At 36.4% G+C, this 117,122-nt stretch overlaps 15 protein-coding genes and 2 long non-coding RNA genes across 21 annotated transcripts; 5 read left to right on the forward strand and 12 right to left on the reverse strand.

The window, feature by feature from the left end:
• The first annotated feature begins 566 nt into the window (after nucleotides 1–566).
• Nucleotides 567–1,656, forward strand: LOC119981363 (transcription factor bHLH51-like). The gene is made up of 2 exons (XM_038824489.1): nucleotides 567–1,093; nucleotides 1,173–1,656. The coding sequence occupies exons 1-2, from the start codon at nucleotides 845–847 to the stop codon at nucleotides 1,614–1,616; spliced, it is 693 nt and encodes a 230-aa protein (XP_038680417.1). The 5' UTR covers nucleotides 567–844; the 3' UTR covers nucleotides 1,617–1,656.
• A 24-nt stretch (nucleotides 1,657–1,680) lies between these two features.
• Nucleotides 1,681–2,156, reverse strand: LOC119981447. The gene is made up of 2 exons (XR_005464128.1): nucleotides 2,053–2,156; nucleotides 1,681–1,912 (listed from the first exon to the last, which is right to left on the reverse strand). It is a non-coding gene; the product is annotated as an uncharacterized LOC119981447 (long non-coding RNA).
• A 5,310-nt stretch (nucleotides 2,157–7,466) lies between these two features.
• LOC119987908 (alcohol acyltransferase 9-like) lies at nucleotides 7,467–9,051 on the reverse strand. The gene has a single exon (XM_038832836.1). The coding sequence runs from the start codon at nucleotides 8,863–8,865 to the stop codon at nucleotides 7,558–7,560; it is 1,308 nt and encodes a 435-aa protein (XP_038688764.1). The 5' UTR covers nucleotides 8,866–9,051; the 3' UTR covers nucleotides 7,467–7,557.
• Nucleotides 9,052–15,548: 6,497 nt separating this feature from the next.
• On the forward strand, nucleotides 15,549–18,357 carry LOC120003298. Its single transcript, XM_038852231.1, has 4 exons — nucleotides 15,549–15,705; nucleotides 16,139–16,428; nucleotides 16,548–16,619; nucleotides 16,717–18,357. The coding sequence occupies exons 2-4, from the start codon at nucleotides 16,339–16,341 to the stop codon at nucleotides 18,133–18,135; spliced, it is 1,581 nt and encodes a 526-aa protein (XP_038708159.1). The 5' UTR covers nucleotides 15,549–15,705; nucleotides 16,139–16,338; the 3' UTR covers nucleotides 18,136–18,357.
• Nucleotides 18,358–19,650: 1,293 nt separating this feature from the next.
• Nucleotides 19,651–20,445, reverse strand: LOC120002768 (LOB domain-containing protein 21-like). The gene has a single exon (XM_038851578.1). It carries the CDS (start codon nucleotides 20,292–20,294, stop codon nucleotides 19,827–19,829), a length of 468 nt encoding a protein of 155 aa, XP_038707506.1. The 5' UTR covers nucleotides 20,295–20,445; the 3' UTR covers nucleotides 19,651–19,826.
• Nucleotides 20,446–29,288: 8,843 nt separating this feature from the next.
• Nucleotides 29,289–31,306, reverse strand: LOC120002826 (two-component response regulator ORR24-like). The gene is made up of 5 exons (XM_038851666.1): nucleotides 30,836–31,306; nucleotides 30,682–30,758; nucleotides 30,537–30,573; nucleotides 30,302–30,401; nucleotides 29,289–30,118 (listed from the first exon to the last, which is right to left on the reverse strand). Exons 1-5 carry the CDS (start codon nucleotides 31,125–31,127, stop codon nucleotides 29,551–29,553), a joined length of 1,074 nt encoding a protein of 357 aa, XP_038707594.1. The 5' UTR covers nucleotides 31,128–31,306; the 3' UTR covers nucleotides 29,289–29,550.
• Nucleotides 31,307–39,417: 8,111 nt separating this feature from the next.
• On the forward strand, nucleotides 39,418–43,366 carry LOC119985620 (probable inactive serine/threonine-protein kinase bub1). 2 transcript variants are annotated; one of them, XM_038829942.1, is made up of 6 exons: nucleotides 39,418–39,591; nucleotides 39,731–39,875; nucleotides 40,262–40,419; nucleotides 41,130–41,214; nucleotides 41,292–42,507; nucleotides 43,229–43,366. In XM_038829942.1, the coding sequence occupies exons 1-5, from the start codon at nucleotides 39,494–39,496 to the stop codon at nucleotides 42,498–42,500; spliced, it is 1,695 nt and encodes a 564-aa protein (XP_038685870.1). In that variant the 5' UTR covers nucleotides 39,418–39,493; the 3' UTR covers nucleotides 42,501–42,507; nucleotides 43,229–43,366. The 2 variants fall into 2 exon arrangements, with proteins under 2 accessions (XP_038685870.1, XP_038685950.1); XM_038830022.1 differs by having other exon boundaries at nucleotides 39,496–39,626.
• LOC119985736 (non-classical arabinogalactan protein 30) lies at nucleotides 42,759–43,918 on the reverse strand. The gene has a single exon (XM_038830142.1). It carries the CDS (start codon nucleotides 43,447–43,449, stop codon nucleotides 42,916–42,918), a length of 534 nt encoding a protein of 177 aa, XP_038686070.1. The 5' UTR covers nucleotides 43,450–43,918; the 3' UTR covers nucleotides 42,759–42,915.
• Nucleotides 43,919–44,337: 419 nt separating this feature from the next.
• LOC120000690 (probable inactive receptor-like protein kinase At3g56050) lies at nucleotides 44,338–49,511 on the reverse strand. The gene is made up of 9 exons (XM_038848820.1): nucleotides 49,188–49,511; nucleotides 48,940–49,078; nucleotides 47,834–47,905; nucleotides 47,566–47,709; nucleotides 47,337–47,477; nucleotides 46,547–46,980; nucleotides 46,229–46,419; nucleotides 46,024–46,156; nucleotides 44,338–45,133 (listed from the first exon to the last, which is right to left on the reverse strand). Exons 1-9 carry the CDS (start codon nucleotides 49,279–49,281, stop codon nucleotides 44,535–44,537), a joined length of 1,947 nt encoding a protein of 648 aa, XP_038704748.1. The 5' UTR covers nucleotides 49,282–49,511; the 3' UTR covers nucleotides 44,338–44,534.
• A 14,258-nt stretch (nucleotides 49,512–63,769) lies between these two features.
• Nucleotides 63,770–65,195, reverse strand: LOC120002456 (uncharacterized protein At5g39865-like). Its single transcript, XM_038851237.1, has one exon. The coding sequence runs from the start codon at nucleotides 64,917–64,919 to the stop codon at nucleotides 64,173–64,175; it is 747 nt and encodes a 248-aa protein (XP_038707165.1). The 5' UTR covers nucleotides 64,920–65,195; the 3' UTR covers nucleotides 63,770–64,172.
• A 7,114-nt stretch (nucleotides 65,196–72,309) lies between these two features.
• LOC119996269 (zinc finger MYM-type protein 1-like) lies at nucleotides 72,310–75,245 on the forward strand. Its single transcript, XM_038842850.1, has 2 exons — nucleotides 72,310–72,652; nucleotides 72,694–75,245. The coding sequence occupies exon 2, from the start codon at nucleotides 72,789–72,791 to the stop codon at nucleotides 75,243–75,245; it is 2,457 nt and encodes an 818-aa protein (XP_038698778.1). The 5' UTR covers nucleotides 72,310–72,652; nucleotides 72,694–72,788.
• Nucleotides 75,246–80,180: 4,935 nt separating this feature from the next.
• Nucleotides 80,181–83,740, forward strand: LOC120005079 (protein VAPYRIN-like). Of its 2 annotated transcripts, XM_038854568.1 has the most exons (3): nucleotides 80,181–81,220; nucleotides 81,974–82,295; nucleotides 83,517–83,740. In XM_038854568.1, exons 1-3 carry the CDS (start codon nucleotides 80,255–80,257, stop codon nucleotides 83,726–83,728), a joined length of 1,500 nt encoding a protein of 499 aa, XP_038710496.1. In that variant the 5' UTR covers nucleotides 80,181–80,254; the 3' UTR covers nucleotides 83,729–83,740. The 2 variants fall into 2 exon arrangements, with proteins under 2 accessions (XP_038710496.1, XP_038710567.1); XM_038854639.1 differs by lacking the exon at nucleotides 83,517–83,740 and having other exon boundaries at nucleotides 80,182–81,220; nucleotides 81,974–82,582.
• Nucleotides 83,741–84,321: 581 nt separating this feature from the next.
• On the reverse strand, nucleotides 84,322–89,058 carry LOC119996788 (eukaryotic translation initiation factor 2 subunit alpha homolog). The gene is made up of 7 exons (XM_038843614.1): nucleotides 88,553–89,058; nucleotides 86,734–86,790; nucleotides 86,577–86,663; nucleotides 86,356–86,502; nucleotides 86,124–86,228; nucleotides 84,958–85,056; nucleotides 84,322–84,788 (listed from the first exon to the last, which is right to left on the reverse strand). Exons 1-7 carry the CDS (start codon nucleotides 88,925–88,927, stop codon nucleotides 84,633–84,635), a joined length of 1,026 nt encoding a protein of 341 aa, XP_038699542.1. The 5' UTR covers nucleotides 88,928–89,058; the 3' UTR covers nucleotides 84,322–84,632.
• A 4,936-nt stretch (nucleotides 89,059–93,994) lies between these two features.
• On the reverse strand, nucleotides 93,995–99,715 carry LOC120004053 (multiple inositol polyphosphate phosphatase 1-like). Of its 3 annotated transcripts, none has more exons than XM_038853278.1 (12): nucleotides 99,495–99,715; nucleotides 99,211–99,298; nucleotides 97,790–98,083; nucleotides 97,215–97,373; nucleotides 96,875–97,015; nucleotides 96,674–96,730; nucleotides 96,118–96,256; nucleotides 95,407–95,511; nucleotides 95,091–95,281; nucleotides 94,943–94,984; nucleotides 94,759–94,846; nucleotides 93,995–94,591 (listed from the first exon to the last, which is right to left on the reverse strand). In XM_038853278.1, exons 1-12 carry the CDS (start codon nucleotides 99,605–99,607, stop codon nucleotides 94,473–94,475), a joined length of 1,536 nt encoding a protein of 511 aa, XP_038709206.1. In that variant the 5' UTR covers nucleotides 99,608–99,715; the 3' UTR covers nucleotides 93,995–94,472. The 3 variants fall into 3 exon arrangements, with proteins under 3 accessions (XP_038709206.1, XP_038709214.1, XP_038709222.1); XM_038853286.1 differs by having other exon boundaries at nucleotides 93,995–94,442; nucleotides 99,495–99,714; XM_038853294.1 differs by having other exon boundaries at nucleotides 93,995–94,601; nucleotides 99,495–99,714.
• Nucleotides 99,716–101,001: 1,286 nt separating this feature from the next.
• Nucleotides 101,002–102,065, reverse strand: LOC120002894. The gene is made up of 3 exons (XR_005469200.1): nucleotides 101,824–102,065; nucleotides 101,561–101,725; nucleotides 101,002–101,382 (listed from the first exon to the last, which is right to left on the reverse strand). It is a non-coding gene; the product is annotated as an uncharacterized LOC120002894 (long non-coding RNA).
• Nucleotides 102,066–103,673: 1,608 nt separating this feature from the next.
• LOC119996279 (NAD-dependent protein deacylase SRT2-like) lies at nucleotides 103,674–104,603 on the reverse strand. Its single transcript, XM_038842862.1, has 5 exons — nucleotides 104,473–104,603; nucleotides 104,260–104,389; nucleotides 104,025–104,180; nucleotides 103,827–103,924; nucleotides 103,674–103,746 (listed from the first exon to the last, which is right to left on the reverse strand). The coding sequence occupies exons 1-5, from the start codon at nucleotides 104,601–104,603 to the stop codon at nucleotides 103,674–103,676; spliced, it is 588 nt and encodes a 195-aa protein (XP_038698790.1).
• Nucleotides 104,604–106,107: 1,504 nt separating this feature from the next.
• LOC119980460 (ferritin-3, chloroplastic-like) lies at nucleotides 106,108–108,536 on the reverse strand. Its single transcript, XM_038823193.1, has 8 exons — nucleotides 108,151–108,536; nucleotides 107,512–107,595; nucleotides 107,363–107,423; nucleotides 107,197–107,284; nucleotides 106,783–106,844; nucleotides 106,625–106,690; nucleotides 106,454–106,519; nucleotides 106,108–106,339 (listed from the first exon to the last, which is right to left on the reverse strand). The coding sequence occupies exons 1-7, from the start codon at nucleotides 108,453–108,455 to the stop codon at nucleotides 106,475–106,477; spliced, it is 711 nt and encodes a 236-aa protein (XP_038679121.1). The 5' UTR covers nucleotides 108,456–108,536; the 3' UTR covers nucleotides 106,108–106,339; nucleotides 106,454–106,474.
• Between the last annotated feature and the right edge of the window lie 8,586 nt (nucleotides 108,537–117,122).

Here is a 117,122-nt window from a genome sequence, read left to right on the forward strand (position 1 = left end):
CCATGATTCCTTCTTCAAAATGCTGTTGAATTCTGCACAACTTCCTTATGATGCCTATAGCAAATAAGTAGATACTGCTGCACCCAATAAAAGTCCAAACTGTATACATGAAAACAACATGACACAGTGAAAAAAACAACAGGATCAGTACCAGAGGGAGAGTGATTGTTCTTTTAACTTTTCTTTATGATGGACTTGTGAGTTTCAATGGGGGCCCTAAATAACTGGTGATTGTAATTCAAGCAGTTTTGTTTCTTTTTCTTTTGTAGGACAATGTGATCTAATCTCCAAGGATTTATACCCCACCAGATATGGACAAAGAACGCCACAAAAATCAGCAGCTTCACAAACACACATCCATCCACTTGAGGTAAAAAAAAACCCCCAAGTGCATTAAAAGCTGGATTTAGATAAGACAAATACAGAGTCAAATTCATAAGCAGAGTCCTCAGTAACTGCAAGTGGTAAGGACAGAGCGGCCGTGAATGATGGTCTAAAAATGTTACTCTTTTTTTTTTTTAAAGGCCCACAGGCCACACACACGACACACACGCTAAGCCATACCCGAGGGGCATGAAAGCCATCACAACGGATGGAAAACTATCCAAATCCCAAACCCCCTATTAAGAATAGAACCCTGGACCTCAAGGTCCTGGGCAGATAACCAGACCAACCAGGTTATCTCTCATTCTCCTAAAATGTTACTAGATATCACACCAATCACAATCAACATATGGAGATCACATATTGCTAGTGCAGAAACAGTAGCACCTCTTGATGCCTCTGATTATAAAAGCATATCATAGATATTTCCTTTTAACTATCGAAAGCCTCTTGTTTGGATATGGAGGAGTATTGTTCTCATTCTGGATCTAATTGGGTTCCATGGCCAATTCATCCTCCTCAACTCTCTGCCTCTACAATTAACTCTCCATTTCATGCTACACCTTCATGGTCAGTTCCAATACAAGGGACCTCAGAAGATCTAGCTGCATCGGCTTCCAACAGCCATAGCCAAGCCGAGAAGCGACGAAGAGACCGGATTAATGCACAGCTTGCAACTCTAAGGAAATTGATTCCTAGATCAGATAAGGTATACCCTCTTCAATCAAACATCAAAGAACAAATTTTTTCTACTGAAAACTGAATTGGGTCAATTTTGATTTGTGCAGGTAGACAAGGCAGCACTATTAGGAAGAGTGATAGATCATGTCAAGGATCTGAGGAGAGAAGCCTCAGAAATTAGCAAGGCCTTAACAATTCCAACAGAAGTTGATGAAGTAGCAGTTGATTGTGACCTGGATCATGATCAAGAACAACAAAGCACCTACATAAGGGCTTCGGTCTGCTGCGATGATAGGCCGGAATTGTTTGAGGAGCTTATTAGAGCCCTGAAAGGACTAAGACTAACCACAGTGAAAGCAGACATTGCTAGTGTTGGTGGCAGAATTAAAAGCATATTAGTACTCTGCAATGAAGATGGTGGAGAGTGTGTCTCTCCAAGTACTGTCAAGCAGTCTTTGCTTTTAGCACTAAGTAGGATATCTTCATCATCTATGCCCTCTTGCAGTTTCATCAGAAGCAAGAGGCAGAGGTTTTTCTTGTCTTCTTATTAATCCGACTGGCTAGTAACACATTCTCTCTTCGGTTCTGTCATTTATGTTGCATTAAAATAGCATATTTGAGAGAAATTCCCGTCTGGAAATTTGCATTTCCAGGGAACTAAAGGTTCAACAAAATGCATCAAAACAAAAGGCATGAAACAAATCAAACAGTAACTACATAATACCAGTACCGATGATCAACTCTAGAACGATAAATCGCTTCATTATTAGATCAAACGAGTCTACTTAGATCTCTGCCTCATCTTTCTCCGCTTCCTCTTAAGCCTCCTCATACGCTTCTTCTTCCACTGTCGAAAAAAACAGAACAACCAATTATCATCAGAACGTAAAAATCCAAGGTAACTTCAACTGAAACCGTAAATCGAGAAAGGATTATTAATAATCAGAGTAATATGACGAATATTTGAGAAGATCAATGGAAGCTTACCTTGGCTCTCATGGTGACAAAGTTCCCAAACTCTTTAGCTACAAAAACCCTAGTTGCGTTCGAGAATCTTGAGATTTATTTGTACTGACAAGATTATATTGAATTAAACCCTAGAAAATGTTTTGGGCTCTGAAGTTTGGGCTTGTCACTATAGGCCCAATTCTAATTAAGAAAGGCTTTAGGGAGCCGCTATTCACACACGAATTTAGACGACTGAATGCATACAATTACTTAATGTACCCTAATTTTTATTTTCTTAATACACACAATGAGTTTCCTTAAAAACCCTCTCATACATATTAATTATATAACATTAAATACCCTAAACTACCATTCACCAACTCCCTGGATAAATACTCCTCAATCTCCGAATCTTTTTTTTTTTGTAGGATCTAAGCCTGAATACGGCATTTTGTTATTGTCTTTTGATTTCTTGATGATAGAATCAATAATTGTACTATTGAAAAAAACATGTCCATCAATATTGGTATGCATACTATTGGTGACTAATAAATTCCTCTATAGTACTACCTCAACCCTGTGACAATGAAGGTCGAATCCAAGCCATGATTGATATTTTAGTAGAGCTGTTGAGAGGAGTTTAGATGAACTCCTGCGTATATTTTGATGAATCTTTCGCCTATATTTTTGACAATGAGTCGAAATTCGTGTGCGAATAACGGCTTCCAAGGCTTTAACTGTGGTGAAGCATGTAAAAGGAGCCCCAAGTCGTTAGTTAAGACTCTCTGATTCTCTCTCTAAATCCAATTTGGCCACAATTTGGGGAGGAAGAGAAGGATTAGGCACTAAACATCATCCCTTCTTTTTTTATTACAGGAAAGGGGATGAGGAGGTTCAAACTCAAGACCTCTATGAGATATCATCATACCACACACATGAGTGTCGTCTTAGCACCAATAGAGTATGGACTATTTGACCTAGCAAATCAAGTTGGAATGCAACGAAATTTGATATGCAATATCACAACACCTTGATGAACACTATATCCAAAATTCAGATCAAAATTCAAACTGTAAGACAGTCTGATAGTCACAGATAGATTAGGACAGATTGGGGGTCTAGAAAATTAAGCAATCAAAATATTTAGCCTAATGGTTTAGAAAAACCTCCACTAATGCAATTAACAATCTCAAGTAAGTGATCAACACACAAGGGTAGAAAATATATTTTAATGCAAGGTCTTCCAAGACCTAAAATCAATTTTGAAAGCAATTAAACAAGTAATCAAGTAAGAGACAATTAAACAATCAAAGCAATCAAGAAATTGACAATTTAGAGTGGTTCAGATACCCTAGGACTTTCTCAACTCCACTAATACCCTTCTCCTATATCCACAACCTAGGTCCACCAACCTAGGACTTTCTCAACTCCACTAAGGTGTGGTTTTTAAGAGTTTCACAAAACTCCTTACACAAGGTTATTTGCACACCCACAAACTCAATAATACAACTTGCCCGTCACAAGGGGCTTTTGTTAGGTTTGATAGCACAAGGTTCTCGCAATGTAGCACTAAGCTATTTGGTGTGGAACTCTTAAGAATACAACAACAATCTCATGGGTAGGATATGATTTTAGGAACAAGAGATGTTTTTGATGTAAGTATAGCCTAAAAGATGTAGGAACTTCCCTTTTATAAAAGCAAGTGTAGTGAGAAATCCTTGAGTGTAGAGGCTTCGAGTGGAGAAGATTTTCAGTAGCTAAAGAGAGCTTGATTCACAAGTAGATGCTTGATGTAGCAATAGCAGGGTAGCTTGAAGATTGATGATAGTAGTAGCAAGAATTTCTCTCAAGTTTTTTAATTTGCTTCTCCAAGTTTTCCAAATGTGGGAGAACCCTAATTTGATTTGTCTCTAACCCTTGAAAATAGAACCGTTGGAAGCAAGACTAAAGGTGTGAACCTTTTAACTTTTTATGATAACCATTGCATCAACTTGTACCATCGAATCTGTTTCATTGAAGCTTCTTTAATTCTCAACCGTGTGATGCAAGTGTACTATCCAATCTTGTCCTTCCATTTTGGCTCCAAGACTTCAAATGAAAACTCTAATCAAGGGCCTTGTTTGGTTGCACCAAATAAGTCTTCATAAAACTCAAGTCTTGAATGCAGAAACCCAAACAAGGAATATACCGTATGTATAATGAGGTACAAGGCTTGTTCACATGTTGGTACATATATGAAAATGGGTGATGTGGCCTCTTCTCCTCCTAAAATTTTTTCTCTCTCATTTTCCTCTTCAAAATCACAAAATGCTCTCTGCACCAAAGTCTGATCAATCTCAAATATACCCCGATCAATCTCACGTTTTCTTGGCCAAGCAAATGATCCCAACTTGTCAAAGCCCGATTGATCTCAAACATACCCCGATCAATCTCAATTTGTCTCTGAACTACAAAATCATCTTCTTCTTTTTCCATTTCATGCCTTTTCACTTCAATGACTGGTTGAGCAACTCCATAATATCCCCAATGCATAACCCTAAGACTTGTTTTAATCAACTCAAAGAATCCTTAGTGGAAAGTAGGCGAACTTAGATTTTTCTTGGTTTTCAAGAGTTTCAAGCTCATTCTTGAAAACCGAATCTCAATTTGCTATCAAAACTTATTCTTGAGTGATATACGATCATCACGATGATTAATCTACCAAGAAATAGGAGGTAGAACTCCCCAATTGCATGTATACTCAAAGAGCTTCATGTAAGGCACATAGGTTAACCATAATTCAAACAAACCCAGAAAGTTCTAATTCATTCATGATAAATTAATGTGTATATAAAGTTTCGTAACATTTGGATAAGGTTTGATTATTCAACGAAGCAAGTAGCTCAAAGTAGTCAAGAACCGATAAACTCTAAGTGTACAGCTGCTGCACTGTGCAGCCCATATGTGTCGTGGATGAAATTTGACCGTTAAGAATTCAGATGAAAGATCATGATGAGTATGATGCACACACCAAATTTTAAGTCAATTAGTTCACAAATGACAAAGTTATATGGCCTAACCAAATTGACTACATAAATAGGACACATATAGCAAAACTCAGTCTAAATGACACTATCTCTCGAACCATCCTTAATCAAATATATTCATAATGATGAAATCAAGATGCATACAAAACATAAATTTTATGCAAAAACCTAGTTTTGACAGAATTTAAGCATATAACCAAATCTAAATGTAATACACTTAATTTCACTTGATTCTTGTCCTAGAACATGTGTTAGAAACTCATGGACATGTGATTCAAGTTTTGTAAAATTTTCAAAACTGAATTTGCAGCACATATTCAAGTACATATATAGATGTCAAATGCACAAATATAAAGTAGGCATAGGCCTCACTTAGTGCATGTGATCATATAAATCAAGTACAATGACATATTCATTTAAATTCAATTCTCATTAATCAAATATTACATAAATATTTCAATATCGTCAACAAAGGTTTTAATATCATGAAAATCAAACATTTAGGACCACAGGTCCAACAATATCAACTAAACCCTCTACCTGCATTTGTGAGAGGGGAATATTAGTCCACCTGAAAACACGTTTATGTGCCTATTTTTTAAAACACAGGAAATAGAAAATCATTTGAAAATAGTTTGAAAACAGAAAATAAAAAAGAAAAAGCAGAAATTTCCTGAAAAAATATATTTAAAAAAAAAAAACTAGTTTGCACTCTTAAAATTAACTAGTATTTTTAATTTATTTTCCCGAATATCGCTCCAACACTTATTATACCAAAGACCATTTTAATGTGGCATGCAATGAGTGGATTTAAGTAGGTTCTCTTGCATTTAAAGCGAATCATTCATCATAGATCATATTAAATAGGGATGATTACTTTGAGGTGTGAGGGCTTATTAGGGATAACCATTCTAGAGAGGACAATTTCGTAATTGACTTTGTATAATATATAATATAATAAAGAAAAAAATATATAATATAATAAAGAAAGAAAAAAGGGCAAGCTAGATCGAGAGCATAATAAAGTAGGATGGTTTATGAAGGTTAATGACCATTATTTGTATTTCAAGCATGACTTTCTTATATGATATTGCTCTGGTTGGAAAGCCTGGCAATTGATATTGCATGTAGAGATTTATACAAAGATGGTTTTATATTATGCATAAACATAAAATCACATAAGTTCCGTGATAAACGGGCGAGTGTGTGAGCTGAAATATCATCAAAAGCTATGGAAATTCAACTAGTGATCATTCTTGTGAACAGTCCACATATGTTTTTGGTTGATCTATGATTAAGAGAATCTCTTCCCGATCACATTGTTCAACTGACAATGATCGTTGAACAACCTTTTCTTTTTTTAATTTTTCTCCTGCATAACTATATTTCTAATTATTGCGCCGCTGTAGGAAAGTTGCTTGCAAATCTTTTATAAAGATACACCGAACACATTATTTATTAGGTTGGCTATGTACAGGTTAGCTGACTATATTCAAAGATAAAATGTCACCATACAATATATTTCATTCAAATGGTTGCTATGCCACAACATTTTTTTTGTCTTGTCCTTGTAGAAAAAGTCAAACAAATGCTACTCCAAATTTTCAATTATTGAAGCAAAAAATATATATATATTGAAACCAGAAACAAATCACAAAAAAAAAAAAAAAAAGTGTCTAAGTAGGTGACATATATTTGGTTCATAGTGATGAGACTCTCAGACTTCATGGAGATCGGCATCTATTATTGAAGGAGAAGTCAATATCCTTAATGTAGAACCATAGTGTTGTTTGTGTTTGATTTTTGTTTGTTCAGTCTATGTAGTCTGGTGGAGTACAGTGTCGTTAGATGATTGTTTGACGATATCCGGTGTAAATGCGTAACACAATATCGTCTGGGAGAGTTCGACGATTGCCATTATTTGTATTTTTCTATTTTTTAGTTATCCTATAACTCATTTTTATGGTGGTTCGAGTACATTAGAGTCTCATACTCTCTTAAAGCAACCACGATGGTGATTTTTTGCTGGGGCATGGATAATGCATGTGGATTTGTGTTTTGTTGATGCAGTTACATTGGGGATTATGTTTTGTTAATGTGATTGAATCAACAAAATATACTGGTACAATGATGTAAATTTGATGATTTTATTTTTTGTGTAATAGAAATGATATTCAGTATTAAGTTTGGTGTAAATGTGTAATTCTAAAGTAAAATGAAACCCTTTTGGTACCTTTTAGGTAGGATGAATACAATCTATTTAATTACCTTTTTCAAAAAAAAAAGTTGGAGGATTTGGAAAAATAGTCAATGTAGTGAAGTGTGATTTTGACCAAGTCAACAATTAAAGGCTGTTAAAATTGGGGGTTGTGTCCTTCACGTTCCTCAAAAACAATTTAAAAAGCACACAATACAATATATACCCTCTCATGTGGAATCTTTTTTTTGTAAGAAAAGTCAAAAAGTGAATAATAGAGTCAACGAGTAAGTCAAAAAAATCAGTGATCCAGTGGGCTCTTCATGAATTATATGGACTTTTTATTAGATATTCGTACTCAACAGCGGCACTTGCGGGCAGTGCTACCATCACCTTCACGGCAGCCGTCTGATCATGAACTGGCAAAATCAGACAGTACTTATCGCTACATATGGGTCCCACATGAACTGGCCTGCCTAGCCCAAAGTCAACCTTCTCTAAACCCAGCCTTGACCATTCTGACATTATCAACACTCCAACCAAGTCAGGACACTTCTTTGATTGACTCACCGATTCAACCACCGACTTCACGTAATCGCCGTCCACTCTTTCTTTCGCTATCTTCACCAAGCTCGCCGCGTGACCTAGACCATTCTCAGTGAGTTCCTTCACATTAGCCTGAGCACAACCGAGCACGAACGCGTTCCCGTAGTAGCCACTCGGCAAACTCGGCTTGACTCGGTTCCTAATGTTGACGCTGAAGAGAAGCTTCAGGATTTGATTTGACGGAAGATTCAAGGATCGAGCCCAGCTCCTCCATACATGAGCAGAGAGAACCTCAAAACACGTGTAGGAAGACTCGGCGGGTCGACTCGTTGACAGAGCGAGTTTCTTGAGCTCATTTTGAAATCTTTTGTCGAATATTAATGAAGTCGGTGTCAATTTTTCGTTAAAGAAGCGATTCAAAAAGCCACAATGGTCCGGGACTCGGGTGAACTCGGGATGACTCAGGAGTTTTGTACGATTACAATGAGTGAATCTCGAGTCAAAAAGTTGTCGATCCCAAACGGGCGAGACAACTCGGCTGAGTTCACCCGTGGCGAGCTCTGCAAACGAGTTGAGAAACTCGGCACTTCCAATACCATCGCAAAGGGCGTGACTAAACCCAACACCTAACGTGGCACCACCGTCTCTAAGCCACGTCAGCTGAACAACAAGAGGTGGGGCCCCTTTGAGAACATCTGGCACTTGGAGAGACAATAGTTTCCTCCACTGCGTAACATAACGTGGGGCCCTCTCGAAATCAGTAACCACCTGATCCGACGTGGCCCCGATGAACAGAGCACCCTGCGCTCGACACACAACTTCAAGCCCCGAGCCATCGGGCTTGGTCCTGACTCGACCCGCTAGCGGATAATATGGGACCAAGGCTTTAGCGAGTGCAGCCCTGACTCCAGCCGTGATGGCAGCCTGGTTCGACCCATGGCGAGGCGTGTAGACTAGAAGGTACTCGACAGTGAAACGCAAAAAGAGCTGGGAATCGAGGGCGGAGAGAGGGAGGACTCGTGTAGGTGTAGGCTCGCTTGGGATGACCAATACAGCCTCCTCGACATGGACTGTGCTTGCCATAGGTTATTGACAAAGAGGGGAGGGTGGGGATTAGGGTATATATATAAGGAAATGTTTATATATAAGGAGAGAGGCATGCGTGATCTTTTGTGTATCTACCTGTGAAAGATTTGGTGCAAGATTTTCCAGGAATCACTTTATGGAAAAAGATAATATCAAAACAAAACGTCAAACTGGTTGGCTTTGCTTTCTGTCTGGTCGGCTCACTCAATAATCTCTTCCCCTCCCTCTCCCTATGTAGCTTGTACTAGAAAGGTAATTCTTTTTTGTGTGAGGTGGGAGAGAATTAAGTGGATACAGCGACTTGTCTAGTTCATGCTGAAGTATCTTATGCCAATAATAGTGTTTGATATTAGATTTGATTTTATAAATTTTCATGATATAAATATATAAGAATTCTAATATGTAAACTACAGTGCGAATTTAAAATGCGGGCTATTTTTTTGTTGTGAATGTTTAGAAGTGATAATAAATGATTGAGACTCACTATTTTAAGTCCCATTTGTTTAAAAAAAAAACAACAAATCCGTATTTTAAGTTCGCATTTTATAAAATTAAAGAAGAAAAAAAAAAAGGGTTGAGTAAGGTGGGATGTTGAGATGCCAATGCGAACTTTTTAAGGTGTTGTCAATTTGGTCTCATGGGACATTTGGTGGGTCCGATAATATTTGTCTGAGATTTGCAAGTCTAATTCAAAAGGATGAACAGGTGGGTATGATGTGTGATTTAAATATGCCATGTGAGAGGAGGCAGAATGTCAACCAATTTGTGTAATCATCGCGTTTTAAGTGATTTGGATTGGGTGTATCTTTTTTGCTCTTTGTTCCTAGAGGGAACATTTTGTTTAAACTATCAATCAATTTTTATTTACCATAAACCTACCGGAAAGGCCGTGAATTATAGAGTGGAGGCCCTAACTGTCATTTTACTGTAACAGTAATTAAATGAGATATTAAAGTATTGTAACAGTAATAAAATGAATGTTTTGATTACTTAATTTTGTTATTAACATTGGAGATGCTTTTACAACAACAATACATTCAAGGTCTGCCCAAAAAAAAAAAAAACACAATACATTCAAGGACGGAGCTACTTGGAGACCAAGGATGGCACGTGCCCCTTGGTTTTTTCTTTTTTTTAAAAAAAAAATAAAAAAAAAAATATATATATATATATATATATGAGACATGAGATTTGTAACCCAAATCATTTTACTGTAACAGTATCACACTGGCTTCTATATGTGCGGGCACGGTTGACTTCACATAGAGTGTGGGCCATTGTCGGTGTGTTTTATTATAACAAATGATTGCGGACGTCCACAATGTGAGAATAAGCATGTATATATACATATATATGTCTCAACGAGAGATGACTCGATTGATAATCAATTGAGTTGGCTAAAATATTATATATGTGCTTAGACTATAGCAGTTTTCTCGATTATGTCCTTAAACTATTTTTTTTCTTCATTCTATCCTCAAACTATTGTTTTCCACATGGTTTCTATCCTGAGTCAGCATTCCGGTGTTGACTCCGGCGAAAATGCTGACGTGGCATCTATGTGATTATAAAATAAAAAAAAAAACTCGTCGGAGTTCAGATGACACGTCAGCATTTTCGTCGGAGTCAACATCGAAAAGTTGACTGAGGAGAGAAACCATGTGGAAAATAATAGTTTAAGGATAGAATGAAGAAAAAAAATAGTTTAAGGACATAATAGAGAAAAATGTGATAGTCTAAGGACATATTTAATATTTTAGCCCAATTGAGTTAGACATATGTGTGTCAAATGTTTAATTTGAGCATAATTTCACTTTCAAAAAACTATATGTATAGTCATATACTGACCGAATCCTACATGATTTTGTTTTTGTCTAAATCTGAAGTAAGTACAACTCAAGTGCCCTTTATTTTGTTGTGTGGGTTTGGACTAATTGGCTATGCAGAGAAAATAAGGTGGTGACAGTTGATAAGGTCATTTATTGGCTCCTACACACACCTCATATGATCTGTTACATTATTTTCTGTGCTAATTAATTAATTAATTATTGGTCGTCCTAGCTGTCTTCCTCGTGGTTCATGTATCTGGCAATTGTACACCCTTTATTAATAAAAACTTCTTTTTTTTTTTCACTTTAATCCTTTTATTCTTTTGTTCTAGCTCTTCTCAAAATTGCAGATTTTATATAATATTAATACCAAAGTAAAATGATTTGTCACCCAATTTGTGAGTTAATTAAGTTTTTAGTCATTGAAAAATATTCAAGATTTTAGTTTGGTCATCAAAAGATCAAACATTCCAAGTTGGTCATTCAATTTTTTTCTTTGTTCCATTTTGATCACTCGGACAAATTATTGGGATTTAAGTAGTCAACTGTCCGATGTGCCACTTTGACCGTTAATAAAAATAGTTGGAATTAACGGTTAATACAAAAAATTTGGATGATTGACTTGAAATATTTGATCTTTCGATGATCAAAACAAAATTTTAAATACCTTTTAGTGATCAAAAATTCAATTAATCCCCAATTTGTTATCCTTATGGATTGGGGGTAAAAATGTAAGAAGATATTATATTCTGTATTAGGATCCTTCATTTTTGGGTCCATTTATTGGGAATATTATTATTATATCATTAAAAGATGTGATTAGATCGAAGAATAGACATGAGAATCAATATTTTGGCAGCCGTATCAACAAAATATAAAATAAAAGTGAGTGTTAGGTAGGCTACATAGGTCTATGTACATCAATATTAGGTAGCAGGACATTTACTTCGAAATGACAAGTTGATTTAACTTCCATGGATTCTCTTGACAAATCCTGCACCCATGATCGATGCTGCTCTGCCTTTACCTATTGAACTTTTCTCTGCTACAACGTTAAAAGAGTCAATCAGGCTGTTGGTGAAGAAAGTAGGGAGAAGAATGAAGAGACGAGTGATATTGGACTAAATAAGACAAGTATATTGATACCCTGAAGTTGTAGTTAATTATCAGTTTTATCAGTTAGTAGAAATCATTTTTAGTCGTTAAATTTCATTGTTTCGGTTCTCAAATGAATTTTTTTTCTTCTATTTTCAACGGTATTTTTATAATTTTATATTTGAAGTGTTAGCCGGTCCCTAATGATCATCATTTTTCATTCTATCAAATATATCAAAACCCTAAAGAATTTTCTCTTAATTTTCTAGTGGATTTCAGTGTGTTTATTTTCGATCAAACGTTGGTTTGATTTTTTTCATTATTCTACCTGCCTGTGTTAATGAGATAGAAGTTTGATGCAAATTATTTGAGGTATTGTTTGAGCCCTGCACGATTTTGTTCCTATTAAAAGGTTCCTCAAGTGTTAAGGTGTTGAACATTACTTTATTTTGATAAATCTAAAGTTTATCAAATAGAGAATTAAAAAGGGGAATCCCAAACAAAATAAGGATTCCCAGATCAAAAATGCATAACATCTTAAAATCAAGAGAGTAAAATAGAGCCCATAACCATAATTAACAATCTATCACCCTAAGCTCCCAAGAGTCAATCCAAGAACCAAAAGGCAAAAGCTCGACAACAAAAACCTTCCATGATCAAAAGGTAAACAAAATGAACGGGAAGATGTCGACACCAGACAACACCACATCACTTGATAATCTTCAAGCGACGTGGGATATTATCATTCTAAAACAATGGTATGCATGGATAGATTTGTGCTTGTACATCAAATAGTGAAGGGACACAAATTCTCAAATCTTGGATTGTGTCATGGTTGTGATTTGTACTCCCATGCAATTATTTTTTATTGCAATACCTAAATGTAAGATTTAAAGTTGAAAATTGGATTTTAAGCTCGGACTTGACCCAATCAGAACTGACTTAAAGGAGAATAAAGAGGTGGTGATTTGACGTTAGCATAGACAGTAGCAGTTGTCGGTTTTGGTCAAACTAAGGAGACAAAAGTAGGGAGATTTGGATGAGATAAGAATACAAAAAAGCAGCTAATAAGTAATAAATTAGTAGAGTCCTCTTCTTTTGCTTTTATGATAGACACACAGATATATATGGATAGATATGCATGATTTAATTACTTTGTTATCTCTGCTCTGGAACTATATCTCCTAGCTAGGTATCCAAATCTATCTATATTTTTTCAATCTAATCAATCTAATCTACAGTCCACTTTTTATCGTGACTTATTCCCAGTTTGGGTTTTATAATAAAACATCACGTCTTTTCACAAAAACATGCAAACAAGAACCAAAATGTACTAATACACAATAACTTTCTCTCTTTTTTCATTAATCTTATTTATAAATTAAAAAAATGTGGAGTTCTTCGTTTGTTTTCCCTCACTTTAATCCATGGATCTTTGTTCAACTCACTTGCACTAAGAAATGACCTTGTTGGTGTAATGAGAGAGGGTTTGTCCTTATAAAGTGGAAAGAATTTTCACATCTTATCGATGTGGTACTTCAATACTCCTCGCACTTATGGACTGTTATGTCTAGACCCAACAAGTGGAGTAAACTTCATATCCAATTGAATCGAATTGCTCCGATACAATGTTGTAAATCCAAACCCCCCATACATATCAGAAATATTGTCCTCTTTGGGCTGTCTGATTCCCGATAATACATTGAACCCATACGACTTTGTTCCTCCTTAGCCTAGCTCACTTGGGTTAAGAAAAGGCTTTGATGATGTAATGAGGGAGTGCTTATTCTTATAAAGTGGAAGGAATTCTCACATACCGATGTGATACTTAAGAGCTTTTATAATTGAGATTTGACAAGTTTTGTGAATCCGAATATTATTTAGAGTTAGGCAAAATGATTGTTTCTATGTTCGAACTATGATCAGATTATCATTTATGTCCTTAAACTATAAATTTATCGAGTATATCCTCAAACTATCTCAAAATTTATCGATTCTATCCTGACCTAATTTTCCAGTGAGTTTCGTGGACGATTCTGCTTATGTGGCACTAACCTCCGGTGAGTTAAAGGCACGTAATATCCTATGTGGCCACAAAACTTAAAAGAATTACATGTCATTAATAAAAACAAACAAACAAAATCAAAATCCCTAGATCAGTTTGCCCTAAATCGTACCAAGCTCGAGTTTGTGAAGGATAAGAGATCAATTTGTTCCAATCCTCTGCAATCTCGTGGATTTTTTCCATGGAGTTTTGGTTCTCATCGGTTCTAGCTAGTCTCCAATGTGCAGCCGAACCGTCACACAAGTCACATACCAGAAGTGACAAAAACATGAATTTGGGTTGCTACAACAGAGACGAACCGTCTTAGAAGCCGTTGAAAGGAGGCGACATGGGTTCTCTCCGAAGCCACAAAAATACGGCTCTCTCTCTCGTGTCTTTAGTGCTAAATCTCTTTTTGGTTTCTCTGGAGAAGTGGGCATAGACTATAGTTGGCTCTTTTTCCTTTTATTTTGTTTAAAGAATGTTACATTGGAACCATCTATATTGTACGAAGAGGAAGCAATTTTTTAATTAAAAATTAAAATTATACAAACTTCTAGCTTGAATCGGGAAAGCCCTCTCTGCTGTGTTCTTCGAAAGTCGGAGAAGCCGCTATCACCGCCTCCTTCTTTTACCTTTGATTTTGGAAAAACAGGAAAGCTGTAGCATAAGCCTACGTCGAATTGGGGAAAGATCAAAGATGATTTTTAGGGATTTGAGTTTTGTTTTGCCTTTTTGATTAATTTATGTGTGAATGAAAAATGACATGTAATTTTTTACATTTTGGTGGCCACGTAGGAAAATATGTGGCTTTCACTTACTGAAGATCAGTGTCACATAAGCAAAATCGTTCATGGAACTCACCAGAAAGTTGGGTCAGGATAGAATCGATAAATTTTGAGATAGTTTGAGGATATACTCGATAAATTTTATAGTTTAAGGACATAAATGAGAATCTGACGATAATACGAAGATAGAAACAATCATTTTACCTTTATCTTAATGGATTAACCACAACTCCACAAGGTTGTCAGGAGGTAAGGGTCGTTTGATTTAACAATTTGGTAAATCGCAGGTGTCAATATTAAACAATTAAAATGTTGAATTAGGTTGATTTATTAGCATCAATAAATTATTAGGTCATTAATGAGATTAAACAAAATCATTAGAATATAATGCACTATATTCATAGCAGAATCATGCATTGACATCAATCAATACAAGGCAGTTCATGCTTATCAAACAAATCAGGCAACTCAAAGCAAAAAAAAAGAAGAAGAAAAGAGAGTACAAATTAACATATTTGTTTGAGTATCGATGTAAATAATGAAGACTCACTAAACCCAATAACTCATAATTTTAGGCTTAGTTTGGGACAGTGGCGGATCTAAAAAATAGATTAAGGGTGAGCTTGGTTAGTGAACCTAGTTAGGAATTTATAAGAGGGGAGACAAAGATTGACGGGGTTCGGAGGCAACGTCACCGAATTTTTTCTTAGGACTATTTACTTAAAAGTGTCTTTCTGGAGTAACTAAATATATGCTCAAATAACTTTGTATGGGCCTTTTTATTCATCTAAATGTGGGCCTTCTTTAAAATGAATCCACTAGCATCAACGGGCTCAAATGCTAACAAGGCCAGCCCTTTAACCGCCCAAGCCCATCTTTACGAAGCCCCGTTTCAGCGAACTCCCTTAAACCCTATCGTCATGTCTCGCATTTCTCCGCAAAAGTTTCTGGGAAAGTCCCAAATCCTCAGCCGATCTTCTCTATAACTGCTCGGCTAATCGCCGCGCGTGGTGGTTGCACCTTCCTGATGAGCCAACAGCCGCATATGAACATGCTAGGGCCTAAAATTCTCAATTCCGAGGTATGAAATTAAACTGAATTCTTCAACTTTTGAATCGAACAAGATCATGTATTATACTACTTTTGAATTCAGAAATCAAGATAGGAAAGGTTTTGTTTTTTTCTTCTTTTATGTTGTACCTTTGCAGTCTTTATGATGATGATGCTTTGTGATTACTTCTGTGGGCTGCGAATTCTTTAACTTTTGTGGGATGAGAATTTTTAAATTATTTGAGTAAATATGGTATACATTACTCCCAATTAAAGTTGACATCGTTATCCATTCGCAAGTGACCAAATTGCCTACTCTTTTGGTAGAAAAACATGAGCAAACATCAATCTCTGTAGGTAATTTTTTGATAGTTGTTTTAGCAAATATGAAGTTACTGATCGTTAATTAACTTTGATTATTTGATAGCAAATCTGTGGTTGGTAAAGTGCTAATTTTTTTGCAGAGCTTCTTGCCTTCTTCCTGATGAGCACCTTTTTGCACCCTGCATTTTACAAAGTCCACCCCCATTAATGTTGTAAAAAACATAATATTTCAACATCCCACTGGCACTACCATTCTCAGCCCAAATCCTTCTCTCCTTCTTCCCTTACCTGAAGACGGAGACCCACTCCCAAACTTCGACGGATCTTCGACAAAGAAGAGATGGATTACGGAGAACAAGACAACAACGCCAGTCCTGACACCTGCGACGACCAGACCTTTGATGGAGTAGCGATGGATGACGAGGAACAGGTCAGTTTCACCATAACCCAGCTTATAGGTTTTGATAGGAACATGTCAGGTCAGTTTTGATAGGAACCCACTATTGACCTAAGTTGAAACACCACTGCATGTCTTCATTATGTTTACAGGGCAAAGTGGTTGAGTTACAAACCCCAGTGATGATTGAAGTGGACACAACAGAATATTTTCGAACTGATATGGTATTGTTGCAGAACCCTTCATTTCGCAGTTCATGTAAAATGGAATTTGTTTAGGCAATAATGTTAATGTTGCTGCTGGGTTTTATGGATTGTGTAGGTATTTCAGAATAAGGAGGCTGTTGTTGAGTACGCAAGGAAATGTGGCCGTAGGCATGGAGTTGTAGTTGTTGTTCAAAGGTCAGACGTCAACGATCTTAAGAGAACCCCTAGGATTTTATTTGGCTGTGAGAGAAGTGGTGGATATAGGGCAAAATGTAATGCAAAGAAGAGGAAAAAATCAACAAAAAAATGTGGCTGCCCATTCTCCCTGAAAGCTCATGTGTCAAATGCACTTACTGGGACATGGATATTGGTTGTTTTGAATGGGAAGCACAATCATGCCTTGGTTAAAGCATTTGAAGGTTATTCATATGTTGCAAGTGCAGAGAATTGTAATCACACCACTGCCAAATCTTTTGGTTTGCCATGTGGTCATATGCTCACAAAATATAGAAATGAAGAGAGTAGCATCCCACTCAGTGATCAACCTTTCAGTGAAGAACCCAAAAATGATGTGACAATTGATGCTGAGATTGACATTGTGAGAAGGACATTTGCAACTGCTACTGTACCTCAAAAGCTAGAAATTAAAAGACAGCTTCGGTCTTTATGCAAGGCAAGCAGTACTTCTATCTTAGAGACAAAATCAAAGGTCAATGGGAGGGGGAGAAAGAAGGGGTTGAATGAGATTAAAACCAGTCCAGTAGTGGACAAATTAACGAAGCGTGATCCTTTAGCCTTTGAGTACACACTTGAGTCTCATGTATTTGATGATGTTACGCAAAGTCAGAATTCTCAATTTTCAACTCAGAGTTTGAAACAAAAGGCAAAATTGAAAGTTCATAGGACTAGAAAGGCAAACACAAAAAATTTGGTGTCTCTATTTCCTGATTTTCTGCAGCCCTATATATCTAATTTTGTTGATGTTCCTGGAGATGGCCACTGTGCATTCAGGGTTGTGGCATCTTTCTATGGTTGGGACAATGATGGTTGGAAATTGGTGCGAAACGATCTCGCAAATGAGTTGCACATATATGGACAACAATATGACAAGCTATTATCTCCTTTCTCAAGCACAGCGGAGCTACTATCAAGTGTCGAATGTTATGCGGAGATGGCAGACGCTAAGAATTGGATTGTGATGCCTTACATGGGAAATGTCATCTCAACATGTTATAATGTTGTTGTTCTGCTCATTTCACAAGAGCAATGCGTAACATTTTTTCCACTCAGGGATCCAATGCCATTGGAGTACAAGGAAGGCATAATGGTATTCGGGTATATCAATGACTCTCACTTTATCAGAATGGAGCTAGAACCAGATAGTCCCATACCTCCTGTCTCAAACATGTGGTCAGATCATCATCATATAAATGCAAGTGGATGGCTAGAAATGTTTGCTTCTAGAATTGAAAAATTCAAGACACTTTCTTCCTCGGAGGCATGCAACATAGCCACTGTGGAGTTGTTAAATTGATTCAACATGTTTATTTGGATTTTGTGTTTGCCTTTTGTATGATCATTATCTTATAATATTTCATTCCTTATATTAATCAGTAGTCTAAAACTTGATGGATTCATGAGCAAATGCAGCTGTGTGAGTGAATGTGCCTTTTGTATTGTAGATATGGAATATGCAGGAGTATATTGCAAAGCTTTTTTTTAGCTATTTGATACTGCTAGTGAGTACTTTTGATCTCCTTGTGGCTTACCCTATTATGATATTCTTTTTCAGCCTCATGATATTCTGTTTTTGTGTTTGCCTTTGGTATGTTTTTTTTGAAAAGGGGTATGCTTGATATTGCTATGTTTTTAACTAAGATTTATTTAATTTGGGGTGTATTTAGTAAAAAACGGGGTGTAAATAGTGCTCATCCTTCCTCTTGTTAACACAATCCTCCTACTGGTAGGTTTCTATCTGCTTCTTTGCCTGTGATACAAATTTAACATGATTAATTCGTTGTTGGCTCTTTTTCACTTCTCTGCTCCATTATGTAATGTTTTCTGGTTAGCTTTATCATTCAGTTTGCACTTTATTTTTTTTGTATTAACTTTGTCTGCAAAACTTTGACTTGACTTTATTTTTAAAAGGTTTGATAAGCATTCTCTTAACTAGATTCTTCAACAGGGAAGAAACTATAGCTGAGAGCACAAGAAGATTTTGCTTCCAATAGAGAAGTATGTAAAAGCCCATTTCAGTCTTTTGTTGTACAATAGAAGTCCCCTCACTCCTGTGTTATATCATCCTGGAAGATGGGGTTTGAAGCATTTGAAGATATGGTATCCTTGTCTGTGTCTGTAACATATGATAGTTGTTTCCCTAACTAGTTTCTTGTACTCTTGGATTCTCTACTCCTGTGTCAGCTTCAATAGGTGTCCATGTATATTGTATTATGTATTTCATTGAGAACCGAATCCCTGATTAACTTACTGTCATTTAAGGCATCCCAACTTATTCAGATGAATTTTCAGACTGTTTATAACAATTATATGTTGTGTGAAATATTTTGAATTAATGTATGATTGAAGCAATGCCTTTGCGCTTGAAGTCACAAGCACTTGTAGTTTGGTGTGCAGCTGCTCTAAAGCTAACTGTTTAATCATTTGGGTAATCGTTTAGCTGGTGAATCTCTCTTATTTAAAGTGTCAAATCGTATATACTCGGGAGGTTCTGAGTTCGATTCTCAATGGGAGCAATACCCTTATGGTCATGCAATGGATTTTGGAACAATTTATCCTGTCGTCATGTTAGAAACATATCAGATATTTAAAGGGACGAGTTTGTATGATGTTGTCTTGGTTTATAAAAAAGCCAACATTTGATGCTTTTTAGTTGGAATAGGTTGCTGAGATGCTGACTATTGAAAATGGGTGTTAACTCCTCACAGGTCAAGTCTCAATGGAGACATGTTAGGTGGTGGGGATTGCTACTTCATCTAACATGAAACTGGCTATATGCTTTTGTACAATGCATGTTAGGGAAATTATTAAAGCAAAGAAGATGTGATAGCCAGTGTGGGGAACAGAAGTCAAACAAACATCACAACTCATGTTTGGTGTTAAAGAACAGAAACATGGCCAACTCCTGTAAAAGCTGCATTTGATTCTATTCATAAAAAACCCAGATAGTATCATATGCATCAATCTCTGAAATTGAAGACCAGATCTCTACAGGTATTGACTGAATTCACCGATGGGTTCATGATCTAGTGGCCCCTGACAATAACTCTGAGAACTGTGACCAAAATCCGTGAAGCTCTGAGCAGCAGCAGCAGCAGAAGAACTGGCAGCAGCAAATTGTGCTATGCGAGATCTAACGATGGCGAGATCATGTTGTAGCTCAGTCATCTTTCTCTGCAACAAGACTACGGCACCAAAGCAACCATAAACAGGGTCTTTGAGCCTTGCATCAGCCTCGAAAGCAAGTGTATTCACTGCATCTTCGCGCAATTCGATTGGGACCTCGATCAGGATCTTGCTGACATTACTAGCACCAAACACCTTGTGAACGATGGCAAACTTTAAAGGGTCGTTGGAGGGGAAATGTGGTGCAAATATGCAGTCTGGACTACACCTTCTCTTAAGTAACTTGCAGGCTGCACAAGAAGAGCTTGATCGAGACTCTTGACCCCTCATTTGCTGAAAATCACATCCACTCTCTACTATGTGTGTCCTATCTATCTATATGTGTGTGTGTGTATCCTCCCACCTATCACTTATAAATAGGCTTCTCTTTGAGAGTTTTTGGACATTAAAGTTGGGAAGGTAATACGGTTAGAAATGACAACAGGTCAGGGTCTTATAAATAGGCTTCTCTTCGAGTGTCTAAAGGGTGTGTCACTTGAAAATGTGCACCTCATGATAAAATGAGATAAAGTGATGAACCCTCCCCATACAAATATCTGTGAACGCCTGTACCAAACATGACCTTAATTAAAGAATTTGTGCTCTCCATCTTATCCAAAATAGGAATTATTTTATTACATAACTGCTAGCCATTTAGGTAATTTTGTTTAACTATAAATTGATTCCATTAAAATACGGAAGGGTACTTGATTTGTTTTTTTGTTTTTCATTTTTCAAATACGGAAAATATAGAACATCTATTTTTATTTTCAAGTGATTTTAGCTACATTTGTATTTCCTAAAGTTGGCAATCAAATGTGCTTTTTTGGGTTGACCCATCTCATCTTTCTTCATGAGTATAAATAATTTAGAAAGAGTGATACAATTCAAGTATTCGAAAATTTAAATGAAGTGAAAAACCACATAAGTACCTCCCTAAAAATTTATATCAAATAACCATAAAAATATGGTTACAATGCCACCAAGTGGCCGTACATAACAAGATTAGGGTTTTCTCTCTCTCAACTTCAGAAGTTATTTTTCAAGGCAAGGAGAGGAGGACGGCGACGAGCTTCCTGCCTTTCCTCCTCTTCCTCCCCTGGTATATATCTACACTTCCCTTACATGGATCTATTGTTTTCTTTCTGTTTTGTATTGAATAAGGAATGTTTCAGGGTTTCTTCACAACATCGTCTCTCATGGAGGTGAAACATGGATATTCTCATCCATCTATCGTGGATTCTTTACCACACCAGTTCTTATTGCGTATTTCGACGACACATATCTGATGCATGGTGATGTGACTCCTAGATCTGGTGGAGATTGATCTTTTTGTTCTTGAGTCCCTGTGTCTATTTTCCTTGGTTTTGATTTGTAATTTCCTACATTGCTATTGAGACGCTATGTGTAACTTTGTTATCATCGAATGAATTATTGGGGTTTATACTCTTTTTAAAAACAAGTGGCCATACATAACACAAGCATATATGGATCATGGTTGTTTGTTCCCTAGCCAATCTAGGGAGAGGATGTCACATATAGTTCTTTTACTGTAAGTTTAGATAACCTTGTCACGGATCAAGAAATTTTGAATTCTCTAAAAGCGAATTGAGAGAATTTGTATCACACATAATAGAAATGAATGACGGAAACAAATATAGGTAGTGAATTCTTATTAATTTTATCATAAACTCATATAGTCGATCTCAAATTTTTGAGATAAAAACTCGGATGATGATGATTTTTTATTTTATTTTTGTAAGTTCAACTAAAATGATTAGACAAGAGGGGACAATATTGTTTCCGTAGGTAAAAGATTAAAAGATAAGACATGATAGATCAATAACAAAGATGGGATGTTTCATTCCTTTTATTGAAGAAAAAGAAAAAGAAAAGGTAGTATTTCACAAGAAAAAGCAAAGCACTTTCTCAAGAAAGTAATGGTTCTCGTTCTTGTCAATAAATGAAGTGCTCACCCACCCAACTTACACCAAGTTAATTGTTCCAAAGAATGGGTTCACTTTAATACTTATTGTGAAAACTTGCCGAAGTAGATTAATTTTAGTTTGCCCTCTTGGGACACCCTATAAAATTTTATTTTAGTAGACTTGGAAAGAGATTAGTTTTTAAAAAATAATTATATAGGAAAATAAATTACTAAAGTTATTGAATTTTTTTTTGGTGAAGCAAAAGTTTATATCTAAATTTTTGTATTATATCGGTAAATTCATATGGTAAAAAAATGTCAAAAATGAAAAAAGAAAAATGCAAAATCAAACATTTTTGAGTGGCGAAGATAGTGCTCCTATCCTTTGAAAGAGTCCACTTGTTTTAAATGCAGGTCGTTTTCTACAATAACCCCTAAAGAGAAAGTTGAGTAGCGAGTGTATCAAACGCACTTTACTCAAATTACTTTTTCGATGAGGGAACGCTGCCGACACGTTAATGAACAGTGTTACACACGCGCCGTTAAAAACCAAGTCAGAGATATTTCTTTAAGAGAGCGACCCATACCAAATTTCGGGGACGGGTCGGTCCCGAGCCTAGCTGGTCTACGGGCCCAGGTCGGGTTTAGGGCTCAAATCGATTATAGGCCTGGCTACGAGCCTAGGTCAGGCTTCAGGCCAGGTCGGTCCTAGGCTATGCTTTCCGGTCTGGTTTGTTGTTGGATGTTCTTCGGGGTTGAGTCGGTCCCGAGGTCGTCTTTGGGGTCAGATCAGTCTAGAGGAGGGTTCGGGGTTAGGTTGGTCCCGGGATCGTCTTCAGGGCCATGTTAGTCTTGGGAAGGTCGTCTAGGTCAAGTTCGTCCGGGGACGATCTTTGGACCGGGTCTGTCCCGGGATGGTCATCAGGGTCAGGTATGTTCCGTGGCAGTCTTCAGGGCCAGGTCTGTCCCGGGACGGTCTTCGGGGACATGTCTCAGGACTGACTTCGGGGTCGGATTGCTCCCAGGTAGGGATTCGGGCCATGTCCATCCTAAGCTAGACTTTCGGGTATGGTCTGTCCAGAGACTGTCTTTGGGGTCGGGTCGGTCCTGGGACTGTCTTTGGGGTCGGGTCGGTCCTGAGACTGTCTTCGAGGTCGGATAAGTCCAGAGGCAGGCTTCGGTGTCGGGTTGGTCCAGGGACAATCTTCGGGACCAGGTTCGTCATGAGATTGTCTTCGAGGTTGGGTCGATCCCGGGACAATCGTTGGGTTCTTATCGATTCGGGGACAGTCTTTGGGGCCGGGCCTGTCTCGGAATGGGCTTAGAGGTTGGGTCTGTTGCCGAACGATCTTTGAGGCTAGGTTTGTCCCGGGAATGTCATAAGGGTTGGGTCAGTCTCGGGATGATCTTCGGGGCCAGGTGATCCCGGGACGGGCTTTTGGGTCTGGTTTTTTTGGGAAGATCTTTGGGACTGGGTCGAGCTACGAGCCAGGGACAGTCGTCAGGTTGATTCCAGGGTGGTCTCCAGTCCCGGGGTGGGCTTCGGGGTCTTGTCGGGCCTGGGCCGAACTTTGGGCATTGACTTTTTCTTTGCATCAAGAGCAAAGCTTCACGACATCTCGCATGACTATCTCATATTGAGTAAGTTATGTTTCCATTTTTTGTTTTAAATACGCAACCAAACAGGTAGTCAAATTTATGTTTTCATTTTCAGTTTTATATTCTATGTTTTTGTTTTGATAATTTTTGAAAGTAATAGCAAACACGACCTAATCTATCAAAACAAAGAAAGTTAGAAGACAAAATAGGGCGACCCATGTTGTATGATTAGACATGAAAGAGGCCCACGGCCCACGTCTCTATTTTGGTCATAATATGGTACACTGTCAATTGACTTTCAGGGTTTGATATATTTCCTCTTTTTAGCACAAGAGAAGGGAAGAAAAATGTTAGAACTCGACATATCTGTAAAATATCAAACACATGAGTGTTATCTAAACATAAAATTTTCGGACTGTCTATCCACGCATGCATGAATGCACTTTCTTTTTGGAGTGCATATATATAACACATGTTAGAGTCCCATATTGAAATGATGTGTGGAGATAATAAGCCTCTCACTCTAATAAAATAAGGTCTCTTTCTAGACTCAAGTGAGTTGGGCTTAACTCACTTGTTGGGTTTAGGAGGAACAAAACTGTATGAGTTCAATGTATCCACGGGAACCAGACGATCCAAAACGAACAATATTGTTGATGCGTAGGGGCTGAAAAATTCTGATATGGTATTGGAACAAGCTCCACCTGTTTGCCTTTCAGATGTCCTTATGGACGGAACGCACACAGGTGAGGGGTACTTGTAAGACCTTTAGGATGTCCAATGGATGGATCATCTATAAGTGACCCTAACTTATATATCCACTTGTTTGGTCTGACATAACTCATCCCACAAGTGTGAGGGAGTGTAAACATATATAGATAAATTCAGTTCCTTACCATCAACAACACATTTTCTTGAAGGAAATGAATCATATCACATAGTAACTCCACAGTTAAGCATGCTTTTGCGAGAGTATTATTGGGATGGGTGACCTCCTGGTAAGGCAAAGCCGTGCAGGCCCGATGCATCCCTGAGAACCATACAACCCAAAACGGACAATATTATTGATGAATATAGACTGAAATTCTAATATGGTATCAGAGTGATTCTATCTAGTTGAATATGACCTCTACTCCACTTGTTCGGTCTGACATATCTCATCCCACAAGTGCGGAGGAGTGTTAGAGTCTCACATTGAAATGATGTGTGGACATAATATCATTTATAAGGACAAGCTTCCCACTCTACTAACAAGATATTTTCCTAGGCTTAAGTGAGTTAGGCTTAGCCTACTTGCTGTGCCTAGGAGGAACAAAGTCGTGTGGGCTCGATGTATTCTCGAGAACCCCCCAAAAAGTGACCCATAAGACCCCCAATTAATGTAGAGTGTTGAATGTGAAGTGAGTCATACATGTGTGTTTTTAATCAATGGCTATTTTAATGTTACATAGATTTAGACATCTTTTGATGGTCACAAAATGGAGTATTTAGCATTGTGTTATATATATATAGAGGTTCGTCACCTAAATGAGAATAACTGGGAGCAAGATTAAAAGACTAGACAATTGACAAATTTTCCTCTGTTTCAAGCTTCATTCAGAGAATACACAACTTGAATGGATGAACTGAAACTTCGCTAAAAAAATATATAAAAAATGCCAACATCAACACAGAAAAAGCCGGGAACGTTTACTGTGCTTTTTCAATTTTATATGCCTTCATTTCGATTCAGTTTGTTGTATGTAGTATTTGGACTGTGTCATACCGCGGAATCAGAGGGGTTGAGGGGTTCCACTTCCTGGCTCTGGTTTCCGCTCCAATTTTTTCCCAAAAATCATGTTAAATTATGACTATTTTTTTTTTTTTGAAAAATAACATATTAGAGTTCATGAGTTAAAAATTAGTGTTTAGAGTTTAAGGATTAGGATTTAGAATTTATGGCTTAATTTTTAGTGTTTAGGGTTTAAAGTTTAGGATTTAGAATTTTATTTTATCAAAATCTATTATATTCTAACATTATGAATGCTAAAATACTTAATCACATATTTTAATTCATGATTTAACTCAATTTTGGAGAAGAATTAGAGCCGGAATTGTAGTCTCCAATACCCACACACGTGCTGTTAAACATATTTGTTTGTGAAAAAAGGGAGAGATTTCTTTGCCAAAAAAAAGAGAAGTACTTTTATCAAAAAAAAAAAAAAAGAGAAGTAAAGAAGAAAAAGGATTCATCTAAATACACTCATTTTTTACTCTATACACTCCTCCCTTTTTTTTTTTTTCTCTATATACCCACCGATCCCATCATTGACCCCTCCTCATCTATATTTTTATAATTTTTAATTTATTTTGTTGAAAAAACAATATTATTAAAATACAATATTATTAAAAAATAATACTATTCAAAAATAATACTATTGAAATATAATATTAGAATTTTTATTTTAATACTTTGTGTTATGATGTGAATTTTTTTTGTATATTAATAATAATTTTAGTTTGAATTTTTATGATGTGAATTTTTTTTGTAGGTTTGTAATCATTTTAGTATGAATTATAATTTTTATGATGTGAACTCTTTTGTATGTTTGTATTTATTTTAGTTTGAATTTTTATGATGTGAATTTGTTTGTAGGTTTGTAATCATTTCAGTATAAATTATAATTTTTATGATGTGAATTCTTTTGTATGTTTATAATTATTTTAGTTTGTATGTTCGAAGGAGGTGAAATTGCTTGGTCTTCTATTAGGCGTGATTTAATTGAAGAGCTAAGGGCATTTTGGGAAGAGGATATATCTTTGTTTGGCAATGATGAGCGGGCATGCTATATTCACAATGCACTTGTATTTTTCGAGACAAATAAACTAGCACCAATCGACTGTTGGATGAATATGCTTGATATGTGACACCTTATCGCTTCAAGGTACAACATCGTCTTGCATCTCATAAGCGATGTACAATCTTTAACTTTTTTACCATTGCAATCCATCCCACCTCCACATGCAGAACGTAGTGTCATCACTATTAGATATGTGAATGGTAACCACTTTGTTAAGGTATTTATGAGTGAGAATTATTTGATGCCCCCTATTATGATCCAGTGGTTTTCATATAAGTATTATTGTGCAACAGAATGGGAGACACCATATAAAAAACAACTCCGTGATTATGAGACGCTTGTTTATTCGATAAATGTATCTCAACCCATTGTAGACATAACCTTTTATTAATGTGCTTGTATTGATAGCAATATTATTTTTTAATAATATTGTTTTTTACCAAAAAAATTAAAAATTATAATCAAATAAATTGGAAATTAAAAAAATATAAATATAAATTAAAAAAATATAAAAATAAAAATATAAAATTGTAAAGAGGTGGGGTCAATGGTGGGATCGGTGGTGTACAGAAAAAAAAAATAAAAAATTGAGGGGGTGTATAGGGTAAAAATGTGAGTGCATTTAGATTTTGACGAAGAAAATAGGGCCACCCATGTTGTATGATTAGACATGAAAGAGACCCACGGCCCAAGACTCTATTTTGGTCATTATATAGGAGTATAGGACACTGTGGATTGACTTTATAAGGCTTTCATGTGTTTTTCTTTATTAAATAATTTATAAAAGAATTAAAATCCTCATTTAAATGAAATATAATTATAATCTACACTTCTCATTAGAATCAATCGGTATCTCTATAAACAAGTTATATTATTTTGAAATTATATATTTTGAGTGTTTGATGTCTCTTTAACACCTTGGAATTTGCAAACATATTTAGGGAGAATGAGACGAGTTAAGTAGCCGAGTTTATATAGGTTAAAAAAAAATTATCATTCACTCGTAGTAGAAAAAAAGTGTTTGACATGTGTCACTAATCGAATTAAAATATAATAATTTAAATTTATACATAGAAAGAGTTAAAATGTGAATCAAGGAAAAACATATCCATTAATCCGATTGTGAAAAATAACTAAAAATTAATTTGTTTCATTTCAATGTTGCCACAACTTTCGTGGCCTAGATATCAACAATAAATCCCATATACAAGTTTTTTTTTTTTGGAATTTATATGTTCATGTTAATTACTAGTAATTAAAAGTAAACCAATATATTATAATCAAGCCATGAAAATCTCCAAGTAAAGCTGAATATTGAGCAATTAAAAATAGAAATGGCACAAAAATTAATCAAAGTTCAAAAACATTATGATCACTGTTTTTCCCTTCTAAATGTACAAATCCAGCGATCCAGTCTTGTTCATGACATTGTTAATAATGCACTTCGGAAAAGAAAATATGTAGTTCTTGAGTGTGCATAAATATATATATATATATATATTGGAATTCTCATATGAGGTTCCGTTTGGAAAAAAATATGGTATTAAGCTTGTATAGTATAATTTTTATTGTTACACTAAATGACCAAATGATAGTATAGATATATGATAATATGTCTGAACTACCCCTAACTAAAACAATTACTATTTTTTAAATAATTTACTCTTATTAGTTTTTGCTATAAAAATTTAAATATAAAAATCATTATATTTTTATGGTTAGAGGTTTGGTTAGAGTACGGATAATATATAAAAGTGACAAGTGGCTAGGGTTTGTTTTTTAAAGATGGTGTTTTTATCATTTGACGTGTTATCTCTTATCATAAGTGCTCCGTATAAAATTAAAACGTGTTGGATGTGTTTTAATATTATACGACCTGTACCTTATAAGAGTATCATTTTGTATAAAGTTATATTTTCTCGAGTTTTTTAAAAACCACCAAACACTTGATAATTTCATTAAAGGATAATTTCATATTATACAGAGTCTTTATCTCCTGCTCTATATGGACCTTGAGGTCCTAAAATGAGATTCTAACATTTAGGATTCACTTTTAGGGTTCAAATTTTATATACATAAACAGATCTTTATATAAAATTAATATCATGCTTATATGACTTTTATGTTTTTGAACTTTGGGTTCAAGTTCAAGAAAAAAAAACCCTAATTAAGGATATCGTCAAACTTTGAGCAAATTAATAGCTTGGTCCAGCGACTTGCAGCCAAGGTATATACTTACTAGGAGTAGAGTGACGCGATCTTAATAGTTGATATCTATGTGGAACAAAGATTATCAAAAATCCAAACCCCATTCATTTCAATAATATTACCCGTTTTGGGTTATCCGATTTCCATGGGTATATTGGGTCTGCACGACTTTGTGCGAGAAGCCAACTCACCGAGCAAACTCATCTATTACGAATCAAAATTCAACTCACTAAGTTAGGAAAACACCATGTTAAATGTAAGGGGATAGATTTGGGTTTATAAATTACTCAGTTGGGTATTACCCCACCAATACCTAACCGATGTGGACTTCGTAACAACTAATGATTGATCGTACTAAGTTCCAAATTTTTCGTCAACCTTTTAAATATAAAATCACATATCAGTATTTGGTCTTAATTACCAAACCAAACACACATTTTATTATGTATCATAAATCTTGAACCAAACAGAAGAATACCATTCAAGCAAGTATATATGTATCGAATATTTCGTTTTAGGCTAAAGAACATTTGTAGTGTCTAACACATTGAAACACAGCTTCGGATAAATAAGATTAAATACCAAAAGAAAATTGTATGTATGTACTGAATAGATCATTTTGTCAAAGCAATCTGGTGATATATACTTCTCAATATTTATTTCTTTGTAGTTAATCAAGAAGTTGCCAGGATACATGCATGAGTTAATTAATTATTCCTTCTAACATTGAAAACAATATTATTTCCCAACAATATTGTCCATATCATGGTATAATACTATACATATATTCATGTATTTTTTGATATTCATGCACATAAAACACTGAAAACAACAAAATCAAACATATGACCTTGTATTGAGAGACGATATGGATCATTATCCACTGCTATATATATATATATGGGGTTTTGATATTGTAGTACTTGTTACAAGTACTACAATATCTCACTTAGAATTAATTGTCCTAATTAATTCATAAAATTAGATCCAGAGTACTTGCCACCATTTTTGTCTTCCTTGCATGCTTTGTTGTGGATAAAGATGATGAAGCCAATGAAAGACACAAATCACTATCAACTTCTTCTTCTTCTTCTTCTTCATCACTTGTTCCTTCCATGCCCTTCTCATCCACGTTTAGAGATAGATTCAAGTCCAATTTCTTCCGTTTCGCCGTATTTTCCACTTCTTGATGAATTGCCCTCCAGTTTCTGTCACAAGATCCATTTTTGATCAACTGAGCACTTGATATTGGTCTCCTTGAACATCTTTGAAGGGACTCAACCTCTTCATCAAGCAGTATGGTTGGATGAGTACTAGTACTGCTTCTTTTGTTAGTATTAGAGGGTCCTATGTTGTTGAAAGAAGAAATATTAGTACTCAAATGGGAATCTCCATTAAATGAATTGTTTTTGAGTCTTCCAAAAAGTACTCTCTCGGTGACTGAGCCATGAAGTCCTTGTTTTGCTCCATTGAGTCCACACCTATCAATGTTGTGTGGACTACAGATTTGGTTGTCTTGACCTCTCCAATTGCAAGCATCACTATAAATTGATTAATGGAAGAAACAAAAAGAAAAGGAAAAAGAAAAAGAGATTGTTAATTAGCATATATATACTAATTCAAAACCAATTGACATGAACCCAATTTAAGTCTTCAAAAAGGGGAAGATCTTCAGTCATCACATGTTTTCATACATACATAGACACACATATATACATATTTACCTTAAAGAAGATGAAGATCTTTGATTGAAACTATGCAGTTTGGGTAATTGGCTAGCATAATAGAAATTATGACCCCCACTGTCAAATGATAAACCTTTCTCTGGAATTAATGTAATAGAAAGAAAACAAGGAATCAATTCATAAATATTAGAGTTAGCTAGAGAGAGGCAGGAAACCCTAGATGAATTGTATACATATATACATATAGAAATCAAAGTAAATTAAACAAAATTACCTGGATCTGTATCATTGATCTTCTTACTTCTATACATCTAAGAGAAGAAAAAAATAATCGTGAATATTAATGAGTCAATATATTTGTTTCACACACACACATGAAATATATATATATATATATAAAATATATAATATATAATCACCTGAAGATGGCTCTTGACATGAGCAATAGTAAGGCCTTTGATGTTCATCAATTGAAGAACCAACTTTGGTGTTGCTCCTGCAAATCAATTAACTTGATCTTAAATTCGAGAAAATTATTAAGAATCAGAGTAATTAATTAAGAAACAAACTCACTATCCTGTCCTCCAAGTCTTTCAACAGCAAGAAGAAAGCAAAGATGGAGTTGGGGAGTCCATCGGAACCTCGGCATCCTAGAACGACTATAAGGACGTACAGATCTGCAGGATGGAACCGCAACACCTGCAGTTGCACTCTTCTTCTCTTCATTATCCACCTCTTCTTCTTCGTCTTCGTCATCGTCATCGTCATCATCTTCGCCGCCTTTTTTCCTTGATGAATTGTTATATTGGCTTGTGAATGTTGTAGTGGTCTTGGACCCTTCTTCACAGCTGAAATTCCTCTTCATTTTTAGATGCTGAGTAACTCAATCTTTCAGATTCATCTTCAAGGAAAAAGATTGGTGAGGAGTTGTAGCTAAAGTCACGATATGATTGATGATCTGGGGGTAAATGACCTGTTTTTGATGCTTATAATTGCATCCCTTTTTCTTACCTCTGCCCAAGGAGAAGGAGAAAGAGATGTTTAATTTTCTTTTAGAATAAAGTCTATTTTCTTTTAGAATAAATCCCTAAACTAGTAAGCTAGTCTTGACATATGGAGAAACATCGGTCAAATTCCCAGTAAGCTAGTCTTGACATATGGAGAAACACCGGTCAAATTCTCCCTCTCAATTTTGTTTTATTTAAAATATGCATATATTATTTTATGATCTTTATGAATGATTAAATATATATGGAAAAAACACTATACAAATTTATATGTATTCGTGTGATGTGATGTGTGTATACGTGAATGCAAATATATATGCGAAAATATATTAGTCGTTTTGATATACCTTGTTATACGTTGATGTGGTATACTAGAGCAAAAACGAATGTGACATTTTCATAGGTTATGAGGTCAAATCATGGTGAGTGGATGAAAATATTTAGTGTGTATATATGTGTGTGTATATATATATATATAATCTTATTTTTAACAATTTTTAGAAAATATCGAGCTCGAATTTGAGTTCGAAAACTGATTTTTTTTCCTTCTTTGCTTACTTGAGAGATGATTTTTATAAACTATAAAGTTTATCCAATGTTATTATATCACAAGCACCAAATGTAAAATAACTTAATTAATCCATCTTATTATTGTCTATTCCACCCATTTCAATCAAGGATTTCAATTCAATCCTTGCCAACACATTTCAGTCCAATATTATCCAATCCAGCAAACAGACATAGCTTTAGAAGACTTTGTTGGTCAAATTACGTACTGTGGTTTGAACAAAAATCAAACTAGTGTTTCAATCTGAGGGAGCACATTGTTAGATCATATACATGTATCATTATATATCTATATTTAGGGAATGGAGATTATTTATGTGTATAAAACCTAATTCATTGTTAATTGAGTTTATGTTAAGGGAGACATCAATGACGGCTGCTGGCCTGTCACTCACTCACTCACTCAACTTTAGAAAAATATGTAAACTGTATTCCCGTCGACAATCACGGATTAGTCTTTTGTCTCTTTCAAGACTTATTAAATCTCTTTCCCATAATCCCATTTGTTCCACGTCAACCATTCTCCCATAATACAGATGTACACATCATGTGTCTATATATATATATATATATATATATATATATATATGAGAATTCTCTTATAAGACACTAAAATGAGGTTATAACTTTTAGAGTTCAAAACTTTTTTAAAAAAAATTTGAAAAAAAATATATTTGTATATGTTGATCAGTCTTTCAAATCCAATGATATATTTTTTGTTCGAAACAAAAATCAAATTCAACATGAGAAGTGCATGATAATTATGGATTATTGGATATAAAACAAAAAAAATTCATATACATTTTAGGTTGTATTTGATTTTTGTTTGAATCAAAATATATCGTTGGGTTCGTAAGATCAATCAAAATACAAATATATTTTTTTCTAAATTTTATAAAAATGTTTTGAACCATAAAAGTGAACCCTAAAAATTAGGACCTCATTTTAAGAACTCATATATCATCAATTTATATATATAAAGCTAAGGATCCACAAGGCTTCTCCTCAATTCATGGTGCCACGTGGACGCCTTTACAAAGAAGCCTATATAGACAAAATAAAATTTAAAAATATATTAGAAAACTTTAAGACCCACAACCACACACATAAATGTATTGCAAAACTTTAATACCCACAACCACACTCATACACTTTAAGACCCACAACCACACTCATACAATTAATAGTATTCAAATAATTTAAAAATCATATTGAATTGTATGAGAATTAATGTTTCATAGGAGTGGTTTGATGTTGTTTTGGTTTCTCAAAGGCCATGTATTGCTAATTATGAGAGTCTTTTGATGTGACTCAATGAAATTCATTTGTAGTATTTAGTTTGAAAACATTTTGTGTGTTTTTAGCATTAATTACCATCATTTTGTGGGAATTTTTGTGTGTTTTTATCATTTTGTGTGTTTTTGATGTATTTTGTGTGTTTCTGTAATATTTAGTTGATGTATTGTGCATGTTTAGAGTTTCGCTAGGTTTAGTAGTCTGTTTGGATTGCAGCATACACAACATGAGAGGCTTTTCTCATGCTATATTGTTCTAATGTGTAAGTAAATTCAACCCATTTGGTATTGGAACATGTAAGTGGTGACAAGAAAGCATGGTAGAATTCAATGAGTTGTTGAAGGTCAAAGTGATTATAGGCATAAATCTACCAGTCATACATAACATTTCAAAAATATAAATTCAAAAATCTTATTCTAAAAATATTAAGAATTTTATTCCAAAAATATAATTTTAAAAATACTACTTATGCTACATTGTATTTCTCGATATTAAATGTCACTTTGTAAAGATTGTTGTACTAACCATACAATATTGTCTCATATAAACATGTCTTTGGTGACCTATAACACTTTGTAGATACTAGCGACGCAAATAAAAATTGATAAACTCTTAGCATACTTATTCCTTATGCATCAAATTTCTTACACCTTATTAGAAAAATTTTTTCTTAACAAATTAAAAAACAGGTATTGTACATATTTTATCTCCATCTTACAATCATCTTTATTTTCTACAATTAAAGCTCTATTGCTCTTCATGTTAACAAAGTATCGAAAAAATTTCACACATATTTATTTTTCAATCAAAATATGTGCCGCGCGAAGCGCGGGCATGCAACTAGTATATATATATATATATGCACGCTCGCGCGCACACACACAAACACATATGTGCCTTCTCTCACTATTAATTAATTGCTCTTAAATTTTTCTCAAATTTTGTTTGATAATCTTTGTTTGTTAAGCAATGCTGATCGTTCCCACCTTACCGAATTTAACAAGCCATGCATTATGCATAACATGCATTGATTGGTTAAAAATATAAACAACATGCCTTGATTGTGGTTGTGGACCATATCTCATCAATTTATATGGGTGCTTGTGGGCCACCAAAATTAAACACAATAATAGAATGTCGAAAGGAATTTTAGCACTTTTGATTCTGATAATTTTTCACTACACATATAATTAATAATATTCATCTTGATAAATTGAGTTACTTGTTTTTTTGATGGAAGTCTCAATATGAAGAATATTGTTGACAGTGTCTACATTTTTATATGTGACCTTGGTCTTTGAGTTATATTCTTTACAGTCTTAATTGCGATTGATTATAAAAATTTTAAAAACTAGAGAATTTGTTTGGGTTGTTTTTATTGAGAAGCAAACAATCGGAACAAAATGTCAAGGTGGGCCACCAACAACCTATAAGACGCGTAAACAAAGGACAGTCGAAGAAATTTTTACTCTAGTGGGGAGTTGGCTGAAGAATCTCCGACAATCAAGTCTGTAAGACGAAAAGTCAAAAGAGGGGAATGCAATGGATGCAAGTAAAGGTGGCTGTGACCGTGAAGAAATTTTTACTCTAGTGGGGATTTGGCCGAAGAAACTCCGTCAATCAAGTCTGTAAGACGAAAAGTCAAAAGAGGGAAATGCAATGGATGCAAGTAAGGGTGGTTGTGACTGTGGAGAGAGGCGCCACGATTAAAGTGTTTAGAGAGATGATAGAGAAGAGAGTGATGTGAAAGCTAGAGAGAAGTTGTCTTGGGTTTGACCTCAGCTTTTTCATCATTCCTTCTTTAGGGAGACTACGCACTGCTGCAAGCAACCATTATAGGAGTGTAATCCAGAGCTGGCGCACCATCCCCACCCATTGATTGACCAAAATAGTCACCGGAGGAGTAGTCCTCTATTAGAAGTCTGAGGCCATGAGGACATCTTGAGTCGGGGACAACCTTTCAGAGGTCTAGAGATTGTGACCCTAGAAAGAAGCACCAGCTGATTTGTCCAGTAAGGCGATGTAGGGAGAAGCTTATGAGAATTCCACATCGAAATATGGTGAATTTAGAGTCTAGCTTATAAATGAGGGCAAACCTCCTATTTCAACATGAGTTTTCAATAGAGAGTTAGGCTCAAACTTGCATAAAATTATCATTATCAATCGCAATGAATTTATTTTTGTTGCGAAAAATTGTTATAGGACTTGTGCAGCATTCCTCCCCCAATCCCATAATTACTACCTTCTCAAGCTATGAAAATCATTGACATATAAAATTATTATATTAGTATGGTGTATATATGTAGAAAAATCTAATACTTTACATCTGGCTTCTTAATTGTTCTCTAGAAGGTTAGATCATATCAAATCTTGAATATAATCATTGCGCTCAACAATCCATTTTTAATGAAAATAAGATCAAATTACTGTGAATGTGAAAGCTATATATATACACACACACACACACTCTAATTAACAGGCAAATTAAGCAAAACATATGTGATTCAGCAGACTATTTTTTAACATAGAAATTCTCTTATTCGCACTTAAAATACACATCATTTTTTAAGGGTGTGAATGAGTAAAATGACAAGTGGAGCCCACTCCTTTGAGTCCCACATGTTTAAAATCAATGGTGAAAATATAGATGCGTATATTAAAGGGGCATAGGAGAATTGCTCTCTATATATATGCTAATTCACATATGTTCTGCTTAATTTGCCTGTTAATTAGTGTATGCATAGCCTTTCACATAGACATATATATATGATATAGGCATGGCTTGGAAAGCAATAAAATATATATGATATAGGCATGGCTTGGAAAGCAATAAAATATATATTTCACTAATTAATAAAGAGTTATGTAGCTCCACAATTTATTTAAAGTTGCAGAGTCTACAATTAGAATCTTATGGTTTAGAAAGTCCACATCACGCCACATTTTTTTGTTTGAGTATGACTATTTGCACCCCACGAGTTACTAAGTACACCCTAATTTTTCGTCAAACAGCCCACTCTCAAAACACCCTAGAATCCCTATCATTTTTCAGTCCCAACTATGTTTCTTCTTCCTTGAAACCCTAGATACCCAATTTGGTGTTGGAGATGGTGGAGGTAATGGTGTGAGGTGCTGCCATGGCATCCATGATGTTAATCACATCAAAATCGCCTTCTTCTTCATAAACCCTAAAGTTCTCAACTTTAGCCCCAACTCCTTCTCTCATTCTTCAACCCCAAATCCATTGTTATTGCTCGATCTACTCAATCAAAGTTAAGAAAGTGTGTTCTTTTTGTGTTTTTGTTCTTTCTCCACCAAGCTTGTTTTTTGTTAGAGATATGTTGTTTAGAATTGCTTGACCATTGCCAGCTTGTTGATGATGAGAGTATAGAGAGCTTCATTGGGTTTTTTTTGTCTTCGTTGGGTTTGTAGTCTTTTTGGGTGAGTTTGTAGTGCTGGTGTGAAGAATGGAGTGAATTGAAGAATGATTGGCAGGACGGATTTCTGGGCTTTGTTTTTAGAATTCCAATTTTGGTGTTGCTGCTCCTGTGGAGTTCATATGGCAAGAAGAAGAAACCCTAGGTAGAGGAGGAAGAAGAGGGGTGTAGAGGGTATTTTTTTGAAAAAACTGAAAATAGGGTGTAGTACTGAATGTTATGTTTTTAATTTGGGGTGTACTTAGTTATTTTTGTGGTACAAATAATGTTTTTATTTTTTTTTATTTTTAAATCTTGTCTGACTTTCTTTATCATTATATGTGAATTATAGCATCTAGAAAATTGCGGAGCCTCAAAATCTCTTAATAAAGGTGTTTCTTTTGGTCTCATTTTCAAGAATTCTTGTTGTTTTGAAAGTGTTGCGAAAGATCTGTCATTGCCAGTAGAGACAATTTTTTCCACCTTAATTTAGTGCTAACCGAAGTCTCCTCATCAACTTGACCAAGTTTGTAACGTGGAATTGAAATTGGTATATCAATGATGAAGACTTGCAAGTCCAAAAAGACCATAATACTCCAGACTTGACAGCATTACAACATCATTTATTTATCACTTCTATACTTTGCTTAAAAAAAAAGTTGCATAATTATTATTTTTTAAACGAGAAATTCATTCAAGACGCCATGGTCATATTGAACCCCAATTTACATAGTAAACTCTGGGCACATGAGAAAAAAAATGCTAAGCCACTAACAAAGATTGAATTGGCTCTAGAAAAGTATTCTAGTTGAATAACTCGAGTTCTATTTATCATATATACTCTGTGATTTATTAAGATAGTTCAGAATCATGAAAATTATGAGCAAGAATTATGAATAACTCAGATGATACTCATGTGTGTAATATTTCATAGATATTTTGAGTTCAAGCCTCCCCCATCCGCTTCCCCTGCATTCAAATGATAGTTGAGAATCATATTATGTTCATGCATGGTTTTAATAAATGTCATTAAAAGTAGGTGATTAGGGTATTGAAATACTTCTTTTAAAAAAATTAATAGAATCTCACACAATTATTGGGTGTATCATAAACCTAATTTTCTTAGGAAAAAAAATATTTTCTTAAAAATTAAGCAAAGTATAAGTATTTGGGAAATTTTATTTACACACCACAAAAACACTGTATACAATGACATATTAACCCTTAAACTAAAATTTTAAAATAAATAATTTTTATATATTTAATTAGAGATGACTAAGTTTACACCAGAATTTTCTAAAGCAAAAAAAAAAAAAAAAAACACAATAGGCTGTGGTTTTTCTGAAAGAAAAACAACACAACTTGTTGTTTTTCTGGGCCCTGTCACACGACCCTATCGAATTCTGAAGAGAAAATCGGACCTGGTTTGTTGATTTTTCGTTTCAACAATTTTTAGTAAACTAACAAATGGTATTGGTTGTTAAATGTGATCCTTGAATTCTTACTTCCACAAATAAATCCATCTCTTTCTTCGTCTTACTTTAGTGATTGATCTTGACATAAATGATGGAGTGTATCTTTGAGTGTCTTTTAGCCTGAATGTAAGCTTCTCTATATAACAAGCTCTTTTCAGCATGCATTTCAAAATTTCTTATTAGTTTCTGTGTATAAGCTTTCTTTGATTGTACTTGATCTCCAATAACCTTAATGAGGTTTGTCTGATTTTCAGTCTGATGTGTTCTATTCGTGGTTGTATCTTCTCTAGACTATCATGCGATGCTGTCTGATGAAGCACTATAGCCCACTGCTCTGCGTCTGTCCATTTGGGTCTTTTTGGTTACTTCCAATATATGTGCGTGTGTGTATATATATATATATATTCCGTGATTCTAGTGCCATGTTTAGTTCTTCATCTTTATTACCAAGAAACTAGTGTTGCTTTCGTTATTTTTTGATTTTCAGAGACTAAAAATAATGCTCATTCCGTCGGACAACTTATGATGACTTGGTTATAGTCTGTGAACTAGAGATTTGATGGCTTCAAACATAATTGTTTCATAGTATTTAGGATAAGATGTGTCTTCGTCTATATCCATAAGGCAATGTGTGTGTAAACTTAACAATAGAATTTCTAATATTTTACACATCAAGGGTAAATTGATCTTTTTACTACAATTTTATGTGTAGACTTACAATTTTTTGATGTAAACTTATCATGTTCAAAAAATGATGTAAGATAGTGTTTTTGTAATGTGTAGATACAATTTCTCTAAGTATTTCTATTACGAAAATGACATGTAACTCATCAGTTTTTTAGTCCATGAGAGCTCACAGGTTTATTACATTGATTTAATCAATGGAATAACTTTATTTATCTATTTTATCTCAGAATTCATTGTCCAAAATTTATTGTTTTAATATAGATTCAATTGTTTTTTAAAAACACATTCTAGAATTCATTATTTTAGTTCTGAATCCATTGTTTTTAAATTTCATTGAAAAAAATAATGAAATTAAGATCTATCTGATAAAACTCATCGTCAATGGAGTTTGTTAGAAAAAGTTTTATGCGCTGATTTCGAATATGTAATTTTTTTAAAATTCAACATGTATTTTAAGAATTAAAACGTTTAAAATTTTGTTTAAGTGACTTAAACTCCTATGTGCTACCACTATTTGAGCTACCTCGCTCTACTGTTTTTATTAAAGGTGCATAATATTTTCCTTCACATATGGGTCAAGCGACTCAAGCCCATGGTTTAGATCCTAGTCCAAGCATAAACGAGTCCCTCCCATTCGGCCATTCCATTATTACGCACGCAGAGCCTATAACCCAACTACGCAGGGCCCATGGAGCGCCGCTGTGAGGCTCATAGCCCACGAATTCAAAAATTAGTCCCTCTCCGTCTCAGATTCACTACTCGCTCTCTCTTCTTCGAACGATAATGGCGGCCAACTCTCTCCGCTTCAACGATCTGTTCTCTTCCTTGATATCGGACATCAAGTCTTATAATGGGAAAGACCCGCTTCTTCCTTGGCTACGGTACCTTCACATCTCACGCCCTTAGATATTTATCTGTATATTTCTAATCACTTGTGTTTACAGTGTTCGTTTTATGCTGAGTTTGTGATTCTGGGACTTCAATCCCTTTTATTTGTATAATTTTTACTGTGGCTTGCAGAGGAATCAAGAAAATGAAGGAGACTCTGCCTCCTCGTGTTTTGAAAGAGAAGCTGCCTCGATTTCTGCAGAAGTGCACTAAAATGTTCGAGTCCGATCGGCGTTACAGAAACGACATGCGGTACCTTCGTGTTTGGTTGCAGTTGGTAAGTGATAAACCCTTCTCTGTTATCTTTGATTTTTTTTTGCCGGTGACTCGCGTTGTGGATGACTTGGTTTGTTTCTGATTTCTCGGTCATTCTTTGGTTGCTAGTGATGATTTTGATTGTGGGTCGTTGGTTTTCTTTGTCTAATTTCATAGGCATTGTTTGGTTGCTGAGAAAGTGGACAGAAGACTATAAATTAAATAGATAATTATATATTCCAGTGAAAGTGAGAAGAGTTTAATGATATGTGTTCATTTGAGGGGTCAATAATTTCTAGAAAACTTAGTCTGAAAATATAGTAAGTTGTAGTCTTGCTTCATTTCTCAGCAAGAAAAACTAAGCAGAAGCTGGGTTTAATCTTTTGTTATTGCAATTGTTTTGAATAGATGGATTACGTGGATGATCCGAGAGCCCTGTTGAGAAGCATGGAAGCAAATGGTGTTGGGATAAAACGGTCTTTGTTCTATCAAGCATACGCTCTCTATTATGAGAAAACCAAGAAATTTGAGGAGGCTGAGAAGATGTACCATTTGGGAGTTCAGAAGTAAGTTTCCATGAGATTCCTCTCTATTTCCCTTGCATTATACTTGGACATTGCTATATGTTTTGCCATCTAATTTTGTAAGACAATAACCTTATGGTGTCGTTTACAGTCGATCATTGTGAGATTTCAATTTTGTGTTAAATACCTCTTGAATTTTTATGCCAAGGAATTTCAGCTTGGAAGTTGGATCTCAAATTATTCCAAGGATTTGAGTGCTTCTTAGTCGGGTTCATCCTTGATGTAAAATTTCCAATGTTAATAGAACATGTTGTCTCTCTCTTTTATGTTGGCTATTAACACACAATCACTTGCATTTTGTTTTCCGTTGACTTGTTTTGCTTGAATTTTCGCTCATGCCTTTGATTTTGGAAATGAGAAGAAGGATGAATTTGTGTAGTGGATTTTATTGGAACATAATATTTGTGCTACTCTTTAAGCAAGGTGCTGGTAATACTTTTTTGTCAAGTTTTTCCAACCGTCAAAAGATTAAACACTGTCTATTATTGTGGGAACTCAGTAAACAAAACCTTACACTCATTGTTCGTTGTGACTACTGACTAGTTGTTAACAGCAACACTGGAAACAATTACTATTGAGTTAATCCTTGCTGATCCGCAAACTCCAAAACAATTACCCTAGCAACAGAAGTTCTATATGTTTTAGTGGAATTTTATAACGTTACTAGATATTCACTATTGGCTGTTGTACAGTCTTGCTGAACCAGTGAATGAGTTGCAGAAATCATATGAGCAGTTCCTTCAACGTGCGGAAAGACACAAGAAAAAAATGCTTCAGGTATTTCTTTACCAATTTGAGTCTGTTTTAGTTGTAAGTTGGAATCATTTGTTATCTTGCTTTGGGATGTCCTGCAGTGCCAGGAAGGCAGAATTACCAAGAGGCCTCTGTCTGAAAAAGACATTCCTTTGCATTCCAGTAGGAATGAAGGAAACAGTGAAAACGCATGCAACATTGAAGGTAAACCTATGAAGATGCTTAGTGAAAACTCACAGAATGTGCAGTCCAAACATGAGGTTTCCGAAAACCCTTGCGAAACGGCAAGGGGAAGTGACTTTTCCACGAAGAAGGAACTTGATGGATGCATTTGGTCTAGATGTACAGATAAACAGCAGTCTACTTCTGGGAGAGGTTCAAACAACTCCAGGATGTTTTCTGGCGAGGACACTGTTGTGGTGAAAAAATTTGTAGATGATGCCATTGTTGGAAAGTCTGAAGCAAAAGATGCCTGCCATCATGGGCTGGTTGATCCTACCATAAACTTGAAGGAGGCCATGAATGCAATCAATAACATGTTTAAAGAGCCTCTCGATCCAGCTCCAATTAAAAGGAGATCACACAGAAGTCAATATAAAGATAATCATAGTTCGAACAATGGTTTCAAGGTATTCCAGGATGAAGACTTGGATGGTGGAATAGAATTTTCGATGGAAGAAAAGAGTTTCCCTTTGAGGCAGCAGAGCACAGCTCAATCTCACAAGCCTCATCAAGAACCGTTGAAGATATTTACCGATGATGAAGAAAATGAGCAAGATGACTTTGAACAGATTGACCATCTGAATCCAAAAGATGGTTCCGTCTCATCTGCTTTGCATTTGAAAGCTTTTGTATTTCCAAGTCCAAAGGATCTTTCTGAGAGGTCTGATGAACTAGAAGCACAGAGTTCACCGCGAAGGAAGCTCAGGGAAGATACAGTTGTTCGTAGGTTTGTTGGGTGTACTATTTCAGATGATCCCGAAGCTGAAGATGTTTGTCATCATGGGTTGGTAGACCCGACAATCAACCTGAAGGAGGCTATGGATGATATAAATAACATGTTTGGGAAGCCAATAGATTTTGTAAGGGCCAAAAGACCAAAGAAACAGTTCTCATCACCAAATAAGAACCAAGGTCCTTGTGGATTTTCAATACTTCCCGATGATGATGACTTGGAACAGCAAAGTTGTCAGATTGCACCAAAATCATCCAGCAATGCAATTGAGAGTGACTTGCGTGAGCCTACTATTTTTACAAAGGAGGCCATGGATGAGATTAATAAGATGTTTGGAATGCCATTGGACTTCTAGGATTTTGGTAACTTCTATTTCCACCCGAATATTTTGTTTGATATTTGAGTTGAGCTCCATTTTTTATCCTAACATGTCATGTGATTGCAATCTGGCGTTTATGAAATGTATGATTCTCATGATTATGCTGCTTTTATATGAAAATTCTATCTGTGCTTGTGCTATTTCTTTTCTAGACTAGTACTTTACTTTTTGTCTTTTAGATTGATTACCACTTGTAGAATGAATTTGGAAAGTTGGGTATGGAAAATAGCATGCTGCCCGCAACTTAGTTAAGTTTATTCAATTTAGAGAACAAAATAATGTCACGTACGGATGGACAAATGCATAACAAACGTGAACCAAGCAGAAGAAAAACCAATAGTTAACATCAAACCGGGCAGCTTATTAGACTTGAAAGATCAGCAGCAAGACTTCAGTAGTGAGTGGTTGGGGGGCAATGAGCGGGATGGAAAGCCAAGGGGCCAGCAGAGTAGACAATGGCCTCATAGTTCCGTCCAAATGATCTCGTCCCATAGCGGAGTGGAGCACCATACAGTCCATAGTTAACATTAGAGAGTAGATTGCAATTCTCAAGAGGAGATGAGACGAGCTTCACATGGCAGGATTGTAAAGGATGATCTAAATAATGGGTCATCTTGAAGCCATCAAGATGTGCATAGAAGTAACCAGTGCCATCAGTTTCATAAGCCTTGTAGAAGCTGACTTTATTTTTGTGGTTCTTGCAGATTATGCTTACTTTGGCTGAAGGGACTGGCTCAGCCCCTACCATTGACCATGAACCATAATGGTCACAGCTCTGGCAGTATACCATGCCTTCGACAACCACATCAATGTGCGTCTCTGGTGTCTTAATTGGGGTGGTTTCGTAGGCAGCTAATGAAGGGAAAGCCAATGGGAGTAGCAGCAGAATTGAAGAAATGATGGGGAAGAAATGGTTGCTTGCCATTTTGCTTGGTGGGTTGATTAGAGACTGGAGATTAGAGACGACAAGCTTTGCGATGAAGATGGACTGTGAGAGGGTACGTATTTATATATGGTAGCTTTTGAACATTTTGGTTGACGTGGGGGCTACTAAGCTTTTGCCAAATCCTTCATATTTGGTGTTTACGTGAAGGCCACCTTTCCTTTTATAAATGGAGAATAATTGTTACCTGCCGATTTTTTAATATAGACAGCTTAATGTGCATCACGTAGGTATATTTTTTTTTCCTAATTGAAGGAATGATGCTTATCTACTTTAGATTCAGATTGTTAGGGTGGTGGGACTTTTCTGTAGATGGTTAAGAGGGATTTATTTTTTTTTTGAGGCGACGGTAAAACCAAGAAGAAAAGAAAACAACGGGCAGAAGAGGAAAGCGCGAAGTTTTCTGTAGTTGCTCTAAGGGTTTAAAGTAGGGAATTATATTTTTCACTATTGATTTGAGCATGTGAGATCCAGAGCAATGGGTTCACTTGTCGTTCCATTCATCCACATCCTTAAAAAAGTTGTTATTTTAAGTATTTATGTGAGAATTTCTTAGTATTTGAGATACTTATTTTATATACGAAAATGATAATATAGCCACCTAGGTTTAGGATACATTGGGTTATCAAAATCTTGGGCTCTATATCATTTTCGTATATAAAATAATTTTTATCCTAATGGATAAAAGCTCAAGCTCTTCCCAAATGTTATAGAGAAGGAAAAACAAAGGCAGGAGAAACAAGGGGTAAGAAATTATTACGGAACATCTAGCCAAGATGTTTGGATAAAAGGGTTGGCATGTGTTACCCGCAGAGAAAAAAGATTGAAATGAACCTGCGAAAGTTCAGAACCAAAATTCCAAGAACAATGGAAGCAAAACAGATTCACCAAACCTCGCCCATATTAAGACCTTTTACCTCTATGTACAAAGGTAACTTCTCATTATGCTATGATAGATACAAGTAAAAAGTAAAAACAACCTTAAGGCAACTTGCTTTTATGCCCTGCCAACTACCAAAGATGAGTGAATTCCGATTTTATCATACTTACAATCAGTCTATCCGATCTTACATTGCATCCGTTGACGAGATCTCAAGCTCTGCCCACCAAAGAGGAGAAAGCTTAGGGATTGCTCCATCAGGTGTTATTCCAGTTATCTCTCTCAATCTTTCAGCAACTTCCTGCATTACTGGTCTCTGATGTGGATCAGGGTGCACACAAGATTTTATCAATTCATTAATCTGCTCCAGCTGCTCCTCTTGGTAGGAGTCTAGAGTCGGATCCAACATTTCTTCGAGTGGTCGCTCTCCTCTAAGATAGTCTGATGCCCAGTTCTCAAGTGAGCCATTGTCTACCGAGTAGGGAAGCCTACCTGTTACCATTTCAAACAATAGTACACCAAAGCTGTAAACGTTACTTTCTTGGTCTGCTATTGGTGTATCTAAAAGCTTCTTGCCAGCACCTTCCTTCTCAGCAGCAGCTATCACATTCCAAAAACTTAAATCTGAGATTTTGGCAGCATTATCTTCTGTAAGATAGACGGACGAAGAGTTTAAGTTGTTGTGAGCTATGGGTGGGTTCAGCTGGTGCATATGCTGAAGGCAATACGCCATGCCCATAGCGATTCTTATCCGCATTCCCCAGTCCAAGTGCTCAGATTCTTTTACTGCAGGAGTAACGAAAATGTATCATAAAGTTTTACTATATGCGATGACAAAAACAGCATTGGCTAGACTCAAATCACCTCCACCACCATTTCAAGCCCACCCCATCCCACCCTCCTACCATCCCATGAGAGAATGATGTAGTAGCATAAACATGCGTAGAAAATGAGAAGGAAAAAACAACTCCTAGGTAAAAAGGTAAACACCTCCGTGCACAAGGCACAAGGCTCCCGCACTGCACAGATTATTGGGACAGGCAGGATGTACACTAACCTTACCCCACATAATATGTGGAGAGGCTATTTCAAGGAATTGAACCTTTGACCTTATACATTGCGCCCCTGTATCTCTACCACTGAGCCAGGCAAATGTACACTAACCTTACTCCACATAATATGTGGAGAGACTGTTTTCAGGAATTTAACCTCTAACCTATACATTGTGCCCCTGTAACTCTACCACCGAGCCACGCTTTCGCCTGTGACCCAGTGGGGGAAAAAAAGGAAAAACAAAAGAAATATCCACTCTCCCTAAAATCTCTTTTTCTATTCCTCTTTGGAAGCAAGCTTGTCATTGGCATATTATGTTTCGACGGAAAACTTCTATAGACAACAATCAGTTGGATTGTGACATTCCAAGACAAAGTCAAATTGCTTTCTTTGAACAACATGCTACGATATCACAGTGCCATTGGGTAATAGGCCAAATTTTTTTAACTCTACTATTCTTTTTCCCAGCTTTTCTGCTCAGACAATTTCTTCTATCTGCTACTGATGCCACTATTCAGAATAGGAAATTCTCATGGAAGACTACAACAGTGTCTGGCTAAAATACTGGGCAGACAGTTTCCACCATAAAATTAATAAAGATGCCAAGAGCAAAAGGTACTTACTGTGTAAATGCTCAAAAAGGGTCCCATTTGGGGCATATTCAAAGACCATCATCCTTGTGAAAGGCTCCTCTTCCTCGCAATATCCAAGAAGATTGATAAAGTTTTTGTGATTCACTCTTGATAATGTGTCAATCTGAAATCATAATAATGGAAAATAGTTAGAACAGCTCTCAATAAAATTTAAGGGAAGCTTTTCACAGGATACCTTTTTCCGAAACTGCATCTCTAGATTCTTCGACCAATCCTTGGCAGATGTCATTGCAACTGAGGCAATAGCTATTTCAACACCACTAGATAATGTCCCTTTGTACAATGTCCCAATTGGTGAGGAAACAATTACATTACTAAAATCATCACTAGCAGCTTCAATCTCCACTCTCTTAAGCTTTGGTACACCTGATATTCAAATTCCGTCATACATTATGCAGAGATAAAAATTACAACAATAAAGCCAAGTATCATACTCCCCTTTCTGATCAACTATGAGAGATAAATATTTGATCAACCAAGAAAGATAAATTACCAGTTGCAAATGCTTTCTGAAGCTGCCCACTTAACCCAGTCACCCAAGGCTTCACAATAACCACCTTATTGCTTCTATAAAGGTATATGCCCATGATAATAACAAGAAAAATTAGAGCACCCCCAATGCTTGCTGTTAATATTGCAACTTTTTGATGTGTTGAAGTAGAACTTTTATATACTCTTGCCGCAGATGGAATCATAGCCGAGTCCGGAGGTGGTGAAGTAGACGCATTTGTATCTGAGGAAGTTCGATTTGACATGTTAGGGGTTGTTGAAGGAGCAACCATAGGTGACGGGGGTTGTGGTGGTGGAACTGGTTGCAACAATGAGGTAAATGGATCAAAAAATGGTCTTCTGTTGGCATCTTGTCCAGTGGGAGCTGTCACTTGCAGCTGTCTCCCATGACCTGCATTTTCAGTTTGTGTGACAGTCCTGGCAGGCATAAGAGTAGCATTAGTACACAAGAAGAAACAATGAAGTAATAACAATATCAATACTAAGAACATTAAAGAAGTCATGGAAGGCAAGAAAGTAACTTTCACAGGGTGCCAAGCCAATTCCTTCTCACAATTCAAGTCTCCCAGTTTTTATGAAAAAACAAATATGCAGGCAAACAGATGCACATATAGTCACATATAATAACCCCCAACTTATTCATTTACCATTCTGGTTTGTCACTGAAACATGTCCATTGACCACTATACCACCTTAACTTGACCGATATCTCGCATTATCTACCTAATTAATGAATTACATTTACCAAGATGAGAACAACCAAACAAACATACCATGTAATTGATCTTCCATTACAGGACAATTTTTCAGTTGCATAAGATAGCTGGTTTTCATCTACTTGAACTTCAGAAAACGTCTGAAGGTTATAAATTTCAGGAGACAAGCTGTCAAGAAGCACATTGTTGTCCAGTAGACTGCATTGTGAGCAAGAGATTGAGTTAACATTTGAATAATATCATAACGACCTCAATTGCAAATAAAGTGAATAAACTATCAACATACAGGATTGCCAGAGATGGATTACTGCCAACATCTGATGGTAGTGGCCCACTAAAGTTATTGTATCCCAAATCCAATACCTCCAACTCCTTCAAAGTTCCTATGCCATCAGGAATGCTACCACTAAAAGAGTTGTTGCGCAAACTTCTGCAGCAAAAGTGCAAAACCCAGGGTGAGAATAACAGAAAAAAAAAATAAAGAAGAAAGAAAGCTCATCTTGAGCTGGGACCATGAATAAACACAGCTGGGAGATTGAGTAGTAAAGGCTTACATAGACTTAATGTGGATAAGGTTTCTTAGATCAGGGGCTAAAGTTCCTCCAAGACAAAGACTGTTCAAATTCCTGCACATTTTGTTAACTTCTTAAAAATGATTTCAAAAGTAGCATTAGAGTACTTATTATGCACGCTGAATCAAAAACCTGCCACAAAAAATGGTCATGACAGAAAAGTTGCAAAAGCAACTACATGCCACCACGTCATGAAATTACATATGTTGTTTGATATTTGCAACTATCCACAAAATTGATAAGAAAATGAGTACATAAGACTTGAAAATTTTATTTCACCTATCGTCTAGAGATGTGACCACTAACATTGCAGTTCTCAGGCATAAATGCAATCCCTTTGGTAAGGTATTTTAAGAAACTACAGTAATGCACATTGTAAAAAACATTCGCACATGCTAGCAAATTCTCACTACCTTTCAGAATTTTGAGAAACAGTGGTATTGTCAGTTCATTTTGCAAATAAATAAAAAAAATCTCAGCTATGATGATGCACTGCAAAGACCACGCCAAAATCTGCCAAAAGTGGAAAGAGAAATCCTGAATTTAAGATAAAGATGGGTCGGACATATTACAATTTATATATCAAAAATGATCTTAAAGTATTTAATATAACAATAGAATACACCTTACTAAAACATGGGTTGGAATTTCACACAAAAGCAAATTAAAGAGCCATAGGTGAAATGAAAATACTTTGAAAATGAGGCAATCGCAGCCCTCAAACATGGAATTCTTTTACCATGATATAATTGTTGAAGCATAATTTTCAAAAATCCACCAAGAAAAATTAAGAAAATAATCACAATTTTCCATTCAATGAATCAATCATTCACTTGAGCTATCCATATTTCATAATCCTTTACTGAAATACTAAATATTGCTATTAGAAACAAATAAAAAAACCAAAAAATTCAAACAAAAAATGAAATTCAAGATCAGTGCAGTCTCTTATTCAGGACTAACGATCTAGAACTAAAAGTTATGATTCCTTTCCCTTTCCTTCAATTTTCTCAGTCACAGCATCCAATCAATATATATATGAACCTCAATAACTAACTTACATAGGAAAAGGAAGAGAAATCACTTACAATACCACAACCTTTCCATCCGAACACTCCACTCCAAACCACGAACAAGGATTCACCTCTCCATCAATCTCTTCCCAATTCAATAAAGCACCAAATGGATCACTCACGACTCTCTCCTTTAACCTCAACAACGCTAACCCTGCACCATCAAGAAACCAAAACAAACAACCACTTCATCGTGCTACCTCATTTTCGCGCGAAAAAAACAGGAAAAAGAAAAGTCAATACAAAAAAAAAATGATACGCACCTTCCTTCAGAGACAAACACAAGATCAAGTGAACATACAGAGTAGATAACAACGCCAGAGCTTTCAATCTTGTAAATCTCCAGTTCTTCTCCATGATTGGTTTCGACTCGAGCTTCCTGAAGCGAAAGCAAAACGTCGTGCAAATTTGACCAAGTTGAATCGAATCGGAGAATCTAAGCTTGATATAACCTCTCTGACGTCCAAAAGGGACCGCGATTTGAATCGAAACTCACGTTTAAGCACTTGCAGGCGCCAGGCAAAGTTGGACTAGTGAAGGTGAACGTTCCCTGGTTTTTGCTTTTGTTTTTGAAACGCGTATACTGACTCTTTTCCTTAAGGAGGGGTAAATGTGTTTGGTTATCTTTCCATATTTTGACTAAACATTGCTCCATTTGCAATTCCGATACTATAATTATAACTTTTCTATCTAATGTATAATTTATTTTTTATATAAATTAATGTATAATTTAATTCTATTCGGTGTTTAAAAATAATATGATACTAAACTTATATAATATAATATTTATGATAATATATCTGGATTATCTCCAATTAAAAAGAGAATAATGGTCTTATTTGTCACTTTACATGTTATTTCTGATACTAAACGTTCTGTATGAAATAAAACGAATTAGAGGGTTTTTAATATTATACGGCCAACATCGTAAAAAAATCATTTTTATATAAAGTTATATTATCCGAATATTTTAAAAATCATCCAAACATCATATAAGTTCATTAAAGAATACAGTTTATATTGCTGGTTCATGGATTTGGATATGAAAATAGGAAAAAGAATGTCGGGAAAGTCATTTTCGGCATATTATTTCTAGTCAATATGTGGATCACACTGTTTTATACTTTTATTATTTTGCTGAAATTATTGGCCATCTTTGGATATTGTAAAGAATACTTTAATTTGAATATCTGAATTAAAAACTAAAATATTGAGAAATTTTTTTTTTACTTTTTATATGATCATATTGAGAAACGAAATAATATACAAACATAAAAATTATTGACAAAAAACAAACTTTTATTTTTAAAAAGTTGAATTTCACGAACCAAGTGAGACATTAAATTTAAGAAATTGTACGCAAAGAAACTAAAAAAAATAAAATACGAATAGGCATTTTTCAGTTATTAATATTTTTAAATAGAATATTTGGTGTTTTGAGATCTGGAAGAGTTTAAAAAGAGTGAAGTTAAAATATGTTTACGCCGGTAAAAACCTTTTGAAATGAAGGGAAAAAATGTGTGTTACTGTGTTAGTGGTGGTGGTGTCGTGTTAGGGGGTGTGGACGAACAAACAAGGACAACGAGACTGAGTCGTTGTCTTGCCTACGAAATCATGGGCCCACTTAGCCGTGTTTTTTTTACTACAGAATAAATAATATAATCCATAATTAATTAGTAATAATTAATAGTCTTCGTCTTCATATGATTAAGTGATAATATATTATTATTTGGCTTTGATGGGGCTTTTGGCTCCTTCCTCGATGTTTCCTGTTGAAATGTGGGTGGGTGAAAAATCAAAATATTATAGTTAATTTATTTTATATTTACCTTATTTTTATTTTTGTGATGAATAAGTCATATTTCATAATTCTAATATTTTTAGATTTACCTTATTATATTTTTATGATGAATAAGTCATATTTCATAAACTATCCAAATTTTTTTTTTTTTAAGATTGCTTCTTGGAAACTGATTGAATTCTGCTTTTGATTAACATGATTTTAAAATAGATAAACAACTGTAACGAAAGAGTTTGGAAAATGTCACGAAAGAGTTTCGAAAATATTCCGTTTGTTAGAGTTTATTTGTTGCAAGAAAAAAATAGTTTATTTTAAAAAATAAATTAGCTTATAAATTATGAAATAAATTGTTAGGTATTTGATAGAGCTTATAGCTATTGTTAGTTTATTAGCTTGTTGGGTAGAACTTATGTTGGAGCTTATAAGCTCCGCCAAACACCCAAGATAAGCTAGCTTATAAGCTCTAATAAGTTAGCTTACAAGCTCTAAACAAATAAGGTTCAAATTAAAGCTTATTTTAGAGTTTATATTTGTTTTTTTTTCACTTTTTTTATTAAGATAATATTATATATAATACTATACAAAATTTTATTTTATCTTTAAAATTAAACTTAAATTTTTTTTAGAGCTTATAAGCTGATTTATGTTACAAGTTTCACAGCAAACACCTAACAGCTTATAGCTTATATCTTTTTGGAAACTTTTTAAATTTGAGTTAATTATATTTTTCATCATCCAAAAATAGGCATCGTTCACCTTTAACACCGAAAGATTTTTTTGTTATAAAATTATCACTTACTGATTAAAAAATGAGACATTTAATTAATTATTAAATTTACTTTTATAATATCATTTATAAATATTTTTTCCAAATAAATCAGTATCTTAAAAGTTAATAATATATTTTTTTATAATATTATATATAATAAACTAACGAAAATTGAAAAACAAAAAAATAAAATTTGTGGACCACCGTTGTCCATAAGTTTCAATCTTAAACTTACGGAAAGTGAGGAATATAATTCCACAGCGATAACTACTGACGTGTGCGTAGTGTTTGGCACAGCAGTGAACAATCTTGACTTTGCAATTTAATCTATGTGCCAATTTTGTGGAATTATTCAATGGTTTTGGGCCTTTTGGCACATCACGTTCTATCTTGATGCGATGCACTATAATCTATGAATGTGACGATACCGATTCACAGATAATTTGTGCATTTTTTTTATATTTGAATTGTGATCTACACTCTATTTTCAATGCATTGTTACCAACTATTCGTGAATTTACATCATTTCATTTTCTTAGTTTTGATACACTACATTAGCATACGACATGATCTGCCATACCCCCGAATAATTTCTCGTCAATTTTTGCACATTATATTGAAATTACACCAGTTGACATTATTGTATACTGCAGATTTACCGACGTAACACACATCATATCATGTAGTAATCTTACATGGTTCACACATCATATTTTACTACGATTAATTTCCATTAATTAAAGGATGTCTATCTTGTAATAATGGGTTCGGATATACTTATTTTTGACATAATTTTATTATCAAGGACCTAATCAAACCTCTTAACAAATGCATGTCGATGCCTTATCCCGAGCTCTATTTTTTTTTTCTCTTTCTTTAATTTTTTTTTTTTCATTTTCTATGCAAGATACAAACACAATACCAACTATATCTTGAGTACCGTTTGGCTACAACATGATTGAAGCCAGCAACTATTGTGGGACTATAATTTATAGAGAAAGTTGAAGACGATATTCACTGGAGAAAATACATGATCAAATGATAAACCCAAAACTAGAGATCTGAAGGGAAGACTGAGATTAAAGTGAAGATGACAACAGAGACAAGGAGAGTTTGAGAAGTGGAAGTTCAAAGAGAAAAAGATTCTTTAGAGGGATGTGAATCAGTAGATGCTAGCTAATTAAGGGCACCTCCCACTCCCAGAACTGATGATTCTCATTTCCACTACTACTATCATTTATATTATGAAACAAATGCTACCGTAGGACATGGTATAGGGAAATGACAGGCATATTACCAAATGCACCTTGTGAACCATGCTGCTGTTGTTGCTGTTGCTGTAATGGCTGTGCAAGCTTCGCATGTTACAGCTCATAAGAAGAAACCATGCTAAGGGTGGTAGTATATACGATGGTAACTGTAAGACCAGTCCACCCATTTCCACAGAAGATACCACTTTATGGAATAAGCTAAATTAATGCATGTTTCTATTAGCACAGGGAGACACTTCCAAGCCTCTTTTCACTCTCCATAACCCAACATGCAACTGGCATGTAACAGGTAAACAATGCCTGCGATAACATTAATGTCACAGTACAATTAGGAATATATATAGACATGTGATTTCAACAATATTCTTAGGGTTTCCTTTCAGCTAAGTCTGCCTCTGCAGCTTACTAGTAAATGAAACCTTATCAAACCCCTTGTTCCAAATGAATTGTACATCTACTTGAGTACAACAGATTACAAACAGAATTTCTGCCGCTAACCTGCATCCAAGATAGTGTTGGATATTTTCAAATAATTAAATGTTTTTCACATGGAAGTTTAAAGTAGTTTTTTGCATTAAAGAGACACAACCAATGAATACAAAACTACTTGGAATAATTTGTCTTAAACAGTTTTTTTTTTTCCAAATTGAAAAGGTGCTTAGGCAATGGTTGAATATCTATATAATAACATTACCACAACCATTCTAGATATGAAAAAGATACATCATCAAGAGTTACCATAAAGAGTGTTCTTGGGTTGCTTTGAATAGTGCATTTTCAAAGATCAACCACAAACTAGAAAACTTCATTGTATCCTAAAGGCATTTTCTCGTATACCCGGTGCACTTGTGATACCTATCAAAGGGAGAGAAATTTGTCTAAAAGAAAGCGATTACGCGCCTTGAAGTTGTTCTAATTTTTCATCTTCTATTACCTCCATTAACATATAACTTTTCCAACAATTTTTAGACAAATTTTCTTTTCTGTTGAAATGGAGGGTTCTGTTTCTCAATCCATTAGAGTTATGAATCAAGATCTTGTTCGCCTTGATCGTTTTGATGGCCAAAATTTTACAAGGTGGCAAGAGAAGATGTTGTTTTTCCTAACCACTCTCAAATTGGCTTACATCATTGGTGACGATGGGGAGCAAATTGCCGAACCATCAGACAAGGATACCGAAGAAATGGTGAACAAACGATGCAAATGGAAGGAGGATGAATTTTTATGTTGAGACCACTGTTGGGTCTAAATTAACCTTACTAGCAAGTGTACTAGTCGGTGACTACAGTACAATGATAAGCAAGGGTCGAATCCACAGGGACGGAGTTATGTCTAATCCAAAAGTATACTTGTATGTATGTATGGACAGTGCAAACAAAGTAAAGATCAACTCAAGTTTGTTTGGTTCAGTAATTAACTAAGGACAAGTAAGCAGTAAAGTATTTTTGGTGTTTTCTTGGAATAAGGATGCAAATCGAGCTAATGCAATTTATAACTAAACAAGCTAAAAGAAATGGAATAAGATTCAAGATGAGAAAGAAGCACCAAGGCTTCGGAATCAACCAAGGGTCACTGATTTGCAACAAAACCGATTCACACACATCAATAGCAATCCGGGAATAACGAACCCGTACCTAGGTCGGTACTAGCGCACATAGGTCAAATCTCCCTAAAATCAATTACTAGCCATCTCATTGGTCTAGGTTGGATGTTACTATACATTTTAGCCATCCTATTGGTCTAAACATGCATAGGAATTAATGAAGTTCCATGGAGATAAGGGTTCATACAAATCGTCACCTAATTAAAGGGAGACGCATTCATAATCATGAGTTTCATGAAGCATAACCTACTTGAAATTTTACCATCTAAGTAGATTCAACAAACAATTTCATTCAAACCCTAAGTGGTGATCAAACACAAAGAGTATGAAGAATATGCAATCCAGCACAGAAACACAAGATTTATACCCATTAATCGACTATTATATATGTGAATCAAAGTCAAATACAAATCATTCAACCCAGGGCTTCATCCTAGCCTTGGTACAAGTAGTTTAGTTACACATAGGAAGAGAAAACAAAAGAAGATAGATGAGAAAAGCATGAATAAACCCAATGAGTTGAGTAGATCCAAGTTGAGCTGAAAAATTTCTCCTCCTAGCTCCAAGAATCACCTTCCCCCTCTATTTTCGCTCTCCAGAAAATCTATTCGAAGTCCAAAAGTTGTTTTGTGCGCCTAGGCGTGTTGAACTCACGCCTAGGCGTACCACGCCTAGGCGCAATCCTAGGCGTGGTACATACTTTCAATCATCTTCACGTCAAATGCTCTCTGGACTGGGCGTGCAGAAGTGATTCTGGGCGTGCACAAATGTTGCGCCTAGGCACACTTCACCAAAATTTCCAGCTCTGCCCTATGAATCTTCAAATGACCATAACTTCTCCATATGACCTCCGATTTGCATGATTTTAGAGTCTACGGAAAGCTTGAGATGTCTAGTTTCTAATGCCTTTTATTTCGCTCAATTCCAATAATGTGACACAAAGTTATGACTATTTGAACATACGAAGGTTGGTGAACATTTTCTTCAATTCAGCCCCTTTTCCGTCGCTTTTTATCCAAACCGCAATCAACCTATCAAAATACAAATCAACACATAAATACACTCATTATTTATCAAAAGGAAGCTTAAGAGGGGGAGATTTCTACCAAAAACAATAGGTATTATCATACCTATCAGCCACATACTCAATGCTCTCTCTAACTCAGTGTATAGCGCACATCGTACCATATCGACCGCCAAAGAATTGTGGGCTGCATTAGAGAACAAATACCGCATTGAAGACGCAAGTAATCGTAAGTTTTTAATTGGGAATTATGTTGATTTTAAAATGACTAATGATAAGTCAGTTCTTGCACAAGTACATGAACTTCAACTTATTGTTAGTGATCTTAAAAATGCTGAAATTACTCTTGGAGAAGATTTTCAAGTAGGGGTGATTATTGCTAAATTACCTTCTTCTTGGAATGGCTACAAGAAGAAACTTAAGCATGATGAGAAAAATCATACTTTAGAATCTCTACTTCGACACCTTCGCATAGAAGAAGACTCTCGCATCCGTGAGAAAAGTGATGAGTTAGTGGAGAATCATCATTCAAAGGCAAATATGGTTGAGGAAGATAAGTCCAACGCCAAACTTAAGCCTAAGAATGATAAGAAATTCAAGAAGCAAAGTGCCAAAAACAAGAAGAAAGGAAATTGTTTTTTCTGCAACATGCCGGGCCATCATATTCGTGATTGTCGCCATCACAAGAAAGAGACAAAAGCCAAAGTAAATTTGGTAGAAGATGAAGCCTTAGTGTTGCTACAGTACTGAAGCAAATTCAGTTGGCATTGATGGTGGATGGTGGATGGATACAGGGGCAACTATCCATATTTGCAAGGACCGTAGTCTTTTCAAGACTTATGAAGAATCTAGTGATAGAATTTTGGAGGTCACAATGGCAAATGGCATTCGCACAAAAATTGTTGGCAAAGGCTCTGTTGAATTGAAGTTCACATCAGGAAAAATTGTTACTCTTGTCAATGTATTGAAGGGTACAAGATTCATCACCTCCAACTTCAAGAAGCCCAAAAGAATCATCACCTCCTCCACCTCAAAAGAAAGATGACTCTCCAAAAACAAGTTGTTTTGATACTAAGATAGACGATCTTCAAATGGATCCGGGCAAACGAAAGAAGATTAGTAGCTACCATCCCAATGATAGAGAGAGAGTTCGTAGAGTTTATTTGTTAAAAGGTCCTCATCAACCGAAAATAGAAAGTTTCCGACCCACTCAAGTAGGAAGCAAAGCGAGACGATTCAACCCGACTTGGTATGATGAATTTGGCGAATGGTTGGAATATAGTGAAGAAAAAGATGCTGTATTTTGCTTATATTGTTATCTTTTTAAAGATAATATTGGAGAACAAGCGGGTGGTGAAGTTTTTACTAGTGAGGGATTTAAAAATTGGAGGAAGAAGGGGAAGCTTCGTGGACATGTTGGAGGTATTACTAGCGCTCACAACAAAGCTCGAAGTAAGTGCCATGACCTTTTAAAGCAAGATCAACATATTGAAAATGTGTTTGTCAAGCAATCAAACCAAGCTCGGAGTGATTATAGAGCTCGTTTGAATGCATCACTTGATTGCATTCGTTTTCTTCTTCGACAAGGACTCCCTTTTCGTGGTAATGATGAATCTGAGACTTCGGAAAATCGAGGAAACTTTCTTGAACTTTTAGAATTCCTTGCTGCTCATGATAAAGAAGTTGCAAGTGTCGTTTTAACAAATGCACCAGAGAATGCCAAGCTAACATCTCCTGATATTCAAAAGGACCTTGTAAATGCTGCTGCAACTGAGACCATCAACTCCATTATTAGTGATTTGGGGGATGAATGTTTCTCACTTCTTGTTGATGAATCTCGTGACGTTTCGACAAAGGAACAAATGGCTATTGCATTACGTTATGTCAATATTAGTGGACATGTGGTGGAGTGCTTCTTAGGTGTTGAACATGTTACTAGCACAACCGCTAGCTCACTTAAGGAGACCATTGATGCATTATTTTGCAAAACAGGATTGAGCATTTCCAAATTGCGTGGGCAAGGTTATGATGGGGCAAGCAATATGCGAGGAGATTTTAACGGGCTGAAGACTCTAATTTTGAGAGAGAATGAGTGCGCATACTATATTCATTGCTTTGCACACCAACTTCAGTTGGCTTTGGTAGGTGTGGCAAAGAAACATCATGATGTGTCATGGTTTTTCAACTTAGTGGCTAGTATTTTGAATGTTGTTGGAGGCTCTTGTAGACGTCATGATTCTCTTCTTGAGATACAAGCAAAGAAAGTGTTTGAAGCTTTAAGTGCTGGGGAAATTCCAAGTGGGCGAGGCCTAAATCAAGAAACTACTCTTGCACGTGCTTCTGATACACGTTGGGGATCACATTATGAAACTTTGGTGAGCTTGATCAAATTGTTTGGATCTGTAATTTCTGTCCTTGAATTGATTCAGGATGAAGGGCAAGGAGAACAAAAAGGTTTGGCAAAAGGTCTTTTGTTTAATATGTGTCAATTTGACTTTGTATTCAACCTACATTTGTTGAAAGCAATATTGGCAATAACGAATGAGTTGTCACAAGCATTGCAGAGAAAAGATCAAGACATTGTGAATGCGATGAGGCTAGTTGAATTTTCCAAAAGTAGACTACAATTGATGAGGGATGATGAATGGGATTCCTTCATTGATAAAGTTTCATCATTTTGTAGTTTACATAATATCAGTGTTCCTATCATGGAAGAGCAATATTTAGTTGGAGGAAGATCAAGACGTGGAGGACAAGAGTTAACAAATTTACATCATTATCGTATTGAATTATTCTACACTGTGCTAGATAGACAGCTTAGAGAGCTGAATGATCGCTTCACTGAGACAACTACAGAGTTACTTATTTGTGTGGCATGTCTCAATCCTAATGATTCATTTTCAGCATTTGATAAGCAGAAGCTCATTCGGCTTGCAATTTTCTATCCTAATGATTTTACTTTAGTGGAGCTTATGACTCTTGAAGAGCAACTTGATACATATATCTTTGATATGCGTCATAGTAAAGAGTTTGAACAGTTGAAAGGACTTGGTGATTTATCTGAGAAAATGGTTCAACACAAAAAGAAGCAATTGTATCCGTTAGTGTATCGACTCTTGAAAATGGCATTGATTCTACCAGTCGCCACAGCTACCGTGGAGAGAGCATTTTCTGCTATGAAGATTGTGAAGAGTCGTTTGCGCAATCGAATGGGAGATCAATTATTAAATGATAGTTTGGTTGTATACATTGAAAAAAAAGTGTTCAATGATATTAGTAATGAAGCTATCATACAACGCTTCCAGAAAATGAAAAATCGTCGTGAACAATTATAAATGTAACTATTTTTTTTAAGTTATTTCAATATTATGTTTTGGACTTGTCTATTTGGTACAATTTATTTTTGTCAGTGCCCCCCCTTAATCAAAATCCTGGCTACGTCCCTGCTGATATGAGCAAAAATCTAGTATCTGGGGACTTGCTCAATAAGAGGGGTTTCAAACTGATGTATGAATCAGACAAGTTTATCTTGTCCAAGAATGGGGTATTCATTGGGAAGGGATATTCTTGTAATGACATGATTAAATTGAATTTAATAGAAAGTACCTCTTCTTCTTATATTGTGAATTCTATTTCTTTATGTCATAATAGGCTAGGACATGTTAATTATGGTAGCATCAAGAATATGTCAAATTTAGGATTAATTTTTAATTGCCATGATTTTAATCATACTAAATGTCAAATATGTGTACAAGCCAAGATAACTAGAAAGTCTTTTAAATCTATAGATCGAACTTCTGAGTTACTTGACATTGTACATAGTGATGTTTGTGACTTGAAAAATAGTGAATCAAGGGGAGGTAACAAATACTTCTTAACCTTCATAGATGACTGTTCAAGATATGCATATGTTTATCTTTTAAAAGCTAAAAGTGAAGTATTTGAAAATTTTCAAATTTTCAAGGCGGAAGTTGAAACTCAACTTAACCGTAAGATTAAAGTCCTTAGAACCGATCGGGGTGGTGAATATTACCCGAGTGAGTTTACAAAATTTTGTGAAACTCATGGCATAATCCATCAAGTTACGGCTCCTTATACGCCACAACAAAATGGAATTGCCGAAAGAACAAATAGGACTTTAACTGAAATGGTAAATGCCATGTTACTTAGTTCCGGATTGTCACTTTCATTTTGGGGAGAAGCAATATTATTTGCTTGTTATATCTTGAATAGAATTCCATTGAAGAAGAAGAATATAACTCCGTACGAAATTTGGTTTAATCGTAAACCAAGTCTTAATCGTCTTAAGGTATGGGGTTGTATTGCTTATGTAAGAAAACCTGGCCTAAAAAGACCAAAGTTAGGAAATAAGACTTACAAGTGTGTTTTTATTGGTTATTCTTTACATAGTTCTACTTATAGATTTTATAACTTGGAATCTCATGAAATTTTTTAATTTGTAGATGTAGAATTTTATGAACATCTTTTTAAGTCTAGTCCTTCTATTCCCAACTTAGATGGCAAAAGTCAAAATTCTAGTGTTCCTAATTTGGAGAATTCTCCTACGAAGGATTATGATCCAAATACTTCTACAGACATTGAGCCAAGGAGAAGTAAAAGACCTCGGGCTGAAAAATCATTTGGTCCAGATTTTTTAGTCTATCTTGTTGAAGGGAATAGACATGAAATCAAGGATAAAACCTTGTTTGTCGTGAATATAGAAGATGAACCCAAAACTTATTTTGAAGCAATGAATTCTAGAGATGCCCTCTTTTGGAAGGAAGCAATTAATGATGAAATGAATTCTTTGTTGTCAAATAAAACTTGGGTATTATCTGACTTACCGCCTGGATCTAAAGCCATTGGGTGCAAGTGGATTTTTAAGAAGAAACTGAATCCTGATGGTTCAATTAACAAATTCAAGGCAAGGTTAATTGCTAAAGGGTTCAAACAAAGGCAAGGAATAGACTATTTTGATACTTATGCTCCAGTAGCTCGAATTGCTACAATTCGAGTACTAATCTCTCTTGCATCTATTCATCAACTAGTTATCCATCAAATGGACGTAAAAACAGCTTTCTTAAATGGTGATTTAGAGGAGGAGATTTATATGGAACAACCAGAGGGATTTGTTCTTCCAAACCATGGAAAGAAAGTATGTAAACTTGTTAAATCTCTTTATGGTCTGAAGCAAGCACCAATGCAATGGCATGAGAAATTTGACAATGTAATTTTATCTTATGGTTTTAACATTATTGATGCTGATAAATGTGTGTATTATAAATGTGATAATAATGTTGTGATTATATGTCTTTACGTAGATGATATGCTTATTTTTGGTACCAACCTTGCTTGTGTAGAAGAGACTAAATCTTTTTTGTCATCTAACTTTGATATGAAAGATCTTGAAGAGGCTGAAGTGATCTTAGGAATTAAAATCCTAAGAAAAGATAATGGATTGGTACTTTCACAGTATCATTACATTGAAAAATTACTTAAGCGGTTCAGTCATTATGACTGTCAACCAGCCTCCACCCCTATGGATCCAAATATCAAGTTAATGAAAAATAATGGACGTTGTAAATCTCAATTGGAATATGCTAGTGTAGTAGGGAGTCTTATGTATGCAATGAATTGCACAAGACCCGATATAGCATATGCTGTAGGCATGCTTTGTAGATTTACAAGTAACCCAGGTGAAGAACATTGGAAAGCTATTTCTAGAGTTCTTTGTTATCTGAAGAAAACTATGGATTATGGATTACATTATCAAGGCTATCCCGCTGTATTAGAAGCATATAGCGATGCAAGTTGGAATAATATGGAATCTAAATCTAAATCCACAACTGGCTGGATATTCACAATGGGAGGTGCTGCCGTGTCTTGGAGTTCCAAGAAGCAGACTTGTGTTTCTGATTCAACAATGTTGACAGAATTCATTGCATTAGCTGATGCATCTAAAGAAGCTGAATGGCTTAAAAATTTACTTGAAGATGTACCACTCTGGAAAAAGCCTACTCCAGCAGTGATGATTAGTTGTGATAATCAGTCAACAATATATAAAGTCTCAAATAAGAGTTATAACGGAAAGTCAAGGCATATAAGTCTTAGACATCAAAGTTTGAGACAACTGCTCAAGAAGGGAGTAATTGTTGTTGCTTATATACAATCAAAAGCAAATTTAGCTGATCCTTTGACAAAAAGTCTATCAAGAGAGATGATCTTAAAGACATCTAAAGGAATGGGGTTGCGGTCTATATGAAATTCAACCATGTTTAGTGGAAACCCAACTTCAGACTTGAAATTATAGTCTAAGTTCAATGGGTACAAACAAACTAAAAGATTGGTTTAGCATGACACTATTATTTGGTTTGCCTCATATCCTAAATTTGATTTAGTGTCGGTATCTGCATGTTAGAGGATGGATTAAAATCCTTAATTAATTCTTTAAGGGTGATTCGCAGATTTACCTAAGAGAATTTACCTATGAGAGTGTGGAAGTGAGGCCGCTTCCTATGAATAAATTGACCATATTCTAGAGCACTCTCGAAATTGGGATATAGCACAAGGCGACAAGCGTGCAAAGTAAAAGAACACTCTTAAATTCAGAACTGAGTATGTATGACAATTCCGGCTTATCTACAAGGGTCCTTGGCTCAAGATTCGTACATCATAGCACCTTGATAAAGCTTTGATTTGTTTATGCTAAGTGAAAATTCAATTCCAAAAGACACTTATCACCTATGTACTTACTATGTTGATGATGTATACTATTGTATTTCAATTTTTTAAATAATATATACATATATTTTGAAAATAGGGGAGGATTGTTGGATATTTTCAAATAATTAAATGTTTTTCACATGGAAGTTTAAAGTAGTTTTTTGCATTGAAGAGACACAACCAATGAATACAAAAACTACTTGGAAGTTATTTGTCTTAAACAGTTTTTTTTTTTATTCAAATTGAAAAGGTGCTTAGGCAATGGTTGAATATCTATATAATAACATTACCACAACCATTCTAGATATGAAAAAGATACATCATCAAGAGTTACCATAAAGAGTGTTCTTGGGTTGCTTTGAATAGTGCATCTTCAAAGATCAACCACAAACTAGAAAACTTCATTGTATCCTAAAGGCATTTTCTCGTATACCGGTGCACTTGTGATACCTATCAAAGGGAGAGAAATTTGTCTAAAAGAAAGCGATTATGCGCCTTGAAGTTGTTCTAATTTTTCATCTTCTATTACCTCCATTAACATATAACTTTTCCAACAGATAGAAGGGATTGTGAGGGCATGGCTGCTGACATATTTGGAATCTAAAATAAACTTATTATGACTGAAAGCCATGGGACAGAAAGCAATAAAGTGCGTAATAGGGGCCTCATGTTCTTCAAAGGCGCAATAAGACAGAAAACATTTTAGAAAATGAATGATCAAAGTTCAGGAAATTTTGAAAAAAAAAAGACTTGATTCCAAGTTTGAACAAACTGAAGCAAGCTTAAAAATTTCAGTGCATACTTACTGGACAGGAGAAAAATATAAAACAATAAGATCTTTCTTCCCAAAATGATGCAGAAAGGTCTTAAACACTCAATTGTCCAAACAAGCAGTTCGGAAAAATTTTAAGGAGCCAAACTTAGTATGCACTAAAAGCGAATCATATGACATTAAGAACCTCATTATAAGAAATTTTCTGCATCTAGATTGTAAGACCACGCTATATGCATTAATATGGGGAAAAAGGAACAGGAAACAAACAAAAAAAGAAGGAAGTCTTGACTATCTGGGTCACTGGATGTTTGGCGTCCCCCGACTCTGAGCTGCATTAAACAGTGCAGTATTAGCAGTTCCACAAAAATGGTCTAAATGGTGGCTCATATGGCTTCCTTTAGTCAGCTGGTTCTGCCCCATGTTGTGCTGAACATGTCCAGAAGGTAGCTGTTTACCCTGGAATTAAAAAGATTAGCAATTCATGCTTCTCACGTAAAACCTTAAGCATCCTCGTTACCATAGGAGTCGACTTCTTACACAAAAAAATTGCCTAGCTTTTGGGTGTGTGACGGGTCCTGTCACTGAACTTCCTCTCATGTCACTTTGAAACGATGTGCGTCTCATGTGTGTGCGCTTCCCCCTCCCTGCTTCCACTTACCCATACAAAACAAGTGGTTGTTTGGGACATGCCCTTGAATGGTACTTGATGGACATTATTTTCACTCTTTCATCAAGTGATTTACTATTTATACATTAAACTAAAAATTAAAAATATATTCAATAATCCATATTACACAGATTGGAAGATGCATCACTTTTCCCCAACAAAACAAAAACCCTTTAAAAATACAAATTTCCATTAAAACTATTTAATTGCAAATTACTATTACAAGGATAAATGGGGCCTGTAGTACATCCCCTCGTACCTAAAACATAATTCAACTTCACTGAATCAAATCTGAGGCTCTATAATTTGTTTAAAATCTACAATTTGAATCTAATGGTTTTGGAGGTGTGTCATATCACAACACATTTTTATTTTTTCATTTTTTAAGTTTGTCTGATATTTTCTCAACCATGCGAATTGTAGACTCTAAGGAATTGCAGAGCCTCCAAATCCCACTGAATCATTGTGACTTTGGTAACTAATTAAACATGAGATTCCTTTACTGTAAACCTATACAAACAATTGACCCTAATCCCTAATTTTCTTGTGTTTCGCTAAGAAACCTTGAGGGGAAATCAGAAATCTATTGAGTTTGTCTTCTTTGGATTTGTATCCTCAATAAGTTGAGCAACCACGGTAGAGCAGCACGGAGTAGCATGATGGACATCTGATCAGACCGTTGCGATTGCAAGCCGTACAAGGCAAAAACCCACAAACGTCCTCGTAGTAGATCTTGTGGCTCCCATTGCACTGATCGCACAAAACGAACGTCAACCCTCCACACGCGTCACACATACTGGGGTCCACATGGGGCAATTCACGAATCATCTGCTTCAACTCTCCAGTCTCATGTAACTCCTTGATATCCTCGGCCCCACCTACGTATATCCCACCAATGAAAACGCTTGGCAATTTCACAGCCCTTGATCCGAGAATCCCTTGCAGCTCGTCTATATAAGTAGCGTCCATCGACAAATCGCGCTCGTCGATCGGAATGCGGAACCCGCGGAGGATTGATCTGACGATCTTGCAGTCCTCATGAGTCTTCCGGACGACGTGGAGGCTGGTGAAGTAGATGGTGATACGTTGATGGCGACGATCATCAGGTGGTGAGATGAATGACTGAGACAGAGAGACCGCGTGGCGGATTTTGCCGTTCCGGCTACCGGAGGGGAGCATCCGCACACGGTGGAAAATGGAAGGGTTGTCTGGCTGGCGTCGTGAATTAGAATTCATGGATCTAGATTGCAAATCCTCTCTTAAGATGCTGTGAATATCTTTGAATGATGAACAAGAGAAATTTCTCGGTGAGTTTGGTGTGGAAGGAGAATTTTTCGGTGATCTTAGCCATTGTGGCCACATTACTACGCCAGAGAGAGACGGAGGGGAGGGAGTGACTGAAGGAGGTGTTTGGTGGCTGAAGATTATTAGAGTTGTGAAGGAGTGGAGACCTTCTTTTTTTTTTTTATGGTAAAGTATTTGGGGGGTTATGGTAAACAATTTATTCACCAAACACAGAGGGTAATAAATGTGATTTCCTTTTATTGTAATTCTAGATAGGATTGGTCAAAATGGGAGCATTAATTTGGATATAACCGAAAAATAATATAGAAAATAAATCGTTTGATTAGCAAAACGAAATTACATGTGGCAGTAGGACCCTCTCCAAACCAACTAGCAAACCCTTTTCTCAAATTTATAGTCTTTGAGGATTCGAATTATTTAAGATTGAATATGCTCTACTAAGACAACTTAGGGAAGAAGAATTCATTCTAAGAAGTAAACACTTGTCAAGTGGAAAATTTTTATGCTCACGGAAATGATTGCCCGAGTTTATATTCAAATCGAATGTTCACAGAACAAATTTGTATGGCATCGTATTCATTTAAAAAAAAGAAGAAGAAGAGGGGGTGACATGGCCATTATGGTATTATTATCTATAATTTGCATATATCAGCATCTTATACCTACCAAGTTCAAAAATAAATAAATTACTAAGTTGCTCCCACACTCCTTAATTCACATAAGATCCATCTTTGGCTAATAATCGTCATCGATACATAATTATAAAACCCACCAACACTTGCGGTGCCAGTGAGTTGAATTCAAAATTCAACAACATAATTTAGTATTTGGGTTTTATGTACATCAATAGCTCCATCAATAATACGCCGCCTTAAGTTATCCTCAAGTTTTTTGAGCAATCCATCTTTGCTTTCAAAAATTGCACCCATGACTCCATGAGCTTCTTTTTGACGAAAAATAAGACTTTTCTTTGTTTTGTATCCAAAAATTGCATTCATGAGCTTGTTTTTGAAACGGAGAGAGGGATTCGAACTCTGCTTATCAGGGTGATACACACTAACCTTATCACTCCAACTAGCGGTTTGGGTGTCATAAGCTTGTTTTGACAGAAAATACACTTTTATTTTTAGAAAAAGAAACCAAAAACTTTTTAAACACATTTGATAAGTTTTCTATGTTTTCGTTTTTTAGAAAACACCTCTAAAACAAGCATATTTTTTAAGAAAAAAGAAACAAATAGCATTTCCATATTCCTTTCCCTCAAACTATTTTTAGAGACAAACACGCCCTTAATACTGGACCTTGTCTCAAGCGTGTGGACATGCACTAATAGCAAAAGGTTTCTGACAACAATTAAACATTCAAACAGTAAATTACAGGAAAAGACAGGAGTGAATCGGACTCGTTAAACAGATGGGGCGGTAAACATTAGTTCAGTATATAAGTGAAGAAATTTCATTGAATTGATCTACAAAAACACATAATAAGATAAGATAACCATCAAAATTGCAATGAAAATCCAGTGTAGTCACGGTTTCGAGAGCTATGACCAAGGCCTGATGCAAGCCGAAAGGGAAATTCAACAACACAAGTAAGAACCGAGCAAGGATATATCTATATATGCAGTTAACAGCCACAGAGGACCATAGCACGGGTTTCTCCACAACTAACAAGAACACTGAGAATCACTCCCAGTAATAGAGATTCACTCTCCAAGACAAGTAACGAGATTCACTCTCCCAGAACTAGAAACTACGAAAGACAGCAAAATATCTTTTCATCTCAAAGTGTCTTTCTCTCTCTTTCCAGCTAAAGAAATACAAGCAACAAACTATGTGGGCCAGAGAGGCCTTTAACCAAGGGCTTCAAAAGACTACGGCCCAGTTGATTGAATAATTGGACTTGGTCTTGCACCAATTCCCCCCGGGTCAGAAGAACTTGCCTCCGGCGAGAACTTGTTGAGAAACTGTTCAAGAAGGCCAGGACAAGTGGTTTGGAGTTGTGAATCAGTCATCCACACTGCTTCAGTTAAAGGTTTGTCATGCCATAAGACCAAGAACTTATCGTACCCTCCTCGACGTGTGGAGACAAACTGATGATCCAGAATTGCCGCGGGGAGGTCTATTACAGGAGGGCTCTGGGGAAGATTCAGTTCGGGAGTAAGGGCCAATGCTGAAGGGGGAGAGCATGGAGTGAGATCTTCGATGTTGAATATGGGACTAATCTTCAAAGTATCTGGCAGGTCAAGTAAATATGCATTGCTACCCAGTCGCTTCTTAACTTGATAAGGTCCAGCCCGGCGAGCATGGAGCTTGTGGTAGGCTCCCGCCGAAAACCGTTCAGCTCGTAGTCGAACAAGAGCCCAATCACCATCTTGTAACTCTTCATGGCGGCGATGGAGATTGGCGTGTTGTTGATACTTATCATTACTTAAAATGATCCGACGTTTGACGTCCGCATGTACTGAGCGGAGGTGGTCTGCAAACTCTAATGCCAATTCACTAAGTCTAAGGCCACTGGGCAGTGCGTGCAAATCTACAGGTGCTCTAGGTTGAACACCGTAGGCGGCCTCAAATGGTGAGCATCCAATTGTTCTGTTGGTAGAGTTATTAAAGGCAAACTCAACGAGAGGAAGAATGCCGTCCCAGGTAATTCCGTGCTCATTAACCAGGCATCTTAGAAGGTTGCCGAGGCTGCGATTCACAACTTCCGTTTGTCCGTCGGACTGAGGGTGAAAAGCACTTGAATACTTGAGCTTAGTGCCCATCTTGAGCCAAAGAGTCTTCCAAAAATAACTTACAAACTTGCTATCACGGTCGGAAACCAAACTCAACGGAAGCCCATGGAGTCTCACAATATCCTTCAGAAACAAAGTTGCTACTCGAGAGGCATCATAGGTGCGGTTACATGCACAAAAGTGCGCCATCTTGGAAAAACGATCCACAACTACCATAATGGAATCGTGACCAACGGCTGTGGTTGGTAAACCCAACACGAAATCGAGGCTCAAATGCTCCCAAGGGCGATCAGGGACCTGCAAAGGAGTATAAAGTCCAGTGTTACGCTTGATTCCTTTGTTGAGTTGACAAATGCGACATTGTTTCACTACTTTAGTGACGTCCCGTCGCAAGTGAGGCCAATAGAACCTGTCTTCTACCAGAGATAGGGTTTTGTCAATACCAAAATGCCCTGCTAGGCCCCCCTGGTGCAATTCTTGAATGAGAAACTCTCGAATCGATCCCGCAGGAACACACAGCCGCAAATCCTTGAACAGAAATCCTTCATGCAACTTGTAATTACCCTCTGTCACTATACCGCCCTCCTTAAGAGTCGTCCAGATTTGAACAAAGTCAACATCTAAAGCATACTGATTAGGAAATTCATCATACCTGGTAACAATGGCCTCGAAGGTGGTAAGGAGGTGACTGCGCCTACTCAAAGCATCCGCCACTCGATTATCTTTGCCAACTTTGTGTTTGATTACAAAAGTGAATTGTTGGAGGAAATCAATCCATCGAGCATGCCGTGCATTTAGTTTCCGCTGTGATTGGAGGTGGCGCAAGGAATCATGGTCAGTAAACAGGACAAACTCCCGATAGACCAAGTAATGTCGCCAATGCTTGATGGTTTGTACCAAAGCATACAATTCGATGTCATAGGTGGAATAACGCATGCGACAATCATTGAGTTTTTCGCTAAAGAAACCGATCGGGTGCCCTCCTTGGCTAAGAACACCGCCAATCCCGACATGAGAAGCATCACATGCTACTTCAAAGACTTGCTCAAAATTAGGCATCCGGAGGATAGGGGTTTGTGTCATACGTTGCTTGATGTGATGAAAGGCTGCCTCCGCGGCATCGGTCCACACAAACAACTCAGATTTTAAGCATTCTGTTAAGGGAGCAACAATAGAACTAAAGTTTCGGATGAACCGCCGATAGAAGGTGGCGAGGCCGTGGAAGCTGCGTACATCATGGCCGCTAGATGGAGTTGACCACTCAACAATGGCGCGCATCTTCTCAGGATCGGCCTCAACACCCTGATCTGAGAGAACAAAACCCAAGAAAGTCACTCGGGTCTGCAAGAAAAGGCACTTTTGCCGATTGATGAAGAGCTCCTCAACCTGTAAAGTGTGGAAAACAGTACGCATGTGTGCTAGATGGTCAGAGACAGTTGTGCTAAACACTAAAATGTCATCGAAGTATATAACAACAAACTTCCCGATATACTCCCTGAAAGTATGGTTCATCAATCGCATAAAAGTACTTGGGGCATTGGAAAGGCCAAAAGGCATAACAAGCCACTCATAAAGCCCATCTCGAGTTTTGAAAGCGGTCTTCCATTCATCGCCAGGCCGAACTCGCACTTGATGATAGCCACTCTTGAGGTCAATTTTCGAAAAAATCTTAGCTCCGCAAAGCTGGTCAATAAGATCGTCAAGGCGGGGAATCGAAAATCTATACTTAACGGTCAATTTGTTAATTGCCCGACTATCGACGCACATGCGCCACGTACCATCCTTCTTGGGTGTGAGGAGGGCCGGAACAGCGCAAGGGCTACTACTCTCACGGATAAACCCCTTGTTTAGCAAACCTTCCACTTGACGCTTGAGTTCAACATGCTCTCTAGGATTCATGCGATACGCTGGCAGGTTTGGTAAGCTACAACCGGGCACCAGATCAATGGCGTGCTGGATAGAACGCATGGGAGGAAGTTGATCAGGTAACTCATCAGGCATTAATGAAGCATGCTCTTCTAATAGTTTAGTCAACGCAACACTGCGGACCCCTGTGTCATCAGACTGTTTACTGGCAGTTTGAACAACCAGCAATAGGCACATTTGCGACTCATGGAATGCTTCCTCAAATTGGGATAGTGTCAGGACTGGGGACTCTGATGTAGGCTCCACCTTGGGCTCTTGTACTGAAGGTACCTTGGTTGGAATAGTAGTGCCAGGCCGCATGGGTCGAAGGGTAAATTTCCTGCCATTATCCACAAAAGTGTACGTATTTGCTCTACCGCGATAGACCACATCATGGTCATACAACCAAGGCCGACCTAATAGAAGATGGCAGGCCGTCATGGGAAGTACATCGCATCGAACCTCATCCTTAAACCTGCCCAGAGAAAAGGATATCAAGCATTGAAGCTTAACCGGAATGGAAGTGTCATTGACCCAACTAACATGATATGGTTTAGGATGGTTTATTGTTTTCAGTCGTAGCCGTCTCACCAAATCTTCCGCAACAACATTCATCCCACTACCACTGTCGATTATAACGTCAATGGCACCATGGGCAAACTCCACTCTAGTGTGAAAAATGCTGGTCCGTAACCACGAAGCATCCACATTTTTTTCTTGTACCTGACCCGTGAGTATCCGACGAATCACACAACTAGGTAAAGTGGAAGCCTCTAATTCTTCCTCCTCGTTTCCTTTGTCTGTAGGCAATGGGTCCTCTTCTACCTCTTCTTGTGCTAGCTGTAGCAAGTCATTCTCACATATCAGAGCTACCTTTTGATTCTTTGTCGGACACAAGACGGCATAATGCCCAATGCCATTACACTTGTAACACCTTCGACCCGACCCTTCAACCCTCCCTACATTGCTAGGTCGTGCTGAAGAGATGCCTGAACCCTCTGCTTTGGTACGGGAACCCTTCGCATCAGTTACTCGGTTCTCCACATAACTGGAACGTTGCCGACTTGAGGTGTCCTTGAGTTGGGTCTCAACCTCTTTTGCAATCAGATGAGCCTCATCAAGACTAGTGATTGAAAGTTGCATCGACAACATGTGCTTCTTAATATCGTCATTGAGGCCATTGATAAAACGGGTCAAGGTCTGCTCTTCATCCTCAGTCACACCACTGCGGACGCTGAGATCATGGAATTGATGAGCATACTCATCTACGGACAACCTCCCTTGCCTGAGGTTAAGGAGTGCGCGAAATTTCAGGGCTTTGTAGTTTTTGGGTAAATACTTCTTGCTCAATCGTAATTTCATCACTTCCCAATCTGTGATGGGTGGTTGTTGGAGGCGGTAGAGTTGCTCCTGCACGTTTAGCCACCAAACTTTCGCCGCCCCTTTGAGTTTGCCTTAACCAACTGCACTTTGGCCTGATCTGGGACACTGTACCACTGTAAGTACTCTTCGACGGTTGTTAACCAATCGGTAAACTCATTGGGACCGACATTCCCAGAGAAATCAGCAACTTCAAGTTTGACACGGCGAGACACATCTGTGTGTCGTTCATAACCCCCAGGGTGAGAGGGGTCTCATGTCTGGTACGGATGGCTATAGGAGTGTGGTTGGTGGTGGGGGTCTTGCTGGTAGGTTGGGGGTGGGTAGCCATGATGGGGTGCAAGAGGGTACGTGTTATAGGTGGGATAGTGGGGCTGTTGTTGGTGGTGGTGGTACAGGGGAAGGAACTGCTGTTCCAGAAATCTGGGTGCGGGATGATTGGAGGGGCGAGGGGGCAGGGGATGTCTCACGGAAGGGGAACTATTATGTAAGGGCGGAGGGGGAGGTGGAATCAGGGGGGGTGATGGTAGATCGGAGGTGCAGGAAGTTGAGGTGTGACTGGGTAATGGGGGAAGAACATGGGGTTGGTGGTCCAATGGTGGTGGGTCATTAGGATCCTTCTGTGCTCTGGGGCTGGCGGCTCTGCTGCCCAGATCTGAAGCCGAGGGGTCACCGGCAGGAAGAACATCATCAGGAAGGACAGAATCAACGTCAACACCATCTTGATCTGCAGAAAAGACATGCTCCCACACAGTATCAAGTTTTTCAGACATCAAGTCAACCCGCTGGATGAGGGATTCCATGAGCTGCTCAAGCCGTGATTCAGGGACGCCATACTGCCGACCGCTGCGTGTGGTACTCATGGAGGCACACGCGAGGCTTCGATACCAATATTGATGCAAGCCGAAAGGGAAATCCAACAACACAAGTAAGAACCGAGCAAGGATATATCTATATATGCAGTTAACAGCCACAGAGGACCATAGCACGGGTTTCTCCACAACTAACAAGAACACTGAGAATCACTCCCAGTAATAGAGATTCACTCTCCAAGACAAGTAACGAGATTCACTCTCCCAGAACTAGAAACTACGAAAGACAGCAAAATATCTTTTCATCTCGAAGTGTCTTTCTCTCTCTTTCCAGCTAAAGAAATACAAGCAACAAACTATGTGGGCCAGAGAGGCCTTTAACCAAGGGCTTCAAAAGACTACGGCCCAGTTGATTGAATAATTGGACTTGGTCTTGCACCAAGGCCCTAGTGTAGTACCCAAATTATATATATATATATATATATATCTATGGGTCCGTTTGGCAGACAATTTTGTCAGTCGCGTATATACTAGCAGATATGGTGCTAGCAGATATGCTGGATAATAATAGTAGCAGATTTGCTGTCAAAATGATATCATGTGGCTAAGGGCCGGCTCCAGGGGGAGGCCAAATAGGCAGTTGCCTAGGGCCTCTCATGGGAGGGGCCTCACTTTTTATTAAATTGTATAGTTTTATAAGAAAAAAAAATCATAATCTTTAGCAAATTAAGAAAACAAGCCCATTAGCCCAAACACAAAATGACAAGGTCATAACTGTAAAATAAGAATTAAAGAATTGAAAAAACCCTAGTAAAGACCAAAGACTAAGAGAACCTGTTCTGCACTTCTCCTGTTTGTCGTCTACGGTCTACTCATCTTTTTGAAAAAAAAGGTTTTGAGAGTTTTGAGAGAGAGTCAGAGATTGAAAGAGAAGGGAAGCCACAGGTAAATCACCTATCATATATTTCTATTATTTTGACCTTTTTTGGCACACTTAATCAGAAATTGTAAATTGTTATTTGTTTCTCTAAACCCTAATTTCCTTTTTTCTGTTTTTTTTTTTCTGTTAGGTTTGCGCGTGATTGGGAAATCATGACAGGTAAAAGAAAGTTCGAATCGGGAAGTTCGAAGAGGAAGAAGAAAGAAAGACAAGATAAACTCACACAATCTCTCACGGGATCTATGAATACGTATGTAAAACCTACAAATATGCTGCCAAATTTAACTGAGAGTGTGACTGCTGGTGAAAGTTTGCCTGAGAATGTGATTGTGAATGCTGAAAATTTGAGCTCCGTGAATGTTGATGAAAACTTGTCTGAGAATGTGATTGTGGATAATGAAAATTTAAACCCTGTGAATGCTTATGAAAATTTGACTGAGAGTGTTGTTGTGAATGATCAGACTCATGTAAATGACAATTGCGAAGGGGATGAAATTGAAGATTTGTTTGATCCGGGAAATTGGGAGAAAAATATGCCTCAAGGAAAAGTAGATTTGTTAGTAGAGAAGGGCCCAATAAGAGTTAGAGATGTAGTGTATCCGATTAATGCCCAAAATAGAAGCTTTAGTGATAAACACTACACCCGTTCTTTGCCAAATGGAGAAAAACTTGATAGGTCATGGCTAGTATACTCTCGGAAGAATGATAAGGTGTTTTGCTTTTGTTGTGTGTTATTCAATTTCAAAAGAGAGAGACTTGTGCCAAGTCCTTTAATAACAGCAACTTTAGGGTATAATGACTGGAAAAATATTCATTCGAGGCTTAGTGAGCATGAAAAGAGTAGTGTTCACTTTGATAGTTTAACAAACTGGATGGAGGCAGAAACAAGGTTGAGAAAAAAATTGACCATTGATTCTTCTAACCAAAAAGCCATCGAGAAAGAGAAAAGGTATTGGAGAGAAGTTTTGAAGAGAATTATGGGTGTTGTTAAAACTCTTGCTAGTAGTAATTTGGCATTTCGTGGCAGTAATGAGAAACTCGATGATCAAAACAACGGAAACTTTTTAAGTATAATTCGAATGATTGCTGATTTTGATCCGATAATGGGAGAACACCTTAGGCGTATTCCAAAAAAAGAGATCCGTCGCGTCCATTATCTTGGTCATAATATTCAGAATGAGTTGATACTTTTGTTGGCAGGTGAGATTAAGAGCAAAATCCTTGATATTGTCAAAGGGGCAAAATATTTTTCTGTAATTCTTGATTGTACTCCGGATGTTAGTCATGAAGAACAAATGTCTCTTATATTGAGATGTGTTGATGTTTCCAAAAGTCCAATAACAGTGGAAGAGTTCTTTATTGGATTTATGAAAGTTGTTGAAACATCAGGGGATGCACTTTTCAATGAACTTAAACAAGTTTTTGAAATTTTAAAACTTGATTTTAATGACATGAGAGGGCAAGGTTATGATAATGGTTCTAACATGAAAGGACAATACAAAGGTGTAAGTAGTAGGGTAATAAAAGAGTATCCTAGAGCATTTTACACTCCATGTGGTTGTCATTCTCTTAACCTTGCTCTTTGTGATATGGCCATGAGTTCTGTTCAAGCTAAATCATTTTTTGGAGTGATACAACGGATTTATAAATTATTCTCTGGTTCAACAAAGCGGTGGGAGGTCCTCAAATCTTATGTGAAGGGTCGCAATGGGAAAGGGCTTACATTAAAGTCATGGTCGGATACACGTTGGGAAAGCCGTGTTGCTAGTGTAAAGGCAGTAAGATTTCAAGCTCCTCAAATAAGAGATGCATTGCTTCATCTAGTAAAACATAGTGTTGATGCGACAACAGCGAGTGATGCGGGGTCTTTAGCAAATTATGAACTTCAAAACTTTGATTTCCTTGTTGGCATGGTGATTTGGTTTGAAATTTTGCAAAAAGTGAGTAAAGTTAGCAAGATTCTCCAAGGAAAAGATATGAATATTGAAGACTGTATAAATCTCTTGCAAGGTCTCATTCTTTTTTTGGAAGAGTACAGGAATACCGGATTTGAAATTGCAAAGAGTGAAGCTGAAAAGATTGCTTTGGAAATGGGGGTTGAACCCACTTTTCGTGAAACCCGTGTTCGTCACAAAAAGAAGTTTTTTGATGAGAATACTAGGGATGAACCAATACAAGCAGTTGAAGAATCTTTTCGAGTTAATTATTTTATAATAATAATTGATAATGCCCTTTCTTCACTCAAGACAAGATTTGTGCAGTTTGAAAAATATGAAGGCATTTTTGGGTTTTTATTCAACTTGAGCAAGTTGAAAGTTGCAGATGATGAGAGTTTGAAGCATTCATGTGCTACACTTGAAGATTTTTTGAAACATGGGGATGATTATGATATTGACGCACTTGAATTATTTTCAGAATTGCAGTTGTTGAGAAAATCATTGTCGGAGAGGTTAACAAGACCAATTGAAGTGTTGGAGTATATCAAAAATTTGCGTCTTGCTTTTCTTAATGCTTGGATAGCTTATAGGATAATATTGACTGTACCAGTTACAGTAGCTACTGCAGAAAGAAGTTTCTCCAAGCTGAAGTTAATAAAAAACTATCTCTGATCAACTATGTCACAAGATAGATTGAACGGTTTGGCCATATTGTCTATTGAGAAAAAAATGGCAGCTAAACTTGATCACAACGATTTAATTGACAATTTTGCACACCAAAAGGCTAGAAGAGTATTAATCCGTTCTTCTTAGATTTAGTTTAGCGTTATTTGGTTTCATTTGATGTAATAAATTTATAAGTTTGAGTTGCTTAATTTATTGAATATTGGTGATAATTTATGTGTATTCAAGAACTAATTATATTGTATTTTGGATTTATTAGATATGTTGGATTTCAGATTTATAAAAAAAAATTTATTTTGAGGGATGAGGGCCCCATTTTCTTAACTTGTCTAGGGCCTCCAAAATGCTAGAGACGGCCCTGCCTGGCTAATATTCTGTGGCCGATTACATGAAGGGGTATTATGTATTTTAGTTATTTTAGTTGTTTTAGTTGTAACAAATGTATATAAATATAAAATAAATAATAATTAGTTTTTAATGTAAAAATAAATAAAATAAATAATTTACATTGAGCACTGTTTGCCTACAGAAAAAATGAGAAATTAATTCAAGCCAATTTTTTCTCTAAATATATGCAGAATTTCTCCCTCCCTCAACTTCATATTCACTTCGTGCGATTCCGGTTGCCGATTGCCTCTTTTCAATTCCGATTGTCACTTTTCAATTCCTTGCTTTACCTAAACACCCGTACTCGAAACCATTCCTTTTCAATTTCGACGGAGAACTTCCCGCCGGCGTCTAAATACTCCTCTTACGGTTGGCTGCGTCCCATAATCTGCTCTTACGGTTGGCTGAGTCCCGATGAGTTTGAGTTCTATCTCGATGAGGATCCTGTCGCTATGCTTCCAGCCGACGAGCTCCAAGATTCTCTAGTCAGTGGAGGGACCTTCTAGGGGAGAATTTGGAGATGTGAGAACGAGTGAGGAAGAGTAATCTGGGAACGTCATTAATTATATGGGAAGTATTTGGGGATAAATTGTAAAATGGTCTCAAAATTGTTTGATTTTGGACAATTTCCAAAAGACCATAATATGGTCACAAAATAGTCTTGGAGTTTGAGCCATAAAATGGTTGTTTGGTTAGCACAAACAATATATGCTAATTGCTAGCATATATTGTCCTCAAAACAGCTTACCAAACGGGGCCTATGTATGTATGTATATACGCTTATACTTATTTTCAAAAGTTATGATATTCATCTTATCTGGTTTTAGGTTCACACTTGACAAGATGAAGTCTTGATTGTAATTTGGGCCTTTCTATTTTTGTGGCTATTTGTTCTGGACTTCACTTGGGAAAACTTTAATCACATCTCAATGTTTATTAAACACATCCATTGTTAAACGTAACCCATAAAAGTTAAATTTTTATAAATACATCAAAAATACATAAAAATTGAGATATTTTACAAGTGCACCCCAAGATAGAAAACAGAGAAAAAAACAGGGGTGGACAATCAACACTGTAATAATCAACCAGTCAAAACAAAACAGGGATTTCCACTTCTAAAATACATCAAAATCAACCTGCCAAAACACAAGGATTTCCACTTCCAAACCTTTCAGCCATTAAACCAATCGGCACGCCCTTCGTCTCCGGTAGGAGAAACACAACAAACAGTCCCATAATCAGTATCAAAGCAGCAAAGAAGAAGAATATAGCGGTGCACATATGGCACAATAGCAATAAGAAAGCATGTGCTATGATGAAAGTGAAAAGCATGTTAGAGCTAACAGCAAATGCAAACACTACAGTTCTTGTCTCCATTGGGAATGTTTCACTTGGTTTCAAATCAACAAGTAAAATCTCCCAATTGCAGCCTGCCTCAAAATCAAGCATACGCCGTGTTAATTGGTGTGAAAATGCAATTTATCCGCAAAATTGAAGTCATTGAGGCATTTTATCGGATACCTGGTAGAAGCCTACTTAGAGTAACTTGCTTAGTTTCAGATAGACTTTTTATTATGCCTCAGGAGAATCAGTGTTACATGTCCAATATCAGCTCTTGAAAATTGAAGTCATTGAGGAATTTTATCGAATACCTGGCAGATGAACATCTGAACACAAGCTTGAAGAATCAGTTTTCTCCTTCCGACCCTATCGATAGCTTAGATGGAGCGTAGATAGAAATGTCGATAATTAACGATGGCATGCTTGATTTCTTGAAAAGCTTCTTCAATGGATGCTTGACTTGCTTAGCCACATATCTAGCCATTTTAATTTGCTCGAACTTTTCATCGTCGGTGTCTCCATGATGATAAAAGACCCAATGAGGTGTACAAGAGCGGGAACACCTACAAGTCCCAATGAAATTCTCTAATCATTGTGAACACTTGCAGCGAGATTAGAAGCATGCAAATCCCTTTTTCGCTTTCATGGTTTAGGCGGACACGGCCCCGGACTATGTTTTTCAAATACGATGGGTTGTGGTGTTATAAGCGGAGACCCAAAAAAACCAAAAAAACACAAATGGAAGTGGGGGTGTGTTTAGTAAACATTAGGGTCTGATTAAAAAAATATAAAAATCGTAAAAACTAAAAAGAGTGGCTTGGCTAGTTTTACATGTTATTTTAAGTGTGGTATTGTATTATGGTTAATTATCTATCTCTCTTTAGTGGGTAGTTATTATGTTTGTGGGGTATTTTAATTAGTGAGAGAAATGGAGGTGGGGTGCAGTTCGGTTACCAAGTATGGGGAGTGTGGCTATAACATGTATATAAGTATGTTGGTTTAAATAAAGAGGGCAACAAGTAACAAAACCCAGTTTCATGTTTGTTCATGGGAGGCAGGTTACCCTCGAAATTAACCATCTTACCAATTATTGTTTCAAGTTTCAACCATTGATAAACACAAGCATTTCTCTACCAAAAAGGATTCAGATTCCCTAAACAAATTCATCACTCGACAATATTGTCGCAAGCACGTAACACCTCTCAGGGAACCGAAAATGAAAGCAGAGAGTGAAATAGAGAAACAACTACGTCGCAGACTATAAAAGAGGGATACAGAGAGAAAAGGAAGCGCACGGACGGCCAACGCTGTTCAACTGTTTTGTTGCCCGCCATGAATTTTGCAAGAAGCGAAAGGCGCGGACAGGGGCATTGATGGAAATCTGTCATTTGTGGAGTTAACGAAGAGGCAAGTAAAAAGTAAAAACGATGGTACTGGAATCCTGACGCGACACGTGTATATGACGTAACTAAGTGTGGATAAAAATTGAGTTTTTTTTGGTTCAATTGAGGATACAAATTGTCATAATAATTAAAAAAAAAAATTGGCAAGGAACCTAAATGCCATGAACTTTCACTGTCATGACTCATGACTCATGACTCGTGAGCAAATGATGATAAGACTGATAGTGCACATTTCCATTTACAATATGGTTCATATCAAATATTTCCAAAAACCAAAAAATCAAAATTCCTAGTATATTGCAAGTGATGATAGTGCACATTCATGTACAATATGGTCCCATGTATTTGATATTTTCAAAAAGTCCAGCATGTGAGTTCGTGACCACAAATATGACTCTTTATTAACCAACGAGCGATGGCTCGGTTAATAATTGATTGGAGTAGATATATGTGTGTCCAATATTTGATTTCAATGAGAAACAAATTTCTCAATGGTATTTAAAAAAAAAATTACTCTCTACTAAAATTACTAGTGTACACTCAACTCAACGAAATAAAGGTTGTTCCGTGTTGGGTGACTGGGCCTATAGAATCATATATGTCCAACTCTGTATCCTATTTTGGGTACATAGTTTCCCTTATTTTAATTAAAAATTTATTTTAGGTTATTAATTTTCTAACACCACCCCAACTACATACCTCATTTCAATATCACATCAAAAATTTTAATATTTTTCAACATAACTATATTTAACCACCTTCAACATTAATCTATTATTTCAAGAACGAGAGAGAAACAATGAATACAATATTATTAAAGTTGATTTGGGTAACATAAGCCTCACTTATTTTTGGTTTTTACTTTTTGATAACCCAAATATGAAGTATGGCTTATGTTACCCAAATCAACTTTAAATTACAACATTAACTATTTTTGAGTGATCAAAAGTTTTATTAATCCCACCTAACACCTTTGATTTGTTTTGATTCACTTTTCTTTACTCAATTAATAAACAATTAAACCCAATTTACTATTGTGTATTATAATCATTATATCTTTTTTTCACGTTATTATTTTGATTAAAGCCCCAAATATAATTTACTTTGGTCCAAAAAAACAGAGAATAAACCATGACAATTGGTAAATTGGGAAAATACAGGAGAAAATGGGAGATTATGAGAAGATGGGAGGGGAGAAAAGGAGATGATTATTTTTGCATAATAAATTTAATTAAAAGGTCTAGGTTATGAAGTTTAATTCAGTTTAATTGAATTGAAAAACAAATGTGGATGGTAAAAAGTAGACAAGTTTTAAGTTAATTTTATATAAGGATTATTTGATAAATTTTAAGATTTTTTTTTTAAAATGTGTGTACAACAAATGTAAATATGTGTGTAAATATTTGACGATAGGATAATATGCTCTAAAACTCATCGCAAGACCATAATATTTCTCGCTAAAATTACTACTGTACACTAATAGAAATATATATCATCCTGGGGCAGGTTAATGTCGTGTTGTATCTTTGAATGAAGTAATATGGTCCACTTCTTAGTCTACATAATCATCAAAAATGATAAAGATCCTAGTAATAATTATCCAAAAAATATCTCGGTTGTATGTGACACTTATTCATAAGCTGTAGTTTTCAATGATTACAATGTTATAATGTTACTATACCTAATAAATGAGTGTCACACATTATTGAAATACTTTTTGAGAGTTATTATTAGGATTCCAAACATTGTCGCAAAATCATACCCTCACTCCTTACTCCTTAGTAAATCAAGACCAAGTAATTCATAATACCAATACTCCTGCCTCATATTAGATGGTTAGATAATATCTCCATTTCATCTTCAATGGAGAGACTGGTGGAAGTTTCGGAGCAAGAGGCGCTCATTGATTTCTCACTCAACTGCAAATGCCGTGCCAACGTCCGCCTCACTTCACTCTGCGCCACCTCTCCAGTGGCCTTCAAGGTCCAGACCTCCTCTCCTCACAAGTTCCTCGTTAACCCGCCGAGTGGACTCGTCCCTCCATTATCGCAAGCCACCCTTCAGATCATTCTAAAACCTCAAACTCAGCTCCCATCTTCCTTCCCTCGCTCTCCGTCCGATCGTTTCCTCATCAAAACCGCCCGGTTCACCACTAACTCTCCCGAGTCATCACCGCCGACTAACCGTGACTCGGTTAACTCGTGGATTTCTACTAGGCAAACACAGGATATAAAACTCAAGGTTGCCTTCGTAGGTCCGCTGCTTCTCTCCCACGCTGTCAATCGCGGAGATCTTGACTCAACGATGAACATAATCAAGCGGCAGAAGTCTATCCTGACGGAGTTGACACAGAGAGAGGCTGAGTCACTCCTCCGAGTTGCCACCGAGTTGGATAACTCGGAAAGTATGGTCAATTTGCTGCTTGAAGCTGGGCTACGAATTGACGCGCGTGTGGAATCAGATAATGTGGATTCGAAGTGGCTGTCGAAGGGATGGAGTGAGATTCACGCGGCGGCGATGTTTGATCGGGACGACGATATTGCGAGCTTGGTGAAGAGACAACCATGGTCGTTGGATTGCAGAGATAAGGAGGGAAGAACGGCGTTACATTTGGCGGCAAGTAAGGGAAATATCAGGTGCGCTCAGGTGTTGCTGGAGTCGGGTGCAGATAAAGATGCAAGGAGTATCAACGGTCGGACTGCTCTACATAGAGCAGCTGCAAATGGAGACCGTTCGATGGTGGAGCTGCTAATTGAGATGGGTGGGGACCCAACAATCGAGGATGATAAGGGCCTCTCTGCTCTCGACGTCGCCCGTAACGAGGGAATTGTAAGTATTTTTCACTGGCTATACTAGACTTGCGTCTTTGTGTTACCAAATTTGGGTTCAAAAGCTTACATTTGGATTAATTAGGGCCAATACTCGTATTAAATTAGGATCAATAATTCAACATTGTTGTCAAAAACAATTTGATTATTTATGTTCATATTCATAGAAAAATATATAATCTTGTTTGTGTATGTATTTTCACAATACATTATTGGGGCGAAATACGATCGAAGTGTGAGTGCCACGACAATCGACGTATAGACTACTGCCAAACGTTAAGATATTGTGTATTTATTTCCGGAAATGCTTCAATATTTGGGTACTTACTTCTCCACCTCCACGACCATGAGGTCATGAATTCTAGTGTGGGGAGGCGAGAACATTTTTTGAAATGAATACACAATACCTTAACGTTGGGCGTTGGTCCATACGTCAACCGGCACCCACACGTTGACCATATTTCGCCGCAACATACATGTAAAAAGGATTACATTTACTTATAATTATGATTCTGTAATTGTTCACATAGTTTTTCTAGGTCACATTTGAATTGATTTGATAATAGTAGGATGTTCAAATCTTACACCTCAAACTACCCACTAATTTTCTTTAGGCGTTTCTGAGTAGTATAGGCCTAGTAATTACATGTCCAAGGAACTAGTTGGGACAAGTGCTCGAATACTTTTGTTACAATGTCTTTGGATTCAGCATGTGTTCTTCCTGTCATGAGTGTAAAGACTAACTCCAATACAGGAAGAGATCCTAGAGGTCATGGAACAAGGGGAGCAAGTACTAATGGCAGCAAGACGAGGTGACATAAAGCATCTGGAGTCTCTATTGAGAAGAGGAGCGAGCACTGATTACCGAGACCAATACGGATTGACACCCCTGCACGCAGCTGCAATCAGAGGACACAAGGACATTGCATTGCGTCTACTCGCTCTTGGCGTCGACTTGGAATGCCAGGATAACGAAGGGCATTCACCCCTGCACCTGGCAGTGGAGGGTGGCTGGATGGGAACGGTGGAGGTCCTGGTTAATAATGGAGCCAACGTCAATGCCAAGACCAAGAGAGGTGCCACCCCCATTTACATGGCTGAAGCATTCGGTTATAGTGATATTCTAATGTTTCTAAAAAGTAAAGGAGTTTGCTCTTCTTCTTGGTCTTCTTCATTGTCCTCTATTTTGTAATGAAGTCAAATGGAAGTTTGATGATGTTTGCTTTCTATGCAATTAGGCTCTTGGTTCTGACCCTTCTGCTTATGCTTGCCCATCAATTTTGTAAATGATTTTTTGTTCTAGCTTCTAAGATTTCTTATTGGATAATAAGAAGCATCAATACTGGTGCAGAGATGAGAGATACAAAGATTTGCTATTTATTCTAAAAACTAGGATGCGGGTGTGGTTAGATACGGCTTCTATATTCATCGAACACGTGGTCAAGTTGTGTCCAAATGTATTCCAGCTCAGTCTAGGAATGGCAAAAAAAACAGATCCGAGCACTATCCGCAGGGTATCCGATCCTTTTAAAACCCAAAAACCGATCCTATAAGTTTTGGAAACGGTTTTGGTTTTGGTTTTGGTTTTCAAACCTATCACGGTTTAGGGTCGGGTTTGGTTTTTTGTGTCGGGTTTAGGGTACCCGAACCGTTTAATAAAAATATTCATTATAGTAATAATATTATAAATAATCTATAAAGGTATACTACTATGATATTAAATTATAACATGATAAAGCATATTAAAACGTATATATTTATAGAAGCACACTAATAAAATTATAAATTAGACTAATTTGAATTAGAAAATCAAAATTAATATAAATCATACTCAATATTAATTTATATTAATATAATTATCAAAGAAAAAAATAAAAATATTAAAAGTTAAATGGTAAACGGGTACCCGATGGTAAACGGTTATGGAACGGTTCCGGGTTTGGAAATTTAAATAGTTTTTTAAATGGTTTTGGAACGGTTTTGGTATAGAGTATCTTAAATGAAAACGGTTTTGGTATTTACTAATTGGAAAGGTACCGACCCGTTGCCATCCCTAGCTCAGTCCAGTACAGGTCCCACACCGGCCCACCCACCCCAACAAGATACAAAAACAACAGAGGAAAAAACAGGACAAAGAAAAGCCACCATAACTGAGGTTTTGAGAGAGAGATGAAAATGTTCGGGAGGCATGTGTTTCCTAGGCAGATAGTCATGTTTGCTTCTGGGTATGTCTTTCCTTAGTCATATATTTGTTTCAGATGATGTTGGGGAATAATTGAAAATTTGTTAATTTACAGGCTCTTGTTCTTGGCTTCGACAACCTATGACGTCCATAGATCCATCAAGAACAACCAAACACCACCGTCTCAGGAGCAAGTCCAAGCCCTTCAAGATTACATCGAATCTGTTCGACGATCTCCTTGAGTTTTCAGCTCAGTCGTACTCATACCGTATCCCAGTCAGTCGTACTCAGCCTAATTGGAGCGAATTGGAGCCGTATCCTATATGAAAAAAAAAAAATTGGTGCGGCAATGCCTCACCCAGTACGTATCCTGACGCACGCGCACCCCAAATGCACTTTCTAGATGACTAGATTATTTGGATTCAATGATGATCTTGTAATTCGATTCCCAATGGGGTGATTTGGTTTGTATTCGAATTGTAATCTGCTATATAAGTAAATATTCGATGTTTAGATTTTGTAAATACCCTAAATATCTTTATACATTTCTTTAGGGGGATTCAATTCAACTTACATAAACCAACATTATACTTCATTGACGTTTATGTTTATATAACAGCATTACTTATATCACAGCATCACACTCACAAGCATATGCAATTTTGGGAAGTTCATACATCTGCGTTTGTAATGTCAAATTGTTAAGTCTTAATGGTTGATTACTTTATGCATCTATTGATCTCTACTTTCTCTCATCTTCTGTTTTTTACGGGTTTTTTGATATACATTACTAAGGCCACCAACATTCACTTATTTGTAAATTTAATCCATCTTGAATTGTAATTTTCTTATATAGTATTTGTGAATCTGAGTAGTACATTTTAGACGTCCAAACACAATAAAAACCAAACCAAGTGACAGATTTCTTGAGGAATCCCCACAAATCAGATATCTCAGCAACTCTGTTAATTCACAAAAAGAAATCTCTGTAGTCTGCAGCACAAATGACCAAACACTCAACTAAGCTTGGCTCAAGCGCTCAACCCAGAGAGATTCTTCACAATAACAGCTAAATGTTGAATTATCACTTGTAAACAATTAGGATTTGGTACTCTCTTAGAACCAGATTAATATTTCATAAACTGGTAAAAGAACTCAACAAACTTTCGAAATCGCCTGCCAAAAACACTTGTTCACAAGGGAGGGGTGTCACACTGCCTTTGCCACTTTTTCACTCTGTTATGCCAGGACCTGAATTCTCTACATCAACTTCTCCCATGCCAGTGTCTTCCTCCTCTTCACTCTCTTCATCACCACTTACCTCCTCATTCTCATTACGTAGCTTAGCCATGTGCTCAGCGAGTAACCTATCATCCCGTTCACTCACCTGCATCAAATGCACCATATCAGATTTTTAGACAATTCCACGATTTGAGAAGAAAAATATAACGGCCATATTGTTGGCTGACAAAGTAAGGACATCTGAGAATTAATTCAAGGTCCATAGAGCTTTGGAATTTAAGCAAATCAATATTCAAGTGGTCTAAGACACTCACTGCTCTAGCTTGCTCCTTCACAGTAAGCTTGCCCTTCTGCTTCTCTATTGATTCGGTGCAAGCCTCAATTGCTTTAGTGAGAATTGCAATACCTTGCTCCTGCACCACAGGATACAAAATTGAAAATAACGGCTTTCACCATCAAAGTTGACTAAAATTTTGACTCCATGACACTATCCTGCCAAACTCAAATAGGTAAACAATCCCTAATTGGCCAAGAATCAAAACCAAAACATTTAACAAGATATCATTATCGGGCCCGTACAATTGAAGACCACAATCCACACGCCAACATTTAATCTCCCCAAATAATGAGTTAAAATTTATGTACATACTGAAGTTGTATTTTCCCTAAGTTGTTCCAATAAGATAGAATGATGAAGCAGGTTAACTACACACTCAAAGCCAAGAGTCAACTGATCTCTTCACAAACTAGGCTTACATCAGATACTCCATGTTGGAGTTGTAAAGGATTGTAATTAAAGTAAAATAAAGAAGTTGAGAGTAAAACATCATCTCTACTCATCTCAGGAGATAGACATTAAAAGTTAGGAGGCCAACAATTTCAGGTTGACATCACACTGGCAGTAAGTTATAGAAAAGGACAAGTGAAGACATAGACATGGACACACTAAAGCTAGCTTACTGGAGTTCACAGTAACAATCATAAATCCAGAACAGCACATCCATCTGAATAAACAGACTGGCTTGCATACACATACCAAAAATGCATCTATTTTAACAAGGTAATGATAATGTTCTGATATAGATTGGTTAAGATTCAGCGACGAGAATGATGCTTCTTTAGAGAGTTTGCTGTTCTTGAGCTTGTATATAGAATGGAGGATATAAGCCACATTCTCACAGCAGGACCTACAGGTCACTTGAAGCAACTTATCATGCGCTCAGCATGTACGAAAAGAAGGGGGAAGAGCACTCTCACCCAAAAAGGTTAGAAACAGGATTATGACAATATCAGCAGTAAGGTGGCAAAGAATATGCAGAACAGTAACAGATAATATTTCAACAATGCAAACTTCAGAACCTGACACCCCAACTTCAAATAATAGGGTAGCAATGCTAGCATTTATAAACAGTAACAGATAGCACAACAAGCAAAAGTTCTAAGCTGTGGATCACTGCATATTAGCATTTTTTGCTCTCACCTTATCAAGGGTCTGAGTTGTGAGAACATAAAGTGGAGGGGCAACCAGTTTAATCTTTACCGGGCAGTCATCGTTGCCAGCAGCTTCAGCTTTGCGCATGGCTTCCTGCATACGAAATGTAACTCTGTAAAAAAAAATGGAAGAATAATTTTTCCTCCCAAACAAAATCACAGTCATCAACTAAGTACAGAGCAAGGTTAAGAAATAGATGCAAAGAGAATGCAAGACCGACCTTAATGTGAAGGACGCCATCAAACTGGAAACATTTCATCTCAATATCAGCTCGAATCTTCAAGGGCTGTGGGGTCATCCTTCGCCTAATATTCTTTATCAATGCATCTTTCACCTCTTCTGTCATAGCAGGGACCACCTTAGTCACCTGAACAATATATGCAGCAGGTGTCACTAATGCTCAGAAAGATAAGCTATGTAACATCACAAATCAAAATCTACCTCCTGTCCGTCAGGGCCAATTTCTTTCACTTCACGGGTGAGGGAATTCAAAACTGAATCAGGATCTGTAACCATCGTTTTGAATGCCTGTATATAAAATACTTTAGGATCAAAGCTGCAACTATAAAAGATAACAGCAAGTCCTGCAAATTCTCACCTCAAAAGCATGACCAAATTTTCGGTACAAGGGCCACCCAACATGAATATACAAATCCTGCAAAATAGAAAAGTAATGAACATGAACGATCAACTACCAAAACCTTAAGCACTGTTAATATAAATTGTTTAAACATATGATTTCCTGGATGATGAAAAGCAAAGCTGAATTGCAGCTATGATTAACTGAAAAGAACATGGTAATCATCATAAATAATACATGGCAAAGCTAATGCGAGATTCATGAAACATCATACATGCATACTTCTCATTCTTATCATTTTATCATCACCAAAAAAAAAAAGAGTTGAGACTAATTGACCAGAAAAGCACCGACAACTAAGCGTGCCATTGTATAAATGAACATTTGATCACCGCTTTCTTCCATTGTAATGATATTTACAAATGACAATTGAAAATATTCAAAGAAGGGGCAGGCTACCACTCTGCATCTTCTTTAATGGAGAAGCATCTTGCGGAAAGATCCTACCTATTGACAATTTTCAAAGAACGGGTAATTTGATGGTCAATAGATGTTAACTAGGCAAGGAGAAGGAACAAACTCAATCATCTATATCTTCACAGTAAATCGACTCAGAAGATCTTGGATTGAGCCTTCGGAACACCAGGAGTTTCCTGGGATATGGCTGAATCTTTCTGTAGAGAGTTAAAAGCCCAAATTTTCTTTGCAACAGCCAAGAAAGGAAAAGGCCATACACATAATTCCATGCTTGGAGAATTTGGCAGTAAAAAAAACAAACTTGCAGGGATTAAAATCCTATGGGTACTGTCCTGGACACATGCCTTAAAACTATTTCTTTTAACTATTGGAAAGTTATAACCCTAATTGACGCTCCGTTCTAGACTCAACTACCTCTGTCTCATGTGAAGCTCAGGCTAAATAGGAAACTAATGGAACCTCCCAGTTAGTTTCACAGTTTATTTTTATGTTTATAAGTGTTAAATAGTTGCAGGTCCAATTTCACTAAGATACTTCTTCAAAAAATTTCAAGGGGTACTTTGATAATGCTCAGATTCACTGGAATAGGCAGTGTACAAGTCTTCTTATCATTTAGCTGTTTTACTAGCATTTCTTTATGTCAATTCTGTTACGTTAAATCCTACTTAAACTCCCACAACCGCAAGGTTCAAAGAAAATGCAAAAACTAAGATACGTCATATCAATTTAAAAATACAAGTACTCCTAACTAACAAAACTTTAGTATTAACATACACAGTCCTCCCAGGCTCATATCAATTTGAAAATACCAGTACTCCTAACTAAAACAGCTTCAAAATTAAGACATGAAATTAAAATTGTTTGGATGAAAGTAGTAATAGTATGGGTGACCTCTTAGAAATCTGTAGTGCTTTGTTGTTTTTTCAAATCCAAAAACCGTTCAAAAACCAGAACCGTAGCTTAGTGCTTTTTTGTTTTTTCAAATCCAATGTTGGGCCACATTCGATCCAACCTGACGGTGAATGTGATAAGCATACATTTACTACAACTACAATTGACTCACTCACTCAGCAAGCCTTAAGTTGTTGGTAATCAACGTCAACAATCCCTATCTTTCATTGCGTAGATATGACGCTTGCTCTTCCTTTAATCTGTAAATTGCTCACAGTTCTATTTCTTATGCCAAACTTCAAATAATCATCAAAATATAAACAATATCACCATAAACGGCGAAAAAAAAAAAAAAAAAACAGTTTCCAGGACTCGGTTGCTCTAATACAAACACTAAATTAATAGAAAAGAATTCCAAATTCTTCATAATTTCAGCCAAGTCAAAGCCAGAAATAAACTTCAAGATTACCTCTAAATCAATATTCATGGTCTCGGCCACATGACGCATGATAGAGTGGACCAGCTTGCTTTTATTGTACAACTCTTCACAGGACTGGATATCCTCTTCGCTGACCCTTCTCTTGCTCAAGTCAATGTAGCCTTTCTCCTTGTCGACACGGAGGACCATGACGGGCTCGATGCGGCCAACCTTGATTAAACTGCTCACGCTACGAATACGGCGACGCGAGAGCTCGGAAAAGAGGATCATACCCTCGATGTTGTTGTACTCGAGGAGTGAGACATAGGCCCCCATATCGGCGATGTGCTTCACCTGGATCATCACTGCCACGTCCACCTCCGGGTACTTCGACTCGTACATGCGGCACTCGAGATTAGGCGCCATGATTGTTTGGCTAGAATTGGATAAGGAAGGAAAACAAATTTCTCTAAAGCAATATTAGGGTTCTTGAGAAGCTCTGTAGAGTTTTTGTGGAGCAAGAAATTGTTCGGAGATTTATTAGGGTTTTAGTCTTGTAGAACAATTTTTTACTCCTCTATGTTTTAATTTATGCAAAAAAGTTAAACTAGTCCAATATTAATTTTAATAAAATGTTATATAATGAATTATAAACAGTATTATAAATTTATAATTAATAATGTTTTCTTAATTTTTAAAAATATTTTATATATACATAAAGTTTAAATTGTAATCAATTCTTAGCATGACTGAGCAACCACAATGATGAATGTTTTTTTGGATCATCAATTTTTTTGAGAAATTGTGATTTGTGGGGTTTAATAGGGAATGAATGTGTATCTTTTACTGCATATATTTTGTAGTGGAGCCCAATAGATTATAAAACATACCTAATTTTTTTTGTTTTGTTTGGTATAATGGGACCTATTTGATGCAAGCATATGGACAAGTCAAAAATTATTCTCCCATGTTTGGGCCATCAAAAACAAGTCAATAAAATGACTCCATTGTAGCACAAATTTTTTCATGACCCCACATAAGAGACATCAAAACACATCTATGCCCCAATATATCGTCATTGTTGGAGTTTTTTACCAATATAGCACCCTGCATAAAAATATATCCCAATATAACTCCCATTGTTAAATTATTACCTATATAGCTTTTAACGTCAGTCAAACTGGCATGATTAGTAGTATTTTCTTTCAATCACGCCAGTCAAACTGGCATGATTATATTTCGACCAATCACTCCAACAGTGTTGACGTGATTGGTATGTTTGAAATAATCACGCCGTCCGTAACGACGTGATTAATGACTTTTTATTAATCACGCTGTCACGGACGGCGTGATTAATTGTAAATATGCATGTCACACCGTTACAAACAGCGTCAATTAATGACGCCGTTTATAACTGCATGACTAGCTAAAGATTTTTACCAGCCCATTTTCAACCACACATTTACTAAAATCCAAACCTTTCACTCTCACTCACCAGCCCGAAACCCATCCCCTTTCTCCGAAAAGCTTCCTGTGCCGCCGTGTCGTCTTGCGTGAGGAGAGCTTCACTGCAGCAGGCCGGAGCACGTCCAGATTAAGGTAGTTGTTTTTTTTTTTCTTTTTTTTTGGTCTGTTGTTTTATTGTTGGAATTTTGGTTTCTTGACTTGTTGAAATGGCAAAACACGCATGATATTATTGTTGTGTTGAAATTTATGGTATTTTTCTTGTTGATTTAGCTTAAGTTTAGTCTTGATTTAGGTGACAGAACATATATTATTAGGTTAATGTTATATTAAATAATGATTTATTAATAATAATTTACACAATTTATGTAGATTGGAGGTGACAATGACGTCACCTTGGTATGGAAATCGAACAAGTGGATTGCATGATATTGATGAGGATGAACAAAATTATAATCCATCGAATCCATGGGTTGATTATTCACATGTTGGTAGTTCATATCAGCAAGCATCATCATCCGTTAACCTGAATCTAATCCTTGAAATGTGTCGTAACGAAGACAACAGTCACTTTGAGCAAGCAGTTGCCAATAATGACGCAGAGTTGGTTGAAGAAGAACATGAAATTGAGTCTGAAGATAGTGATGATGATGATGAGAATGATGGCAATGTTGGGGTCAATATTGATTCCATCGTCGAAAATGAAGATGAGTACCTCAATATAGCAGAGATAGTGCCTAAATTTGGCGATGTTAGCCAAACAGCTGATGCGGTATGCAGAAATTGGGATAGTCAGTACCATGATACATTTGATACGTTGGCGGTAAATGAAGTCTTTGAAAACAAGAAAGAATTTATTCGGGCTGTAAAGATGTGGCATATTAAGAATAATTACCAATACAAGACACAACGCTCAAATGCAAGAGTTGTCCAATTGAGATGTGTGAAGGAGCCAGTTTACAAATGGTATCTTCGAGCTGCTAAGAAAGATAAATTGAATATATGGATGATAACAGTAATTAAAGGTCGGCATACATGCACAAATGCTTCACTGCAGCAGTGTCATCGGTAGTTGGATTCAGAGTATATTGCGGATGAAGTCATATCTATTGTCAAAGCAGACTTGAGGATGAATATAGCAGCGATTCAGGCCTTTGCTAGCTCCCAATTGCACTACCCGGTGTCGTACAAAAAGGCTTGGAAGGCAAAACAAAAGGTTATGGAGAAATTATTTGGGACATTTAAAGATTCATACAATATGCTCCCCAGGTTTTTGAATGCATTACAGATTTCTAATCCAGGGTCGGTTGTCAATATAAATTATAAGGAACTTGTTAATGGACGGGCGACATTTGGTCGTGTCTTTTGGGCATTCAGACTGTCTATTATTGGGTTTCAATTTTGTCGTCCATTAATTAGTATTGACGGTACTCACCTGTATAGGAAATACAAAGGGAAGTTGTTGATCGCGGTTGCTTTTGATGCAGACAATGGCCTATTTCCTTTATGTTTTGCAATTGTCAATGAAGAAAGTGCTAATAATTGGGGATGGTTTATAGCATGCATTCGTTCTTATGTTACAGATAGACGAGGAATTTGTGTGTTGTCTGATCGACATGTCGGTATTTTGGCAGCAATTCGTGATTATTGGCCCGAACCCTTTGCATATCACAGGTATTATTCGAGACATTTTGTTAGTAATTTCAATGACAAATTTAAAGATAAAGACTTGAAGAAGGCAGTTAATACGATGGCAAATGAAGCATCTAAGAGAAAATTTGATTTCTGGATGAATCGTGTAAAAGAGTTGAACATTGAGGCATGAAATTATTTGGATGGCGCCGGAAAAGAAAAGTGGAGTTTATCGTATGATGATGGGCATAGATACGGTAACATGACTACAAATTTGTCGGAGATCTTCAATAGTGTACTAAAGGGTGGGAGATTTTTACCTATTACGGCACTTGTCCAGCTAACATTTTACAGGTGTAACAAATATTTTGTTAAAAGGAGGTCCGATGCAGAACAATTGAGATTGCTAGGTACTGAATGGCCACCAGAAGTTTATGGATACATTAGTCGTGAGACTCAAAAATCAACGGGACAACATGTTCGGACGTTCAATCATAATCCTCCCACATTTCAGGTAACTACTAGAACACGGGGTGCAGACAACAATCAACGTGGGGAAAGGCGTGTTGTAGTAAGTCTTGGAGAACAACGTGAAGATCAATCTTGTTCTTGTGATATGTGGAATTGTACCATTTTCCATGTTCACACGTACTATCCTGTTGTTCATCAATGAAAATTGATTGGGGTCAATTTATGGAGTCATATTTCACAATTGGGTCATATGAACGCACGTATGGATCCATTTTTAATCCGATACCCGATGAGACAGGCTGGCCTGAGTACGATGGACCTTTGTTAATGGCAGATCCTGAACGACGTAGATCATCTAAAGGTCGTCCAAAGTCAACTAGGCTTACGAATGAGATGGATGCGAGAGAAAGTCGATCTACAAATAAATGCAGCATATGTGGTCAAAGAGGGCATAACAAAAAATTTCACTTATCCACGGGACAAAGTAACTAAATTTAATCAGAATTTTATTTTTTGTTAAATATAATCTAAATTTTATGGAATTTTTACATATTATTGTAATACTAACTTATTTATTGGTGCAGGTTCAAGGAGTTGACGTATGGCGCGGACACGGGGTGGAGGATCATTGAGTCATGCAAGGATACCCGTTGTTCGCGATACGAGGGAGGTCCGGCCTGGACCGGATGATAGATCGATTCTTTATACGCAAGAAAACCACCGTTCGAATGACGTCTGGCGTAGACAGGTATGCATTGCGTGAAGAGCTGCTGCTGCTTTGCGTGATGCATTTAATGAATTTGCTTCTACAATTGCAAGTAATTGGTTGGGGAATTGCCATGATATTCTAGAAGAGGTCGGTGAGAGACATCGAATTCAGGAGGTTATAGGCACTGATGTGGAAGCTACGTCCCAACATGGTCATAGGTATCCAGGAGGTCCATCTCAAAGACGAGGTTGCGTTTCTCGTGCAAATGACTTTACAATCATTCTTCCCAGCTGACACAGGATGATGCCGGTACATCTACTACTCCCGCCACTTGGACTAGGCACAGGATCATATGATATTAGTATGTTATTCGGATGTTGCCATCATTTGAAATTATATTGTTTTTTGTTTTGGCTTTATATTTGATGGGTTAAGGATTGTTGTGGTTAGTATTTGATGGGTTCAGGATTGTTATGGTTATTTTAGCATTTTTGTGTCTTTGTATTGTTGGGATGCATTTTGCACTTTTTGTTTACAGGTTTGTATTGTTCGGATGCATTTGTTATGATTATTTTAGCATGTTTGTGTTTTTGTATTGTTGGGATGCATTTTGCACTCTTTTTTTTTTTTTTTACAGGTGCAACAAACTTAGGTTTGTATTGTGCATTGCACGCCAACTTGGTTGGCGTGGTTAAAGAAATGATATGATCACGCCGACATAACAAATTTTAAGTTCACACCAAATCTATTGGCGTGACCATAAAATTACCCAAGTCACGCCAACGCTGCTGGCGTGACTCATCCAAAAAGAATCACGCCAGTTAGACTGGCGTGATTGAAAAAAAAGTACTACTAATCACGTCAGTTTGATTGACGTTAAGAGCTATATTGGTAATAATTTAACAATGGGAGTTATATTGGGATATATTTTTATGCAGGGTGCTATATTGGTAAAAAACTATTGTTGTGGTTGCTAGCTATTAGGCTATGGGAGACTAGAAGATCTGTCTACCTGTGAAGAGTAACACATCAAAAGATGTGAGAAATTCTTCCTTATTTATAAGAATAAACTTACTTCTTTAACAAGACATTTTCCTAACCTAAATGAATTGGGATTTGAACCATGGGCTTCGGTCATCCGATGTATCGTCAAGAATCAACAGCCAAAACCGACAATATTTTTGATCTATATGGGAATGTGGATTTGCAATAATATCTAAACTCGAAGTTTGGAGATAGGATTAAACGTACATTACCTCAATGTTTTAATAGACTGGGAGGCATCCACATTAGCACCAGCTTATATGACACTTGCACAGTAAAAAAAAAGAGTCCAAAGACAGTTAAAAACAAAGCCTTAACCACCTCTCTGTTAATATGCCTGTGACGGTAGATAGTGGTCATCCAAGTACAGTGTCTCACTGTTTCTAACAGCAAATTAAACTCTCTGCAGGTTGCGAAGGAAGAAAGATGATTCCTTCCCCACAAAGAGGCATTTGGCAACTACACGCACATCAAATATGAGCCAAAAATTATAGGACTCGTTCAGTGCCATGAAATATGTCTAACAAGTAAAACTATCAACCATCTGATAGGAGGTTCTCCTCTAGAAGGGCGAGCTGATCAGCCACTTGCGTAATCCTATCCCCGTCAAATACGGAATAACTGGAAGGGTTGAAATCTGGATCAGATGCTTCATATAAACTTCTTGATCAGATTATGGAATCCAAACAGCCAATTCATTGTGTCAAAAAGCAATGTCCATGTTAGCAATGCAATCAACCCCAACCCAGAATGAACTCTGCTAGGCGGAGCTGATGCTGGCTGAAAACCACATTAAGAACGTAGAGGAAACAAGAAAATGGTATGTGAGAATCATTCTTGTTTGATTCTTGAACAAACTACAACTCAACATTTTGGGACAGTGTATCATCATTCCCCAACGAGAAGAAGAGCCGACGGAACGGCAAAATTAACTTACTGGTTAGAGATTTCTGCTGTGGTTGTTCCACTTTTACACTGCAGACCGTATTATAATCATGCTCTAAATGAGGAGCAACTATTCTTTCCTGGAAAGCGAACATCTCATTATCATTATCAAAGAATTAATTCCCAAAAAGGAAAAATAAATAAATAAGGGCAACCAAATGAACACCAGATAGTACCTTAAAAACTTCAAATGGACAGAAGTCAGCGTCACCACAACCCTACTCATGCAAACAGAGAGAATATAAATACAAGTCAAGCAGGCAAAAATAAGTAATAATAACCAATGGAAAATCAGGCAAATACAAAGTCTTGAAACGAGCTTACTGGCATTGGAATGGGATGTTCATTGTGTAGAACTTGTACAAAGTGCTTGCTTGATGTGTTGTTGGGACAACTGTAAAGAACCAGCATGTTATTCCCAGCAAAAGGTGCTACAATGCTGCCCCGCCATTTTCTATTTTGGGGAGGCCTTGGAGGAAGCTGCAAAGGTTCTTCCCTCTGTATTTGTTGGAACTCTGCAACATATAATACGTCATCAAGGAAGACAGAAGGAAAAAGAAATAAAGAAGTAATACTGAGATTGACACAAAACTATAATTTAACAAAAAGCAGGAAAATCAAGACTGTCTACAGCACTCACCAGATCCTTCAAGGAAAAGCCCAAGCAGACATGTAAATGGAACCACAGTTTCTGCATGGGCAAAGCGAAGTCTTGCCTTCTCATAACTTCCAGGAGCATGGTTTTCTACAGTGAAATAAAAGTATGTAAAGAAAATATTATAATCCAAAGATATGAGCATAGCTATTACCATGATTAACTTTTTGGTTCAACTGATCACCTATCTAACATGAATATACTTCCATCATTGAATAGATAACAAACTAAATATCCCAAGAAACCTGTGAACCCTCATTCCTTTGTGTTTAGGGCCAGAAGAAGAGAAGAAGGGTGTTTGGAATTAGCAAACCAAACTCGCCACATATCAGAATATAGCATGAATGACATTAGCAGCAGGCCAACTGCGATAACCATGAAGCCATAGTGTAACTTCTAGAAAACTTCAAAGCACAAAAATAGATGTTCTATGCAACCAGAAAGGTCAATTACAAATGGAAGCAAAACCCCGAACTCGATGTCAGGCTTAGATTAAGTGGAAATCAATTACTAAACTAGACAGGAAGAAAAGGAGAAGTCAATACTGGAAAAATGCACATATTATATTCCTCTTCACATTCTACACTATGTTCGTAATTCTCCATATAAAATATGATCTGACGATGGTTTGATCTAAAGGAACAGATATGTTCAGGAATTTAAAAGGAATAAATATTTAATTTAGCATTATGTTACCTTCGTTAGCCATGATGGCTTGCTCCATGGATTGAACAACATCTCTCAGCAATGGTACTCCCATTCTATAGTTCAATGAATTACCATAGCCCTTTAGTATAAAAAACTCCAAGTCGTCCGTCCACTCCAGCAAAGCAATCTATACACACCCATACAAATACAAATTTTAATTGAGAGAGTACAAAATATTGATCTAATGCTACTGCTGGAGAAAATCTACAACATAATCTTTAGAGAAACACCTAGCCAAACAATAAGTATATGAACTACTCTTCAACTTACCGTCCATAGCTTGCCAGCTATCAGCATAACCATGTAACTAAAACATAATTAAAAGGAAGAGAGAATACTGAGCACACTTTATTCGACTATTAACAAGCATCAAAATCAGTAACATAAAAGATAGAAAAACCCAATCTTCTCATGCAATAAAATCAGCACTCCAAAGTGCATGCAAGATGTTAATTTTCTGTCAGGGAGAAGCAGTTCATAAAGAAACAGGAATAACAACTAATGAAGCATTTTTGCTCTTAAAAGAAAATGTAAAACCAGTTACCTCAGACGGGCTGAAGAGACCACAAGCTTGATCAGTTATATCTAGCAAGGAGGCCTCCTGTCAAAATAAAAGTCCAGTAGGATGTTGCCAAAGGTGATTTTTCCAGTAAAATAAGCAACAAATAACAAACGTAGAACTCATAAAAGGATAGAATTTTATTTGCCAATAGAGGCCTACTGAAACACTAAAAGGAGGACTAACCTGCTTGCACAGAAACCAGAGAGAAGAAGTATCCTGCCTAGTGAAATTCAGCTCGTATCGCCTAACCAAAGCAGTCGTAATTTCATCCAGTACAGGTTCCTTAAGTCTATCAACAGCAGGTTCGTGCCTTTTCCTATAAACCTGCTTCCACGCATCAAAGCAATTCACTCAATAATGTGGAGCACTTGAACAATATGAAGGCATGACCAGATTGGTCAAGTGATGGCTTCCACATTCCCCAATTTATAGCATGCTAGAATTATATATAGCCAAACCCAGAATGCAGCAATGCCATTTTGCATCTCAAACAGCAAAAAGAAAAGGTCCAGAGTGGACATACCTTGTAATTCTCACAACAATCGAAAAACCTCAGCATTATGTCACTAGCACGGCTTTCACTGGTAACCGCAAAAGCTCGATGACGCTTTTCGCCAAGAGTGCCTCTCTCACTAAGCAGACCCATGCCAAATGCAACTGCGCTAGCTGATGCACGAGGAACCTATATCCTCATCAAAGAAGATAAAAACAGTTTGAGTTCCACAAGGGGAGAGGGAAGAGTTAACAAGAAAATGATAAAATAGAAACCTTGACCAATCATGCCATAGATGCAACAATAATTTATAGACATAAAAAAAGCTAAAGCAATGGGAGTATGGGACACCTGAATGTAATGCAAGTATATCCAAAACCATTTTTCTTGGATTCATGTACAAGTTGATGCAAAATTATTTGGGATAAAGTCTTAGATGATGGGTGATGAAATGAATCTCTAAAATGAGAGAAATGTGGGAGATATAGTAATTTGCTGTGAATGACTAACACAAAAATTCATCATGTCACAAAGCTAAAGCAATATCTCATCACAATGAGTTATTGTTTTCCTTCCCAATAAGATTAAGAACAACACGAACTAACCTGGGTTGCTCTTATAGCATACACGTCAGGGTGGTATTCCTCGTTAAATAACTCGGGAAATCTTTCTCTAGTCCTGATTCCAAGATCATACAACTCTTCTTCTCCTTTACTAATCAATTCTCCACCTTTCAGTTTTCCTTTCCAAGGAGATTTCCATCTCTGTAACCAGGTAGGAACTTTCTGCAGAGACAGTTTGCGTTCTTCAGCATCTCTTATAAGCACTTCCAAACGGGTAGCCAGATTGTCTAACTCTCTGATTCGCTTTTTGGTAGGAGAACGAGTTCCATGTCTTGCCTGGAAATATAAAACTAGATTAGGACTTCCTTCTTCTTAAGTAACAAAGGAAGGAAAAAAAAAAAAAAAAACAGCATATATACTGTATATACTAACACTCATGTCCCAGCATAACTCAACATAAAACGTACAAGCAATCTGCTTACAAAGTGACTTGAGCAGAAGACTGGTTGGAAAACATACAAGCATAACAAAAGTGCTCCTAAATTTCGTCTTTCAGAATTCAGAAAGAAAACGGCCAGGCTTGTTTTAACAATTTGTCTAAAAAGGCCTCTTTCAAATAGATGTACACCTCATAACTTTATTATGCATTTACAATTTAGATGTGACCGTTCTCAAATCAATGGTTAGCATATGTTCTTAGCCAAAGGTTCGGGTTGAATATAAATTAAAATGACTCGATTAAGTCAGTCTAATTTCATTTTCCAATTAGAATAGTTGATAGTTGATACGCAGAGGTTCTCACATTTTGACTAACAAGATTTAAGCTATTTACTTTATAACAAAACAATTTCCAAATAAGTACTAAATTTCCCTGAATATCAAAAGAACATCTTTGAATGTTAAGTTCCAAATATCTGATTAATTTTTATCACTAATGAGCTCATCCATAGTTCAGATGACAAATTACGTAAAAAGATGCCATGAAGACAAAACCATCTGGAAACAGCTCTAGAATAACGAGTAAGTTCTAAACAAATAAGGAGGGAAAATTAAGCTAAATTATCCTAAAACGGCATAATTAAATAAATAAAAATTTTATCAATTTAGTTGAATTCTACAAAAACCAACAAAATAGACAATGAATGATAATCCATATACATCATCTCACATCATAGCTCCACCAAGCAGTCTACCCTAAGATAGAGTGAAAAAATCGTTGTTCCTTAAATTATCGCTAAGATTACAATTTTCTTTGCACACGCTCTGAAGTGTCACCAAAAACAAGGGCAAGAGAGATGTGAAACAACGTAGCTTAACATGTGCAATCGCAAAAGATTTTAGACACTTTCCTCATATCAGATATTGAAATTTATGTTCCGGTCCCCAAAACTACTACAGCTTAGAGACTGAAGAACTGTGGAAATCGATATAAGAAACATTAGGCTTTGGGAAAGAATAAATACCACAAGATTTAAGTGGATAGGAGTACATCGATCGGGAATATCAGAAGGAACAAACGAATTGTCAGCTATGTCTTTCCCCGCACCATATCTGCACGTAAAATAAAATAATCTCAAACAATCAATATCAAATTAGCATGTAAATTTGAAAAATAAGAATCATGCGATCGTTAATTGCTCTGTCCGACATCAAAAAGAAAACAATTCGTTCTTCCAATTTCTGCGACAACCAAAGCAATCAAACCGACAATCAATCTACAACGGACGAAAAGATATTGAAGAGAAACCTGGTGACGGTGGAGAGGTGTTGCCGAATATCAAAGCTTTGATCGTCCATTGAATGTGTGGAAACGGTTAGAAGCGAAAAGAGAATCAATAAAGCAGCCATGGCCGTCTTCATTTTCCCTCACTGCGACTCTCGGAACAAACAATTCTCTCTCTTTTGGAGTTGCTCCTGAAACTTGAAAGAGAAACTCGATACCCTGCTTCGCGGCGCAGATAAATTGATTTGCGTTCGGTTAGTGTTTTGTAAAATTTTGACTTTAACCGTTACAAATTAGACAGTGACGGAGTCCAGCCAATCACAGAGTGCCACCTATTTTTTATTTTTAAATGATCGCTTGGCGGAGGAAGCTGAGAGGCGGCTGTTGTTGTTGTTGTTGATGATAGAGATCATAAAATCAATCCATGATTTATGATTTAGGGAGTGTGATTGCTGTAATCCTTGTAATTTCTACGCAATATCTCATGTAATTATTCTCATCAATCCCTTTTTTTTTTTGAATCAACGAAATCCATATGGATTTGAAGATTTTAACATCTTTCGTGTTCAACTTGTAACGTTTGAAAAATGATTTTTCGAATTGAATCTAAACAGATTATTCATTATCCAAAAATGTTATTACCCTTTCATTTTCTTTTTCTATTTTATAATTCTTTCATTTTTTTTTACGATGAAATAATGTTATAGAAATGTCTGACTAGTAATTATTTATGTAGATAGCAAGGAATTTTATGTGATGATTGGTGAAGTAAGTTGATTAGAGTGAATTATTTGTACGAACTTTATTTTGTACAAGTTCATAGTTTATTTTTGGCAACAGACTCCTGTGATTAAGAGGCCTTGATCCATATCATTTGGACTTTAATGCAGAGTCGATAATGTTTTGAGCACACAAATTAGTTTCGTTACACATTTGTTTCAATATACTTACTTCAGCTTCTCGGTGTGCTCAAGCTTGCGCTTCCCTTGATGGAAACTTCCGCATCAGCCGGCTCATAGAGAAGAGACTTTTCAGCAGGAACTTTTACATCGAACTTCTTGAAGGTTACACTATAACCTGAAAATTTATGGTAAGGGACTCCCTTCAGGCTTTTATTGAGGTTACAAACAACTACCCAAGAAGGAAAACACAATTGCTTTGGCCATTGCAGCTGTTGGAACCCCAAATCCCCAATCCCAGCCAACATTCATTTGTATCCACACCTTTGCCGCAATAAAAGCACCAATATTGATTGAAAAAGTAAAATCAATCAAACAAAAAACTATTCTTCTCACTCTCACTTTCATCAAACTGATTTGCCCCAAAGGATGAGACACATGGTTTGACGACTCCATTTCCCACAACAATCATGTAAAGTGAGATGAAGATGATCGCATCAGCATAAGGTAATCTAGACAAAGTGCTTACCCAAATAAACTGAGAATCATCATGACAACCCAAAAGGTACATCCCAAGCAAGCAAGACAAAAAACTAGAAGTCAGAGAAATATAGAGTTAGGCAGATTAAGAAGCAAAGATATAGTTAATTGCAGTGCCTATCCTGCCTCGAACTTTTTTTTTTTTTTTTTGTGCAGATTGATCTTTAAGTTCATTAAGGAAATGTAAATGGAGTTCTAAGCAAGATTCAGACCTTATTACTTAGTTTTTTGGACTGCAAAAGCGAGAAGAACGTGTGCCAAGAGTATAGAAATTGAGTTTTCCTCACTCAATAACCTTGAATTTTTAACTGCAATGAGTGTGGAAGGAAAAAGAGTAAATTTCATATCAAATACTGTAAGTATGAAACTTGAAAGTGGAAGTGACCATCATGTCAGTCTATCAACGATAATCTCCTTTAGTTTCCATAACCAATAGCCATCACTGTTCTGCTGTATAGTTGTCCCACGATGATCTGCAAGGTTTGTTTCATAAGCCAAGAAATGTCAAGTTTCTTCTTTAATGCAGTCAGGTTAGGCCGTACATTAGTTGTGGTCTAAATACTAAATATTCCATTAACATGTATAGAAAAAGTAAGGATTGAAAGCCACGCAAGTCTTTTCCACCACAAATAAAAGGCAATAAAAATTTACCTGAATAAGAGTTGAAGATCCAGTCTGATTTCCACCTGAGAAGGGTAGGCAAAAAAGTTTCGAGCAAACAAAAGTATAAACCCAGGGATCAAAGCAATCATACATCCTCACAGCATTCGCAAAATCGTCCAGCCGTGTTCTTGCATTTGATCAGAAATCGGACACCTTCAATTGTCCATAGTTGTTCAACAATAAATTTTCAGATTTCAAATCATGATGTAACGTACCATTACATGTGGTTGATCGATCCTGAGATAACGAACCTGAAATTTTGGGAATAGTGACGCCGTTCTACAAATTTGAGAGAACACAGAGAACAAACGGCCCCCGCCGTCCAGACATCCGAGTTCATGCAAATATGTAGGTCACGGGAGATCTGATGAGAAAAATGAGAGAGAAGAGGAAGTACGGTAGAAATCTAGGTCGCACACTCCCTAGATATACTTGCATCCACGGGAAATCAAAAGATGATGTAGCTTTACTAAAGATGCAAAACTTTTTAGTATTGTATAGATGTGAATTAAAAGAAGGGAGGAAGTGTAATAACTAATAAGGAAGTGAGGAGACATTAAGAAAAACCACTTACAAACGGCAGAGCTCGTAATTCAAATAATAAATAACTAACGGCGGAGCTCGTAATTAAAATAATAAATAACTAGCAACTGGTATAATTTGCAACCCCTAATATTAGTTCATGTAAAATGCAACCCCTAATATTAATTTAAAAATGAAACAAACCAAGGGCTAAAATACTATTCATTCAAACAAAACAAACTTTGCATTTCCCTATCTCTCCCGCTGGAGCATGAATCTTACTATACAGCATAGGATCAACCACTTTATGCACATATCCTGGATCAATCACTTTATGCACCTATCCTGTCTTTCTAGCATTTTTCTGCTCCCGTGTCTTTCTAGCATTTTTCTCATGGAGTGTGTGGTCCAAATCCGATGTGCAGGGTGTGACAACCACCACTCTCTTCATTTTCTTGAGTGCTTCTTTGCAAATTTTAAATATTTAAAGCATAAAAATTTGAAACATCAGAAGGAAATAAAGAGAGAAAATATACATTATTAGTTTGTAAGCATTTGAAGCACACAGTGATAGACCCAAAACCAAGAGGTCATCACAATCTCCCACCATTTTTTGGGTCTTTTCAAATCTTCTAGGAAGACCTAATAATTCATCATTAAGCATCACCTGCATATAAACAAAATAAAATCATATTATTATGTCTCTCATTAACATATAAAATATTGACACTAATTTGTTTACCTTGAGCCTGAGTAATCCCTGACAAGATGGTATTAAACAATGTGGTTGAATACCAAACTTCTTTACGTACTCCCGATACTCAAGTATTTGATGCACAGTCGCATAGATAAAATCGCATAGATAAAATCGTCCGGGAGATTATGTCCATATTATCGATCTCAATCATCCATTGCATCAAATTAGAGTTGATTAATCAATAAATAAAATTCAGAAGTAAGTTGATTCTGAATGCTAAATCTCCAATAGGCCACTTGCCCAAAGTCTTTGAGTAAGTAAACCTAAGAGTCTCCGATAAGGTTGAGATCGTTTCGTAGCAGTTGCCATGGCTTTCTTTTATTTTATGTCTCATTTTTTTTGAATACCACATACAATTGTGCTTGTGAGAGCACACATATCCTAACTCAATTTATTGTCAATCAAACCAACTGTCGGTGGTTTATTGCCTGATTAAAAACAAACAATTGATTAATCATTAAAAATGCACTAGTTGTTCAAAATGTTTTGCCCAAAAAAATATAATATAAAATACAAAGAGAGAATGTTATAATATAAAATATAAAGAGACAATCTGAACCTAGGGAAAAAAATGCCCTTCACTTTGATTTCCTGAGACCGAGCTTGTCCACGAGTTCACGCAAAATCTGCAACCCCTAATATTAGTTTAAAAATGAAACAAACTAAAATACTATTCATTCAAACAAAACAAACTTTACCTTTCCCGCTACAACATGAATCTTACTATACAGCGTAATATCAATCACTTTATGCACCTGTCTTGTCTTTCTAGCATTTTTCTCATGGAACGGGTGATGTCTTTCTAACATTTTTCTATTTTTCTCATGGAGCAGGTGGTCCAAATCCGTTGTGCCGGTTGTGACAACCACCCCTTTCTTCTTTTTTAAGTGCTTCACTGCAAATTTTAAATATTTAAAGCATAAAAAATTTGAAGCATCAAATTTATTTTAAGGAAAATAAAGGGAGTAAATATACCTCGCTAGTTTGTAAGCATTTGAAGCACGCAATGATAGGCCCAAAACCAAAAGGACATCACAATCTCCCATCATTTTTCGGGCCTTTTCAGGGAAAACCTAATAATTCATCATTAAGCATCACCTACATATAAACAAAATCAAATCATATTATTATGTCTCTTATTAACATATAAAATATTGACACTAATTTGTTTACCTTGGGCTTGAATAATCCCTGACAGGTTGGTATTGAACAACGTGGTTGAATACCAAACTTCTTTACAGACTCTCGATATTCAGGTATTTGATACATAGTCGCATAGATAAAATCGGTCGGGAAGACTATGTCCATATTATCGATCTCAATCATCCACTGCATCAAATTAGAGTTGATTAATCAATAAATAAAATATGACTTGCTAAAATAATTTAATTTATAGTAAAACACGTACCTGAGGATTAGAAATTCTAATCCTGTTTTGAACATCATCCCCTCTCATGGTTCGGTTGCACATCATACACTCAACATCTAATGCCAAGCCATGCAACTCAAAAGCTCTACACCCTGCCCGGTCTTCCAATCTAGAGCATAATAATCGTTAGTGGTCACTGATTTACTTAAGTTTTAAAGTTTTTACTTGTCCAGATTAAGTGTGATAACATACTTGATCTTCTTGACCTTTTGTAATTTTGCTAGGTCATAAGAAATGTTATTTGGCTTCATCACGTCACTAAAGGCCCTATAAGATGCTGAGCTACTAGTCCAATAATGGAGTTGCGTTCCACGGTCACGCATAAAATCCTATTGAAAAAAGTATTTATTAAATCAGTCTAGGCATTGATAATATTAAATAAATGTTAAGAATGTCAATGGGAGGATAAGGAGCATGTTTGCACGCCTCAGCCCAGCCCAATATCAGTTTTCCACTATTTTTTGGAACTAGGTGCTTGGCCTGCTCTTCACGCTACAATAATTGCAATTTGTGTTTTTCAAATAATAAACTAAAAAAGATAAACATTAATCAAATATTATACATTTTAATTTTTTAGTTGTTTATAATTTGCAATTGTTTGATGGTGTTATCATTTTCTTCAGAGTACTTCGATAAAAGTACATAAATAGAATGATAAATTAGTTAAATTGAGAACGTCACTTAATCATGAAGCTATGAACAAAGTGATGTTTTAATAAATTCTAAAAAACAAGAATTAAAGTAATCAAGTCCACAATTAATTTAAAATTAGCATTTTTTCATAAGACATATGTAAACTAAAATAACTGTATGTGTTCAAAAGTTAATAGCTAACATATTATAGAGACATATCTTTATAAGGGGTTACAAAAAGACTAAGTCCATATATTTCTCAACAGCATAGGAAAAATGGCTTGTAAGATTATCTTTAGTTTTGAAGCGCCATTTGAAATTGCAAGATTATAACTTGTAAGAGTATTTTTCTTTTTAAGTGATATTTAATACATTAAATAATCCAAGATTATTCCAACTTTTCAGCCATTATTCCAACTCAATCATCTAAGAGTTCAGATTTATTTCATGGTGGAAGAATATATGATAGTTTAAAATTAGAAATTGCAGATGTTGCTGCAAATATTCAGATGTTGGAACGAATTTAATATTTTTAGTGACTAATTTGTTACAAAATGAAGTTTGTTTTGTTCTGATACATGCAAGGCTTATTTGTTATCCTTTTCTCCTTCCTTTGCAGATGACATTTGCATTCCACGTCATTGATGGATCTAACGGTCAAATTTCTATGTAGGCATGTTGACATCCGAGTGAGCGTTTTGGAACATTTTAAATTTTTCGATACCTGAAAAATAAATGTATGTCATTCTGCATCATTGATGGACCTAACGGTCAAAATGCCATTTAAGCATATTGGCATCTGAGGGAGCCTTTTGAAACATTTTAAAACTTTCAATACCAAAGTTGAAATATTTGGAAAATGGATGACGAGTTATAAAAGATCAAAGAATACCCATCGAAACAAATCTTCCAGTTATACCGTCGTTTGATTTGAGGTTGCGATTTGGTTAGATTGACAAGGCCGCCGTTCCTGTCTTTTGACTCTACAGTGCCGATGTTTACATCTGTAGCCCACGTACATGTCAATTTGAACTGAGTCTATTTTCCCAATAGAGAACCAAATTAACGTACCTCATACTATAAAACTGACCAAGACATGCTGACCAAGACATGATTCAAGGGTCTTCGTTTGATTTGAGGTTGCGATTTGGCACGTAATTTTCTTTAAAAAAGAAACTATGAATCCAAGACAACTAAGAAAACTTCCGATATCACATAAAAGGATAGCTCTGAAAAGTTAAAACCAACATCCATACATGCACGCAGCAGTTTATCTTAAGACTCTACTTAAGCATAAATCCTACGCCGTCGAAAACATAAACTATGACACTGAAACACAAAATGCAATGCCCTCGAAGACCGCTGCATCAGGCAGCGACAACTGCTTGGTCCTAATGTAGTAGCATCTGATTGAAGTGCCAGACTCCTGAGAATCAACCAAAATCACTAGTTTAGTGAAGCAAACACTAATGGCAAGCTCGAAAAGCTAATAGCTATTATTAAGCAAAGATAATTTCATAGTTGGGCACAAGGATTTTACCATGTCCCTTGCCGATTCTTCTTAGCTGAGCAAAACATACTCAGATATTTTCTTGATGGATTCCACCTACAAGTGAAGCAATCATAGAGTTAATACCAGAATTCAAACACATGTTTACATTCACGAAAAATGATTTACTAAACATTGAGCCACAGTGAAGGTTAAGCAAACCTGCTCAGCTAGAAACGTGCTCTCGATGAAATCTGACAACTGAACATCTTTGTTCTTCTCAGCCACCTGGAACCAAATTTACTAATGTTACTCATATAGTTCAAACATTTTACTATTAAAATGGAAGGAATAACATAGACAAAGTTTAAGTATCTTACACTGTGCAGGTTCAGAAGCTTCTCATTTGTTAATTTCTCAAGTGATAATGCAAGCTCCATAGCTGTATTTAACACCACATATAGAATTAGCAGTCCATCTTTAGAGATGCGTAACACAAAGCACAATTTGTTATTTATAGTTTTATACAGTGCAATAGAACTGAACAAACAACTTAAAACCATGACATCAAGTAAAATAGCAAGAAATATATTACATATTTTTCTCCATTGCTTTCAGCATTCATCAAGTTGAATATCATGCAAAGATAATTCTCAGTTGAATATCATGCAAGAACACTTTCTCGTCACCATTTAAGAGGTAAAATTTCAAAATCAAAAAGATTTTTGAAAACTCATGCGAGTAAAAGTTGTCTCCTAGGCATAAATATCAGAGGGGTATTTTGTGAAACTCACCATACAATGCATCTCCTTTCTCTGCATGATCAAACTCAGAAAGAGGCATCAATATAGATTGCAACTTCACCTTCCCACCCCTTTTATTCTACGAGATTAAAGTAAGAAGATTATTGACTGAGATTCGGATAATAGAAATATCTATAGATGTGCAATAATTAAGTACCTGGTACTCCATCAACTTCTCAGCGTGCTCTCTTTCTTCTTCACTTGATTCCTTAAAAAACCTACTCAAAATAAGAAAAATCAATAAGCTTTACCCAAAATAACCTAAAAGAAAATGAGAATAAGACTTCAGAGTTTCCAAATCTTTACTTGGCAAGACCCTTGAGAGCAATGTTGTCTCTGTCAAAGTAAGCAAACATTGCATGGTAGACGTATGAGACATTGTACTCCACACTGATATAAAGTGAGCAAATGAACAATTTGTGAGAAAGAACCCAAAAATATAATTATGATAACATATGAGATTAAGAATTTCTAGTCATATAATATGCAACTTAACAGAGAAATGACTGAAAAAGTTAAGAGCAAAATGGAAACAATGCACAAATGGATGAGAGACAGAACTCATGGCAGCAAGTTTGAGATCTCTTTTATAATCTACTCCCAAAGTGAACGAGTATGTATGTAAAGCGAGTCTTATCCTTCGAACTAAACGCGAGTAGAAGGCAAAAAAATCACAAACATATAATGAACAAGAAACAGACCAAGTTGAAAACACACTAGATCTCAAACAAACACACAAAATCCCCACCACAAAAAATAGTATAAATGGCAGAAAAAAGAAGAGTAACCAAAAAGGAGCACAAACTACAAATCAAACATACACAAAAATAACCCATCAACGAAAATGGCAAAATAAGGGGCCAAAAAAAAGAGCCAAAAGCAGAAAAAGGAACCATTTTTGACAAAAGTAACCACAGAACCTATAACACAACAAACCAAACGCACTTGATCTGTTCATTGATCGCCGCCTCAGAATCATCGGTATACTTCTGGCGAGCGAGAGACACATGCGGGAGAGTGGGCACCAGATTGAGCTCCTTCTTCACCTCTTCAAATGGCTCAAACACCACCCCAGTTAACGGGAGACTGTTGGCCTCCTTGGACGCAGCGCAAACGATGGACCCAATTTCATTTTTCCGCTTCAAACTCTGCCACGAAACAGAGGAGGACGAAAACAGGGGATGCACCAGATTCTCCCTATGAGAAGGAGCGCTCAAGAGAGCAAAAGCAGGGAATGCTTTGAGCAACATTTTTGTAGCTATGGGAGGACACAGAGGTTTCAAGGAGCTTTGAATAGCGGAAGAAAGCAATGGAAAATGAAGGGTTTGCTGGAGAATATAATAAGTAGATATAAAAGCAGTTTGAAGTGTGTGTAAGCCATTGGATTGAAGAATCATGGACGATCAGGATTGGGTGGTGGAGCGAGGCGCGTGTCAGGCTCGTGCCAGGCTCGTGCTTGTGCAGTATCTGGCTAATTTGGTATTTTTTGGAGATTGAAAGCTAAAATTAGGGTTTCTTTTCCCAGTTGTTTTATAACTTTCAATTCACAAAAGGAGTGAAAAACTTTGAATTTTCTTTCTTAATTTTAAGTGGTAAATTTATTATTAAAATTTGAGGATAAATATCAATAATAAATTAATAATTAGAGATGGAAGGTTGATCATGTTTTTGCTTTCCCAATTTCAGGTAATAAATTTATTAATAAAATTTGAGAATAACTATCAATAAAAAATTAATAATTAGAGATGGAAGGTAATTATGTTTTTACCATAGAAAACAAAACCAGTTTGGAAAAATAAATTTGAACATAAATAGAAGTAACAATTAGAAAATATAAGGTCGTCATGTTATTACCATACAATGAAAAAAATTTAGCACTTATACATTTGTAAAAATTAGTTTTAATGCCATTGATTAACATATGATATTGGGAAATTAATAAAATGGAATGGTATATATAGGCCCAGTTTGGATGACAATTTTTGACAGCATTTATACTACTTGCTAGTATAAATGCTGCAGGTCATCCAAACAACAATTTCATGGCACTTATTCCAATAGCTTTTTTGGGAGCATTTCTACTACTTATAAAATGCTACAACTTTGTACAATTTCATAAATTTTAACCAGATTTTTCTTATTTTGTCCCTAGTCAAATACTGATATGCCAAATATACCCTCACTTGCAAGTGAAATTTGTTCCACTTATGAAGGAATATTGTTATTAAAATCATTCTCATTAAATAAATAAATTCAATTTATTTAAATTGATAATTTATTAATTAATTTATAATTTATTATTATCTTTAATTTATTTAAATTCATTATATTAATTTTATAAATTAATTTGTATGTTTGGATATGACATATACAACTAATATACAAAATACCGCTGTACGTAATTTGTCGCAATATGTTACACAACCCAAATGTTAACAGTAAAAGTTCAACCAAATACTTACCCAGCATTTAGGCAACATATCTGCTACTAAAATTGTCCAACATTCTGCTACCATCATTTCTACTAGTATATCTGTTACTTTTAAAAAGTTTTACCAAACTAGGCCATGATCATTCACTTTTAGGCTCTGTGTGGGAGTTTTTTGTTATTGGTTTAAGTTGGTTCGTAAAGTATTGGTTAGGGTGGGTTTGTTTTGTATTGGTTTGAAACTATGTGTGGGAGTTTTAGAAATTAATGATTGACTTGGTTTAAAACCATGTGTGGGAGTTTGAGACATCATTGGCTTTGATTGTTTCATTTAACATACAATTACTCATATATCCTTTATTACAAACACATTTTTATTTTCTATGTAATTAGAAAAATTGCAAGAATTGCAAGTAATAAAAATTCACAATACAACAAAACAAACCCAAAAAATGATTGAGCTAAGAGGACCTGAAAAATTGATGTTTTATTGTGTTGGTAGGGTTAAGGGCAAAGTTGACATATGATTTGTAAGGTGAGGGTATATTTGGGTATTAATTTTTAAACCAACATGAACCCACCAATTTGGTGGGTTGTAAAAGTGGATCAAAACCTTCATGAATTGGTTTCCCTTGTTTTTTAAAACCAATACAAACCAATCATTTAAAATGCTAAAAAAAACTACCACACATGATTAAAATGAACCAAAACTAAACTAAACAATGAAAACCAATGAAATCTTAATTCCCACACAAGGCCTTATTTTTGGAGGAGTGATGATTACAATTAGCATGCTGGTAATGCTAAACCTATTTGCTGCACTATCGTATCATTTTATTATTGAATATATATATATATATATGTATGTATATATATGTATATATATGTATATATATATATTTTGTTTCAAAATGGGTCCTCCGTAAACAATCACATATAATAAAACAATATAAAGAAGCAATCAAAAAATAAGAGAGAAGAGAAGAAGAACACAGAATTTACGTGGTTCAATAATTTACCTATGTCCATGGGATCTACAGTTGTTTTCAATATAAAAATTCTAGTAATACATTCCACTGGTACATTACGCTTCCCTCTCACATAATTTTCCATTTCCTAGAGATTTTAGTTATTAAATAATATTTCTAATATGTATGTATGTATATATGGACACACACTTATGGTGACAACTGACAAGAACTACAACTATGATTTTACAATTGACTGCTTGGAAAGAGTTGTTCAATACCTATCTCTTTTTTTTTTTTTTATTGTTAAAAAATTTACATGTCCTTTTTAATTAGGTGGGATTGGTTTATCATGGTTGGAGTACTTGTCAGTTGTCACGATCATCTATACAGCGTGTTGGAGTCTCTTTTCGCACTATTAATTATTAACACTTGACCTGTAATTAGATATGATCACTTTCATCAGGGAATATATTAATTAAGAAGTAATCCGATCAGGTATTAGATTTTCTTTCTTTCTTTTTCTAAGTGGAGTAGGTATTAAATAAAATATTTGAATGTGATGGGGCACAGTTCTCTGGCTTAGATGTTGTACGGAGAAAGGGAATGTTCGTGCCATGCATGTAGATTTGTAGCTTTTTGTGCCTTGTCAATGGAACTTCCCAAGCCAAGCCAACAAAATAAATGGAAAACTATTTCTGAAGAAAATATTTATTTTCCTAATTAGAGAATCTGTTCGGTATGTTTTTTTTGTTTTGTTTTGTATGCATTTTGTATTGTCATTTTACGAAAAACGTAAAACAACCCCCAAAAATATATTTGGCTGTCCATTTTTGAATACACAGCAAACAGATAATCACTTGATAACAATTTCAAGACAAAAAAATGAAAGAAGATATTTTCTTAGAAAATATGGGAAATAGAAAAAACAAAAAACGAACCAAACGAACACTAAGGATTTAGCTGTCCTATAAGCTTGAGCCGAAATTTCAGAGTTTTTATGGTTGATTTGCGCTGGAGGTACGAGTTCATCAAAGAGCGGATGCAGTGAGTAGTTTGGTCTACGAGGCGAATGCTCAAGTGAGAGACCATGTATATGCCTATATGGGTGTGTTGGAGCCATAGCTTACCTGCAAAACCAGGTCTCTCAGCTTCAAATGCAGCTTCCAGTTGCTCAAGCAGAGATACTGTTAGAGAAGTAAAAGGATATGTTATTTCACTCTCTGTTGATTGTGTACAACATGTCTTTATATAAGCGTTGAAAAGAAAAGTAAGAAAAATAATGTCAATAAAGTAAATCAAAGATTTTGTTGATATCTTTGACAAATTCAAAGATTTTGTTGATTTGTCAAAGATATCATTGATATTGAATTTGTCAAAGATATCAATGATATTTTGCTGATATCTTTGACAAATTCAAAGATTTTGTTGATATCTTTGACAAATCAACAAAATCTTTGAATTTGTCAAAGATATCAACAAAATCTTTGATCAATGATATCTTTGACAAATCAACAAAATCTTTGAATTTGTCAAAGATATCAGCAAAATATCAATGATATCTTTGACAAATCAACAAAATCTTTGAATTTGTCAAAGATATCAACAAAATCTTTGATTTACTTTATTGACATTATTTTTCTTACTTTTCTTTTCAACGCCTATATAAAGGCATGTTGTACACAATCAACAGAGAGTGAAATAACATATCCTTTTACTTCTCTAACATGGTATCGGAGCCTTGGTAATCACTGTCCTATTTCATATTAGTTTCTCACCTTCAAATTCTATTTCATCTTTCTTGCCTACTGCAGTCCTTTCTTTCGTCATTCCTTGATCTGGTTGTTATTTTTGCACCTGTTTATTGAACTTATGGACAAATCAGATATCTCTCAACCCATCAACATTGTGTTAGATGGGCGTAACTACGTTTTATGGGCACAAGCCATGTGCAGCTTTCTCAAGGGTAGGAGACTTTGGCGATATGTCACTGGTGATTTCATTCTATCTACACAGTCCAAAGATGAAGCTGATGATAAGTTTGCTGAACGTTTAGAAACTTGGGATAGCAAAAATCATCAAATCATCACTTGGTTTCGTAATACTTCAATATCCTCCATCAATCTTCACTTTGGTCGATTTGATACTGCCAAAACTCTCTGGGATCATCTTGCTCATCGTTACACTGCCACCGATCTCTCTCATCAATATCAGATAATTCAGAATCTCAATCAGCTACGTCAACAATCCGGACAAACTGTCACTGACTTTCACTCTCAAATGCAGTTTCTCTGGGATCAACTCACTCCTACTGAACCAGTCTGGAAGAATACTGAAGATGCCAAAGCTTTTACCACATATAAAGACCATCGCTGGCTGATTCAATTTCTTATGGCCTTACAAGATATTTTTGAGCCTACTCGTACAGCCTTACTTCATCAGAAGCCATTACCCACTCTTGATCAAGCCCTTGATGATCTTGTTTCTGAAGAAACACGGCTCTCAATCCGTCAACCACGACATCTAGACACAGTACTTGCCACTCCTCAGGTACACCAAACAAAGAAAGCTGACACTTCTTCAAAGTGTCGATATTGTCATCTATCTGGTCATCTGATACTTACATGTCCAACTCGCAAATGTCGCATATGTTGCAAAATTGGACCAAGACACTATGAACAAGATTGTCCCAGCAAAGGTGGATCAACTCAGGGCACTCATTCCAGAACACATCTTTCCGCTGCCACAACTGATCATACTACACAGGAGAGTCCTGAACATGTACCCACAACCACTCAATTGACCAGTGATCTTGAGTCACTACTTCGTCAATTCCTTTCTAACTCTGGTAACCATTCTATTTCAGCATCCACCACTGTGTCAGGTAAATCATCATCATGGTTCTTTGACTCAGCATGTTGCAATCATATGACTGCTGACTCTACTCTTTTCACTTCCACACACTCTTCTTCTCATTTGCCATCTATACAAACTGCCAATGGTTCAAGGATAAAAGCTAGTCATATTGGTCACATATCTACTCCAAACCTATCAGTGTCCAATACATTTCTTATTCCACAACTCACTTTGAACCTGTTATCCGTTGGTCAGTTATGTGAACTTGGTCTTAATATTCTATTTACTCCTTCTGGCTGTTCTGTACAGGATCCGAAGATGGGACAAACGCTTGGGACAGGCCGTAAAGTTGGACGACTGATGACACGGGAGAATAGGATGCAAAGGGTGCAAAAAGATGAGCTCATACAGTCGCCCAACTTTACGGCCTGTCCCAAGCATCTGTCCCGTCTTCGGATCCTGTACAGAACGGCCAGAAGGAGTAAATAGAATATTAAGACCAAGTTCACATAACTGACCAACGGATAACAGGTTCAAAGTGAGTTGTGGAATAAGAAATGTATTGGACACTGATAGGTTTGGAGTAGATATGTGACCAATATGACTAGCTTATATCCTTGAACCAGTGGCAGTTTGTATAGATGGCAAATGAGAAGAAGAGTGTGTGGAAGTGAAAAGAGTAGAGTCAGCAGTCATATGATTGCAACATGCTGAGTCAAAGAACCATGATGATGATTTACCTGACACAGTGGTGGATGCTGAAATAGAATGGTTACCAGAGTTAGAAAGGAATTGACGAAGTAGTGACTCAAGATCACTGGTCAATTGAGTGGTTGTGGATACATGTTCAGGACTCTCCTGTGCAGTATGATCAGTTGTGGCAGCGGAAAGATGTGTTCTGGAATGAGTGCCCTGAGTTGATCCACCTTTGCTGGGACAATCTTGTTCATAGTGTCTTGGTCCAATTTTGCAACATATGCGACATTTGCGAGTTGGACATGTAAGTATCAGATGACCAGATAGATGACAATATCGACACTTTGAAGAAGTGTCAGCTTTCTTTGTTTGGTGTACCTGAGGAGTGGCAAGTACTGTGTCGAGATGTCGTGGTTGACGGATTGAGAGCCGTGTTTCTTCAGAAACAAGATCATCAAGGGCTTGATCAAGAGTGGGTAATGGCTTCTGATGAAGTAAGGCTGTACGAGTAGGCTCAAAATATCTTGTAAGGCCATAAGAAATTGAATCAGCCAGCGATGGTCTTTATATGTGGTAAAAGCTTTGGCATCTTCAGTATTCTTCCAGACTGGTTCAGTAGGAGTGAGTTGATCCCAGAGAAACTGCATTTGAGAGTGAAAGTCAGTGACAGTTTGTCCGGATTGTTGACGTAGATGATTGAGATTCTGAATTATCTGATATTGATGAGAGAGATCGGTGGCAGTGTAACGATGAGCAAGATGATCCCAGAGAGTTTTGGCAGTATCAAATCGACCGAAGTGAAGATTGATGGAGGATACTGAAGTATTACGAAACCAAGTGATGATTTGATGATTTTTGCTATCCCAAGTTTCTAAACGTTCAGCAAACTTATCATCAGCTTCATCTTTGGACTGTGTAGATAGAATGAAATCACCAGTGACATATCGCCAAAGTCTCCTACCCTTGAGAAAGCTGCACATGGCTTGTGCCCATAAAACGTAGTTACGCCCATCTAACACAATGTTGATGGGTTGAGAGATATCTGATTTGTCCATAAGTTCAATAAACAGGTGCAAAAATAACAACCAGATCAAGGAATGACGAAAGAAAGGACTGCAGTAGGCAAGAAAGATGAAATAGAATTTGAAGGTGAGAAACTAATATGAAATAGGACAGTGATTACCAAGGCTCCGATACCATGTTAGAGAAGTAAAAGGATATGTTATTTCACTCTCTGTTGATTGTGTACAACATGCCTTTATATAGGCGTTGAAAAGAAAAGTAAGAAAAATAATGTCAATAAAGTAAATCAAAGATTTTGTTGATATCTTTGACAAATTCAAAGATTTTGTTGATTTGTCAAAGATATCATTGATATTTTGCTGATATCTTTGACAAATTCAAAGATTTTGTTGATTTGTCAAAGATATCAATGATATTTTGTTGATATCTTTGACAGATACTATGCAGTATTCAAATGCAACATGAGCCGGTAGTGATGATGCCAACTACTTCGCCGCCGCAGTTAGTTTGCAGAGGATATTCATGACAATTATCATCATCATTGATTCATCTCCAAAACAATAATCTTCCCAATTTTGCTTCTTCTAGTAATGTCGTAATCCATGAATAGTTGACCATTTTTGGACATCATCACATGGTTTGATAATAAAATTAAGCTCAATCATATTTCACTTGTTATGTTACTTTCAAACCCCACTCTCCATAAACAAGTTGATCAGGATATAATGATAATAGGGGAAGAACAGAAAATTAAGTAACTAAAAGAATGGTATTTGTCGATGCGATTTTCTTCACGAACTTACACCTCTACACTTGAAGCCAAGGGGTGCTGTGAATGGCGAACCTCGATACCTACAAGAACAAGAACATGAGGGCCTTCGTAGCTCAAGAACACTCCGACGCTCAAGTTAAAATTTTTCTAGAGAGGAAATCAAAGATTTCTTAGGTCGATAGTCTCTTTTATAAGCGCTCTGAGTCGTCGGTTGAGATTATCATATCCTGATTGTTAAATATGTTAAGATTGGATATTTATTTGATCTCCGGGTTGAGATTGTTGCGCTATGAGGATTCGTCCTCATCTGACTTTCTAGTTTGAATTTAAATCATCCTGGGTTGATGCTAGGCAGTTGCCTCTTCCCTAGATTGACGCTAAACAATTTTGTGTGTGATCTCTTTGCCACATGTTATGCAAAGTTTTTAAAACCGGACCGGTCATCAAACCGGAAAAGTCTTCGGTTTAAGGTTCAAATTCAACCGAGGTTCAAACCGGGTTCGAACCGGTTTTAACGTAATGAATTATTTATATATATATTTATATTATATGCCTATAATATGTAAGAAAACTTCATAAAAATACAATATATTCAAATAAAGTATCATTTTAAACAAATAAAGTCTCATAGCCAAGTGGTTAAAGACTTTTTTAATGAACAAAAGTTCAAGCTATACAAATAATAAAATTCAAAAATATTTTATTAACTTTAATAAATGAATCGAACCGGTCAAAAGCGGTCCGGTTCTGAGCGGTTCAACCGAAAACATTCGGTTCACAAATTACCGGTTCTGACACCTCAACCGGACCGGACAAGTGGCCGGTCACCGGTTGGACCGATCCGACCGGCCGGTCCGGTCCGATTTTCAAAACCTTGATGTTATGCTGACTAAGTATGACTAGAATTTTCTTCTGAAGCTTCGAACACTTTATTTCAATTTGTGGTATTGAAGGGAAGGTGGCTTCTCTCTAACATAAATTCTTGAAATCTGTTGTTAATTTGGTAGTTTTCTAGATCCCTTTTCTTGTTTGATTGCTATTCACAGTAATTTTTTTTCCTAAATCACATTTCAGAGAAGAGTCTTCAATTTTTAGGAGATTTTGAAGATAAATACATACATACTTAGTCAATGTAAGATATGATGAAGGCATTTCATGATCTGATTCTATATCT

The sequence above is a fragment of the Tripterygium wilfordii genome, chromosome 1, assembly GCF_013401445.1.
Source record: "Tripterygium wilfordii isolate XIE 37 chromosome 1, ASM1340144v1, whole genome shotgun sequence".
Taxonomy (NCBI): domain Eukaryota; kingdom Viridiplantae; phylum Streptophyta; class Magnoliopsida; order Celastrales; family Celastraceae; genus Tripterygium; species Tripterygium wilfordii.

Bases quoted from the DNA above. Each gene is read 5' to 3' on its own strand.
- LOC119987908 (XM_038832836.1), bottom strand. From the start codon at position 8,865: ATGGCAAGCACAGTCCATGTCGAGGAGGCTGTATTGGTCATCCCAAGC.
- LOC119996788 (XM_038843614.1), bottom strand. From the start codon at position 88,927: ATGGCGCCTAATCTCGAGTGCCGCATGTACGAGTCGAAGTACCCGGAG. The intron at 86,664-86,733 runs GTGAGAATTTGC...TTTTATATACAG, and splicing joins AATTTGGTCATGCTTTTGAG to GCATTCAAAACGATGGTTAC. The intron at 84,789-84,957 runs GTGAGTGTCTTA...CATTTGATGCAG, and splicing joins TGAAGGAGCAAGCTAGAGCA to GTGAGTGAACGGGATGATAG.
- LOC120003298 (XM_038852231.1), top strand. From the start codon at position 16,339: ATGGATTACGGAGAACAAGACAACAACGCCAGTCCTGACACCTGCGAC. The intron at 16,429-16,547 runs GTCAGTTTCACC...TTATGTTTACAG, and splicing joins CGATGGATGACGAGGAACAG to GGCAAAGTGGTTGAGTTACA. The intron at 16,620-16,716 runs GTATTGTTGCAG...TGGATTGTGTAG, and splicing joins AATATTTTCGAACTGATATG to GTATTTCAGAATAAGGAGGC.
- LOC119980460 (XM_038823193.1), bottom strand. From the start codon at position 108,455: ATGTTGCTCAAAGCATTCCCTGCTTTTGCTCTCTTGAGCGCTCCTTCT. The intron at 107,596-108,150 runs GTGCGTTTGGTT...ACTTTATATCAG, and splicing joins GCGATCAATGAACAGATCAA to TGTGGAGTACAATGTCTCAT. The intron at 106,691-106,782 runs GTAAGATACTTA...ATTTGGTTCCAG, and splicing joins AGCTTCTGAACCTGCACAGT to GTGGCTGAGAAGAACAAAGA.
- LOC119985620 (XM_038829942.1), top strand. From the start codon at position 39,494: ATGGCGGCCAACTCTCTCCGCTTCAACGATCTGTTCTCTTCCTTGATA. The intron at 39,592-39,730 runs GTACCTTCACAT...TGTGGCTTGCAG, and splicing joins CCGCTTCTTCCTTGGCTACG to AGGAATCAAGAAAATGAAGG. The intron at 39,876-40,261 runs GTAAGTGATAAA...TGTTTTGAATAG, and splicing joins TTCGTGTTTGGTTGCAGTTG to ATGGATTACGTGGATGATCC.
- LOC119985736 (XM_038830142.1), bottom strand. From the start codon at position 43,449: ATGGCAAGCAACCATTTCTTCCCCATCATTTCTTCAATTCTGCTGCTA.
- LOC120002768 (XM_038851578.1), bottom strand. From the start codon at position 20,294: ATGAGGGGTCAAGAGTCTCGATCAAGCTCTTCTTGTGCAGCCTGCAAG.
- LOC120002826 (XM_038851666.1), bottom strand. From the start codon at position 31,127: ATGAAGAGGAATTTCAGCTGTGAAGAAGGGTCCAAGACCACTACAACA. The intron at 30,759-30,835 runs GTGAGTTTGTTT...ATTGATTTGCAG, and splicing joins AAGACTTGGAGGACAGGATA to GAGCAACACCAAAGTTGGTT. The intron at 30,574-30,681 runs GTGATTATATAT...TTCTTCTCTTAG, and splicing joins ATGTCAAGAGCCATCTTCAG to ATGTATAGAAGTAAGAAGAT.
- LOC120002456 (XM_038851237.1), bottom strand. From the start codon at position 64,919: ATGTGGCCACAATGGCTAAGATCACCGAAAAATTCTCCTTCCACACCA.
- LOC120000690 (XM_038848820.1), bottom strand. From the start codon at position 49,281: ATGGAGAAGAACTGGAGATTTACAAGATTGAAAGCTCTGGCGTTGTTA. The intron at 47,478-47,565 runs GTATGTTGATAG...CTCACAATGCAG, and splicing joins AATCCATCTCTGGCAATCCT to TCTACTGGACAACAATGTGC. The intron at 46,157-46,228 runs GTATCCTGTGAA...TTATGATTTCAG, and splicing joins AGATGCAGTTTCGGAAAAAG to ATTGACACATTATCAAGAGT.
- LOC120004053 (XM_038853278.1), bottom strand. From the start codon at position 99,607: ATGAAGACGGCCATGGCTGCTTTATTGATTCTCTTTTCGCTTCTAACC. The intron at 99,299-99,494 runs GTTTCTCTTCAA...TTTTACGTGCAG, and splicing joins CACCTCTCCACCGTCACCAG to ATATGGTGCGGGGAAAGACA. The intron at 95,282-95,406 runs GTGAGTGCTGTA...TATATGTTGCAG, and splicing joins GCTTTTCCTTGAAGGATCTG to AGTTCCAACAAATACAGAGG.
- LOC119981363 (XM_038824489.1), top strand. From the start codon at position 845: ATGGAGGAGTATTGTTCTCATTCTGGATCTAATTGGGTTCCATGGCCA. The intron at 1,094-1,172 runs GTATACCCTCTT...TGATTTGTGCAG, and splicing joins TGATTCCTAGATCAGATAAG to GTAGACAAGGCAGCACTATT.
- LOC120005079 (XM_038854568.1), top strand. From the start codon at position 80,255: ATGGAGAGACTGGTGGAAGTTTCGGAGCAAGAGGCGCTCATTGATTTC. The intron at 81,221-81,973 runs GTAAGTATTTTT...ACTCCAATACAG, and splicing joins TCGCCCGTAACGAGGGAATT to GAAGAGATCCTAGAGGTCAT. The intron at 82,296-83,516 runs GTGCCACCCCCA...GTTAATTTACAG, and splicing joins CAATGCCAAGACCAAGAGAG to GCTCTTGTTCTTGGCTTCGA.
- LOC119996279 (XM_038842862.1), bottom strand. From the start codon at position 104,603: ATGCGTGACCGTGGAACGCAACTCCATTATTGGACTAGTAGCTCAGCA. The intron at 104,181-104,259 runs GTACGTGTTTTA...AATTTGATGCAG, and splicing joins TTAGAATTTCTAATCCTCAG to TGGATGATTGAGATCGATAA. The intron at 103,747-103,826 runs GTATATTTACTC...TAAAATTTGCAG, and splicing joins AATGCTTACAAACTAGCGAG to TGAAGCACTTAAAAAAGAAG.
- LOC119996269 (XM_038842850.1), top strand. From the start codon at position 72,789: ATGACAGGTAAAAGAAAGTTCGAATCGGGAAGTTCGAAGAGGAAGAAG.